General features: G+C 44.8%; 1 protein-coding gene across 7 annotated transcripts; it reads right to left on the bottom strand.

The window, feature by feature from the left end:
• Nucleotides 1–44113: 44113 nt before the first annotated feature.
• On the bottom strand, nt 44114–121287 carry SLC41A3 (solute carrier family 41 member 3). Of its 7 annotated transcripts, none has more exons than XM_044754231.2 (12): nt 121051–121190; nt 92551–92665; nt 91795–92080; nt 74456–74563; nt 63613–63684; nt 59349–59493; nt 56373–56519; nt 53396–53540; nt 51868–51947; nt 49609–49743; nt 45419–45567; nt 44114–44968 (listed from the first exon to the last, which is right to left on the bottom strand). In XM_044754231.2, exons 2-12 carry the CDS (start codon nt 92559–92561, stop codon nt 44756–44758), a joined length of 1491 nt encoding a protein of 496 aa, XP_044610166.1. In that variant the 5' UTR covers nt 92562–92665; nt 121051–121190; the 3' UTR covers nt 44114–44755. The 7 variants fall into 7 exon arrangements, with proteins under 7 accessions (XP_044610166.1, XP_070348544.1, XP_070348543.1 ...); XM_070492443.1 differs by lacking the exon at nt 92551–92665 and adding an exon at nt 111989–112107 and having other exon boundaries at nt 121051–121107; XM_070492442.1 differs by lacking the exon at nt 121051–121190 and adding an exon at nt 120771–120835.
• Nucleotides 121288–131301: the final 10014 nt, after the last annotated feature.

Consider the following 131301-nt stretch of genomic DNA (forward strand, 5'->3'; position numbering starts at 1 on the left):
TACAATAAATGCAATAAAAAGTGCAATAGACAGCATCAACATCAGAATGAGTCAAGAAGAAGAAAGAATCAGCGAAGTAGAAGATAGGACTTTATCCAGTCACAGGAGAACACAGAAAAAAAGAAGGAAAGAGAAAAAAATCCTACATGAACTATGGATAGCACTAAGAGGAACAATCTAAAAATTATTAGATTCTCACTAGGAGAAGCCAGCCCTAGCAGTCTAGTGGTTACCATTTGTTGCTCTCACTGCCGTGGCCTGGGAATGGTTCCCCCCACCCATCTGTTAGTTGCCATATTGTGGTGGCTGTGTGTTTCTATAATGCTGAAAGCTGTGCCACTGGTATTTCAAATAGCCAGCAATCATCCATGGTATACAGGTTTCAACAGAGCTTCCAGACTGAGACGGACTAGGAAGAAGGACCTGACCACCCACTTCTGAAAAAATTGGAATGAAAAGCAGCAGAATTTTCTCTGATATAGTGGCAGAAAGTGAGAGGATGGCACAAAAAGACCAGGCAGGGTTCTACTCGGCTGTACACAGGGTCACTAGGAGTTGTAATCAACTCAATAACAACAACAAAAAAAACAGAAGTAGAAGAGAGGGAGAAGGGGCAGAAGGCTTATTTAAAGACGTAAAGCCTGAAAACTTCCCAAATCTTGGGAGAGATTTGGACATCCAAGTTTATGAAGTCAATAGATCACCCTCAAATTTTAATACAAGATAATTTTATCCCAGGTACATTATAATAAAACTGTCCAAAATCGAAGACAAAGAAAGAATTTTAAAAGCAACCAGAGGAAAAAACTTGTCTCATGCAAGGGAATCCCCATAAGGCTATCAGCGGATTTCTCAGCAGAAATCTTGCAGGCCAGAAGAGAATATGATGACATAGTCAAAATTCTGGGGGGGGGGGGGGAACTGCCAACAGAAAATACTTTACCTGGTAAAGTTTTCCTTCAGAAATGAAGTAGGTAGACTTTCCCAAACAAAGCTGAGGGTGTTCATCACCACTAGACATGTCTTACAGGATATGCTGAAAGGAGATCTTCAAATTGAAATGAGAAAATATCATAGTCACATGAAAATATACAACACACTGGTAAAGGTAAATTATAAGTCAAATTTAGAATATTCAGATACTGAATATGGTGGTGTGTTAACCACTTCACTCTAATATAATATAAATGTTAAAGGACAAAAGTATTAAAAGGAACTATTACTATAAAATCTGTTAGTGTATATGCAATATAAAAAGAGAGGCTATAACATCAAAAACAAAAACCACTGTGGCTGAGTGGTTAAGGTCATGTGCTCTGCTTCAGTGACCCAGGGTTTCTCCAGTTCGGATCCTGGGTGCAAACCTAGCACCACTCATCAAGCCATGCTGAGGTGGTGTCCCACATAGCAGAGCCAGAAGGTCCTACAACTAGAATATACAACTATGTACTTGGGGGCTTTGGAGAGAAGAAGAAAAGAAAAACAGATTGGCAATAGATGTTAGCTCAGGGCCAAACTTAAAAGAAAAAATGTGAAAGGTGAGAGGGGAGTAAAAAGGTAGAGTTTTAGTATGCAATCAAAATCAAGTTGCTGTTAGTGTAAAATAGACTGTTATATCTATAAGATGTTTTATATGAGCCTCATGGTAACTACAAAGCAAAAATCATAGTAAGTGACCAAAAGATAAGAACAAGGAATCAAAGCATAGCACTATGGAAAAGCAAAGGTTTACAAAGGACTATAGCAAAAGGGGAATACAGAAACAATACGACTACAAAACAGCCAGAAAACAACTAATAAAATAACATTAGTAAGTCCTTACCTATTACTTTAAATGTAAACAGATTACATTCTCCAATCAGAAGGCATAGAGTGATTGAAGAGATAAAAAGTAAAAACAACCCAACAATATGCTGCCAATATTCATTCAGCTTTAAAGACACACATAGGCTAAAAGTGAAGAGATGGAAAAAGATATTCCACGCAAATGGAAAGCAAAGGAGAGCATGAGTAACTATAGTTATATAAGACAAAATAGACTCAAGAGCCGTAACAAAAGACAAAGAAGATCATTATATAGTGAGAAAAGAGTCAATCAATCAAAAAGATATAACAACCATACATATATATGCACCCAGCATCAGATACATAAATATATTTAGCAAATACTAACAGATATGTAGGGAAGAATTGACAACAATACAATAATAGTAGGGGACTACAATACCCCACTTTCAACAGTGGAACAATCATTGAGACAAAAATCAATAAAGAAATATTGGAATTGAGCTATACTTTAGGGCAAATGAATCAACAGAAATATATAAAACATTACATCCCATGGCAACATAATATGCATTCTTCTCAAGCACATACAGAATATTCTCGAGGATAGATAATATATTAGGTCACAAAACAAGTCTTAGCAAATTTAAGATTTAAATCATACTAAGTATCTTTTCTGACCACAATGGTATGAAACTAGATATCAATAAGAGGAGCAAAACTGGATAATTCCACAAATAGGTAAAAATTAGGAAACAGATTCCTAAACAACCAATAGGACAAAAAAAAAAAAAAACCGTAAATCATACGGTAAAATAATCCTGAAACAAATAAAAATGGAAACAAAATATACCAAAACTTGTGGGATGGAGCAAAAGCAGTTGTAAGAGGGAAGTTTATACTGATAAATGCCTACATTAAGAAAAAAGAGAGATCTCAAATAAACAACATATCTTTACACCAAAGGAACTAGAAAAAGAAGAACAAATTAAACCTACAGTTAGAAAAAGAAAGGAAATAAAGATCAGAGCAAACACAAATGGAATACAGACCAGAAAAGCTCTAGAAATTATCACTTAATTAAGAGATAATTTTTGAAAAGACAAAAAAATTTGACAAAACTTTAGCAAGACTACCTAAAGAAAAAAGAGAGGACTCAAATAAATAAAAACAGAAATAAAAGAGGAGACATTGCAACTGATCCCACAGAAATATGAAGAATCATTAAAGGCTACTATGAAAAATTACACACCCACAAATTGGATAGTGTAGAAGAAGGAGATGAATTCCTAGAAACATACCATCCACCAAGACTGATCATTAAGAAATTAAAATCTGAACAGATCAATAATTAGTAAGAGATTGAATCAGTAATCAAAACTTCCCAACAAAAAAAGCCCAGGACCAGATTGCTTCACTGGTGAATTTTACCAAATATTTAAAAGAGAATTAATGCCAATCCTTCTTAAACTCTTCCAAAAATTTGATAGGAGAGAGCACTCCCAAAATCATGTTATGAGGCCACAAATACCCTACTACCAAAGCCAGATAAGGATACAACAAGCAAAAAATCTACAAGCCAATATTCCTGATGAATATAGAAACAAAAATTCTCAACAAAATAGTAGCAAGTCAAATTGAACAATGCATGAAAAGGATACACCAGGATCAAGTAAAATTTATCCTTGGGTTGCAAGGATGGTTCAACATACACAAATAAATGAATGAAATGCTATAAAATATTTGTAACCCATCTATCTGATAAGGGTTAATAGCCAAAACATATAAGGAACTCATACAACTCAACAGCAAAAAACACCCCAACAATGTAATTAAAAAATGGGCAGAGGACCTTATAGACATTTTTTTAAATAAGACATATGAATGGCCAACAACAACATGAAAAGATGTTCAACATTACTAATCATCATGAGAATGCAAATCAAAACCACAATATCACCTCACACCCATTAGAATGGCTATTATCAAAAAGACAAGGGATAAACCTTGGAAACGATATGAAGAAAAGGGAGACCTTGTTGGTGGGAATGTAAGTTGATACTTACAGCTGCTATTAAAAATTGCTATTATTAAATGTTCTTCAAAAAATTAAAAATAGAACTATCGTATGATCCAGCAATGTCAGTTCTTGGTATATAGCTGGAGGATGGAAATGAGTATCTTCAAGAAATATGTGCACTCCTGGGGCCGGCCCCATGGCTGAGCGGTTGGGTTTGTGTGTTCTGCTTTTGTGGCCCAGGGTTTTGCTGTTTTGGATCCTGGGCACAGACCTAGCACAACTCATCAGTCCTGCTGTGGTGGTGTCCCTCATAGCAGAACGAGAGGACCTACAAGTAGAATATACAACTATGTACTGGGGGGCTTTGGGGAGAAGAAGGAGAAGGAGAAAAAGAAGAAAAAGATTGGCAGCAGATAGCTCAGGTGCCAATCTTTTTTTTTTTTTAAAAAAAAGAAATATGTGCACTCCAATGTTTGTTACACCGTTATTCACAATAGCTAAGACATGGAAACACCTGTGTCCACTGACAAATGAATGGATAAAGACATTCAGCAAAATGAAAAGGAAATCCTGCCATTTGTGATGTGGATGGAACTTGAGGACATTATGCTAAGTGACATGTCAGACACAAAAGGACAAATATTGTATGATCTCATTTATACGTGGGATCTAAAAAAGCTGAATTCATAGAAATAGAGAGTAGAATGGTTATGGCCAGAGGCTAGGAGGTGGTAGAAAATAGAAAGATGTTGGTCAAATGTATAAACTTCCACTTATTATATGAATAAATTCTGGGGATTTAACACATGGCGTCATGACTGTAATTAAAAATACTATATTATATACTTGAAAGTTGCTAAGAGAGTAAATCTTAAATGTTCTCACCACAAAAAAGTGAGGTGATAGAGGTTTTAACTTACCATATTGCGATAACCATTTAGCAATATACACATGTATCAAATCATCACTTTGTACACCTTAAACTTACACAATATTGTATATCAATAAAGATAGAAAAACGTTACAAGACATACAAAGAAACAGGACAGTATGGCCCATTCAAAGGGAAAAAATAATTCAACACAAATTTCTCTAAAAAGGATCTGAAGGCACGCTCAGAAAAAGACCTGAGAAGACCTGATGTGAAGTTACACATCAGGCTGATACTTGGCTCAGAGACAGCCTACAACATTACAAATAATAATAATAACCAAAAACAGTGATAAAATCCAGCAAACCCTGGGGTCGGAGAAGAATCTGATTTTCAGAGTTACCATATTATCAGATTCAAATGTCCAGTTTTCAGGGAGAAAATCTCAAAGCATACAAAGAAAAGGAAAGTACGGCCCATTCAAAGGAAAAAGTTAACAAAAACTGTCCATGAGAAAGACTTGATGGGAAATAAACTAGACAAAGACTTTAAAACAACTATCTTAAAGATCTTGAAGGTCTAATGGAAGATGTGGAGAAAGTCAAGAAAACAAACGATATATGAATGAAATGGAAATATCAATAAAGAGACATAAAACCTAAAAAGAAACTCTGGAGCTGAAGATAATTGAAATGAAAAATTCACTAGAGGATTTCAAAGGCAGATTTGACCAGTCAGAAGAAAGAATCAATGAACTTGAAGATAGGACAATGGAAATTATTGAGTTTGAGGAACAGAAAGAAAAAAGAGTGAAGAAAAGTGAACAGAGACTAAGGGACTTGTGGGACAACACCCAGCAGACCAACACATACACTGTGCGAGTCCAAGAAGGAGAAGAGAGAGAGAAAGGGACAAAGAGTCTATGGCTGAAAACATACCATATTTGATGAAAGGCCACAACTATAAACATCCAAGAAGTTCAAAGATCTGCAAGTTAATTGAATTCAAAGAGATCCATGCCAAGACATATTACCATTATCAACGAAAATAATCCATAACCAACCTATAAATGAAAATTTGAGAGAGTTTATCCTGAGCTAAAATTGGAGGACCATGGCCCGGGGCCTTTCTTCCTGAAAGAAGAAAGGGCACCGAAGAAGTGCAGTATACAGAGTGGTTATATACCCCGGAAGCAGGACGTTTCACATATGATTGAAATGTCCCTCCCACAATAGTCACAAGATTGCCCTGTCAGCACAGCGCTTGACTGACACAGCAGGTAGTGGGTCTGCTATCTCAGTGGGCATAGCAGGAGGCAAGTCTATTGTCTTGAGCTGGGTGGTCACAGGCGAGCACAGCAATCAATTTCTAGCCTAAGGAAAGATGCTTAATCCTTAAGGAAATGCCAACGTTGGGAGGGGGAGGGAAGTTGCACCTTTATCTCAAGGGCCTTTGTTCTTGTCATAGGAAATGTCTAAGCAGATATACAATGCATGCTCAATGGCCACAGTCAGGCCCTTTTGGAAAAAACAAAGTCAGGCCAAATTAGGTTTATACCAAATGGCTTCCTCATATACTCCAATATATCCTATTGCTTGCCATTTTAATTTGTCATTTCCCCCTTTTGATCTCTAATCTTTCAATAGAAAGCATTGATGATCAAAATATTGTCCCTCGGCGCCAGGGTGGTTGCTGCCTGCCCTGGGTTCATCATGTCCCTTGGTGCTAGGCTTTTATCTCATTTATTTGCCTAGTCGTCCACGTTAGGGGGAAATAGTAGACAAGCATGGAGATATATGTGTTAACAGAGGAAGCATTTCATACGTCATGTAATTTCCAATTAATTTTAGATTGTTTCACAAACATTGTATATGTGCTTCTCTATAACACTTTGCATTTGCATTGTATATGATTACAGAACAAGTACAGTAACAATAATAATTCAACATATTTTGAAGACATTAGTTTAAAATGAGCTCTTAGGTAAAGTCTTTATCAGAAAAGGAAATTTGTCCAAGATTATAAGACAGATCGACCATCTCAAGCCATCAAACAATCATTACTTTAGTTTGCATGCTACTCTTACAACACTGAGTAAAGAAAACAACAATTAGCTTGAATATTATGACCAGTACAAGAATTCCAAGTGGTAGAAATAGGAATTCCAATCCAGATTGAAAAAGGGAACCGATACTAAAAAGGAGCCAAACAAACAAATCAAACTGGGTGTCGGATCGCATAAGGCATCCACTTGCTTCTTCATGTGCTTTAGCAGAGATGACACATTGGAAGATTCATCACGTATAAAAGCACAGCATCCAGTCTGAATGACTGTATATGTACCACCTTGGGATGCAGTAAGAATATCTAAAGCCATTCTGTTTTGAAGGACAGCCTTTTGCATTAAAAGACATTTCAGTATTTAATAAGGTTATTCCTGCTTGGCTATCATTAAGGGCTTCTTGAGTAAATTTAGTCAGAGTTCCATATGTAATAATGACATCTTTCTTTTAGTCCCAAAGAAGAAGCACATATAGCTGAAAATATAGCCATACCAGTGGAACACTGAACAAGCCCATCTGGCCATAAAGAGATAGAGATTGACAACAGGTTTTAACTCAGCCTGACTCCTTCCCTGCTTTTAAAGGAAACTCAAGGTATGGTCTCTTAGCCATCCAGGCAGTAGCCAAGGCCAAAGATTTGTTCCACATAACCACTGAATTCCATTAGGAGTCACTCAATAAATTCCTGGCCTTCAAGACCAGTCTGTTCCAAATTAATCACTTTTTTTTAAGTATGATAGCATCCCAAACAAATTATAAAATAGGTATAGTTTAAGCATAACAAATGTTTAAATGAGGAGATATAACGTCAGGAATACAGGTCTGGTCCGGAGTCTTGGGACAGCTGTCTACAACAGACGCCTCTTCTCCTCCTCCTCATATGGTCCTTTCCAACAGGGCTGCAAACAGTCTTATTTGATGTCTCTTTCAATAAATAAATTCTCCAGGTTATAGTCCAAGATCCTTAAGTTTTAGGAATTCTCTGTGAAAGAATCAGCTACCAATCTTTCATTTCTTTTTAAGGCACCTCAATAAAACCATGACAACAATGTAATATATCCCTTAAGCAAAGTTGGTTCATATATTTCTTCATCTAATTGCATAGGCTGTTTTATTATTATTTCAAAAGGAGACAGCCGATGTTTACAAAAAGTATAGATCTAAGATTAAGGAGCACTAGCACAAGAGCTTTTGGCCATGAAAGAGTAAATGCTTCTGAAAGCTTTGCCAATTAAGTTTTGGTTGTGCCGTTAGTTCTTTTTACCAATCCTGAGGATTGAGAATGGTAAGCACAGTAGAAATGCTGCAATATTTGCCAAATATTACAAATAGATTTGAGTTCCCCAGTCACTGTGTAACTCAGGAGGAATTCCTCAAACAGGAATTTATTCTTTTCAATAATAATTTACCTAAAGCCATTGCTCTTCTGCAAGGAAAAGCCTCAAAACAATGTGAGAACGTACAGATCATTACAAGATATATTTATCCTTGAGATAGTGGTCCAATTGTCATACCTCAAAGGGTCTCTTAGGAAGGGGAAAGTGGCCTCATGACTCATGAAGTGGCTTCTCTTGATTATACTTTGGGCATATAGCAGAACAAGTAGAGGCCATATGAACCATTGGGAGAAAGTTTCCAAAAGTATTATTTTTCCCTTTTGCTGTAACCTATATATATATTTTTCTTCTTCTGTGGTTATTTCTTAAGCCTGTAGAAGGAAATATTTTTACTGGATTAGCAGAGTTAACAGAAAGTAGCAGGGATTCTTGAGGCTGGACAGCATATACAGCTTGATAACCATCCTGTTTATCGTTTAAGTAAGACCTATTTGTAAACCTAACTAAACAATAGAATGCAGTCGTGGTCTTCTCCCCTTGTGATATTGGAAGCAACGTAGCTGATGCAAGGTCGGTGAGCCAACGAGTCAAAAGAAAGATTTTTTTGGACTCTCAACGTCTGGCAGTAGTGCTCTTTTATTTAGAGAATAGCATGAGGACAGGACCCATGGGCAGTGAAAAGCTACAGGCATGGAGACAGGACCCACGGGCAGGAGGAGCTGCTGCTGCAAACATGGGTTGACAGTAGAGCTAAATCTAAGGCATAGGTATGTGAGTTATCTCTTTACAAGACAAAGGAAAGAATATGTAAAAAAGTTAAAATGGTATCAATGCAGGTGGGGTCTGGCTATTGGGTGGTCCTATAACTTTTAGATAAGAATAAAATTGGATTAAGTAAATGCCAGAAGCCACCACCCTAAATACTATCTTCAGCTAAAGACAAAAGAGGATGTTGGTGGTGGGGGGAGTCAGCTACATGAAGTCACCAGAGAAGCACAATAGACAAGACTTAAGTCCTTGCCATCTCCATTAAGAGTTTCTAGATATAAGGTCATCCTCCCTTCCTCCTGGTGCAGAGAGGAGGCACCCCACAGATGGAGACTTCCTTCACAAATGCAAATGTCTCCTATCAAAGGGCAAGCAATTTCCACTCCTCAAAGCCTCCTCCTCATCTGCAGTTTCAACAGTAACCAGCCTAAAATAATCCTCATCAGTAGCAAGGTTAAAATAGTGAATAATATTTACCTACATAATATAACCTAAGGTTTATCATCATTTATTTCACAACGCTTCCCATGCAATTTAGCATTCCAAACAAGCCTAATTAGTATCCCTCCTTTATGGGAAGAGAGAACAAATTTCTTTGAGAAGTCCCAGAGGCCCTCTGAAAATCCTCAGAGAAGTTCTCTTCCTTTATCCAGGTCAAAAGAAAACCTTTATTTAGGACATGACTATTTGTTTGAGGGAGAAGCTTATCAAAAATATCAAAAGATTTTTAAACACTTACTTAAACAAGATCAAGAGGTTGCTGATCTTGCCATTGTAAAACAAGGGTCACTGAAACAAGGCTCATAATATTTAACCAAAGTGACAACAGCAAAAAAAAAAAAAAAAAAAAAAAAAAACCTTAATAGAGAGACCTGTCTTTTTGCACATAGGAAATTACCTTAACAAAACATAGATCTTCTGTAAACTTACTCAGAAGGAAAAACTTTTTATAACCTCTTCATCAAGAGCAGACTAAGAGTTTAAGAAAATTATCCTTTTAAGAGAGAAAGTCAAATTCTAATTTTTGTGCCAGTTTACTTTTTCATATTAAAATCCATATACTTAATTAGATTCATTTCAATCTTAGCCAACTCAACCAGGCATAAAACTCTTTTCAGAATTTCTTTCACACAAACCTTCTATAACTTTCTTTTTACATTCAGAATTTGTCCCATGCTTTCTTTCTTCCCTTCTAGTACATTAGGACAAATTTATCTTTCCTAACCCATCAAACAAAATATTTCCATTCTTTATACGCTCTTTACTGAAAACATACATTTTAACTTTCCTTGAATACAGGGCTGTTTTCCTTATTAAATTTCCAGTAGCTTTAATTATATATGTTAATTAGAACTTTTAACACTTAACATTCCCTAGTAAACACTAAAAAGGTAAGCAATTATGAAGTGTCTTTTTATCAGCATTCTAAACACTTTTCATAATTTCTAGAGACACGCCACTTTACAGTAAAACACCCAAAGACTTTTAGCCCCTCTGCAATAAGAAGGCAAAAGTAGATAACTCAGATACACTTAGCAATAATGTTTCAGTGTTCTATCCAATCCAAAAATGACCCAGATACTCAGATTTTTATCATTTAACTTAGCAAAACTCAAGATTGTTACCAAAATGAATTTGGAAGCTGTTTTTTTCCCAAGTATACAGACCATAAAAGTTATTTTACCCACTTTATTTAAATCATTTGTTTCCAACAATTATGTTCAGATTACCCACAAAAACCTCATGAGACATTACACAAACAGCTATCATTTAAAACTATTATTTTGCTGACAAATTTCTAACAGACAACATGAACTTATTTGACTAGTAAACCCAGGCTGCACATCTGCATCATATTCAAATACCAACTTTTGAGGACATGCCTTTTCAATCAAACCAACAACTTAAACTTTCATTAACCAAAGATTAACCTGTATCATGTTAACTTGAAAGACATTTGGGTTAGTTCTATTTAGAAAAACTTTCTGTAAGCACTTTACTTTAAGTGAATTGAATAGAGCTCTTTAGAAATTGTACCATCCAGAAGTAAAATATAAAAACTTTTGTAACATATATAGACACACATAGACAGACAGACATATAGAACAAAGATTTTCCTTAGATTTCTGAGTTAGGTGTTCTCATAGCAGACCACGGTGAAAAAAACTTGTTTTCCCAGTTTTTTTTTTCCCTCTTTCTATCTTTCTTTCTTTTGGCTTTAGCAATCTGGCTTGGGATCCTCTTTGTTAAGCAACTGCAGTCACAGCATGAAGCCAACCGGAGTCCGGAGGAGAGGCTGCCCATTCAGGAACTGATCGGGCTGTTTTAGAAGCTCAATTTCCTGCTTCTCTTTTAATTTTGTTTTGTTATAAAGTCCGAACAACTTCTAAGGACAGTGTAACGGGTCAGAAATGTGCTGCTTGTGAGTTTACTCCCTATAGAAAGGTTGTAAACACTCTCTTACACGCCTTGGTTTCTCCCTCTGGCTATCCAAAATCCACCCTGGGGCTTGGAGCCTCGGGTGGCCAGCCCTTATGTGCACGTCCCCGGATGAGCCTGTAATTCATTACTGTGAATGAGAGTGGCGTTCCCTATGGGACCGCTGCACGTCGCGAGGATTGATCCTCTGACACTCCCGCTGAGGTCCTTAGTCACCTAAGGACATCTTTTGGTAAAGGCCAGGAGGAGCTAATGTCCCTTTTCTTCAGAGCTGAACATGTTCAGTCTCTCATTTCTCTATCAAGCAGTTTGTTCAGACTTTATAAACACAATTCTTTCCAACTTAAAGCCAAATTAAAAGGACAACCAACCCAGCTCACTCCAAGCTCCTCTAAGCTCCCATGGCTTAGGAATTCCCTCTAGGTTTTTCTCCACCTAGGAAATGTACCGGTACCCCTCAAAACCTCTAGTCTTAAGACCTTACCCAGCTCATATAAACTCTTGGACCATCAACTTAAAGTAAGGAGGTCCGGGTTTCAGGAGAACTCACCAGGGTCACCTGAAGAATGCAGTGATCCGGGGGCTCAATGGGCCCTTATTGGTACCGAATGCCGGTTCAGTGTAGATTCCAGGTGGTCTCCAGTGGGTTTCTCTGAAATCCCACCAGCTACACCAAGAAATGTCAATGAAAATATTCCATAACCAATCTATAAATGAAAATTTGGGAGAGTTTATTCTGAGCTAAAATCTGAGGACCATGGCCTGGGGCCTTTCTTCCTGAAGGAAGAAAGGGCACCAAAGAAGTGGGGTGCACAGAGTGATTATATACCCCAAACAGGATGTTTCACATATGATTGAATTGTTCCTCCCACAATAGTCACAAGATTGCCATGTCGGCAGAGCGCTTGATGGACACAGCAGGTAGTGGGTCTGCTATCTCAGTGGGCGTAGCAGGAGGCAAGTCTATTGTCTCGAGCTGGGTGGTCACAGGTGAGCACAGCAATCAGTTTCTAGCCTAAGGAAAGACGCTTAATCCTTAAGGAAATGCCAACATTGGGAGGGGGAGGGAAGTTGCACCTTTATCTCAAGGGCCTTTGCTCTTGCCATAGGGAATCTCTAAAGCAGATATACAATGCATGCTCAACGGCCTCGGTCAGGCCCTTTTGGAAAGACAAGGTCAGGCCGAATTAGGTTTACACCAAACGGCTTCCTCATATATTCCAATATATCCTATTACTTGCCATTTTTATTTGTCACCACCAAACTTTCAAAAGAGAAAGAGAGAATGTTGAAAGCAACAAGAGAGAAGAAAATCTTCACAAACAAGTGATCCTCAATAAGATTATCAGCAGACTTCTCATTAAAAACTTTGGAGGCCATATGTCAGTGGGCTGCTGTATTCATAGTGCCAAAAGAAAATAACTGTCAATCAAGAATCTTACATCCAGCAAAACAGTTTTGCGAATGGAAGAGAGAGACTGTCCCAGCTGTTCTGGGAAGACATCCCCAGGTAAAAGTTTGGAAAGTCAGTTACCACGAGACCTGCCCCAAATTAAATGCTCAAGAGAGTCCTGCATGTTGAAATACAGTGTTGAGACAACTCATATCTATTTGAATAAAGATCTCAATAAAGGTAAATATATGGTCAATTATAAAGGCCACTAGTATTGTAACAATGATTTTTGACTGTATTTCTGTTTTCTATGTGATTTAAGAAACTAATACATTTTGAAAACAATTATTCATCTAAAAGCTAGTAATATTGTAACCATGGTTGTAACTCCATGTTTTATTTTATATATACATCAAAAGATTAATGCCTTTAAAAACAATTATTAGTTTATCTTTTCGGGCATAAAATGTATAAAGATGTAATTTTTTGATATAAATAACTGAAAGGAGTGGGTACAGAGTTGTAAAGGAGCAGAGTTTTGTATGTTATTGAAGTTAAACTGCTATAAGTTCTAATTAGAGTATTATAACTTTAAGATGTTAAATGTCATCCCCATGTAACCACAAAGAAACAGCTATAGAATGTATACAAAAGGAAATGAGAAAAGAATTTAAATATTTCACTCCAGGAAATCAACTAAACACAAAGGAAGACAGCAATGCAGGAAATGAGGGACAAAAAAAGTGTTAAGGCATATAGAAAATGAATAACAAAATGATAGAAGTGAGTCCCTCCCTTGCAGTAATTACATAAAAGTAAGTGGATCAGGGGACAGCCTGTGGCTGAGTAGTTAAGTTCACACACTCCGCTTTGGTGGCCCAGGATTTTGCTGGTTCAGATCCTGGGCATGGACATGGCACCGCTCATCAGGCCATGCTGAGGTGGCATCCCACATAGCACAACCAGAAGGACCTGCAACTGCAATGTACAACTATGTACTGGGGGGCTTTGGGGAGAAGAAAGGAAGGAAGGAAGGAAGGAAGGAAAGAAGGAAGGAAGGAAGGAAGGAGAGAGAGAGAAAGAAAGAAAGAGGAAGATTGGCAACAGATGTTAGCTCAGGTGCCAATCTTTAAAAAAAAAAAAGTAAGTGGATCAAACTATTCAATTGGCAGACTCAATTAAAAAACATGATTTAACTATTTACTGTGTACAAGGGACTCACTTTTGATAGAAAGATACAAATAGAAAGTGAAAGTTTAGAAAAGATGTTCTACACAAATACCACCCAAAAGGGATCAGGGATGGCTATACTAATATTAGACAAAAGAGATTTTAAATAAAATGCACCCATGTTGATAGCACCATTATTCACAATAGCTAAAATGTGGAAGCAACCCAAGTGTCCATCAATGGATGAATGGATAAGCAAACTGTGGTCTATACATACAATGGAATACTTTTCTGCCTTGAAAAGGCTGGGGATTATGCTATGATAGGAACAAAACTTGAGGACATTATGCTAAGTAAAGTAATTCAGTCATAAAAAGACAAATACTGCATGATTCCACTTCTCTAAGGTACCTAGAATAGTCAAAATCGTAGAGAAGGAAGTAGAACAGTAGTGGCCAGGAGATGGGGACAGGGAGGAATGGGTAGTTATTGATTAATGGATATATTGCTTCAGTTTTACAAGATAAAAAGAGTTCTGGAGATGGCTGATGGTGGTGGTTGCACAACATTATAAGTGTATTTAACGCCACTGAATTGTACGCTTAAAAATGGATAAGATGGTAAACGTTATGTGTATTTTACCACAATAAGAAAAATTTGAGGAAAAACATTTTTTCTCCCCCCATCCAGTCTTGTGACTTGTGTGTGTATTCAGTCAGGCAAGGAGATGAGTAGGAGAAGCCAGTAGAGAGTAACTAGCACAGGCTAAAGATTCCGGACCACATTTCATACTCCTGAGTGAGAGAGACTTCTCTTTCCTGGTTTTAACCACATTGATCTCAATCATTTCAATGCTTTTTTCCAGAAAATCACATTAAACCGTGAAAAATATGCAATTAAGAAGACCTCATTATTGGCACTGGAAAACATGAAAGAGGGTTAGCTATGAAAATAACTCTGAGCAGTTGATTCACCATGAACAGATGATCTCTGTTGGTTTCAAGTTCCATGTCAACTCAGCCTATTCTTCAGCATCTGCAGAGACAGGACCAAAGGAACTTGAAGAGAACATATGCTTCTTTGGAGACTTTAGCTCACAGCCCATCAATCTAACGGATAACATGAGGAAGAAAATCTGTTGAATATCAGACTATCTGGTTAACCTATGCTTGTCTGTTAATATAAAATAAATCAATATCCTTACCAAGTACAGATTAAAGTACATAAAATCATCGACTAAGCACTAAACAATATCTCAACATATAAAAAAGACCGGAAACGCATTGAGACGTCAATCTGAGTCTGACAAAATAAATGTAAAGGGAAAAATAATTTGGAAATTTAAATGGCATCTGTATTCAGTGTTCTCCAGAGAAAGAGAACCAATAGGATATATACGGTATCTAGAATGAGCTTTATTAGGTGGGCTGGCTCACACGATTACAAAAGCTGAGAAGTCCTAGCCTCAGCCATCTGCAAGCTGCAGGCCCAGGAAAGCAGGTGGTATAGCCCCAGTTCAACCTGAAGGCCTGAGAACCTGGGGAGCCCATGGTGTAAGTCACAGTCTGAGTCCAAAGGCCTAAAACCCAGGAGTGCCAACGTCCCAGAGCAGGAGAAGACAGAGGTCCCAGCTCAAGCAGAGCGCAAGTTTGCCCTTCATCTGCTTGTTTGTTCTATTCAGGCCCTGATGGATTGGGTGATGCCCAGCCTCGCTGGTGAGGACGATCTTCTTCACTGAGTCAACTGATTCACTTGCTAATCTCTTCTGGAAACAACCTCATAGACAAACCCAGAAATAAAGTTTTACCAGCTATCTGGGCATCCCTTAGCCCAAGTAAGTTGACACATGAAATTAACCATCACAGCATCTAATAAATTTGGATGTCGCCCATGTTGCTACTGTTGATCAAGACCCTCTTCTCTATTCTGCCCTCCTGCATCTCTCTGCTTGATTCCCCTTTTTGTCTATTTTCATTTCTCCCTCTGCTTCTTTCCTAGGTCATGCTGTTTCATTCTTACTGTGCCTTTCCAAGTCATCTCTACCCAACCCATCCCCTATCCTCTCTTTTACCATCTGTTTCTCCCCAACTCTCCCTTACTCACTCCATTTCTCTGGTTCTTTTTTGTCTCCTTTCTTCTCATCTCCTATCCCATCTAGACATTCACAGGGATGAAATTAATATGTACCTTACCCAGGAAGGCACACTTTCCAGTGGGCCAATGGGAATATAATCACACCCTGGTGGGCCCAGTCAGTTGGATGGAATTTGGAACAGAACACAGGATGTCAAAGGACAGGGGTCAGTCACCTCCCCCAGTCCAAGTTCAGGGGCCTCTAAGAGGGATGACTGTGAAGGAGAACAGTGGGGAGTAGCAGGGCCTGGCTGCGGGAGGAGGAGTTGGGGGAGCATCTCACAAGGGGATTGGGGTCTGTAGAATCCTAGGATGCGGGAGGGCATGGCATCCTGTGGTTGCTGTCCAGGGACTTGAGGGGAGAGGCTGGGGACCAGGGAGAGTATCCACCTCCAGAGTGGGGACTTCACAGGGAGTAGAGCAGAGAGGGGAGATGACGAAGGGCTTTAAGCAGGATAGCCAGGCGGCAGGTGGCATCCACATGGCCAAAGTTAGAAAGGCCAAGTTGAGATTTTAACAGAAAGGGACTCAGTTCTGAAACTTGTAGCCAAGAGAACCCCCTGGAAGCATCTCACGGTGGGGCTGAGCTTTCAGCCAGCAGGATGGGTGGGGGCTTGGATTTTAACATCCACAGCAATCCCCCCCCACACACCCAGGGTGTGCAGGACACGGAATGGGGGTACCCCAAAGGGCAGTTTTGAAGTGGAAAGAAGGAAACTCAATCCCCAGAGAGTAACTCTTACTGCAACTGCTTCCTGGGAGGCAGGAAACCGTGAGAGTAGGGTGGGGGGTCTTGAGAGGGTGGGGCCAGTATGAGTGGAGCCTGGGCTTCCTACCCTGCCCTGGCCTCCTCAGGTTCTGTCCTTCCTTTCCCTCAATGAAATTCCAGTCTCTGGGAGCAGAATCATCTGGAAGGTTGGTATCCAGTGGAGCAGGGCTGCCTCTATCACACTCAAGTTGAATGTTTCAACAAATGCAAGATAAAGTCTTACAGTTGTGAGGCCCACTTACATTAAATGCTGAATTTTCTTCTTATGTTGAAAATAGTTTAAGTTAAAAACGCTTTTTGTGAGGCGTAAAGACTGACAAAGAGTTTCTCCTTGAACAAATCCTATCGGGTTTTTCTGAGCTCTTTTTCAACTAAGCCTGCCATTTGGGTGTCGATTTAAATAAAAGTAAACTGAATCAACCTCAAAAAATAATGTTTATTTGAGAATAGCAGAGGAATTGTAATTCAGAACAGCAGGATACAGCAACCATAGGCAAGTCCAAAGAGACAAAAGGAAGGTCAGCTTTTGTTAGGTTTTAGGAGGGAATTTAGGGAGGTTGTTTTGAGTCAAAGTTTACTGGAGAAGGACAAGAGTTCAAGTTTATGGTTGTTTCTTATTGGGTGCAAGCTATGGCTAGTGCATTGTTGCTGGGCAGGGAGAGATATTCCTTCCTTTTCTTAACAGCAGGAGATGAAATTCGCATGTGAAAAGTGTCCTCCCTTGTACCAGAAGAAAAGTAATACTCTCATCATCATGGATAAGAAGTTGAGACTGAGAGAATTTTATACAAAGAACTCTATACAAATAGACCTTGTTTTCTTCCTTCTTTCTCTGGGTTATTCAGGCAGCAATGAGTGGTACATGCATGGAGCTTCCCTTTCAGGGCTTCCTGAGTCCACTTTAAATGACATTTTCCTTTATTTATTTTTACATTTACCCCTTTCATCAAGATCTTTCCTTGAAAGCATTGCTGATCAAGAATCAGGTTGTCCATATTTAGAGGTTTTTGTTCCTTGGTGCCAGGAAGAAATTTTCCTGGTTGTCATGTCCCACATCAGAGGGAAAGTGCATAGCAATTGGAAACCATTGAGGCCATATCTGGGTAACAAGGAAGGGCAGGAGGGAGAGCTCTCAGGTACATACCATATAAAGTCTATATCTTGTCAAGGTGGTAAGCATTGGAGATTCTCTCAAAGTGCTGAGCTAACATCATGCTATTGGGGGCATAACTTTGCAAAGATTTGCCAGGCAACAAGTACAAAGCTTAAAAATAATTATGCAAAATAAGATGAGGATCAGAATAATGATCGCAGTTTGTATAACAGTCTTAAATTGGAAGCCCAAACCTGAAGATAACCAGCTAAAGAGATTAAAGGACCACATATTGTCAGATGAAATTTGTTGTAGCCAATGTGCTTGTTCTATGATTTTATGCAATTGGGTTTTTACTTCTTCAGAGAAACCTATCCATGTGCAACAAGTGATATTTACTGTCACATAAATGCCTCTTTGCTCAGCAAGTAGCTAACCGAGGGCTATGCAATTCCCAAAAATCCAAAATTCCTTAGCCAACAAGTCAAGTGATTGTTGTTGGGCTGCTCCTGCTTTGGCCAGGAATTGGATAATTCTCCAAATGTTAGGGAGAGATTTCTGATCATGCATTCATTGGCACTTACTCCAGCCTATGGGAGAAAATGTCTCCATACAGAAGCAAACCTGGAGCTTTCCCCTTTAGGGAATAGATTGGGAGATAAAGATAAGAGCATTGTCTTTCCAAGAAAGTGGGGGAGAAAATAAGGTGAAACAGCAACAGTGAGAAAAAGGTATACAGGCCTGGTTCAGTAACCTTGGTAAAGCTGTCTCCTTCGGCTGTCATCTGCTTTAATTCCTGGAAATCATCCCTTTCTGGTTACCAGTCAGTGTGCAGCTCTAGTCAAGATTTGGTGCCTTCTTTAGATGTGACACATGAATTCCAGAGTCGATTCCTTGGAGTTTGGTGATTCAAGGGTTGGTTAATAGTATCTGATACATTCCTTCCAGCAAGGTTGGAGGGGAGATTTCTGAAGTTGTCATTTCCAGCAGAGAAAAGCTCTGGGCAGCAGATTATGATGTCTGGTATTTTTGTCTCCTGAGAGCACACTGTAGAAAGATTGCTTCACCAAAGTATGATTATTCTCTATGAATTTGATGAGACCTTTGCAAAACTGAAGTATATCCCCTCTTGTCAGCGGTGGATCAAAGGAAGCAAGGGCTACTTATGCATTGGGCAAACTGTCATAAGGAGAACAGCTTCTTATTGACAGATTCTTATGCAAAGACATAATTTGTCATGAAAATGAGGATATTTAATAAGAGTTTGAGAATTCTGGAAGGATTAGGTAGGGAGAAAAACATAAACGCTTCAAGCTTTGTTGCAAAGATACACTTTACCAAATTATAGATAGCTTAAAGGAGAGGAGTAAAAAGGGTCCTTTAAATCTGGAAAACAAAATATCAAGGCAACCAGTTTCACATTAGGGTTTTAGAGGTTCCCACCTAGCTTAGTCTTATCATCTTAAGAGTTATCAAAAAGCTATGTTCTAGAGTACTTGTCAAAGTATTTTCTAAGAATCTCTTTGAAGATGATGCACTTTTGCAGGAAATTTTTTGCCAAAGCATCAGAGTAAAACACTAAAACTGTCTGTAAGTTTCAAAACAGTTAAGAAGAGCAATGGTTAAATATTTGATGAGAGTTTATTATAATGCAATTGACAAGGACAAGTTATTTCTGTGATATAAAATACCTTAAGTGTTAGAATTATGACTGATAACATTATATCATAATTTTAAGAATTTCATATAATTTCTAGAATACTTATATTAATAAAATTCATCCATACAATATAACCTAAAAAAGATTTATCATAATTTATTGGACAATGCTTCCTATATAATTTAACATACCAAATAAACCTAATTAGTGTAATGTCTCTCTTTTATAAGGAGAAAGAACAAATCTTTTGAGATGTTTCAGAGGCCCTCTGGAAAATTCCAAAGTTAGTTCAAGGTCAAGAAATTTTATTTATAATTTGATTCTTGGGAAGCTTGTCAAAAATAAGAAAAGGTTTTAAAACATTTGATCAAAAAGGTCACTGTGAAGCAATACTTAGTTATCCATTCAACTAAAGTGACAAAAGATTTTAAAGGCAAATACAGAAAGTTATACAATTGTGAAAAGCTTTAGCTCTTTTAATATTGAGAAGACTTAGTTTTTCTAAGTAATCAAAGCTCTGATAAAGATAACATGGAGCACAGGAAACATTTTCATAAGACACAGAATCTTCGCTTCCTAGGCAGATTACACTAAAGGTAAAGGAAAACTGTTTATTTTTTTTTAACCAAGGGCAGACCAGTAATCTAAGAAAATTTTGTCCTAACAGAGAGAAAACCAAATTCTAATTTTGCATCAGTGTATTTTTGATATTAAAATTCCCTTTTTTTCTTTTTAATTTAAATAAATCTATTCCAATCTTAGCTTGACCACACATAACATTCCTTTCTCAAGTTTCCTTTTCCACAAACCTTCTACAACTTTCTACATCCATTTTGGTTTTATCCTATCTTTTTCTGTCTTATTCTGGAGCAATCACTTTATTTTAGGACAAAATTATTCTCCTTTTTCCTTGAACAAAAATGCATCTTCATTCCTCATACTTCTTTTATTGAAAACACACATCCTACTTTCTTTGCCTACTTTTCATACATAATCATTTTCTCAATTTCAAAAATTTACGAAGTTTATCTAGAAAAGAAGTGATGCAAGGCAGTTGTGACAGAATAATTATAGATTTACTCTTAGAGGATAGCATAACTGCATGTGCATTACTTTAAATATATGTAAACTCTTCCTACATAATATGGTTAAAATAAACCATATGGTTTTTGGAAATTGCCATATGAAATTTACTTGTGTCTACAGGGTTATTCTAACATTGCTTTGCTAGACTGGAAATTATAGAATAGGTAGGGGCAGCAAGATCCCTGCATTATTGTGAAGAGGGTTGCTATAAGTTGAGTAGGCAGCATGAAAATTTGAAAGATGGGACAAGAATTTCTAAATTGATGGCAGAGCTATAGATATCGGGGAAGCCATCCCAACCATCCATGAAGTTACAAGAAATGGAGAAAGTTATTTTAAATAAAGATTGCTGCCAGGCTGTATAAATCTGAGAAGACAAAGCAACAAAGTATGAGCCTATTAAGGAGTGATTATAGCCTGGCCTTGAGGAGTTATCACTGCGCGTGTATGAGACAGAAAGGGTGGTTGTTCTTGTACAGGCTTTTTAAACTGGCCACACAGAGCCTTTTGTTGCTCAACTTACTGTAGTATAAGAGCAGTGGCTTTCAAACATGTTGGATTATTCCACATTAAGAAATATAGTGTAAAGCCAGCCCTGATAGCCTAGTGGTTAAAGTTTGGTGCTCACCAATTTGGCAGCCTGGGTTCACCCCCAGTCACAGAACCACACCACCCGTCTGTCAGTTTCCATTCCATGCTGTAGTGGCAGCTCACATAGTACTAGAACTACCTATAACCAGGATATACCACCATGTCCTGGGGCTTCGGGGAGCAGAAAAGGAAAAGAGGAAGATTGGCAACAGATGCACCTCAGGGTGAATCTTTCCCTGCAAAAACTGAAATATCTACTCAAAAAAAAGAGTATGTATAATGACTCAGCACATACCTTCATATAAAACAATAAAAGTAATTGAAATAAAAGTTTAATAAACTGACGTGTATTTCCTATTTTCAGTATACACCTCTATTTTGTACTTTATATAATTATTCTTTTATTTATATATAGATAAATAATTCTACAATAAATCTATGAATATAGATAAAATTGAATATATATATTACCCACTTATCTATTTAGAGAAATATAATAACATGTATATTTTCTATTTAAATAAATATTAATTATAACTCACCAATGGTCTGTTACCACAGTTGGAAGGATGAGAAGGACTGTAAGTAAATCATTCCACAGTAGGAGAAACTCTCATTGGAGTTCCACTACTTCTACTTTTTCAAAGGTGTGCTTATGGCTTTGTCTGAATTGTGCACACAGTTCGTGCAGACTTAATTCATGCTCATTACTTTAAGTGTTCTGACATTTTCTCTTTGGTCCACTTTGTATTTTCGGCTCTTCTTCCATCTTTTTAGACTATGTGTAATGTTTGCTTTCCAGTGAAAACTAGGAAGCAGGCAATTGTGAACTCTCATATTTTAGCATCCTGTAGTAGATTAGCAATTTATAAATACATTTCAAAATTTTTAGAAGTATATTCTTCCTCATAATATTTTTTAATGTGGCATAAAATGTGTTTATTAGGAGACCAAAATATCTTTTGTCTTTCTGTAAAAATTAAAAAGCCAAAAGTAGATAAACTTATGTTTAGTATTTAACATTTATTGTATTTAGGAATAATTTAGATATTCAATGAATATACTTTATTTAGTTTAACTTAGCATAAACTTTGATCTTATCTACACTTATTTAAATTATTTGCTTTTGACAATTATGCTTGGATTAGACACTAAATAGTTAACCATCATCTTAAGTTCTTTTTCTTGTTGACAAATTTTGTAGCAGAAATAGCATGAGCTTATCTGACTAGTAAACCCAGGTAGAAAAAGTATGTTTGCATCACATTCTGAATTTATATTTATAATTCTGAATACATGCCTGTTTTATTAAACCAACAAACTTAAGCTAGCTTTTATTTATTAAAGATTAGTCAAGATCACACGAACTTGAAAAACATTAGGGCTGGTTTCTATATTTCTAACAGTTTTAGGAATTCTTAATTTATATAAATGTTTAAATTTTTAAGCCAATTAGGTAGAGCTCTTTACAAATTAATTTTAGCAATACCATCTGGAGGAAGAAAAATATATACAGAGATAGATGTACATACATAGACAGACAGACAGACACAGAGATTTAAAAAATTTTAGTCATGTCTCAAGTTCCAAACTCAAAAGAATAGTTGGATCCATACTGTGTTTCTAGCAAATGGACTAAGTTAATGATACCTTCTCAGATGGCCAAGATGTTTACTAAAGACTTTTTTTATTTGCATGCTCTAAGAATTCTTTTAGACCTGTTTTGGAGTCATTTTGTCTTTTCAAATGTTCTGCATACCAATGAAAGAATGAATTCTGTTGCCTCTGAGAGGTTTTGAATTCTCTCTTTTAAGGGTGCCCCTTAAGGAGGATTTATCTAAGTTTCTCCAGAATGGCCGTTACAACTCCAAATTATCCAAAGTTCACTCATTTCAAGAAAGACATAAGATCCTGGCCCACAGACCAGGTGGAACATATTTTGCCTTTGGATTCCCTAAAACACCTTTTCTTTGAGGGGCTCTGTTTTTCAATAGCTGTTATAAAACACAAGGAATAATATCCCTTCCCCCTTTTGGAACAAAATGTGCGGCATTACCAGGGAGCTTCAATAAATAGAAATAGAAAACAAAAGAATACTCACCAGGAAGGGTGATGCATTCACAAAAACAAAAACAGATTCTGAATAAAGTCGGAGAGCTTAACCAAAGGGAAGGAGATTGAATCTGACAGAAGACTTCCTAAACTGAAAGAAAAAAGATGACTCACAGAAACAAAGAGCACAAAGGACTCAAGTGGGCACCTCACACAATCTCAAGAGTTGCTAGTTCCTCATTGTTTTGTCTCGTTTGATCACCATGTAATGTCAAGCTAAATAAAGAGGTAAATTGAGCCAAGCTCTGAAACTAATGAACTTATTTGGAAATAGCAGAGAAATTGAAATTCATAAGAAGCAGGCTATGGCAAACCATAGGCAAATCCAAAGAGACAAAGGGAAGTTCAGCTTTCATTGGGTTTTAGGAGGAAATTAGGGAGGATTGTTTTGAATAAAAGTTCATTGGAGGAGAACAAGAGTTTAAGGTTGTGGTGGTTTCTTAAAGGCTGCAAGCGGTGGTTAGTGCATTGTTGCTGGGGCTGAAGGAATCTTCCTTCCTTTCTTTTTAAAGCAGGAGATGAAATTCCCACGTGAAAAATGTCCTCCTTTGTCCAGAAGAAAATTAACATTCTTATCATCACAGATAAGAAGTGGAGACTGAAAGAATTTTATACAAAGAATTCTATACAAATAGACCTTGTTATCTTCTTTCTTCGTACTGGTTACACACGCTGCAGTGACTAATACATGCATGAAGGGGGCCCCCTTCAGGGTTTCCTGACTCCATTTTAAATGAGACTTTTCTTCATTTATTTCCACATGGGCTTCCGGTTCCTCTCCGCACTCTCCAATTTTGGCAACAGTCCTCCTAAATCACTTTATCTATACTCCTTCACCTTCAATATCTGACCAGGTTCCTCATCCTCGACCATCCCCCAGGTGATGTCTGATCACTCTGACTTGCCTTTTGCAAGAATCCTGTTAGGTTGCTTTAGCCAGAATGCTCCTTTTACTCCTGATGTTTCCTCTTCATAATTTTCCATCCACTGACCCCCACCCTGCTCCTTGGCTATAAATTCCCACTTGCCCTTATTGTGTTCAGAGTTGTGCTCAAACTCTCTCCCCGACTCCAAACTCCATTGCAGTGGTCCCTATACCTATTGCAATAGTCTTTCCCTTGAACAAAGTCATCCTTACCATCATTAATAAGTGTCATTTTTTTAACAAGATGAATGCCCTGCAAGTGTTCCAAGTGTGATTCAGCTGATGTGGGCTATGGTTACATCCAAGGACACAACTCATATCCACCATGAATGTGGCCAAGACCTTTGGATATGGTGGGATATGATTCTCTTAATGAGGTTACATTACACGGCAAAGCTGAAGGGGGTCTTCCAGCTGTAATTAAGGTCCCTAATTAGTTGACCATAAGATCATCAAAAGGGAGAGTTCCCTCAGGGTCAGCACTTTTAAAAGTGTATACAGATCAGACACAGAAGAAATCAGAAAGAAGTCAAGCCAAAAACGGTATTCTGCTGGCTTGGAAAAACAAGCAAAAGAAAGATAACCAGTAACTAATAAAATGGTTGACTACAGGAGTGGGAGGGAATAGAGTGAAAGTGATAGAAGGGTGACATTTGTACAGTTTTCATTTGGAACTTTTAATATATTAAAAAATAAAGTTAAATCAACAAGGATGGGGAAAAAACCTTTGAAATTGAAAACAAAGTAATAAATGAGCCTATTTGTATTTCAAATGAATACCAAAATCACATAAAAGAAATAAACAAATTCAAGCAATTTTTGAACACCGTAGTTTTAATATATACCATCACTCAAGAAAAAGACAGCAGTAACTGCAAAGAATTTTTAAGTCTGCTTGACTAGTTAATTTTTTTGCAGTGGCGTGAGTGTAGCAATTCTGAAATTTTTATACGCATTGTATGACTGAGCATGCGATTAAATGTACTGAGGTTGTGGAGCCTAGGTTTCCCAGTAGTGGAGAAAAGAAATGCAGACACATAATGGGGAAGCAGATGATAAGTCTCAAGTGTTGAATTAGAGAAACGATTGATTGAGGCGGGCAAGTACAAGATTGAGGTTGGGAAGGGAAAGTACAAGATGAGCCTAGGGCATCTTTTGCTGGAAAGGAGTGAAATATTCACAAAAATAAGGGATAAGTGAAAATGAAATAGGAAACAGATTGAATGGGCTCCCACTGGCCAATTTTGGGATAATTTTGGCACCAAAATAAAGAATGATTTTTTGCAATGGCATCTATGGAGGTTGGAAGACATTACTCTTATCTATACAATAGGAAGAAAAGTTAAACCAACTGAAAATCAACAACCCTTCTTTCTTAGATCCATCAGAGAATTGAGGTCAGAGTGCAAATCACTGCCTCCAACATTGAAGAGAGAGACAGCTGGATACAGAGAATTAAAACTTACTGGAGCAGTAATACTGGAGCAGAAACCTCTGTGGGGACCAGGTTACAGGAAATGCAAGGATAGGAAAACCCAAACTGTAATTGACAAGTTGCTGGAGGCAGAATGTGGACAAGTTTGAGATTTAAAAATTCCAGAGGACCCAAACTTTTGTGAGTTTTGCCTCCAGGAGCCTTACCAGATTCTCATAGTGAAGATGTCACCAATCAACTGCCCCAAGTAACTCAAAGGAGGGTTTGGAAGCACTCATCTGTTTCTCCAAATCGTTTTTTAGTTATGCTAAGAGATGCAATCACCAGCTACCCTGAACTAGTCCAAACCCACCATAACAGCAACATCTGCACAGACAGGCCAAGAAGTGCCAAAGAGATTACCTTCATTTAATGCTAAGATCTCCATCCCAAGAGGAGCTTAGCCTTTATTACCATAACATGCAATGTATGTGGAAGTATATTTTCCAAATGCACCTGTGCAAGCTTATACCTACCTCTACATGTGATGATTAAACTTCCCTGAATATTCATTCCCCATCTGAAATAAAAGGCCCCTGCATTCCTTGCTTGGGGTGCCACAGCTTTGGAAGGGATTTCCTGTGGTATCCTTTATTTGCTGCAAGTAAATTTTACTTTGTGTGACAACCACTTCTGGTGAAGGCTTTGATTTCAACTCACCAAGTGGCCCCAATTTGGTTTGATAAAATTTGGCAACCATGAAGGGATCTCTGTCCCTCTGAGGTTTCAGTCCTCTGGCCACCCCATTCTCCAATGGATGGAGCAATGGGCCACAGCAGCATGCTCAGGCTAACCCATTCACAATACCAGGGGGTGAGGATTGGACTTCATGAGGAAGACCCCCTTCTTGGTGCTTGTGATGTCAGCTTGACATCACTGCCCCATTAGGAGACCCAGCGACTGCACTAGGCACTTCGCTCAGAAGATCTCTCAGTGGAAGTAAGTGGCATCAACCCCAAAGCATGGCTATAAGAGTTAGTTTTTAGTTGTCACAGAAAGGTTATTTAAGCCTGGTTTAAGGAATTAAGGGATTGCGTAACCTGGCCATTGGAGAGGCCGAATGCTTCGGGTCCAGTAAAATGGGGGCGATCTGACCCTCAACTAGTCATTCCTGAAGGTTGAAGTCCTGGAGTGATGATGTATGAGCTCAAGCCCCTCGGGAGTCACTAAATCTGTCTTGTGTGTGTTCAGGCCCCTCTGGAGTTTCTGAGTCTGTCTCTTTGGTCAGGGATGCCTGATGTTGATCTTGTTTTCTGAAGTCTAGCTTTTCAGACTCCTATATCCCCCTCTTTTCCTTGCTTTCTTTATTGGCATCCCCTGGGTAAAACCCAGCATCCACCAGTTTTCTCTGTTCCCCTCCTTGAGCATACTTCTTTCTCTTTAGTTACTCAGCTTGGGTCTGGTTTTAGTCTACTAGCATGCTAAACCTCCTCTGGGCAAAGTATAAGTTGCCACTGGGAGGTTGGAAACAGACCATAAGAAAAGACCCTAGAGTATGGGCGAGGGTTCTCCTCAGCACTTTCCACCCATCTCTAGGCTCTCTCCTGCCACAGTGCTCTTGGAAGCAGTGGTGGTGGCACAGAGGGGAAGGCATTCATGATGCAGTGAGGGGTGGGGTGGCAGTACCCCCTGCCCTATCACAGCAGCCACAGTGGCCTTGAGGACTGGGTCACGGCCACAGGCAGTAGCCATAGCCATCGTAGCAGCAGTGGTGGTGGAAGGGGTGGCTTGAGGGTGGGTGGATGCCTGGGTTCAGGGGCCCTGCACTCCAGCCAGCTCAGCCCCAGTGCCATGACCAGAGGGGTGGTGGCAGAGGGGGCTCAGTGCTCACTTGCTTCACTGTGGGCTAAACAGCAAGGCTAGGTTGGAGCCAGAAGACCTGTCAGCATTATGCCAGTACATAGAGGCTTCTAAAGCCAGGGATGGTGCCAGCCCTTTTGAGATAGAGTTAGCATGAGAGACTCCATGTCTAAACCCACCCCCATCTTAGTCTCACAGTGTGCTTTGGAGAAATGCTTAGAATTGCACATGGGCGAGCTAATTAGAAGCCAATCAATAACCAGCAGAGAGTATAACTTGTTAGCAGAAGATTCAAGCCCTCTGCCCAAACTGTTCCTTCTCTCCCTGATAAGAAAATAAATAATGTTTTCTTAGATTCCTCAGGAATGTCACATCAGCAGATCCAAAACTTTCATCTAAGGAGAGGTGGCCAGTGGTCTGTGGTCATCCAACCCTTGGCACTCCTGAGCCCCCTCCCTTCTCCCTCCTTCTTTAGTTACACTCATATGTAAATATCAGTTTCTTTACCCTTTGCATCCCTGAGCTTCACATATGCATGAAGCTAGCGTTGAGATTAGAGCACTGACCTCCTCCTCTCACAACACAAATAGAAGGTTACAAATTCCTAGAGCCCAGGTGGCCTCACGCTGAAGTCTTGGCTAATTACAGGTCTTTGTAAGAAAGTGAAGCTTCCCAGGCCCCAAATCCTCAGCTTCCTGGCACTGGAATCTACCTCCATCACAGAGGCAGACAACCAAGGACACTCACCGACGGATTCCCTTATCTTGCCCTACCCCTCTCTGCAAACAGCCATATTCCTCACAACCTTTAAAACTTCTTGCCTCCCATCTTTTGTGGAGATGAATTTGAATGCTTACTCTTCTGCTGGCTAACGTCATCTGAAATAAAACTCCTTTTTCCTTGCCACAAGCCTGGGGTTTCATGGTTTTCTTTTGGTTCCTCTTGTGTGGTGGGTAAATGAACCTGTGTTTGTGTTCATTAACACTTTCACTTACAATTGGAAGGCACACACTAAAAGATTGAGGGCTGACCCAGAGGAAATCAGAAACCTGACAAAGGACCTGTTAACTACCCTCTTCACAAGGTGAAGAAAAGTCACCTGTTCTGTTAAAAGCTAGGAAACAAGCAGATAATGATTATGTCCCCAGATCAGAAATTCGAAGGCCCAGTGAACAGACTGTGCCAGGGACAGACCCGGTGTGGAATCCCAATGACCCTGATGATCAAGAAAATCTAGGACATTTTTCGAGTCTGCTTTTCAAAGCCATGAAAAGCTAGCCACATGTTAACCGGTTTAAATTAAGAGAAGTCTAACAAGGCCCTGAGGCAAACACCTCTGACTTTTTTTCAGAGGCTGCAGGCCTGCCTCAGGTGATATACAAATTGGGACCCCAAGCTCCAGGGCAGTACAGGGGTTATCAATACCTATTTCACATCTCAAAGTGCTCCAGACATCTGTAGGAAACTCCAAAAGTTGGCTATAGATCCTCATAATAATTCTGCACAACTAGTAGAGGCTTCCTTTAGCATGTTCAAAAACTGGGATGTAACTAAGGATGAAAAAGAGATTAGATGGTAAAAAGTAAGCCCCAACAAAGTGGGGGCTAATCAATGCACATACTGCAGATAGGAAGGGCATTGGCAGTGGGATTGTCTGAACCATCCCCAGAGAGGGAAGGGATTGAACAGGACCAAGCCATGGCAACTTCCCTTGATTACAGATGAGATGTGACAGGGCTGTGGGGCTCCCCAGTTGGCTTTAGGCAACCAAATCCATATCTCCCCTGAGGAGCCCTGGGTGACACTGACAGTGGGAGGAGAGCATGTTGAATTCTTGCTCAATACTGGAGCCACATTTTCAGTGTTGAACATCCAAAAGGTAAAAAGTGTGACATAAAAGAAATATCAGGAAAAGGAGAGACCAAAATTTTCTGGAGCCCTGAACCAGTGAAATAGGGTCAAAAATGTTGAATTATTTTTTTTCTGTATGTACTGGAATATTCTCTTCCCCTTCTAGGTAGGGACATACTAAATGAGGGGCCTCAATAAGCTGGAAACAAGATAAAATAGAGGTCCAAGTCCCTAAAAGTCAGGGAGTTGAGCTCATGGCCCTATTGCAAGATACACCAACACCTGAGAAGGAAGAGATTTCCCTAAATGTTTTAAATTGAGTTAACTCAGGAGTATGAGCACAAGGACAGGTTGGATGAGCAGCCAGTACCATGCCAGTAAGGGTAAAATTGAAGCAGACAGATCACTGGCCCTGGGTAAAGCAATACCTCTTGAAGCCAGAAGTCATAAGAGGAATTCTTCCTGTAATCAATAGGCATTTAGAACACGAACTGATCAGGCCATGTAGATCCCCATGGAACATTTCCATTTTACCAGTTAAAAAGCCAGGACTCACAACACAAGATGGAATAAGATGTAAGAAAAACAACTTAGGAGGGGAGGAGGATAGGGACTGAATCGGTTTCAAGGAAATAAGAGGCCATTGGATTTTGGACTATCTTATACACGAGATTCTGAATACAAACCTCATGGTAACCACTAAGCAAAAAGGCAGAACAGATACACAATAACAAATGAGAAAACAAAGAAATACATCATAAAAAAAAAACTATATAATTCAATGGGTAGGCCAAAACACACAGGACGAGAAACATAGGAAATGCAGAAGTGGAAAACGAGTGATAAAATGACAGCATGAAGCCCTCATATATCAATAATCACCCTAAATGCAAATGAATTGAATTCTACAATAAAAAGACAGAGTGGTGAGATGGATTAAAGAACAAGACCCAACAATATGCTGCCTCCAGGAAACACATCTCAGCACCAATGACAAACACTGTCCTTGTGAAGGGATGGAAGACAATACTCCAAGCAAATGGCAAACAAGAGAAAGCAGGTGTTGCAATACTTCTATCAGACAAAGTAGACTTCAAGAAAAGTCAGGTAAGGAGAAACAAAGAGGGGCAGTATATAATGATCAAACAGACACTCCATCAAGAAGAAATAACACCTATAAACCTCTATGCACCCAACACAGGAGCACCAAAGTTCATAAAGCAACTATTAACAAACCTAAAAGAAGATGTTAAAAATAGCATAATAATAGTAGGGGACCTCAACATTCCACTCACATCACTGGCTAGATCATCCAGACAGAAAATCAATGAGGAAACAGTGGAATTAAATGAAAAGCTAAACCAGTTGGACTTAATAGACATATATGGAACACTCCATCCAAAAACAGCAGAACACACATTCTTCTCAAGTGAACATGGAATATTCTCAAGGATAGACCATATGTTGGAAAACAAGGCAAGTTTCAATAAATTTAAGAAAATTGAAATAATAACAAGCATCTTTTCCAATCACAATGCTATAAAGCTAGAAATTAATTACAAGAAAAAAAGCTGAGAAAGGGACAAAGATGTGGAGACTAAACAATATGCTATTGAACAAGCAATGGATCATTGAAGAAATTAAAGGAGAAATCAAAACATATCTGGAGACAAATGAAAATAACATACCATACCAACTCATATGGGATGCAGCAAAATCTGTATTAAGAAGGAAATTCATCACATACACACATGCCTTAACAAACAAGAAAAAGCCCAAATAAGCAATCTGAAATTACACTTAACTGAATTAGAAAAAGAAGAATAAACAAAACCCAAAGTCAGCAGAAGGAGAGAAATAATAAAAATCAGAACAGAAATAAACACTATTGAAACAAAAAAAGCAGTAGAAAGGATGAATGAAACAAAGAGCTGGTTCTTTGAGAAAATAAATAAAATTGAGAAACCCCTAGCCAGACTTACAAAGAAAAAAAGGGAGAAAGCTCAAATAAACAAAATCAGAAATGAAAGAGGGGAAGTAACAACGGATACCAAAGAAATACAATGGATTACAAGAGAATACTACGAAAAACTGTATGCCAACAAAATGGACAATCTAGAGGAAATTGATAAATTCTTAGACTCTTAGAACCTCCCAAAGCTGAATCAATAAGAAACAAACAATCTGAATAGACCAATCACAAGGAAAGAGATTGAAACAGCAATCAAAAGCATCCCAAGGAATAAAATCCCAGGACCAGGGGCTTCCCTGGGGAATTCTACCAAACTTTCAGAAAGGATTTAATACCTATTCTTCTCAAGCTATTCCACAAAATTAGGGAAGAGGGAACACTTCCTAACACATTCTATGAGGCCAATATCACTCTGATACCAAAGCCTGACAAGGACAACACAAAATGTAAACTACAGGCCAATATCGCTGATGAACATAGATGTAAAAATCCTCAACAAAATTTTGGCAACCCGAACTCAAGAATACATCAAAAGGATCATACATCATATCAAGCGGGATTTATACCAGGGACACAAGGATGGTTCAACATCCACAAATCAATCAACATGATACACCACATCAACAAATTGAGGAATAAAAACCACATGATCATCTAAATAGATACAGAGAAAGCATTTGACAAGATCCAACTGCCATTTATGATAAAAACTCTGAACAAAATGGGGATAGAAGGAAATTATCTCAACATGATAAAGGCCATATATGACAAACCCACAGCCAACATCATACTCCATGGGCAAAAACTGAGCGCCATCCCCCTGAAAACAGGAACAAGACAAGGATGCCCACTACCGCCACTCTTATTCAACATAGTACTAGAGGTTTTGGCCAGAGCAATTAGGCAAGAGAAAGGAATAAAAGGAATCCAAATAGGGAGGGAGGAAGTGAAACTCTCGCTGTTTGCAGATGGCATGATCTTATATATAGATACACCAAAGAATCCATCAGAAAACTAATAGAAATAATTAACAACTACAGTTAAGTTGCAAGGTACAAAATCAACTTACAAAAATCTGTTGCATTTCTATACTCTAATAACAAATACAGAAAGAGAACTCAAGAATACAATTCCATTTACAATCGCAACTAAAAGAATAAAGTACCTAGGAATAAATTTAACCACGGAGGTGAAGGACTTATACTATAAACTATAAGACATTACTGAAAGAAATTGATAATGACATACAGAGATAGAAAGAGATTCCATGCACATGGATTGGAAGAGTAAACATATTTAAAATGTCCATACTGTCCAAAGCAATCTACAGATTCAATGCAATCTCAATCAGAATCCCAATGACATTCTTCATGGAAATAGAACAAAGAATCCTAAAATTCATATGGGGCAACCAAAGACCCAGAATTGCTAAGGAAATCCTGAGAAAAAAGAACAAAGCTGGAGGCATCACAATCCCTGACCTCAAAGTGTACTACAAAGCCATAGTGATCGAAACAGCATGGTACTGGTACAAAAACAGGCACACAGATCAACGGAACAGAATTGAAAGCCCAGAAATAAAACCACACATCTACACATAGCTAATCTTCGAGAAAGGTGTCAAGAACATACAATGGAGAAAAGAAATTCTCTTCAATAAATGGTGTTGGGAAAACTGGACAGCCACATGAAAAAGAACGAAAGCAGAAGATTATCTCACACCATACACAAAAATAAACTCAAAATGGATCAAAGACTTGAAGATACGTCCTGAAAGCATAAAACTCCTGGAAGATAATATAGGTAGTACATTCTTTGACATCTAACTTCAAAGGATCTTTTTGAACACCATGTCTTCTCAGACAAAGGAAACAAAAGAAAAAATAAACAAGTGGGAGTACATCAGACTAAAGAGCTTCTGCAAGGCAAAAGAAACTATGATCAAAACAAAGAGACAACCCAGCAACTGGGAAAAAATATTTGCAAATCCTATATCTGACAAGGGGTTAATCTCCATCATATATAAGGAACTCACACAACTGAACAATAAAAAAACAAACAGCCCAATCAAAACATGGGCAGAGGATATGAACATAGGCATTTTTCCAAAGAAGATATAGAGATGGCCAATAAACACATGAAAAGATGTTCAACATCACTAACCATCAGGGAAATACAAATGAAAACTACACTAAGATACCACCTTATACCAGTTAAAATGGCTATAATCACTAAGACTAAAAATAACAAATGTTGAAGAGTGTGCAGAGAAAAGGGAACCCTCACACACTGCTGGTGGGAATGCAAACTGGTGCAGCCACTACGGAAAACAGTAGGGAGATTCCTCAAAAAACTAAAAAGGGCAATACCATATGACCCAGCTCTCCAACTACTGAGTATCTACCCAAACAACTTGAAATCAACAATCCAAACTAACATAAGTACCCCATGTTCATTGCAGCACTATTCACAATAGCTAAGACATGGAAACAATCCAAGTGCCTATAGATCAATGATTGGATTAAGAAGATGTGGTATATATATACAATGGAATACTACTCAGCCATAAAGAAAGACAAAAATCATCCCATTTGCAACAAGATGGAAGGACCTGGAGGGAATTATGCTAAGTGAAATAAGCCAGACTGAGAAAGACAAACCCCAGATGATTTCACTCATATGTGGAATATGAAGAAGCACATGGACAGAGAGAACAGTTCAGTGGTCACCAGGGGAAGGGGGTGGGCAGTGGGTGCAGCAGGTGAAGGGGAGCACTTGTGTGGTGACAGGCAAGAAATAATGTACAACTGAAATCTCACATTGATGTAAACTATTATGAACTCAATTAAAAATTTTTTAAAAATGATAGGGGAGGGTGATATCCATTTTATACGATTATTGTGTGGAATAAATGAATTTATGGGCCTGAAAAAAAAAAAAAGCCAGGAACAGGGGAATATAGATTTGTTTAAGACCTTAGGGCTGTCAATGAAGCAATCCAAGACATACATCCTGTAGTACCTAATCCTTACACCCTGCTAGTTAACTTCCCTGAGGACAGCAGATTCTATACAGTGCTGGATTTAAAAGATGCTTTTTTCTGCATCCCATTGGATCCTGAGTCCCAAGAGATATTTGCCTTTGAATGGGAGGACCCAGACTCCCACCAGAAGCAATAGTACTGCTGGACTGTCTTACCCTAAGGGTTTAAAAACTCCCCTACTATCTTTGGAGAAATCCTGGGCTGAGATTTAAGAGAATTAAAATTAAAACAGAATACTGTTACAGTATGTGGATGACATCCTAATAGCCAGCCCTACTAAGGAAATCTCTGATAAAAAAACACTGTAATTATGTTGAACTTCTTAGCCAGTAAGGACATAAAGTGTCTAAAGGGAAGGCACAAATATCTAAAGAGACCATAAGGTATTTGGGGTTTATCATTTCAAGGGGGAAACACAGCCTTCTTCAAGAGAGAAAAATGGTAATATGTTAACTTGCTCCACCAAAAACTCGTAGGCAGCTACAAGGGTTCTTGGGGATGGCTGGCTTTTACTGCATTTGGATCCCTAACTTTGGGTTGATTGCTAAGCCTCTCTATGATAAACAACATGGGCCAGAAATGGACCCCTTTGAATGGGATAAGCTATGTGACCAAGCTTTCAATAAGCTTAAAACTTGCTAATGGATGTGCCTTACCAGACCTGAGAAAAACATTTGATCTATAGGTGCACGAAACACAAGGAATAGCTATAGGAGTGCTAACCCGAATGTTAGGACCCTTCAAAAAAAGTGGTAGCCTATTCCTCTAAGCACCCAGGTACCATGGCAAAAGGATGGCCCCAAGCTTGAAAACTGTAGCTGCCACCTGCCTCAATCAAGGAAGCAGCAAAACTATGAGCCAATCCATGATGGTGTGGACCCCTCATCAAGTCTCTAGCCTACTTCAGACTAAAGGACATCTATGGTTATCTTAGAATAGAATACTTCCCTGATGAATTAAGGGAAGCCACTGCAAAGGGTTACCAGTAGACTGTAATAGTTAGCGACAAACCAACAAGGGAAGATTTGGGTCCCCAAACAAACAGCTTGGGGGGTCCCTTAAGAGTGTTTATGATTCTACCCATTATGGAAAAGAGACCTTATACCTATGGCTGATGAAGTTCATAAGCACCCAGGTATAAAAGAACTTACTGAAAAAATAACTGAACAATGTGTTTATGGCCAGAGGAACAAAGTACAAACCAGAAATCCGGTAGCCCCCCTGATAAGAGCAACTCAAATTAAGGGAGCTTTACTGGGGGTAGACTGGCAAGTTAATTTTACTGTACGTCCATGGCCCTTGGGGGATACAAATACCTCTTGATGTTTATGGATACATTTACTGGATGGATTGAAGCCCTTCCTTGTAGGTCAGAAAGGGTGAATGAAGTAACAAAGGTGTTGATAATTCCCCATTTTGGGTTGCCTATATCAATTCAAAGTGACAACAAGCCAGTCTTTATATCAAAGATTACCTCTGAAGCAGCCAGAGTTTTGAAAATTAAATGGAGGCTGCATGCTGCCTGGAGACCATAATCATGTGGAAAAAATGGGTGGGCCAATCAAACTTTAAAGAAAACTTTGGGAGATCTCATCAAGATGGCAGCCTAAGCAGACTCTGAACTCATCTCCTCCCATGAACACAACCAGGTTACTACTATTTTTGGAAAAATTACTGTGGGGGCCTGGAATTGGCCACCCCAAGATATGTCTCTTTGGCATGATTATTTGAGGCCGGTTACTTTGCAGACAGGAAAGCAACTGAAAAGTAGAATTTACTTACCCTTTGTAAGAGACATTTACATTGTAAAGGAAATCTCCATCTGTAAAGATATTTCCCTCTCTACCAGGAAGAAGGGGGGGGGGTGACCTTATCTCTAGAAACTCTTAATCAATGCCAAAGGCAAGGACATAAATCTGCATTTTGTTTACTGTACTTGTGTGGTAATCTCCCATGATCGACTTTCCCTCCACCCCCAACATCCTCCTTTGTCGTTAGCTGCGATGATACTTAAGGTGGTGGCTTCAGCCATTTTGGCAAGTTGCTCAGCTTGCCTGAGCCTCCCATGTATACATGTTATAAAGCTTTGTTCAATTTTCTCCTGCTATTCTGTCTTATGTGAATTTAATTCGTTCTCCAGCCAGACGAACCCAGAGAGGGTAGAGGAAATGTCTTCCTCTCCTACATTACCCTGGAGAGAAACCTGAAAACTGGGTAAAAAGAACCCCCACAACAAGGGGCGGTCCTGACTAAGGCAGAAGAGGCAGAAATTCCTGCTGGAGAGGAAAAAAGCCACCTTTGGGAGCAGCAGAGTTTCTCAGCTGGCCAGGCAGGAGCCACCCTAATGTACGCAGCCCTCCCTGGAGGAGTGAGGTCTGGAGCAGGGGCAATACTGCTATAAGCATCCTTCAGACTCAGCACAACTGAGACGGGGGTCTTACTGTCTGGCTTTGCTGGCTATTAACTGCAGCGAGGATACCCCTAGAAAAGCTATTGGCCAAAAGCCGAAAAGACCCAGGTCTTAAAGGGCCCACGCACAAACTCACTCATTGCAGCAACCTAAAATCACCAAAAAGAAGGGTGACAGTCCTTTGGTGAAACAAGACTCATCTGGTGGGCTCTGGGGGCATCTTGGTGAGAGGAGGGACCTCTCCAGAGACTGGGACATTGGTGGAGGCCATTGTTCTGAACTGGTCCAGGCATGCTGACACAGACCCCGGAGGGCATCATTGAGGTGCATCCCTTGGCCTGTTAGCCCAGGGGTCTGCCATGCCCACTAGAGCACAGATGTAATCCAGTCCAGCCCGGGTAGGCAACCTGCCCTAGGGACTGGCCCCACTTAACAGCAAGCCCTCAGGCTACTTTTCAGCCTGCATTGACTGAGTGCCTTGATCCTCTACAGGCAGGCAAGGGTGTCTGCCTCTGTGGAGCAGGGCCTATGTGAGGACTAGGTGAACTGTGGGGGGCATTGGTGGAGAGGTGGGGGCCTCTGCAGTGCAGCATCGGGGTATGCTCCAGGGAGTTGAGAAGTTTGCTCAGACCAGGACTGTGTTGGCAGTGTCTGTGGTCCTGTGGGAGGTAAGGCTTATGAGCAGCAGAAGACCTGTGCTTCACAAATAGCCATAAAAAGCCATAAAAATCAGCCCCACCTTCCAAAGCCTGAAACAATTGAGTGCTCCTGTGCCTAGGGCACATTCAGCTGCACTCCTAAGAGAACTGACAACAGCCTTGTAGGCCTGAGGCCTATAGCAACTGTAAGCCCCTGAGCCTAGCAACCAGCTACACTGGGTACCAACACAATTAAGAGGAAAAACTACAATAGGAGTGTGCTGATAGACTTTGTAGCAAACAGTGCTGAGGCTCCCCATGCTGGATTTACAAACAGCTGGCCAGGGAAGGAAAGACTAGACTCCCTGGGTACCTGCAGTAGGAGCAACCTTGCCACAGCAGAAGGACACAAGTAGCCCACAAAGGGGTCGCTCCTGGATCTTCTGGACTGGTGATGAGAGGGAAGCACACTGCTGGGCCTCAAAGGGCATCTCATACATAAGGCCACTTCTCCATGATTGGGAGACATAGCCAACTCACCTAATACATAGAAATAAGCATAGAGAAAGAGGCATAATGAGGAGACAAAGGAATACTTTCCAAGCAAGGGAACAGGACAAAACCCCCAGAAAAAGGACTAAATGAAACAGAAACAAGTGACCTACTCGTCAAAGAGTTCAAACAAAATATCATGAGGATGCTCACAGATACTGGGAGAAGACTGGATGAACACAGTTAGTTCATCAGCAAAGAATTGGAAGATATAAAAAAAAATCAGAAATGAAGAATACAATACTGGAAATGAAAAGTTCACTAGAGGGACTCAATAGCAGAGTAATGGATCAGTGAGCTAGACGAAAGACTAGAGGAAATCACCCAAGCAGAACAGAAAAAAAGAAAAAAGAATTAGACAGAATGAGAACAGTCTAAGGGAACTCTGGGACAATATCAAGCACGCTAACATTTGGATTATAGGGGTCCCAGAAGGAGAAGAGAGAGACAAAGGGGCAGAAAATTTATTTGAAGAAATAATAGATGAAAATTTTCCTAACCTGAGCATAGAAACAGACATCCAAGTTGAGGAAGCACAGAGAGCTCCAAACAAGATAAGCCCAAAGAGGTCCACACCAAGACATATTATAATTAAGATGTCCAAAATTAAAGAGAGAATCCTAAAAGCAGCAATAAAAAGGCCACAAGTGACATATAAAGGGAAGCCCATCAGGCTATCAGTGGACTTCTCAGCCGAGACCCCACAGGTGAGAAGAGAATGGCACGATGTATTTAAAGTTCTAAAATAGAAAAACCTACAGCCAAGAATACTCTATCCATCAAGGTTGTCATTCAGAATGGACGGAGAGATAAAGAGCTTCCCAGACAAGCAAAAATTAAAGGAGTTTATCACCAAGAAACCAGCTCTACAAGAAATGCTGAAGGGACTTATTTAAGTGGAAAAGCAATGACCACAGAGATAAAAAAATTTATCAAAACAACAACAACTACAACAACAACAAAAACCAGGAAATAAAATCACTTGTAAAGGTAAAAATATAGTAAAGGCAGCAGATCAACTACCTGTGAAGATAATATGAAGGTGAAAAGACAAATGTACTAAAATCACCTATTTCAATGATAAGAGGGTAATGGATAGACACACACTAAACAAGAGACTATATATGATTTGAAAAACATAAAATGTGGGAGGAGGGGAGTGAAAAAGTAGAGCTGTTAGAAAGAGGTCAACCTAAAGAGTCTATCAACTCGATATAGACTGTTGTATACATAGAATATTAAATAGGATCCTCCTGGTAATCACAAATCAGAAACCTATAATAAGCAAGATGAAAAAGTTACACAAAAGAAGTCAAACATATTACTAAAGATAGCCATCAAACCACAAGGGAAGAGAGCAAGAGAAAAAGACAGGAACAGAGAAGAACTAGTAAAACACCCAGAAAAAAAAAAAGTAACAAAATGGCAATAAATACATATTTATCAATAGTTACTTTAAACATCAATGGACTAATGCTCCAATCAAATGCCATAGGGTGACCAACTGGATAAAAAACAAGACCCATGTATATGCTGCATACAAAAGTCACACTTCAGACCTAAAGACACTGACAAACTGAAAGTGAAAGGATGGAAAAGATATTCCATGCAAATGGAAAAGAAAAGAAAGCAGGGGTAGCAATACTTATATCAGACAAAATAGACTTTAAAACAAAAACTGTAACAAGAGACAAAGACGGGCACTACATAATGCTAAAGGGAACAATCCAACAAGAGGATACAACACTTGTAAATATCTATGCACCCAACATAGGAGCACCCAAATATATAAAGCAATTATTAACAGACATAAAAGGTGAAATAGTAACACAATAATAGTAGGGGACTTTAACACTCCACTTACACCAATGGATAGATCATCCAAACAGAAGATGAATAAGGAAACACTCGCCTTGAAGGACACATTAGACCAGGTGGACTTAGTAGATATATACAGAACATTCCATCCAAAAACCACAGAGTACACATTCTTTTCAAATGCCCATGGAACATTCTCCAGGATTGATCACATATTAGGCCACAAAACAAGTGTCAATAAATTTAAGAAGATCGAAATAATACCATGCATCTTTTCTGACCACAAAGGTATGAAACTAAAATCAACTATAGGAATAAAACTAGAAAAGCCCCCAAAATGTGGAGATTAAACAAAATGCTACTGAACAATGATTGGGTCAATGAAGAAATCAAAGGAGAAATAAAAAAATTCCTGGAGACAAATAAAAATGAAAATAGGACATGCCAAAATCTGTGGGATACAGCAAAAGTAGTTCTAAGAGGGAAGTTTATAGCAATTCAGGCCTATCTCAACAAACAAGAAAAATCCCCAATGAACAATCTAAAAGCGGATCTAAAGGTACTGGAAAAAGAACAACAAACAAAGCCCAAAATCAGCAGAATGAAGGAAATAATAAAAATCAGAGCAGAAATAAACGATATAGAGACTAAAAAGCAATAGAAAAAATTAATGAAACCAAGAGCTGGTTCTTTGAAAAGATAAACAAAAGCATTTTACAAGACCCGACCTCCATTTATGATAAAAACTCTCAATTTTTAAAATGGGTATGGAAGGAAAGTACTTCAACATAATAAAAGCTATATATGACAAAGCCACAGCCAACTTCATACTCAACAGGGAAAAAGTGAAAGCCATCCCTCTGAGAACAGGAAGAAGACAAGGGTGACCACTCTCGCCACTCTTATTCAACACAGTGCTGGAGGTTTTGGCCAGAGCAGTTAGGCAAGGAAAAAAATAAAAGGAATCCAAATAAGCAATGAAGAAGTGAAACTCTTGCTGTTTGCAGATGACACGATTTCATATACAGAAAACCCTAAAGAATTCATCAGAAAACTATTAGAGATAATCAACAACTACAGCAAAGTTGTAGGGTACAAAAAAAACTTACAAAAACCAGTATGGAGATTTCTCAAAAAATTAAAAATAGAAATATCATATGACCCAGCTATCCCTCTACTGGGTGTCTATCCAAAGAGCTTGAAATCAACAATTCAAAGAGACTTAGGCACCCCTACGTTCGTTGCAGCATTATTCACAAAAGCCAAGATGCAGAAGCAACCCAAGTGCCCATCAACTGACGACTAGATAAAGAAGATGTGGTATATATACACACAATGGAATACTACTCAGCCATGAAAAAAGACAAAATCCTCCCATTTGCAACAACATGGGTGAATCTTGAGGGTATTATGTTAAGAAAAATAAGCTAGACAGAGAAAGACAAACACCATATGATTTCACTCATATGTGGAAGATAAACTAACACACAAAGAGAACAGATTAGTGGTCACCAGAGGGGAACAGGGTGGGGGGTGGGCATAAGGGGTAAAGGGGAGCACTTATATGGTGACTGACAAATAATAACGTGCAAGTGAAATTTCACAATGTTATAAACTATTAATGACCTCAATAAAATTAAACCAAAAACAAAATTGAACCAGGTAAATTTGAAGATCCGATTGACTTCTTAAGTGATTCATGAATTGAGTCCCGTCTCATCTAGGCACTCTGAGGGCTTGCACAAAATGCAAGGTTTTTATGGAAAGGAGGGTAGGGCAAGAAAGTCATTAGCCAAAGAACATAAAGGCTTCTTTGGGGCCAGGACATCTTTTTGGGGTGGGGGTTAGAACTGGTCCAGGTTTGATCATGCAAATTACCTCAACAGTGTAACTCAGGAAACTTCATATTAGTTGTTTGAAGGTCACATTCGTAGGAGGGACTGGAACTGTAATTAAGTCTTGGTTTGCAGTCATGGGGCCCATTTGGGGCCTTTTTTTTTGACACTGGTCATTAAATGTTGCAGGAAGTCAGGTTTCGGTCCTGGACACTCTGCTCTGCCTCCCCTTTACCCAGGACAAGGTCATCTCCCCAAACGCTCTGCCTCCCACCCAAAACCTCACCCCTAGACCTCTTTGCTCATTGTGTGATTAACTCCTACTCATCTTTGGATCTCAGCCTAAATGGCACTTCCTGATCAAAAAATCTTTCCTGAACTTTTGTCTTGGTCAAACCTCTTTACTACTTGCATAGCTTGAGTCTCAGTCAGAATGTCTAGGTTCAAATCCTCGCTCCACTGCTCACTAGCCATAGTGATGAGGATCAAGGCTGCCCCAGGGAGAAAAGCCCGAGGCGTCCTGCCCTAGATATGGATCTGTATCATCCTCTGGGAAGTATAGGACATCCTGACCTGATTCGACCTGATTCGTATCCAGAGTTATAGGATCACCCAATAACCAGACCCCACCTGCACTGATACCATTTTAACAACTTTTTTACATAATCTTTCCTTTGTCTTGTAAATAACTCACTTACCTATGCCTTATAAGTTTAGCCCTACCCTCAACCCACCTCAGCTCTTTGCTGCCCATGGGTCCTGTCCCCATGCTGCAGCTCTTACTGCCCATGGGTTCTGTCCTCATGCTGTTCTCTGAATAAACACTACTACCAGAACTTGAGAGTCCGAAAAATCTTTCTTTCGACTCCTCGGCTCGTTGAGCCCACATCAACAGGACCTTGGGAAAGTTAAGAAACCTTGAGATAACTCATTTTCCTCTATAATCTATAAATGAGGATGATAATAGTATCTACCATATCAGGTTGCCATGAGATTATTAATGAGTTTACGCATGTAAGATACTAAGAACATGGCACAGTAAGGGCTCAGTAAGTTTTAGCTCTCATTATTACATGCTTCTACAGCACCATGTGCTTCTCTTTTGTAGGACTTAAGAGCTAAAATTTTAATACTTCTTTGGGAGTTGTTGGTTATTGACATCTCACATAGTAGACCCTTGAGACAGGGAGGATGAGTGCTTTGCCCATCCTTTTTGTTAAAAAAGAGACACTAGGCCAAAATGGAGTCACTTGTGGTAAGCCCTCATCACCAAAATGAGGCAATCACTAACCTAATTACCTTCACCTCTCCCAGGAGTGGAATCTTAAACCAGTCAATCGGGAACTACCTGGTCAACACTAGTGAGGTCATCTGCCTGACAGAACCCTGCCGACCCCCAGAGGGTGACCTTGCCCCAAACAATCCACTCTGCTGACTTCCTGCCCCTCCTCCTGCCTATAAGTCTTCAATTTTGTCCAGGTCCTCAGAGCTTCTTTCTATCTGCTAGAGGGGATGCTGCCCAACTCATGAATCATTCAATAAAGGTCTTTAAAATTGACTCCCTTGTATTTTGCTTTTTAGCAATCCCCAGTACCTAGCCAGCGGCTTAGCAGAGGTGCCCTGAAGATTCTCCCCTTGCCCCTCAGATCCACTCTCCACCCTCACCTGGCTCTGTGCCCCAGGAGGCTGAGACGTGTATGGACATCAACAGGACCTCCAGTCATTTAACTTCGGTTTGAGTTTGGCTGGTGGGAGACACAAGCAGGAGATGGAAGGGTGGGCAGAGAATAAGGTTGGGGTATTCATTCCCATGGCTCTCTCGTTGCCAGCCCACAAACTGGTAGTAGTTATATTTCTTTACTAGCGACTCCTTCTCATGTAATCCCACTCCTAACTACTCTACAGTTCAAATGAACACCCGGTGGTGACAGGGCCCCTACTGTGTCTGGCCCCAGGGTGCTTCACCACTCATTGTTCCCCACGTATCTGTAAATCATCTCTTCTTTAGACCCTGCTCAGTTACCCCAGTTAGCTGCTCTCTTTCCTTCTTGGACATTGACTAATACAAGCGGTTCTTTGTCAGTGTTTGTTGAATGAATGAATGAACGCCTGTTTTACTGTATAAAGATAATAATCCTCAGCCCAAACCACGGCTGACGTTGTTATGATGAGTCAATAAGAAACAGGAAGTGAACACATGTTTTTTTAGGAAAAGATGGAGTTTGGAAGCATGGTTCTCAAATGTGAGACTGCAGCAGAACCACCTGGAGGTCTTGTTAAGCCCACATTGCTCAGCTACACCTCCAGACATTCTGATTTGGCAGGCCTAGGGGGAGGGAGGATTAATAATTTGCATTTATGACAAGTTTTCAGGTGACGTTGATGCTTCCAGGCTGGAGCCCAGTTCGAGAAACACCGCCCTAGAGAAATGCCCGAGGTTCTTGTTGCTGACAGACCCCAATCTCACGGTTGCACTAACCAACTTTAAAAACACAACAGACCAAGTACAATGCAATCTATGTTTTATTTTATACTTCTCTGATCATTAAAATCTAAACAGAGGTTTTTGCGAAAAGAGAAAGTAAAAAAAAAAAAGCAGTGACAAAATTAAATGCTGGGAGCAGACAACGGCTGCGGAGGCCCGTTCCGGGCAGAGCTGCACACACCTGCAGGGCGCACCAGCAGAGCAGCCCGCGGCGCTGGGCCCAGTGAAGACAGCAGGAAAGCCACGGCTCAGAGCCCTGAAGCTCGGACACACAATGCTCTCCTTCCCGCTCCAATCCAGTTCCGCTGCACGGGCACGAACGGTGCGAACACATCCCCCAAAGCGCGCGGGACATCCTCCTTCCTTCAGCATCTTCAGGCTGGAGTGCCCCACTCTCCACACACGTGCACACCAATTCACACGCCCAGCATGTGGGCACACACTCACACCCAGGCACATGCAGTCACACACACAATCACAGACAATGCTCGTGATTTCAGGCCTCCATCACGGGTTCAGGTTCCAACTGCAGCGTGAAGGTGTGTGTGAGCCTCCTCAGCAGACTGACAAAGGGCCACTGCAGAGCAGGGCGGCCAGGGAGAACCTGCCTTCTGTGCCCCATTGGTGTGAGGGAAATCCTACTGAACTGGGGTTGCCTGGGCTCAGTGAGGAGGTCCTGACACCGGTTCGGAGATGCCAACTAGCTCTGCCTCGCTCCTCAATACCCAGCTGACAAGAAAGCAGAGTGCCAGGAGGCCAGTCCCTAGGAGGTCCCCCAGCCCTGTGAGGTATGGAATACAGTGATTGTCTGGATCCAGGGCATGGTGCCACATCAGCCGAACCATCACTTCTGCCAGGTACAGCAGGATTGTCACCTGTCATAAGAGCAAACAGACACAAAAGATTATGACCAAGTCAGAAGGCCAAGTGTTGCCAAGAAATACTAGCGGATTTCAAGGGAAGACACCAAGGTGGACACGACAACCCCAGGCAGTCCCCTTCTTCCAGCTTCTCTTGGGGTCTGACACCCGGCTCTGAGCTCATGAAGAAGCCCGAGAGCCCATCCTCACGTGCTTGCCTAGACTCCCTCCCTATGGTCAGGCCCTGCTCCGGGCATCCCGAGGTGCTAGACAGATCCACTGCCACTGTCAGGGTCACACCTTTGGGCTGGAACAAGTTGACTTGGCCCCTGGAAGATGGGAACTGTGTCCGCAGGTACAGGAACCCCCACCCCGCTCCTTCGGCATCTCATCCAGGCAGGGGACAGAGCCTGCTGGCTGACAGACCAAAGAATGTTGCTTTGCTGCTGCTGCGGTCATCTTTACCTGGATCAGCCCTGCTAGTAGATAGAACACCACAAAGGTCTTGCTGTTTGGGACTGAATGGCCTTCCACCAGGTAGATGACACAGAAGAAAATCAGATGGCCTGGAACCACCAGAAAGAGCAGGACTCGGGCTGACATGGAATTGATTTCTGGAAGAAACAGAACCAAGGAGGTTGCATGACCTGCTTGGCAGCAGAGGCCACTTTAGCAGGTGACAGTCTCCAGTGAGGCATCCACATTCATCACTACACGAGTGTTTACTGAGCACCTACCATGTGTCAGGCGTGTTCGAGCATATGGGGGTACGGTCCTATCCCTTAACTCACGGAGCTGACATTTTTAAGGAAGAGAGAAAAACCAGGATCAAGTAGCAGAAACAGAGAAGAAAGGTCATTTCAAACTGTGACGAGTACTAGGAAGAAAATAAACCAGGGTAATGTGATAATGAAGTCTACAGGAGTGGGAATGAGCTATTGGGGACTGGAGCCTTCTCAAGGGGATGACATTTAGGCTGAGATCTGAATCTCAGGGAGAGGATTCCAGGCAGAGAAAAAAGAGTGTGCAAGTGGCTTAAAGTGGCAGAGAGCTCGGGCTATTGAGGAGCGCAGGCTCAGGCGTGGGGTCAGCGAGCCTGGGAGGGTGGCACACGCCAGGGCCTTGGGCAGCCTCTTCCCCACGCGAAGCCGCTGGGACCCTGTCCGCACATTCTCTTCAGGCTTCAGCACTCTGTGAGTTGGAGATTCTGCGAGAAACGTGATTTAGCCCGCTGCAGCCACACTCTTTTTAAAACTGCAACATGTGAATGTGATGGCCTTCTCCCACAGAAATATTTCCCATGAAAAGCAAGTTTCCTTTTGCCTCTCAGTTAAAATAACGTGCTGCATCAACTTAATGAGGAAAAGGAACAAAAACCGTATGTAGCCGAGAAGCTAAAAAGTCTCCTGTAAAGTAACATGTAGAGAGAGGGTGAGAACACACAGGGCACCCAACTTCATTCATGATAAAAAGTCAGACACGGTACAAAAGGATTCTTTCCAAACAATTTAAAGTGGAAGCAAGATAATTACTATCGGCTGCTGGCATTAAAATTCAAGAAAATCTACAGAAAAACTATATGAACAATAAGGATTCAGTAAAATACTTAGGTGCTGCTATAGACTGAACTTCTGTTTCTCCCCCAAATCCACATGTTATCTGGTGTTAGGAGGCGGGGCCTTTGGGAGGTGATTAGGTCCTGAGGGTGGAGCCTCATGAATGGAATCAGCGTCCTGATAAAAGAGACCCAGGGAGCCCCCACAGCCCTTCCACCATGTGAGGACACAGTGACAAGACAGCTGTCTGTGAACAAGGAAGCAGGCCCTCACCAGACACCGACTCTGCAGGTGACTCATCTTGAACTTCCAGCCACCAGAACTACAAGAAACAAATTTCTTTTGTTTATAAGCAATTCAGTCTATGATTCTGTTATAGCAGCCTGAAGTAAGACAGGGGCATAAATAATGCAGAAAGTAAACAGCTTTCCCGTATACAAACGACAAGTCAGAAAATATAACGGGGACTTCCACTTCTAGACAAGATGGGGTAGAACACACTTCTTCCTATTCTTCTCACTAAATACAACTAAAAACCCTGGACGTTATCTATAACACAAACATAAGAAGTTTCCGAAAGGTAGAGAGAAAAGGCAGGCTGGCCAAGGACCTCGAGCCCCAGGGAACAACTTGGCGGTGAGCTCCCTGAGTTGTCGTTGTCGTTTCTTTTGCCTCCTGTAGCCCAGACTGGGTGCTGGAGGAGCCAGCAACCCAGAGATGTCAATGGGCACAGGTCAAAAATGGGCAGTGAACAAAAGTCTGCTCTCTCTAGCCAAAGGTCTAGAAAAGGGGCAGCATAGAAAAACAGAGAACTTTTAGACGATAACTGCTCTACTCCAGCGAAACATGACAGGAAAAGCTGCAGCCCCATCTCTATCAGCAAAAGCCAAGTGGGGCGCCTGGACTTCCGCCCTCATCCAGGTGGAACATGGCACACACGCCTCTGGATGAGGTGGTGTAAGAGAAAGCTGAGTGGGGAATAAGGGGCACTCTGCCCGGTGGTCATGAGCCCCCACAACCACAGCAGTGAAGACCATGTGGGGAGCAACAACAAGGCGCTCTCTCCCTCCCAGCCGGGTACATCAGCGGAGCACGGGTTCCCGCCCTGCCCCCCAGGAGTGACGCACTCCTCTCCCCTAGGTGTCAGTGGAGACAGAGGGGACCCCGGACACCCCCTGCCCCCAACCCCCGGCAGGAAGAAAGCAGTGCATACCCTGTCCACCGAGGGTGCGGTGTCAGAGGAGGCCAGCTAAAAGAGAAGACGTAAGTGACATCCAGAGGCTCATCACAGAATAACTCAAATGTCCAGGATCCAACCTAAAATCACTTAGAGCAAGAAAAACCTCAACTTGATGAGCAAAGACAAACACTGAGATGACGCAGATGGTAGAATTATCTGAAAATGACTTTAATGAATCCATTATAAAATGTTTCAACCAGCAATTACAAACACACTTGAAAAAAACAATAAAAATAGAAAATCTCAGTAAAGAAGAAATAGAAGATACAAAGAACTATATAGAAATCTTAGAACAGAAAAAATACAATAGCCAAAACGCCCCAAACAAGTCAATGAATGGGATCTCAATAGTAGGACGGAGAGGACAGAGGAAAGAATCTGTGAACTTGAAGAAAGAACTATAGAAATTAGTCAATCTAAACAAGAGAGAGTAAAAAACGTCTAACATTCACATCATCAGAGTATCAGAAGAAAAGGAGGAAGAGAGTTGGGCTGAAAACGTATTCAAAGAAACAATGGCTTAAAACTTCCCCAATTTGGCAAAAGATAAATTTATGTATTCAAGGAGCTGAATGAACTCCAAGAAATCCACACCAATGCACATCACAATCCAAAGTCTAAAAAGTAAAGAAAAAGTAGAGAAATGACACCTTACGTATACGGCAAAAATAATTCACACAACAGCAACTTCTCATCAGAAACCACGGAGGACAGAAGGAAGTGGCACATTTTTCAAGTGTTGAAAAGAACTATCAACCCCGAATTTTACATCCAGTGAAAACATCCTTCAGAAATGTGCCAGCAGACCTACCCTAAAAGAATAGCTAAAGGTATTGAAACAGAAAGGAAACGCTAAAAAAAATTATAGCGAGATAAAAGATCCAGAGGCTGGCCCAGTGGTGCAGCGGTTAAGTTCACACGTTCCCCTTCAGCGGCCAGGGGTTCACCGGTTCGGACCCCGGGTGCGGACGTGGCACTGCTTGGCAAGCCATGCTGTGGGAGGCGTCCCACATATAAAGTAGAGGAAGATGGGCATGGATGTTAGCTCTGGGCCAGTCTTCCTCAGCAAAAAGAGGAGGATTGGCAGCAGTTAGCTCAGGGCTAGTCTTCCTCAAAATAATTAATTTTTAAAAAAACATTAAAAAAAAAATCCAGTTTTTCAAAGTAACAAAATGATAAAAACACCTCCAATGGTTCTCTGAAAAGAATCCAGACTGCCTCCTCAAGCTTCAAGACACCTTGGAGACTCCTTCCCACCTCTCCGGCCTCAGCTTCCCTCATCCTCTCCCTTGTTCATTACGCCCAGGTTTCACTGACCTTTCAGTTCTTCAGACTTACCGAGCTCCTTCCTGCCTCGGGGCCTTTGCTCAGGCTGTGCCCTCTGCCTCGAACGCTCTCTGCTCCAGCACGCCTCCTTCCCAACCAAGCCCTGCTCATCCCCAGAGAGGAATTTCCCAGCCCCAGTCTGAGTAGCTCCTACAATTCTTTTTCATTGTACCCTGTGCTTTAGCCTTTTAGAACATACAATTTGTAGTTATGTGCTCTTTTTTGTGTGCTTACCTGCTCTTCTAGAGCACGTATATCCACGAGGACAAGAACAAAGCTTTCCCTGTCTCACCACTGTAACGGACACCTAGTGCCTGGTAGACATTCAGTAAATATTTGAGTGAATGAATGAATCAATTAAAAGTAGGCTGGGGTGTCGGGTCTCTGGGAGGAGGAGCTCTGTCCTTGAGGATCTGTGCTGAGGTCAGCACTGGTCTTAGATATTCATGGCTACAAACACCAGATTCCAAGGACGTCAATTTGTACTTATTTAAAGAAATGGCTACATGGCCTCCGGAAGATACCAGACCCACCTGAGGTGCAGAAAGTGGAGCACGGGTTAGGCCAGAACTTTTTCATCCCGAGGGGCAGGACCCCAGGCGTGCTCCATGTGTGCAGGTAGGTGGAGATCCGACTGGTCTGAATGGCCACCAGATTGCCACCAACACCTGTAAGGAGACAAAGAACCTGGTTTCCCCTTCTTTATGCCAGTCTCTGTGTTCTATCCCTTATTTCAAGTCCACCTCCTCCACGGAGGCTTCCTTGACTGACTCAGCACTTGATCTCCTTTCCTTCCCTCCCACTTGACCAGAGACCTTGTTTGGCACCAAGCAAGAATGGCCTGGACCTCGTGAGTGAGGTATCAAGGCAGTAACTACATCACCTTGACAGCGGGCACCTCTTAAGACAAAGGAAGTGTGACTGTCCAATGAGGTTCTCGACACACATTTGTTGGGGGAGGGAGAGTGGGAGGAAGAGAGGGAGGAAGGAGGTGAGGTGAGGGAGGGGAGAAAGTGGATGGAGAGTCTATGGGAGGATATCTTCCTAAGCCACTCAAAGACATAGGAAGTGACAGGAACCGGACTACAGACTGGAATATCTGAGAAAATAAAAGGGATTTTTTCACCTCAAGGTGGGAAGAGGAAAGAGAAGAGTGGGAAGAGCGGCGAGGGGAGAGAGGGATGATCCTATGGCGACAGAGCTGGTGCTTATTGCTGAGGCTCCCGGCTCCCCCAGGGAGCTGATCGTGCCAGGGCCAGAGGGCTGACAAGGTCACACTGAGCTCCTTCTGCAAGAGGCAGCCTTTGGGCTGGCAGAGAAAAGGGGCTGCCCATGGTGACCGTCTCCTTCAGAGGGGGAGTGGCTTGCCCCCATTCTACTTCCCCAGTCCCACAGAGAACAATCCCTCACTGGACCAGATGTGCCCCAGTGGCGGAGACCCACTGCCCTGGCTTCTCCAGAGGATGCAGATGATAGTCTGTGGATCTACTTTGCTTGGCCCACACACGAATTTAAAAGAAGGAAAAAATAACTCAAATTAATTGGCAGCCTTTACAAATTAGGCCCTTCACACTGATTCCTGGCTTCTAACAAATAAGCTCAGGCAGCTCTGGACCTCCGTCCCACCAGGGAGAACTGGCTGAAGCTGAGCAGGCACCACTCGCCTCACAGCAGCAACGTGTCCCGCAGTGTTCCCTAGGCCTCGCCACTCCTTACTGCCTGGCTCCTGTCTTACCTGCTTAACTTGTTCAGATTGCTTGACTGGCCTCTACAGGCATCTGAGTTGGTGACATCCAAGGAAATGTTTCCAAGCTTATGGCCATCTGGACTGGACTTAGCTATTGCTCTCTTCCTTCCTAATGGCCAGGCCTTGTGCTAGGAACAGGCCCTGTGCAACTCTGTTGGGGTGTAGACCTGCTGGGTGGCCCAACATACAAGGAACACAGGCCTCGGTTCCTACAGAGGTTGGGGGGATGGTGCCCAAGGGCATCTGAAACCTGTTTCTGCAGTCCCAGAAGGCCAGGGCCTGGCCATCAAGCAAACCGTGCAATAAGTTCTGTTTGGTTCCTCTCCTGACCAGTCAGTCCCATTTACAGAGCCTTATCAGAAACTGGACATAAACCAAGCTTTGGTTAAAAGAAGGGTCCTCGCCACAAATGTCCACAGGGTCTAAGCCTAGAAGGTGAATCAGTGAAGGGTTGGGTGGCACACAATAGGGAATGGAGAGGACTGAGGCAAATTGGACAGCATAGGTCCTGCCTCGATAGCAGCTGATTCCAGCCCTACCCACAATGTAAACCCAGTATTGTCATAGCCTTACTTTTTAAGAAGACAGAAATCCAGATTTTTATGTGTAAATGTCTGAGTTTTAAATGTCATCAATAAATCTAAGTTAAAACAAAAGAAAAACTATGAGAAGCCAACACTCCCGTTCTGAAGACCACATTCCGTCAGCAGGTGCCGCGAACCCTGGGTTAAACTGTGTGTGCCTTCAAGGCACGGGATTTAGCTCTGCGGGAAGTTCAAGTCTCAGGCGCACCTATGAGGAACGGGGCGTGTGCCGGTGGAGCAGGGGGCAGGGCTTTCTCCCCTGGGGTCTCCTTTTAGCTGAGGAAAACCAGCCCCAGCAGCCCCCGCCCAGCAGCAGCATGGGCACAGCTCAGCTTCCCGACTCTGCCTCCAAGGGCCTGGGGCTGGATCTCTGAAGTCATTGCTATTCAGGTCCCACCACCCAGGCCCTGGGGGCCAACCCAACCCAAGGACCCCATGTAACAGGGATCCCCAATACCTACCACATATGATAGGAGTAAACACAGCCATGCCTTTGAACTGTGGTTTAGAAATGGTTTTGTTCAAGATGAGCCCTCCAAAACTGGAGAGAGAGCAGATGGCAGTCAAACGATTAGAGGTTACGCTTGAAGATGGCCTTGCAAACCTCTATACAAACTGCCTTATCAGCCTTAGTAAACACCCAGCTTAGCAGACACTTTTCTTACCCCTACATAAAACATCTGTCGAAGCCGAGCAGGTCTCCTGGGTGCCCTGTGCACCCCGCACATGCGTCTCCAGCACTATTCTGAGTCTCAGGTGTTCCAGAAGGCCCATCAGATAACATCAGCCCATTAAAAACAAACAACACACTTCTTTCCGAGGTGACTTACTTGGCTCTGTGACATGATAGCCCCTGAACTGCAACTGAGCTAGTCTTTAGCAAAAAACGGAACCTGCGTGAGTATCATCTCATGGCCCTTGCTCTTGGAAGATGCCGCAGTACGATTTCACTCCCACCAGCCCCTGGAGTTGAGCAATGGCCGCCCCATCCCTAGAGGCCTGGAGAAGTGACATCAACTTCTGTAAGGAGCCCAAGAGCCTTCTGGAAGCAAAGACACCTAGATTGGAATCTCTTTTCCCTGAGAGTCAAAGTGTAGAAAAGCACCTCAGAAAAAGGTGGGGTGGCCCCTGTCAGGATCTACTAGTGGAAAGGACCCTTGAGGATGGGCTGGAGAACGGAAGACCTGGGTTCAGCAGAGGGCCTGTGGGTCCAGGAGGACTAATCTCAGCCTTTCTGGGTCCCAGCAGCAGCCACGCTGTGGAAACGGTATTCACAGAGCCATCGCCTGAAGGCCAGGTGAAGGGCTCCTTGCAGCCTAAGCAGGGGTCCAGGCCAGCAAGAGCTGTGGCAGCAGGGCAGCGGGAGACCCTGTGTCCTACAGTGGGAGACCCAGAATCCTACAGTGGGAGACCCTGTATCCTACAGTGGGAGACCCAGAATCCTACAGTGGGAGACCCTGTATCCTACAGCGGGACAGTGGGAGACCCAGTATCCTACAGTGGGAGACCCTGTATCCTACAGTGGAAGAGCCAGTATCCTACAGTGAGACAGTGGGAGACCCAGTATCCTACAGTGGGAGACCCTGTATCCTACAGTGGGACAGTGGGAGACCCAGTATCCCACAGTGGGAGACCCAGTATCCTACAGTGCCGCAACAGGGCAGGGGCTGTGGCACCAGTGCACTCATCTGACACTTTCAGGTCTGGCTCTTCCCAGCTCCGTGGAGCTCTGGCAGTTCTAAACAGGACTGCCTCTCAGAATAAATAAGGTCTAGAGGTGATGGTGAGAGAGAGGGAGAGAAGAGTAAAGAGGTGTGACTCAGCCGGCAGCAGGAGTTAGTGAAGGAGCCTACACCACAGTGCACTCCCACCGTGACCACTGAGGCAGGAAGTGTCGCCCTCGCTCCAGGGGCTGCCGGGCTTTCACAGAGGGCAGGGGGTGGCATGAAGAGGAAGACAGAGAGGGCAGTGGCTCTCGCCCATGCTCACCTGCTGATGACCATCGCTAGGATGATTGGGAACCACCCAAACTTCAGAATCTTCACGATGGGTGGGTTTTGCTTGGCAATGAGGACCCACACAGGGGTCAAGGCCGTGAAGCCGATGCAGACCAGCAGCGTCAGATGCCGACTGTCTGGGAAGAGAAAGAGAAAGGAGATGCACGCCAGAGCACACGGGCACAGCCTGGCAGGCGGGGGCCTGGCTTGCAGAGACGAGAGGTGGGCTGGGAACTAAAGGCAGCAGAGGTCTGAGGAGACGCCTCTGTCCTCAGTAGGTTATGGTGGCCCATCCCAACGTCCCTTCCAAAGGATTTTCACCATCCTGTTAAGCAGCTGGAGAAGCTCCTCTGTCCTCAATTCCTGCCACATTCACCTTCACTTCTCTGACTTTTTTGCTATTTTCCTGACGTAAGGACCCTCCTCCATCTTCTCCCACCCCAAACTTATTATTACTGTAATGCTTCCATTTATGAGGTCATGACCACAGGCCAGCACTGTGCTCGGCACCTCCTGGGTACAAAGTCATTTCATATTCTCAACAACCCCACTCAGAGAGCCATGCAAGGAGACTGCAGTGTAAAGAGGTGGCCCGCCCAGGACACGAGCTACCAAGCAGTGAAGTCAAGGCTACAGCCTGGGTCTGTGGGAAGCCAGAGTTGGTTAGTGATGGCTGTCCTGCTCCCGGCTGAGGAGTGACATCCTCGGCAGCCGTGTTTCTCATTGGGCCCAGACCACGGCCAGCTTTGTGGCTACTCGTGTCCCTGTGTCATCTTCTCCAACTAGTGAGAGCCATGAAGCAGACCTGGGTCTGGATCAGCCTGCTGTACCTGAGGCCAGGCCAGGCCGGGGCCTTGTGCACTTGGGCACGCACACGGGTAACACTCTTGCTCACTCCCTTCTTGTCTTATACTGTGAGTGTGTGAGTTCACCTTCCACATGCACACAAGACAAGACATCAGCTTTCTCTACAACTGTCCTCTCATCCCCGGACACACCCCCCAAGGGCAGGCTCAAGGTGGTACATGCCCCTCTGCCAAGGCAGCCCTAGTACTGAGAAGGATCCAGGCATGAGTGTGTGTCACATGTCCCCTTTCTCTGGGGAGCATCATGAAGAGCATGCCCCTCTTGCCCTTCTCTGCACTAAACAATCATGGTCCATTCTTCTGCCACAGGGAGGCCCATCTCCTTGGGCAGCTGGAAGGAAAGACAGGCCACAGGTACCCAAGGCTGGCTACAAAGTGATTCATGATGGAAGCGGTTGGCTTCTTTGCCATCCCAGGAGAGAGGAGGTGGACCCAGCAAGCTCTCAGCAAGTCTAAAATCTAAAAGGCTCCGAGAAACAGCAGCCTCCAGAAGCAGCTACTCGCAGGAAAATTTGCGTCTAGTCTAATTTTCCTAGAACTACTCAGAAGCCCTGGGAGAGGTTCCACCTCCTATTCTCCCGGCACAGTGACGAATCCTTCCTCTGCGCATGGTCTCTTCCCAACTACACTGGGAGGTGTGATGGTCAAGGGCTCACTCCTCAGCCAGTGATGACTTACCTGACACATGCCAGGCCTGGTGACTCCGCAGGGTGCACCCAAGATAAATTCAGTCTAATTGGAGAGACAGATGGTCTAATAACAGTTCAACACCTACTGAGCCATGTGTGCAGATACGCACTATTTCAGCGGGAGCTCAGTGTGGGCGGAGGGGCAGGGTCTGGGGAGGCCTGTGACTCACATTTATTTTGCAAATCACACTTGATTAACTAACCCATACACAAATCTTCTTTTAAATTCAGTTTGGTTTAAAAATAAAATTAGGTCGTCCTCTTATTAGATCTTCACTGCCACTTACATGAACTTTGAGACTCCCTCAAACCACTCCATATTGTTAGCGGTAAGCAATTCCCAGGATGGCGAAGAGACAGTCCCAGAGGTGGGACAGAAGCGATCCCAGCGCTGTCCTACTCTCAGTCACACTTGTTTCGTTGGTCTGCTTCAGTTGACAACACGTAAAAACTGGGTCATCTTAAATCCCTGGGCAACGATAACTTGGAGCTTTGCTGCAGCTGCGCCTTTGTCAAGGGCATTTCCTCTAAGTGACCGCCACCACATGCCCCACCGTTACCCACTGTCTTCAGCCCCATCCACTCCACTCATTTAAGCTACAGGCATTTGGATGTGACCACGCTCAGAATCAACATTCACTAGATCCCAACAACATGTGCAGCCATCGCAGTGAGACACACCAGGTGGACAGGAAAACTAACACCCGGGGGGGAGTGGTCAGCTGCAGAAGTCCCGCAGGGGAGACCATTCAGGCAAGGGGGACACTGTCTGCCCACACCGCCCCGGACACTGGCAAGGCTCTGTGCCCCAGGGCAAACCTGAGGAGGGCGACGGCCTCTCGTGGAGTGAGGGCCTCTGGCCTTGAGGCCCTGTTGCCACAAGCTGTGTGAACACCTCCCTTGGCGGCTGACCATGTCACGGGGCCACCTTCTGAGGAGCCTTGGGCTTCTCCTGCCTGGCGCCTGCAGGGACAGTTACGTGCTGCTGCTGCCCATGGCAGTGACGCTCCCTCTTGGAGTCGTTGCTTGCGTGGTTTATGTGTCCAGTGTGAACTGCCTTCCCAAGGAGGCACTGTCACCTGCCAGGATGCTTTGAAAGTAGCCAGGCCAGTCTCAGGCCCCCCAGGCATCCTGGTGCACCCTGTCCTAAGGAGGACACTCACAGCCTCTGCCTCTGCTGCCCTGAGCAGCTCGGCCCCTTCTAACACAGCTGGGAGGGTCTGAGGCTCTTGCTGCAGAACACCTTGAAATTGCGATGACGCCGAGTTTGTCTCTGTAAAAGGATTTCTGACTCCATGACAGACATCGTAGGTTCCTTTCTGAGGGAACTCTGCCCAATTTGGCTGCTGCCAGCTGGCTGCAAATGTCCCCACCCCACCATGCTGGTGAGCCCCTCCTCCTCGGTCCCCCATACCTCTGTGTTTATAGAAGAAGCTGCTAACGAAAGCCAGGATGGACAATGTGACGAGGTCTCCCAGGCTGGCTGCAAGGGGTGTAGCGATGTTGTCTGGGTTGATCCCAAGCTTTCGAGCGCCAATCACTATGCAGACCATGAGCATCCCTGCAGAGAGGAGAGAGGAGGCGCACAGCGCCCGGGAGGAGGTGCAGGATGAGACGGTGGGAAGGAGGCTGCTCAGTCACTCGCCTCTACCCACACCAGCCCAGACTGGAGCCCCGTGCAGTGCAGGAGACCTGAGAGGCACACTTTCATGGCCGCCACACCACCCGAGCCCCACTTTCCGCTCTGAGGCAGCTGTCACACGTGATCCAGCTCCTCATCCGCTGCCCAGGACTTAATCCAACAGCATGTCATGTGGATCTTTAAGAAGATACTTTGTATCTTGGCTACTGGCATTTTAACACTTCAGCCCATATTCTGTGACTCTGAACATATTAGAATTGTCACCTCAATGCCTTCTTAAAGAAGCCACCACTGGCCACAGTTCTTGCCCTCTTTTGTGACCAGGTCACAGCTACTTTCTCTCTTCTGAAATGTCAGTTCTAAGTGAATCTGAGTTTACACGGCCAAGCTCGTGGTCTGGTGACAATCCCACGGGGACTTCACATGGGGACACCACCACTTGGAGAGCACTCAGTAAAAACCACCTCCGCCACTACCTGGCTTTATGTCACAGTCAAATTGAGGTCATACTGTGAGTCACCAGCGACATTTCTGAACTTTCACATATCTTTGGACGATTCCAGTTATGTCCATGCTGCTGAGCTGACCTCATCTCTGGGCTTCCGTTTGCTTAGCTGTAAAATGGGGAGCTAGGACTGGCATTCTCTACAAGGCCAGGCCTTCTGAATCATTTGGTTTTATGGTTTTCAGAGACTTCGTGCCAAGCGTCTCCTGGCTCTGTTGTCTTGGGAGATGTGGCACACTTGTTCTGCCCTTCCTCTGACCAGACAGAGCACTGGGGCCCCGCCTCCACCCACCCACGTGCACACCAGGCATGACCAGCAGAAGACAGACACCTGGCCCAGGGAAGCAAAGTTTGTGAATTTGCTCCTGGGCTGCTCCCCTCCCTCCTCTTCCCGACTCTTACCCTCCCTCCCACTCAGAGGCACCAGCACACAATGCCACTGACTGGCTGCCTGGTAGGAACAGAAACCACCAATTCACCTGCTGTGTTAACTGACACGGAGGTGACTGTAACGGTGTTTGGTGAGCAGCCAGAGTGGGGACAGAAGTGTACATACAAGTCCAATTTATAAAGTTATCACTTGTTTCTTCTTGCACTTGCATACCATTCGCAAGATACACACAGACATACAATCCAGAAGAGAACCAGAGTAAAGCCCATTCGCTCAGAAAACGTCTGGGAGCTGCTTATATGCCTGGGCCTGTTTTAAGCACTAAAAATAACTATCAGGCTCTCTACCCACAGAGAAGGTGCTGGTGGGGTGGAGGAATGGACAGTTCACAAGCAAGCAAACAAGTGTTTGAAGTAAATAAACAGGATACTAACATTAAGCAAGACTGTGAACTGGGCTCCTCTAGAGAGCTATCAGAGGAGGAGGCCGTGGAGAGGAAGACACATTTGGCACTTGACTGAAATTCTCAACATGCTCACATATCGATGTCTCACTCCAAACTAGAATGTAAACATCACCAGACAGGATCCTTGTGCTTCTGCTCAACAGTGTGTCCCCAGCACTGTACAGCGCCTGGCACAGAGCAGACACTCAGTCAATGGAGTAATGAGTGAATGGACGACATTCTATCATGCCTGCACAGCGACCACGGTTCCCCACTAATGCGCGGGAGCTCCCTAAAGACAGGGTGACATCTGCCAGTGCTTCTGCCTTCCTGCCTCCTGCAGACACACAGGAAGCGTCTGCTGTGTGGCAGGCAGTGTGACAGGAGCAGCAGACAGCAGAATGGGAGATGTGGGGCCCTGCTCTGAGGGGCTGACATTTCAGCAGGGAGGTGAGACAGGAAATGAACAAAGACACGAGATCATTTCAGATTTCACAAGTGCTCCAAAAGGAAAACAGTGCACGGTGCAGTAGAGTCTGGGGGTGTGGGGGAGAAAGGAGAAGAGCAGGACTTGTGAAAGGGTAGTCAGAAAAGGCCTCTCTCAAGAGATGAAATTTAAGGTAAAACCTGAGCCTTGCTCCTCAGCATGTCTGCAGACTCCAGAGCCCACCACAGGCTCGTACACAGGCTGTGCTCTAGAAACATTGCAGAGTGACTGCTGACTGAATGAACGAATAAATGAAGAGACGAATGTGCCCACAGAGCCAAAGCCAGTTCTCTGAACAAGCTGAGGGAGGAGAAAAGGAGTCTGCAGCTCACTCTGGCGCACATACCCTGCCTAGGAGGGGCTCAGGGCCTGTGTTGCCCGCCCACGGGTAGGTCCTGAGGACCCAGCAGGCTCACTCCACCCCACAGAAGGACACCTGAAGCTCCATTATTAGCACTCCCACCCTTCACAGGTAGTAGGAGCACTCCCACCCTTCACACCCACTATGGTAACTCCTACCCTTCACACGCACCAGGAGCACTCCCACCCTTCACACATACTAGGAGCACTCCCACCCTTCACACCCACTATGATAACTCCCACCCTTCACACGCACCAGGAGCACTCGTACCCTTCACACGCACTAGGAGCACTGCCACCCTTCACAGGCACTGGGAGCACTCCCACCCTTCACACCCACTATGATAACTCCCACCCTTCACACGCACCAGGAGCACTCCCACCCTTTACACGTACTAGGAGCACTCCCACCCTTCACACACACTAGGAGCACTCCCACCCTTCACAGGCACTGGGAGCACTCCCACCTTTCGCATCTCAAGGAATCTGTAGCACACACCTGATAGCAGAGCTCTGAGGAACTGGGCATTCGAGTGAGCCAGGAGGCGGGCACAACTCACCTAGGGCAAAGGCTGCAAGGAAGGCGGTGATGACACTGCTGGCACACAGCAACTCCACCTTCGCAAAGTCTAACTCCTCCCTAGACACAGCACCCAGCAGCAGGGCAGCCACAGCAGCCAGGAGCCCCACAATGGTGGCCTGCACCTGTCCAGGCGGAAGTCAGAAGCATGAGGAAGGGTCCCTCTGACCGCTGCTGCTCCTTCACCACATATCCTCTCTGACCTCAAGAGGTCAGTACACCACTCGCCACTGCCTCTTTTCCCTCACTCTAAACTCTGCCACCAGCCCCTCCAACCTGGAAAAAACAAAGGCTAACTCCTTCCTTCAACCCAAATCCCTTGAAAATTACTGCTTTCTCCTCGATTCCCTTGTTTGATGCCATCTTCCATCACGGAATCTAGTTTCTCATCTTCTACTCAGTCCTTGTCAAGGGCCATCAGTCTCTTGCTCATGGCTCTTCTCTCACTGGTCTGGGAAAAAGGGCACTGTCACTTCCAGCAGCACAGACAACCAACCTCCCCTCTCATGGAAACGCTCCATGACCCACGGCTACCCCTTGGAGGTCTTGGCGCACGTTTTCCTTCTCTCTCCCCAACCTTCCTTTCTTGGCACTGGCCCTGCATACTGCTGCCCTCTTTCTCCACAGCCTCCCTCCCTGGCTGCAGTGCCCATCTCTGGCTGGTGGGTGGAGAACATCTCTGCTCCCACTCAGGACAGCACTGTGAGGTGGCCGAGTGTCAGTACCGGCCTCTGCTATCAGTAATCCAGAACATCTCAGTGGAGACTTGCCGGTTATCAAAGAAGGCCGAGTAAACAAAGGGCTCTACGACGTACATGGATGCGAAACAGAAGAAAATACAGAAAAGAGTGTTCCAGATTTTGGATTAGAGAAGGCCTTCTTCTAAAGACAGAACATGTAAATCTATAAAGAAAATATAAATAAAATTTATATAAGTCCAACTATGACTTCTATATGAGAAAAGATACCACAAAACTCAAAGACAGGGATAGACTTGGAGAAGATGTTTCCAACATACATAACGAATAAAGAAGTAGCACCCAGAATAATGAAGTTCATTTTACAAGTCAATGATAATAATAAAAAAGAAATAACCTGATAGAAAAACACACAAGGAATACGGATAGGCAATTCACAGAAAAGGAAACACAAATGGCTAAGAAACATGCAAAAAGATGATCAACTTCCCTAGTAATCAGTCAAATTTTAAATAAAATCCCAGTTTGAAGGTATCTTATTTATTTCCTCTATTAAATGAGAAGTGCTGTCTTATTCTCTGGGGGGCCCCAGCTCTGAGAAGAGCCTCGCCCTCAGCAGGTGCTCAGTCATCATCAGAGCTCGCCGAGTGAATGAATCAATGAGCCAACGAACGGACGGGATACACTATTTTTACCCATCAGACTAGGTAAAATTAAAATTTAAAAGGTTGGTAACATAAAGTACATATTGACAACTACGTGAGAAAATAGTTCTTACAGATTGACAGTGGTAACACTGGTACAGGAATTTGGGGGAAATTTGGCTGTAAATTATTCATATACCTTACAATCCAGCATTTCCCAGGGAAAGATGTGCACATGTGTACACGAACTCTGTAATATGATCGTGGAAATGATGACTACCTGATGTTTACTGAGTGCTTACTCCCTGCCATTCTAAGTGATTTTCATTCATTAAATCATTACTAAAAGTACAGGTTACAGAATGATATGTACAGTATAATTTAAAAAACACAGGAAATCATATCATGTACTGTCTATAGGCACATACATATATATGGTAAATGTAAAAAGTGGCTTAGAAAGATACTTTCATTGCTGGTGAGGTTATGGAGAAACTAATAATCCAAAGATTAATACTAGTGCTATTATTCAATACTAAGAATTCAAATATTTTGTAATCCTTTTGGGAAAAATCTAGAGCTTTAAACTGGTCATAACTTGCAAACTTGTGGGATGTTCTTTTAAGGAATTCATGCAAAAAGAGAACATTTTCATTGCAATATAATTTATGGAGTATAAGCCTAGAAACAAGTGCAAGGGAGCCCATGGGCAACAGCTGGAGGAGTGGATAGGGCGGAGGCAGGCAGGTCCGCAGTGACCCTGCTGGACCAGCCCTTGGTGGCTGCCATTCAGTCTTACAGGCAAATTCCCAGGCCCTACTAGTTGTTAAAAATTTTAACTATCACTCTTGGGTATATTTACATGGTAGAATATGCTAAAGTTATTAAAAAGTTCAATTATGAAATTTATCACACCATTTATGATGCAATGTTAAACTTAAAAAACGGAGGAGACAAAATTATATCCATATTATGATGAGGACCGTGTGCCAAGCCAGTGCCTGGTCCAGAGCAGGAATCAACACTTGCTGAGAATCCAGTCGTGTGGAAATCTGCATGCCTCTGGACAAGGATTTGATGGAGAACAGAAAAGTAAAACCAGTGACTAGTAACTGAGGCATTCATTACCTGCCCCTTTGCTAGACTCTCTGTGTGGGGCAGCACAAGCATCTCATTTAGTCTCCACATCTCCTCAGCCACAGGCTGTGGTCCTGGCCTGAGCGACTCATCTTAACAAGAGGAAGCAGACATCTAAACACAGAAATGCAACAAGGGCAGCCCAGGAAAGGCAGCAAACAGTTGTACCTGCTGTCAGGTTGCAACTGAGACCTCACTGGAGTCTTTAAAGAGCTGCACTGCCAGAGACCAAGAGGAGACAGGACACTCCAAGGACAGACAACTACACACGCAAGGGCGAGAGGAGTGGAGGACATTAGGCTGTGGGGGATGTGAGATCAAATTATGAACGCCTTGGGGCCATGGGGACCAACAGAGGGGCAGAAGGAAGAAGAGGCCTGACTGGCCTCAGGTTTTAGAAAACGTCACTCAGGTGGCCATGCAGAGGTGAGGAGGAGGTCAAGCAGCGTGGAGCAGTTAGAACATTGAAGAGGTTTGCAGTCAGCTAGTCAAGGGGGCCAAGAGGCCAAGGCAAGAAGGAAGAGAAGTAGAGCCGGATTCCAGGACAGCTGAGGTGGAATAGTCAGAGTGGCTTGACATAAGGATGGGGGGCAGAGCAGCTGGTGCAGCTTGGTTTCTAGCTTGGTTAAATGGAAGACTATTGCTAGGCACAGCTAAGATGACTGAGTGATCACTATATGCCGGCCAGTGCCATGCCCCTTCACATCTCACAACAGCCCATCTTACAGGTAAGGGGAGGTCACTTGCCAGAGGGCCTTCAGCAAGTTGACCCCCAGAGTGGCTTTTAAGCATCAGACTAGACTGAGTTGGTTACTTCTGAAGAGGTGTGTGTGAGGAGGGAGGGTGACGAGGCCAGATCTGGCTACGCTGATATAGCGATGCTTCTGGGACAGATAGACAGAGAAGCCCAGTAGAGAGCTAGCAACAGAGGCTCTGAAAGCAAGGTGAAAGGTAAAGTGGGTATCTCCTGATGGGAGACACAGGGAGACATGGTGCTGCAAGTCTGTGTGCCCTGCCCAAGGCCAACAGTTGATAAATGAGCCTTAACTCCAGGCTTGTCTCATCTCAGAGTCTAGGTTCTTTGTGCAGTCACAGGCTACCCCCAGCCAGAGAAGCTCAGAAGGTTCTGGATAGAGCCACTTCCTGTCTAGATCCATGTCCAGCCTTCCCTCTTATGCCTAGGCCAATCTCTTCCCAATTTCCTCCTGCCTCCGGCTTCCTAACTCCGATACTCTGACACCACCAGGATGAGCACTTAGCCCAATGACGGTCTGCTAGAAGGAGGTATGAGTTTGAATGATGACAAAGTACTTGAGGGAAAAAAGGGAGGGTCTCACAAAGGCTGAGCAGGAACAGGCAGAGAGGCAGGAGTCGGGCAAAGGGGAGTTTCCAGACAGGAAGGACACAGATGCCCCAGGAAGAACGAGCAGATCACATGCACGAGGCAATCCCAGGATGCACCAATCCGCAGACCGTCAGCAAGGTGGGCAAGCTCAGACTGAGTCAGGAGAGGAGGAGAGAAGGCAGGTAGCACCATGCAGCCTATGAGGAAGGAGCAAGCGAGTACAGGCGAGCCTTTCAAAAAGGTTCTCCTAAGTGTGATCTGGTGGGCATGGGGAGGACAGATGGCCCCTGTCCCCAAGCTCAGTCCAGAGCGCAAGGAGAAGTGTTGGCTTAGCCTTCCCTCCTCCCACCTGCAGCAGGCGTAGGGGCAGACGCAAAGGGGCGGGGGGAGATTCACCAGTCAGACCAAGGGCACAGTCACCTGAACGAGGGCAAGGTTACCGCAGATGACTCTGTACTGCTCCCGCGGCTCGTCAATTTGTCCAGTGTTGGCCTGGGATGAAGAGAAAAGGGCAAAGGGTAAGTCTGGCTGGGCCCAAAGCCAGGCCAATCCTTCCTGGAAAAGGCAGCCTCACAGGAGAGAAACCAGCAACCACCATTTCACTGGCGTCAGAGCAAACTACTCTCCCAGCTTTCAAAACTGGCTCAGGGTTGGCAGACGGAAGGACACAGGTCCCTTTGAGAACTGAATGGTGTCATGAAGCATCTCTCCCATATGTAAGTGTGCAAGCACGCACACACAGGCATGTGTGTCACTGACAATTTCAGGGCCATCTGGCTCTGGAGCTCAACTACAGGTGGCAGGGACAGCTGCCCGTCCCGAGGCTGGCCCGTGCTCTCAGCCACGTCTCCGGCCACAATCTTCCCACAGCTGCAACTCCCTTCTCCTCCTCCACAAGTCACATCTCAAATGACTCCTAACGACCCCAGCCTCGCCTGTGCAAGACCTCCCCTTCGAGAAAGTTTTTTATCTTCTTTTCTGAGGATAAAAAACAAGATCAGAAATATGATTTTCTCTTTTAAAAACAGTAGTCAGTGGGAGCCAGACTGGCGGTGTAGTGGTTAAGCTCACAAGCTCTGCTTCAGCGGCCCAGGGTTCGCGGGTCAGGATCCCTGGACCTAGACAATGCTCATTAAGTCACGCTGTGGCAGCGTCTCACATAAAATAGAGGAAGATGGGAAACAGACGTTAGCCCAGGGCCAATCTTCCTCACCGAAAGAAAAAAAGGTAGTCAGCTCCTAACATCATAGCATTTGCCAGCAAAACTCAAGACATAGACAAGAAAAGGTTTCAGAGAAAATATATTTCGCTAGCTTCTTTGTACTGAGTTCATCAAAGGCCTGAACTCCAAAGAAAAAACAGAATTACTTTTCTTTGTACAAATAAGGGGAGGCTTTTTGTCTTCAGCAAGGCTGATGTCTGTCGCCCAGCCTCAGCTGACTCTTACTTCACACAGTAGACTAGCAGCCACCTCTGCGGTGCTCACAGGAACAAGGGAATAAGGTGGAGCAGAAGACAGCACAGAGCCTGTGATGCGCCAAACACGTGAGGCCAACAGGCTCATTCCTCCTCTCTGCTCCACACTGCACTGTGCCCAGCAGGACTCACTGTTTCCTATGAATCAACCAACGCCATCTCCGATCCTGATCTTATCAGATAAGGGGGGTGCTCCTGGCCCATAACGACCCCTGAGTGTGAATCATATAGGCATTCCTTCCTCAAGACATTTTACCTCCATCAGCCATAAAACAGTGAAAATAGATCCACAAATATGCAACCTGCACGATCCGTGCAGCAGCCGTTTTTCTCTCTATGGGGGTGCCTACTGGTACCCAAAAGTACAGTGCCAAGTTAAGGCTGCACGGGAAAAGGAGTGACAACGAGAGGCGCAGCAGGAGGGCCAGAGGGCTGGCAGAGCTTGGAGATCTCAGAGATGAGGGAGGAGGAGTGTGAGAGGGAAGCAGCTATGGGAGGTGGTGGGATGTTAAGGAATTAGGATTTCAGAGCATCCGGAAGTATTTCTAGGCCAGGGATCGGAATGGGCAGCAGAGATGGAATCAAGGTGAAGGTCACTGGAGAACAAAGCCATCCAAAAACTGGGAGCCTTGGGGTTTTGGATGAGTTATCCACGTGGATGTTGAAATCGTCCAAGATGGTGGTGTGATTTGGTGTGGAGACAAAGACTGTTCGAGGGTCCGTTTTGCAGGACTGCGGGGGCCGACCGGCGAAGGAGAGAAGGAAGCGGGCAGTGCGGGAAGGATGCAGCACAGCAGCCAGGCCAACAGGATAAACCCCAGGGAGGCAAGTCTCCATCAAGGGAGGATGTTTCTTTACCCTGGAATGGCAGGCCTAGAGACGCCAGGGTAGGAGCTGGAGGAGCAAGGCCAGTGCAGGCACAGGCATGGTGGCCTTTTGCTAAGACTTCAAAGAAAATTCATGGCAAGTTGGAGTATCTACAGAGCCCAATCCAGATTCATCTCAGCAGAAGAGGTTTAGGGAGGCCCTTTCTAAATGTTCATTTGGATCACGTACACTTAAATACTTTAAAATCTCTTTTTCATCTTACAAATTTCCATGAGAATTCCTACAGGATCCTGTCTCAGTTCTAGATTTTCTAAATCTTTCCTTATTGTCTGCATCAAACAGGCTGCTTCCACTAATCCTGGTCATGGTGGTGACAGATACTCTCCATGCACCTCTCTGGAACTGAACTGCGCCTGGAAGGCTGCCCCGTGCAGACGTCCACAAGCTCCCCTGCCCTATCACCTCTGCTTGGTTCTGGCCAAGGGGGAGCCACAGGAAGACACTGGAGGGCCAGTGGGGAGTAACGTCAGGGTGTGCGTATCTCTTTGCCCTTATCACGGGGCAGTGGCTGTGCTCGTCCACCCAGATCTGCAGGTCCCGCCAGATGGCCCTCTCAGCACTAGATTCAGCTCTCCAGGTTCTAAGAACCACCCTCTTCTCCCTGCCCCTTTAAGCCTAGGCTTCCTGCTGTTCCCAGTGCTGGGGCGCCGTGCTGCCCTGCGTGGGTTCCTACAAGCCTGCCCACAACTTTGCGAATGAACTCTTCGCTAAACTTTGTCAAACCCCATCTGTGTGCGCCACCTCTTTCCTGCCAGGATCTGAACTTATCCAGTGAGTTATATCTTCAGAAGGACATCTAGCCCATTCACAATTAAATATAACTTATTATTTTGTATATTTTTTTTCAAATAACAAAAAAAATTTTACTAGATTAAGATAGAGGCCCGAACACATGATTTTCTATCCTTCTCCTTCCTCAAATTGAAGGGTAGGGAAAGACAATCTTTTAACTTTTATTTTGAAATAATTCTAGACCTTTGAAGAGTTCCAAAGTCAATACAGAGAGTTTCTGTATACCGTTCACCCAGCTTGTCCTGATGTTAACCTTTTCCATAATCATGGGATAATCATCAGAGCTAAGACATTAACACACTGCGCAACACTATTAACTAAACAGCACAATGCATTTGGACATCCCCAGTTTTCCCACTGATGTCCTTTGCCTGTTCCAGGAGATAAATCAGGACGGCCCAGCGCATGTCTCCATGGTCTCCTTCACTCTGACAGTTCCTCACCTCCTGTGGTCTTTCATGACCTTGACACCTTTGAAGAGCACTGGTCAGGTATTTTGTAGAATGTCCCTCTACTTGGGTTTGTCTGGTGTTTCCTCATGATTACACTGAGGTTAGGGGTTTTGAGGAGGAAGCCCACAGTGGCGAAGTGCCCTTCTCCTTGTGTGGTACCAGGGTGCGCAATACCATATGGCTGGGCATGGGTGAGGCTACCTTCCATCACTGTCTGCCAGGTGCTGTCTGCCGGGATTCTCACTGTAAACTAAGCAGTCTTCCCTTCCCATACTCTAGTAGTTAGAAGTGAGTCATTAGGTGCAGTCTACACTCAAGGAGATGGGAATTAAGTGCCAGCTCCTATAAGGCAGTATATCAAAGGTCTGAGGACATATGCGAAAACGACCACAGCAACTCACAAACATTTGGGGAGTTGCTCTGAGGCTATGCAAAGATCCTATTCTCCTTAAAGTTCCACCATCTAATTCATCAGCAGATTCTGCCTGCAACAATGATCACTCTAGTGTTCTAAAGGTGATTTTATACTTCTTTTTTCTTTCCACATTTAATAATTTAAAATTTTCTCTCAGAGTTGTCTCTTCTCCCTCATTTATCTATTGACTTAATCATTTATTTATGGGATGTATGGACTCATGGATAGTTATTTTATTCTTGAGGGCATAAGACAATACTATTTTATTTATTTTCTTGCTAAAATTGTTCCAGCTTGGGGCATTGGGAACTCTTTCGGGTGGTTCCTGTTCCTTTCTGACACCTCCCCACCTCCTCCTTTATAGCATTTCCTTCTTCCTTTCTGGTACTATCAGAAGCTCCAGGTTCATCTTGAGTTTTCCCTTGCCCCAGCCCTAGAACAAGCCAATTTCCCAAAGATGTCAGTTGCTTTTACTGGAGAAATCCATATCTGGGTACTAGGTGTGCTGGGTGGCCCTAGGGTAGTACTGCTTCTAGGTCCTCTTAGTGGATGAAGCTAGGATATGCATGTATGCACACACACATTTTTGTATCTATCTGCATACATATAAAAATAAACATGAGTTCAGACTGATATCTCTTTTGACTCCAATCCAGTATCACAGGGTTCATTCTAGCATTGAGGAGACACTTTTTTAAATGTTCAAGAGTGTTCAAAAACAAGAAGGGGTATCTATAGTGTAACACAGATTAAGAGGAAATCCCTGAGCAATGGAAAACAGATGAGGTAGGTTAATAGAAGAACCCATAATCAAAAATTAAAGCAGGAGAAATCTACTACACAAAGCAGAGGTGACCCTGGGGACAATGGGAGCAGAAGGGAGCCTGGGACAACCAAAAGGGTTCAGAAAGCACAGCAGGAGCTTCAAGGAGGGTTGGCCTCTTCCCTTGCTCGCCTGGTTTGTGCCGACAATGGGGACACCTGGGCACCTAGCTCCAAGCAGAAGCAGAAGCAGTGAGATTGTGTGTTGGGGTGAAAAAGGCAGGACAGTGCCCAGAGTGCCCCTTGTAAGAGGGACACAGAACCCCCAGACCATAAGACCAGTTATTGGGACATACCTCCAGGCAACACATTCTCACTCTCCCCCAAATCACAAGACGTACTCTGCTTTAATGACAACATTCACAGATCCACAGAGTAAGAGAAAATTTAAAACAGAATGATGCGCAACCAACCAAGAATCACTGTTCACTAGAGACAAGCCACAATCATGAACGAGACTCAACAAAGGGAAGCACAAAAACCTAGGGAAACAAAGTCAAAACAGGAAACTGAATAAGACTCTAGAGCAAGTAAATTAAGAGATGTGAGAGAATGGCACTTTCATAAATGAAAAAACAATTTGAAATTCTAGAAAGCACAAACTTGATGTCTGAATTTAAAAAGAGAGAGAATCTGAAATAAAACGCAAAAAACAAATGGAACCATTTCATCAGATGACCTCAATAGCATAGTGGACAAAGAGAGAGAAATGAAGAGTGAACTAGTGAAAAGAAAAATCAAGCAAAAGTATTGTCTCAGAATGAAGCACAACTGGACAGAGATATGGGAAGGATGACAACAAAATTAAGAGCCTCAGAAGGTAGACCCAGAAGCCACACTATGCACCAAATCGTAGTTACGGGGGAGGAGGGCAGGAGGGAGATAAAAATGCATGAATATCAAAATATGACAAATAACAACAATGACAGCAAAAGGATTTCCATAGAGTTGAAGACTGACATTTGTCTTTATATTGAAAAAATCTAAGATATACATGCAAGATGATGAGAAAAGGTCCATGCCAGAGACATCACGGTGAACATGGATAAGAAAGAAAAAAACTCCCTAAAAGTCCAGATAGAAAAATAAAACAGATTATCTAAAAGACATGAGAATCAAAAAGTCACGGGGCTTCCATAAGCAACACTCAGTACAAGAAGAACTGAAAATATACCTCAGTACTGAAGGAAAATAATTGTGAACCATGCATTCTCAAGACAGCCAGGCTGGCATTCAGTTGTGAGAATGAAGTAATGCACTCTCGTGTTGCACATGTCCAAAAAGTGTACTTCCAACAAATCTTATCCAAAACAATTACTGGAAGCTGCACTAAAGCAAAACAAAAACTAAATTTAAAAGGAAGCTGATGGAGGGTGATACAGATGGCAGACTAGGAAGCTCCAGGCCCTCGTTCCCTCAAGGAAACACCAAGTAAACAATAGACTAGCCAGAATAGCTTTGTGAGAGCTCTAGAAACCAAGGATCTGTGAAACCAAGTGACACCCGACCAAGAAAAAGCCATACTCAAAGCAGTTGAAAATTCCATGGTGTGTTTACTTACCTTTGCCCCACTCCCTTCCTAGGGCAGAGTGGTGCAACTGGCAGGAAGTCACCCTATGCTTGATTCCTACCTCAGGACAGAAGGAAGAGAGTGGAACTAGTTTGCAACACTCTGGCTTGTCTGGGGGCTGTCTGAGGAACTGGTTTCTGTTTTGCCTGACTCAGAGATCAGAAAGAAAGGACGGCATAGTTTGGATATCAGGTTGGAGACCACTGAAGTCAGTGGTGGGTGCTGGGTGCGTTCCAGCTGCAGGGAATTACACGCCCATGCATGTCTGGGAGCAAGAGAATACGAAAAGAGGAATACAATAAAACATCTAAGGCCCTGAGGAGAAGCAGGGCTGAGCTTTTTAGGGTAATTAAGGTATTTAACAGCAACCATGTATACTGGGGAGTTAGGGTGAAAAAAGCATATACACGGGCGCATGGAAGCCGCAAGCCCAGAAAAGGCCTGAAAACACCTTAAGTCTTCACGCCAGACCACTAGGGAAGGCCTTCTGCTTCATGGAGCCAGATGCAAAGACTGGGCAAGGTGGCTATTTTTTTCAAATGCCAATATTTTGACACAAGAAGACAAGGCAGGCAAAAAAACAGGGAAACATGACCCATTCAAAGCAACATGATAAATCAACAGAAAGTAACCCTAAAGAAACAAAGGATGCAGATTTACTTGACAAAGATTTTAAGACAACTATCTTAAATATGCTCAACGAACTAAAGAAAACACAGATAGAGAAATAAGGAAATCAGGAAAACGATATATGAATAAAAAGAGAAGATCTACAAAGAGAAATTATTACAAAGGAACCAGACAGAAATGCTGCAGCTGACAAATACAATCACTGAGTTGAAAATTCACTAGAGGGGTCCAACAGCAGAACAGAACAGGAAGAATAAAGATTAAGTGAATTTGAAGATAGGTCATTTGAAATTATAAAGTCTGAGGAACAACAAAGAAGAATGAAGAAAGGTGCACGAGGCCTACAGGACTTATGGGAGACCACCAACCAGACCAATCAGAAGGAGTCCCCTTTCATCTGCTGTTTCATTATCCATGGTCAACTGTGGTCCAAAAATACTAAATGCAAAATTCTAGAAATAAACAATTCATAAGTTTTAACTTGTGCACTGTTCTGAATGAAAGCTCTCTCTGTCCCATTTTGTCCTGCCTGGGACGTGAATCATCCCTTGTCCAGTGGATCCACACTGCCTAGGCTGCCCACCTGTTAGTCACTTAGCAGCCATCTTGGTTATCAGATCAACTGTCATGGTATCAGCTTTGGTATAGGGTTTGGTACTATTCGCGGTTTCAGGCTTCTACTGGGGGGTCTTTGAGCATATACCCCATGGATAAGGGGAGATTACTGTATATATTACTGTATATACACTATAATCAAATGGTTGAAAGTCAAAGACAAAGAGAGAATCTTGAAAACCACAAGAGAAAAGATTAATTACAAATAAGATTATCAGATTTCTTAGCAGAAACTTTGCAGGCCAGAAGGTACTGGTAATACATTTAAAGCGCTGGAAGAAAAAAGAAAGTTAATCAAGAATTATATATCCAATAGAACCATCCTGCAAAAAAGGGAGAAATTAAGACATTCCAAGATAAACAAAAGTTAAAGGAGCTCAATACCCGTAGACCCACCCTAAAAGGAGACCTTGAAGTTGAAATGAAAGGATGCTAGACAAGAACTCACAGCCATATGAAATATATAAAGTTATCCGGTAAAGATAAATATTTGGACAAATACAAACACTCACACTATTTTAATTTTGGTTTGTAACTCCACTTTTTATTCTTTTATAGAATTTAAAAGACAAAAGCATAAAAACTTGTAAATCTATGTTAATGGGTATTCAAATAAAAAGATGTATTTTGTGACATCAGTAACATAAAAACCAGGAAGGCAGAGCTGTAAAGGACTATTTTTCGTATGCAACTGAAGTTAAGCTGGTATCAGTTTAAAATACATAACTTTAGTATGCTATATGTAATCCCCATGGTAACCACAAAGAAAGCATCTACAGAATACAAACAAAAAGAAATGAGAGGGGCCTGCGCAGTGGCACACCGGTTAAGTGAGCACGTTCCACTTCTTGGCGGCCCGGGGTTTGCCGGTTCGGATCCCGGGTGCGGACATGGTACCGCTTGGCAAAAGCCATGCTGTGGCAGGCGTCCCACGTATAAAGCAGAGGAAGATGGGCATGGATGTTAGCTCAGGGCCAGTCTTCCTCAGCAAAAAGAGGAGGATTGGCAGTAGTTAGCTCAGGGCTAATCTTCCTCAAAAAAAAAAAAAAAGAAACGAGAGATAACCAAAACACATTGCTACAAAAAATCAACTAATCACAAAGGAAGCCATTAAGAAGAAATAAGGGTCAAAAAAGCTATATGACATACAGAGAACAAATAACAAAATGGCAATAGTAAGTCCGTGCCTATCAGCAATTACTTAAATGTAAAAAGTTAAACTCCCCAATCAAAAGACACAGATTGGCAGAATGGATTAAAAAAACCAAAAACATAGAATCTGACCACATGCTTTCTACGAGACTCACTTTAGATTTAAGGACACACATAGGTTGAAAATGAAAGGATGGAAAAAGATGCTCCACGCAAAGCGAAGCCAAAGAGAGCAGGGGTGGCTATATTAATATCAGACAAAATAGACTTTACATTTAAAACTATTACAAGAGACAAGGAAGGACATTATATAATGATAAAAGCGTCAAATCACCAAGAAGATATAATAATTATAACATATACACACCAAACATCAGAGGTCCTAAATATATGAGGCAAACACTCACAGAATTGAAGGGAGAAACAGACAGCTCCACTGTAATAGTTGGAGACTTCAATATCCTACTGTCAATAATTGATGGAACAGCTAGACAGAAGATCAGTAAGGAAACAGAGGATATGAATAACAATATAGATTAATTGGACCCAACAGACATATAGAGAGCACTCCACCCAAGAACAGAGAATACACACTTCTCTTAAGTGACCGTGGAACTCTCTAGGACACACAAAACAAGTCTTAATAAGTTTTACAAGATTGAAATCATACAAAGTATCTTTTCCAATCACAATGAAATGAAACTACAAATAAATAGCAGGACAACTGGAAAATCCACAAATATGTGGAAATTAAATAAAGCACTCTTAAACAACCAATGGATCAAAAAAGAAATCACAAGGGAAATTAGAAAATATCTTCAGATAAATTAAAGGGGAAACACAGCATACCAAAAACTGAAGAGATACAGTGAAAGCAGCAGTAAGAGTGAAATTTATAGCCATAAACATTAAAAAAGAATCTTAAATCAACCACCAAAAATTACAAATTGAGAAACCTGAAAGACAAGAACAAACTAAACCCAAAGCTAGCTTAAGGCTCTTATTTCCGTCCCTTGGCTTATTACATGAGCCAAAACAGCCAGAACAATATAAATAAAATATTCTTCTATTTCAAGTCACACTAAGAGTATTTTTTAAAATCATGAATGGGTGTTTGAAGGCAAAACTTACCTACAGAGATTGGAACTGGGTCAGAGGTGCCAGGATGGAGTGGTGGGAGACACTGCACTGAGCGCACAAGCAAATGAGAACTTTCCAGGGAGATGGGATGTTCTGTATCTCCACTGAGGTGGTAGTTACACGGGTATACATATTTGTCAAAAGTTACTGACCTGTACACTTAAAACCTGCGAGGTTTTATTGTACTAATTTATACCTTAATACAATGATCTAAAAAAATAAAAAATGGCTGTTGAATGCCTTAAAGGTTCTACTGTAATGATAATGGGGCTGCTCTCCTTGGACAGACCACTGCAATAAATTATGCTATTTGTTCTTTTTTCCCCCTCCATGTTTTATGTGTTTTCAAAGACTTACAACACTAAGATTTGATCATTGTAGAGAATTGTTTAAAACGCAGTTGAGCATTATGAAATAAAAATGTAACACCTGAAATGTCACCATGGGCAGAGATTACCATCAACTTTTTTCCCCTCCCAGACGCTGACCAATATAATCACATGAGTGCGTGTGCGTGCACATCTGCATCATGTTACCTGCTGCTTCAGGTATTTCAATGCCTTACAGGGCTCTAAATGATCTGGCCCCATATGTTAGCTCCCTATTACTACTGTAACAAATTATTGCAAATTTAGTGGCTTAAAACAACAGAAATGTATTCTCTTACAGTTCTGGAGGCCAGGAGTCTGAAGTGAGTCTTACGGGCAGACATCACGGTGTGAGCAGGAAGCTCCAGGGGAGCATCTGCTCTTCCCCGTTTCCAGCAGGTAAAGCTACGCTTCTGGCTCACGGCTCTTCCTCCATCTTCAAAGCCAGAGGCATAGCATCGTCTCCCTCAGACTCTGCTTCCCCCACAGGCCGCCTTCTCTTCTGAAACGCCCCTCTGCCCCTCCTTTATAAGAGTCCTTCGTAAGGACACTGGGCCCACCCGGATGATCCAGGGGGCTCTCCCAGGTCAAGGTCTTAACTGAGTCACATCTGCACAGACTTTTCCATAGAAGGTGACACTCACAGGCTCCATGGATTGGGACGTGGACATCTGTGGGGGCCGCTGGTCAGACAACCATCCCTCATCTCTCTCTCCAGGCAGCCCCCCATCTCCCGCTCTCAGTTTCCTAAACACACCCATCTCCTCCTGCCACAGGCTGGACGTAAATGTAAATGGACCAGGTGGAGCATCCTGAAAGAACAAAACCTAACAACACCAGTCTTTTTGGAGAGTCCAACCCACCCGCCTACAACCTGAGAGGAGACACAAGTGGTGGGGACACATCTGTCCCCAGGGGCTGGGTGGCCCAGAGGTCCACTTACAGCTGTGGAGAGTCGTGATGCCAATGTCATTTCCAGGTTCCCCTTCAGGCCCACCAGGGGCGGCACCAAGGTCAACAGGTCTTTCACCTCGACGAACACGGGCCAGTGCTGGTGGGAAAGAAGAAGACCAACGCAAACGCACATGTAGGCAAATCTCAGAAATCTCTTGAGAGAAGCTTCAGCAAGTTACTTCTCACTCCCTATAAAATGAATAAGACTAAGTAGTTTCTCAAATGGCTTTAAACTAAATACAAAATAATGAAGAAGCCATGAAATTCTCTTAATACTATTCAGTGAACAGCACTGGTGGCCTTACGAGTCCCTTTATTCCTCTTGCTCTCAGCAGCTGGGAAAATCGGGGGCCCGATCCAGCCTGCAAACATGCTGTGTCAGGTGTGTACAATGTGTTTGCGAGAATAGGAGCGAATCACCAATTTCAAAGTTGGAAGATTTCTCATGAACTGAGAGAGCTGGGGCCGAGGAGTGGCTCTGCTTTCTCAGGGACAGTGAATCCCAGGGGCCCCAGGCCTGTTCCGCTGCTCTCACGCACCACGGCCGAGTGCAAGTGGCCCTGGAGGACCACGCAGGGTTCTGGATTCATCAAAATAGAGAATGTGTCTCTATCCAGGTCTCTATCAAACATAAAGAAATAAAAATGAAAAATAAAAAGAATGAAAGGGATGCATGTTTCAAAAAAATTCTTTGTGGAAGTAAAAACTATTCCTACCTATTTACTATGCAATTAGATCGCTCCCACCAATTTCTAACACCCTATCTGATCCTACTGACTTCTTTGACCTCCCTGGCCTCTGTGGCTGTCTGCGACCCCCACACTAGAAGCTCTTCCTGGTTTGGGAATGCTTGAGCTAAAAACACTGCTTGTCGGCTAGGACACAGGAGGCTGGAGTTCCCCAGCCCGTGAGACAAGAGCTCTGCGAAGGTATGGAATCAGCTTCCCTCTCAGGCCCTGGAGAGCCATCTACAAAGCAGCTCCACAACCATCCTACCAGGCCTGGAGGGAAAGGGACGGCCAGGGCCTTTAGAACTCCTTCCTGTCCTCCGATCCAGGAAGATGACCCATTGTCTGTGTCCCCTTTCTCCTTCGTTTCTCCCGTTAACTTACCTACGAAACTGTGAAATTCAGAGTCAATTCTCAGCTCTGAGGGAGTTATGAATCTACCCTCTCCTAGAAGTTCAGAAGAAAACCACTTCACCAGGCACATAAGTGCTTCCATTATCAGTGACTCCCTGTCTTCCGGAAGCATCTGTGCAGCTATCCTTTCAGCTGGCCACACCCCGTCCAGCAGAGGGCGGTCTCCCCTTGAGTTCACAGTTGAAGCCCTCCCCCCTACCAGGGCCAGATGGGCGTTCCCTACCTGAAGCCCCCTCCCACCTCCTGGGCAAGCTGGCCTGCTCCCGTGCACTCTCTTTCCCGGCCCACAAGCAAGACCAAGCACGCACCAACCCAGGGCTGAAACCAAACCCTTCCTCTCAGCCTCCTCGGCCACAGAAGCCACCTCCTCTTCCTCAGTGCCACTCAACTTTGAATGGGTTCCCGTCCTCACCTGTCATAACTCCATGCTGCGCTAGCCACTGGACCCCAGCGCCCCCAGCAATGGCCCTCTCTCTAAAGGAGGCAGTGACCTCCAGATGGGTGAGCCCCTGGCTCTTCTCTCCGCTCTGCTGCTGTCTCTGTGCCAGGGCACCTGCCCTCCCGCAGGGATGGAGCTCCTGCTGTGGGACAGGCACACCCCTGAGCCCTCTCCAGGCTGGCCCCCAGGACCACATTCCCCCGGTCCCATGCTGACCTCTCTAATTATTCCATCTTGGCATCCTCTGAGGGCTCCTCTTCCTTCTCCTGACCTTTCTTTTTTTTTTTTTTTTTAATTTAATTTAAAGCATTTTACTCCTTTCTTCAGATAGGAAGGCTACAAAGTTAGAAATTTTACCAAGGTCTAATATTAATCCTTGATTCTTCAAAATGGGCACAGGCTTTTCAACTCTGGACAGTCCTCAGGTCACACAATAGCCTGTGGGACTGATTGAAGCAGAACTCTTATGCTTTCTCAGGAACACACAGGGTCAATCCTTTTCAAGAGGCCTTGTATTCCAACTCCACAGTTGAGAAGCTCTGTTAAAGGGAAGACTGAACCAAGTCGAGGGGAAGACCAGGCTGCCATCAAACCACTTCCTGCCCGATGGCACCCACGGCTCCTGACCTCCCCTTTCCCACACCGGGATTGATCCCTGTCCTTTCAAAGTCAGCTTTCTGCCTACAGTAAAGCCCAGAGGTCAGGAGACCAAAGGCTGTAGACCTCCCGGCCTTTTAATCTTGACTGACTTTCCTTCGTGCTTCATCTTCTGTTCTCCTGTCTTTCCATATTCTCTCCCTTCCAAGGCCTGAGCTACCTTCCGCTGCATGCCCTGCATTACTGTCCCCACAGCCCCCCGCCCCCACCATCCCTGCCCGCTATCAGCAAGCGGCCTGAAGGGGATGAAGGCTGGAAGGTGAAACTTCACAAGGTGGTCCCATCCTCCTTGAGAGTGGGTGCTTGGGCGTGGGACTGTCCTGTGATCATGGCCAGAGACTCGAGAAGTCATACCTAGACACATGAGGTAGACAACCATGACGGGTCTATTCTGGGACAAGTCAACAAACATGGAAAGGTAAAGCAGAAAATGGTAGGACCCTGGATCCCGGGTGACACCACTACCTGATGAACTATCTAATGCCGGAGCTGTCTGACTTCCAGACTTCTTTATAGGGATCATAAATGTATTTCAGTCACCTTGACTGAGGTTTTCTGATCCCACAGCCAGAGCACCCGGACTGATACACTGGGCTCTGTGCTGGAGATGCTCCACGTCTTTGGCTCAGATCTGTCTGTCCGACTACTGTTGAACCATGGATACCCCACAAGCCCCTCAAACTCAGGATGCCAAACTCGACCCTCTTTGACAGGCCCCCCTGCCTTGACCCACCCACTGCAGTTCCAGGCATCCTTCCCGCTCTGCCAGCCAAGACTTAATTAATTCCTCATGTTCCCCGACACGCTGACACCCAACTGATTGTAACAGTCTTAAATTCCGCTGCTGCCCTCTCCAGCAACGATTTAAAGACACCTATGCCAGGCATCGGGGAGGATGAAATCAGGCAGAAGTAATGGTTCTTGCACCTGGTGGGCTCTGAATCACAGCCACAGCCTCCCAGCTCTCCCCCGCAGCCTTGAGCCACACCCTCTGGGTCATCTCTGACCCTGCTGCCAAGGTTGAGTCTGGTTACACAGATATGACCGTGTCACTCAGCCCTTGATAACCGTCCATTGCCAATTCCACTCCTGGGCATATACCCAATAGATATGTGCCCCAAAACATACACAAGAATGCTCCTAGTAGTATTACACCTCGAGAACAGCCAGAACAAATTCGTAGTGCCAGAAGTCAGAAGAGCGGTTTCGGCTGGGCGGGGCCCAGAGGAGCCCGCTGCGGCTGAGGACACTCTCGCCCTGGGTCGTCACCAAACAGGTGCGTGTACCCTGAGGTGGCTCATCAAACTGTATACACGTGAGTTGTACAATCTTCTACACGTCTGTGCTATACTTCAGTAAAACAAACACCGGACAGGACATTTACTTTAGGACAAAGAATGATGACAAAATCAACAACTCCTTTGCACTCAGCATGAAACTCAAGCTCCTGAGCAGAGCCAACAGGGCCCCCAGCGCCTGCCCAGCACCCCGTGCCCATGACACAGCCAGTCACTGTTCCTTACTCTTCGTCCATCTCTCAGCACACACCGGTCCCTGTGCCGGGAATGGGTGCCTTTTCTCACATCCTCCTGGAAACTCCTATATTATCCTGTAAGGTCCAACTCCAACTATCCTAACTCTGCAGATTCTCCGACCCCTCCAGGAAGAATGAATGTTCCCTCTCCCTCCAGAGGCAAATGTTTGTTTACGGCCTCCACACCCTTCCACTTGTTTGTGGGATGACCGAAGGGATGAGCACCTGACCTGCCCGCTACACGGCAGATGCTGGGAAGGCGGGCAGGTCTGCTCCTGCTCACCACAGCAGCCCAGGACCCAAGGGCTGCTGGCACAGAGTCCAATGAAACACGCTGAATGAAAGCACGAGGAATCGGATGAATGAATGAATTCATCTAGCCTACTCTGTGCTTAGCTATCAGCTGCTCAAAGGCAGGCACCCTGTCTGATCATCTCAGATTCAGTGAAGAGCGACCACATACACTATAACAATTAAACCCACTCTCATTGTCTCTGGGTGCACATGTGTCTACCTAAACTCCAAAAGAGGTCTGGAAGGACACGCGTGACCTGATGATACAGGGGTAAACTGAGACTGAGGGCTGTGGTCAGAGAGGACTTAACCTCAGCTGCAGTATTTGTTTTGTAAGGAAGAGAAATAATTCTACCTTACTTGTGTAACTGAAAAATAATTTTTTGCAAAAATTGAACTGATACTCTGGTCACTTACTGGGCCTCAATCCTTAGGCCAAACCATAGACTGAACCCAGACCCCAGGAAAACAGACTCCTGGCCCCAACAGAGAGTGGGTGAAGCCAGCACGCAAACAGTGATCTTGGTCACAGGACCACACCGGGGACAAGCTACAAGGCATGCCTGCCGAGCCAGGCGGTCATCCTTGCCATAGGCTCATAAGCCCCGAGGCTCCCGTGTATGGCAGCCTGCTGCCCCAAGCAGGCACCGGCCTGGGTACGGTGGGAGACAGGAGCCCCTCCCGTTTTGTAGGGCTTCCCTTTGGATAGTGTTGGCAATGCTGCTTCCTGCACTGCTGAGCAGCAGTGAGCAGGGAGCTGGTGGCACACGCCAGGAGCCAGGCACATGCCAGAGCCCTGGAACCCCTTCGCGCCCTCAGTTGCAGCGCCACATCTGTCAAGGGGGGAGAAAGAACAGGCGCAACTTTCAGAGCTGTTTTTATTTCTCCCAGCTGCTGGGCCTCCTAAAGGCCTGCATTTGCAGACAGCCTTCCCCATGTATACCCTGTGCCTGCCTCCCAAGACACACCTCTTCATGCTGGCCTCCCAGATGGCACCTTAACGCAGAGGTCAGGAGAGGTGCTTTGCCCTCCAGCTGCACATTCTCATGGACTGGCATCCCGTGCCACCTCTGCAGAAAGTCAGGCACAAGCCACACCCCCCCCATTCCTCTACCCCAATGCCCCCACGAAATCTTTTGGACTCTGCCGATTGACTGAGAAATACCCTCCCAGGCTGCAGCAAGCGAGGGACACTCAATGCAGTGGAGGGCTCAAAGTCGTGCTCCGCATGAGGCAGCCATGGAAGGTCAGCAGGGGAGACTCAGCAGAGGCTGTCTCCCCAGTTTCTGAGGAGGGCCCCAGGGAGGCAGGCACGGCTCTTGCAGCAGCTGCAGGGGGAAGCTGTGGCAGGAGACGAGTGTCTGGGTCACAAGCCCCCAGTGAACAGGCATTTTCTAATGACGAGCTGGCCAGCATGCAGGTGCTGTGCCAGCCCCAGGAGGGAGCATCCCGTGGACCGAGGTGTGTAAGCAGTGCCCACCTGAGAGGGATCATGAGCCTCACTCAGAGACCAGGGGCCTAGGGCGGGTGTGGATCACCCCTCTCCAACTCAGAGACAGGCGCACGGGGACATGCTGTGAGGCAGCTGTGAGGGAGGAGACGCTATACGTACCGAGAAAGGGGGAATGCTATCTGGGATGGCTCCATGGGTTGAAAAACTAAATTTAACTTTAATTTTACAGACTAAAAATCATATTACATAGTATGAGTCCGCATATTTATATGTTTATATGCTTCTGATAGATACACACCACAATGTTGATAGAGATTATGGATGCCTTCTCTCCTTCACTTATGAATATTTTCTAGTTTTTCCAAAATCGTACACTAACTTCACAAGAAATGTTAAGTAGAAAGAGCAAACCCTCAGTGATTCCAACATGACCTGAGCCAGCCCCAGGGCACTGACAGATGGGAGACATGAGCGCAGTGTGCCCACGTGAGGGTGTCCATCAACGCCTTACCCGATAGAGACCCCCACATCCCCATGTCCGCCTGGACCCCGGCCTGGGCTCTGGACCTTGTCCTCCCATGGAGGAGCCCCACAGAGGTTCTGGGGGCTGGAGGGAGTGGTACCCAATACCCATGGGGCCACAACACAAGGTGCACGAGGTCATCCATCCTGACAACCCTGAGAGGTGGGTATGTTCATTAGCCCCATCTGCAGATGGGGAAACTGAGGCAGGGGGAGACTAATGAGTTCCCTTAGCTAGCGAGCAAATGGCAGAGCCAGGATTTGAACTCTTCCAGGCCCTGCCTAGTGAGTCTGCATTTCCTGGAAGGAAAACTGTTTGTGCTAACATGGCTCATATGGGCTGCCCTTGCGAAAGGGTCATCAGAAGCTCCTGTGAATCTCAGATGCTGAGGTCCTTGGAGGACCCTTCTGCTGGCACCACTCGGCCCGGGACTCCCAGGCACTGAAGCTGGGCCCAGCCTGCAGCCCCACTCAGAGGCCTCTTACATCCCCTGACCTGTCCTGTGATGCCTGGGGGCCCTGGTCCACCCCCCACCCTAGTGTCCCATGCTGCACCTCAGATGCCCAGTACGCACTTGGATGGTGTTCATCACCAGGCCGGCAGTCATCATGCCCAAGCCGGAGAGCAGGATGGGTATCACAATCTGGCACGTGCTAGTGAAGATGGTCTCTGGTAAGACCCCATGGGGGGATCGGGTGAGCTCACAGCTGAAGCCTCGCAGCTTCTTGCCTTGAAAGCGAAACTCCAAATTCAGCTGGGTGACCACCATGGTGAGGCCACCAGCCAGGCTCCCAGGAGTGAGACGTCCAAGCCTGGGGAGCCCTCCGTCCTCGCCCAAACAGGATATGTCTCCCGAGAAGTCCACACGGGGAGAGCTGCCAGGCGCCCTGTGCCTGTGGAGGGTCCCCACCTGCCCCTCAGCCGAGGGCCAGAGCAAACAAGTGAGGAACAAGGCAGCGTGGCTCGGAGCCTCCCGGGGGCCTTGGCCAGCTCCTGCTCCCCGCCCACTCCCTGCAGAGCAGGCTCTCCTCAGAGAGTGGCTGCTGCATCAGCCGGGACCTCCCTCGGCTGACCTGCCACAAGGAGGCTCACTGTCTTTCGGCATGACCTTGACAGTGTCCAGCCGTCCAGCTCACACTGGCTTGGGGTGGACTCAGAGGGACGGAGCCACGTGAGGGCTGCCCGCCTCTGCACACGTGCCGTGGCCGCTTCTACTCTTGGCAGAGAGGGCCTGGAGAAATCCCAGCCATAAAGGACCCACTCCTCGGCCGGGTCCACAGCCACCTCAGGAGTTTCATTCCTCAAGGTCAAGGGGGCTGCAGTTCTCCCAAGAAAAAAAAAAAAAGCCACACCTGTTGTCAAGCCAACTTTGGTGTCCCAAGGGCTCACAGCCACACAAAGAAGCTGTGTCCACAGAGGACATGCAGGCCTCTTCTCTCCCAAGGGCCCAGAGGACTGGGTAACACACTTCCAAAGGGAGGGACCCCACGCTTGTCCACTTCAAAGGTCAGACCAGCCCTGACGCCCTGCCCACCACCCCAATCCAGAGGAGAAGAGGCTGGGACACCAACTTTGACTCCCAGAGATTCTATTGTTGGGTGTGTTAGGGAAAGGATGTCCAGGCCTGAGGGCATGCTGGAGCGGGGTCAAGGCCACAGCCAGCAGAAGCCCAAAGCCAAGGGCTGGATGCACACTCACCTACTGACCCCAGGGTTCCCCACCCAGACCAATCCCTGGCCTGGGCCTCCCTCCTGCTCCTGGCCTAAAGCATGGCCCTTTGGGTCACCTCTGCTAGTTCCTCTTTGTAGGATAGTCTATCTCATGCTCCAGCCCATCCCTGTAGCCTGGAATTCCCAGTTCTTTCCAGGCTAGATGCTATTGCCCTCCGCAAGCCTACCCCTTGTCACCAACTCCAGCCGAACTCCTCCAACAGCCATTTCCCTCAAGCCCCAGATATTCCGCCCGGCATCTTTCCTCACACTACTCACTCACTCATTCAGTCACCAGATATTTTAAAGTCCTGTGAGCCAGGTACAATGAGCTGCAAACTTCTCTGGCCTCCCTCCCACTGAGAGCTGGAGTTTCTGTCTCTGCCCTTCAATCTGTGACTGCTGAACCAGAACTCAGTAGAACTCAGGGGAAGACACTGTGCTGGTCCAGTTCTGGGCTAGATCTCGAGAAACTGACAACTGTCTACTTCCCATCTCTTAAGATGCTCAGGCTTGAAACCCAGCCACCATGCTCTGGGGAAGCCCAAGCAGCCATGGAGGGGCTTTATTTTCTTTCTTTTTTTTCCTGAGGAAGACTGGCCCAAGCTAACATCTGTTGCCAATCTTTCTCTATTTTTTTTGGATGTGGATCACCACCACAGCATGGTTGCCAACGAGTGGTGTAGGTCCAAACCCGGGCCCGCTGAAGCAGAGCGTGCCAAACTTAACCACTAGGCCACGGGATGGGCCCCTCCCGGCTTTATTTTCTTCATGGCCCTTACCGCTATCTAATGCACCTTGTGTCTCTCCCCACTCCACTTTGATGGCCGTGGGAGAAGGGCCTGGCTCTCACGCCCACCCATGTCCAGCCCCAGGCACACACATGCACATATGTTGCATGAATGAGTGAACGAATGAATGAATGATGAAACCAATAAACAGAATCACAGAAACAAAAAGAAAAACAAACCCAGTCAGCCTTCCACAGGTTGAGTAGGATAAGGCCTAAAATTACTGTGCTTTGCTGCCTCAACATCTGGTGAGACCAGGAGGCCTCGAATGGCTCCCCACCCTCCCTGCTCTAGCAGACAAGTCCCATAACCTACAATCCTGCACCCAAGGGAACCGGGTACAGGTCCCACTCATCCCTGAGTAGTGGGTTTTAATTCCTGCCAGCCCGTGGAATTATTATACAAGCCAATCACACCCTCTCATGGGAACCAGCAGGCACCTCACCATATTCTTGCTACAAAGGCTGCCTCCCACAGCCCCTGGCAGCCACTCTGTTCCCGAGCACAACCCCATGTGCCTCTGTGTGGTAGGCAATGTCTTTCTCTCCTGGGCTATGAGTACATGTGACTAAAACTCTGTAAACTCACCTGTCCACTGCTGGGGTCATATGCTCAGCCACCCCCATAACTCTAGGGTGGGACTCACCAGTGGGGTGAAGGAGAGGCGTCGTGAACAGGCTGACCCAACCTGACCAAGGATGCCTGGGCAGCTTTCACTAACTGCTCTTTGCTGACTGACTAGCTCCTCACCCAGCGAAGGCCACCAGGGGTCGGCCACTAACTGCTGGCCGGCTTATATGTTAGCCTGCTCCATGTTCTGTTGTCTCCCTTGGGCAGTGCCATCGCCTCCCAGCCTGAAGTGTCGCCCTGGCCCCCAAGGAGAGAACTATTGCTAACTGACCATACCCCAGTGTGAGGTGCCTGTGGGTGTGGTCTGTATCTGGCCGGTGCTCTCTGGCACTCGTGCCACCTAATCTAACTTACAAACTGGCTTGACAAAATGGGACTCCCCCCACGTTAAAATAGTTTAAACAGCCCCATATAAGCTAACGCAGGGCCTTCAGGGATTGCACTCTATCACACAAGACCTACTCGATGAGGGGTAATCACACCACTGCTGCTCCTTTTAAAAGTCCACTTTGGCCTATTCTTAAACCTTGAAAGAATATGAGGGGCCTCATCCTGGATGACTACAACATGAACGCTGTGGTTGCATCCACTGAAGCCCCCATACCCAATATCTAACGTTACTGAGGTTACTGGCTCCATCCGATCACTAACCAGTGAATCTCTTGCTACTATACGTGAGGCTAATACGTTCTGTTCAGTGCCTATTTCAACAGCCACTCAGCTGCAGTTGACCTTCAACTCCAAAGGAACACCATACCTTTTCCAGGCTACTCATGGGGTACCTCACTAGCTCTGCCATCACACAGTCTTTGCAGGCAAGATCCTAACTGCACACACCTTTCTCCAGGAGCACAGGTCTGACATGATACGGATGACTTCCTCCTCCAAGGAGACTCATTTGACACACGCATTAAGGACATCCACATACTCGCAAAGGAGCTCACAAAAAGAAAATGGGCCATTACCCCGCATGTGGGGCAAGGTCTGCAACCTTGGTCAAATTCCTAAAAATTATTTGGTAAACTGAAGGCAATTCCATCTTCGTCACTGTCGAGAAACAGGTATGGGCCTTTGAGCACCCACAATGTTGATACAAGCCCAACATCTTTTAGTCCTGTTTGGATTCTGGAGGCAACACAGTCCTCATCTACAAATTTTACTTCTGCCCGCTGGTGCTGTCACTTTCAAAGCGGCCCGCCTTGAATAGGCCCCTCCAACAAAAGGCTCTAGAATCTGTCCAAATCAAGGTCAACAGGCACTCCCAGCAGTGGCCACCGAGGCACCTTCACGGAAGAAGCTTTAACAACCTCCTCTCATGCCTCACGAGGCTCTGGACCATGTATAACGACTACAAGTTGTCCAAGGGCTTCTGACACAAGAAACTGCCCTCCTCATCTGCACTGTACCCCAACAGGGCAGCAACTGCTGCCTACATCCTGTGCTCTCCTAGAAAGAGGCTCCCACAGACCCCGGCCTGTAACCTTCCGTACCCAGCCGCCCAGGGAGCCATGGGAGGCACAGCTACCGAGGCCTCCTCAAGACAGGATGAAGCCTAACCCGAGCCCTCTGGCAGATCCCACCTGCAGGAGCGGGTAACCTCCCCTGTCATTAGTCCCTTGCCAGACACCACAGTGCCAGAGAAGGTCATCCCTCCACCAGACCCCTTGGTTAGGTAGGGAGCCCCCCTGAGATCAACTGAGTGAACAGCAAAGGAGTTTGATTACTTTATAGGTGTTATTACGATCACATCACATGAGGGAGCTCAGCAGAATGTTGCTGTCCCTGATAAAGGATGCAACGCCCCCAACAGTCAGCACAAGTGGCCAAATTTTAGGCAGCCACCTTAGCACCAGATGCCCCAGCCAGCAAATGGCTCCATCTGCACCTTCTACAAACTCCTGGGCTCCTGCCTAAAAGCTTCCCCTTTTAGGGTAAGGAACTCTGAGACCTCTTGCATCACAGACACCCAAGACATAAACTAAGGTCAAACAAGTCTCCACAGACACCAAGGCCACAATACAAGGCCTCACCAGGACACACCTTGTCCTCTTCGGAGTTCTGACATTACTGATAGTGGCCCAAGCTCTGATTTCACTTCTAAGGATACATGAGGCTGGCTCTAGGGGAAGGTACTCCACAAACCTCCACCCCGCTACAGATGAGCTCAACTGAGAGGCATAATGGTCTCCTCAACAACCGCTATTTAAGTTACAAGGCAGCAGACTGACCCCCGCTGGGAGAATTGAGCAATCTGGCATTAATTAATCTGGATTCATGCTTCCTGAGGATTTGCAGTCCCTGCACCACCACCACCACCCACCCCCCCCCCCCCACCACAGGTCACTCAACTGCATTTATTGGCCACAAAGGGGAACCCCTGTAAGTTCAACATGGGACCCTCTCCCTCCTGGTCGAGAGCCTGCTTCACTTGCTAAGGAGGCGCCTCACCTATTCCTTACAAGTTCCAGTCACCACCAGGGTTTAAGTTGGTGTCGAGACATCGAGGGGTCATTGTGCTGTACAACCAGCAGCATTACGTGCAGCTGTGACGTGGGGTGACAGCAGGAGGGCCCTGAAGACCCGAACCACTAGTTCCCCTCCCACTCTGCCTGCAGATGAGCCTGCTCTGGAGCCAGCAGCCCTGCTGACCCCTGAGGAGCAGGCTCCAGTTCCCTGCCAGCCTGTGAACAAGCCAGTCACACCCTCCTGCGGAAGCCAGGGGTTCCTCCACCCTTCTGATACGACACAGTGCCTCCTGCAGCCCCTCTGGGTTCACTCTGCTCCCACGCGCTCCCTCCCGAGGGCCTGCAAGACGTCTTCTGTCCTCTCCAGGCCATGAGAACATGAGGTCAACCACTTGCTGTGATCTCAGCTGTCCAGGGTTGGCTGCCACGTGTCCAGCCATCCCCGTAACCCCAGGCGGGAATCCCTCCCTCGCCAACGGGGTGAAGAGGAGGTCATCACAACAGGCTGGCCTCATCCCTCTGCCACCCTGACCAGTCCCCTCACTTAACTCTCCCCACCCCACCTCCCCTCTTCCCTCCAGACAGCCCACCAGTCTCTCCGCCTTTCTAGGCTGCTCCATGTCCTTGCTCAGGCATGACCCCTGTAGACCCTCCCTCCTCTTTACCCCACTGCACCTGCATTGGGCCCGGGGTTCCTCAGTACTCTGCGGACCAGCACGAGCACGAACTTTTACTATACACAACACAAAGCAATGAGACTCATAGCAGAGTGGAGTTCCTTCTTCTTCATGTGAACACATTCTCGAAGCCCACAGTACATACTGCCCTGTGTGCACATGGGTGTGGCCAGAAAGCCAAGGAGGAGGCAGCTTCTGCTTCTAAGGAGAACACAGGCTCAGAGCCTTAAAAGAAAGAATAATCTGACTACATAAAAAAATAGATGCACAGCAAAAAAACACCAAAAGCAAAGTCAAAAGATAAACAGCAAGATGTGAAAAATGTTTACAACCCACATCACAGTTAAAGGAAACTTCTCCAATACATGAGGAGCCCTCAGGGATCAATAAGAAAAAGGGTGACGCTCCATAGAAACGTGGACGAAGAGCACACAGAAATACCCAGGATAGTCAACTTCGCTCATTCACGATAGGAGATGCACATGACACCACAACGGACATGGCGGCAGCCCTCGACAGTGGCCCCAGTGCTCCCTGCTGCCTGCACTGACACTTCTGTGTAATCCACTTCCTCTCAAGTGCAGGCTGAACTCCGTGACTTGCTTCTTGCCAAGTGCATGTCTCTTCTGCGATTAGGTTACAAAAAAGAGGGATTTCTGTCTTCAAGGAGACTCCTTCTCAGAGCTCACACCCTTTGATGAAGCAAACCGCCATTTGGAGACATCCACAGGGGAAAGGGCTGAGGATGGACTGGGCAACAGCCAGTGAGGACCTGAGGCCCTCAGTCCAACAAACCGCCAGGAGCTGAATCCTGCCAACAATGGTGTGAGCAAGCCGGGAGGATAACAGCCGGCTGACACCTCCACTGCAGCCTCATGAGGGACCCTGAAGCAGAAACCCAGCTGCGCAGGGCCCGCGACAACCAAGGAGTAGTAAGCGTCTGCTGTTTTAAGCTGCTAAATTTTGGGATAATTTGTTACACAGCAATACAAACTAAGACACTATATAAAGAAATGTAATTTTCCACCTATCAGATTGGTAAAGATCAAGGAGGTTGAAAATGAACTATGTTAATGAGTGCTGGGGGAACGGCATTTCACCGCAGCGTTAGAGGCGCCACCCCTATGGTAGGCAACTTGCCGATGTCTATCAAAGTCACAAATCACACATCCCTGACCCAACAATACTACTTGCAACAACTTATCCTACTCATTTATTCAGACACGTATAAAATGTCAAGATTATTCATTGCAGCATTTGTTACTAACATTATTTTAAGCTGTTTTATGGGCTGAATTGTATTCCCCCCAAAATTGAAGTCTTATCTCCCAGTACCTCAGAAGATGAACTGTATTTGGAGAAGGGCCTTGAAAGAGGTAATTCAATTAAAACGAGGTCATTAAGGTGGGCCCCATTCGAGTCTCACTGCTGTTCCTACAAGAGGAGATCAGGACACAGACACACAGGGAGGACCAGGAGAGGACACAGGGAGAAGACGGCCATCTGCAGGCCGAGGAGAGAGGCCCCAGAGGCAACTAACCCTGCCGATGCCTTGATCCCAGGCTTCTCGCCTCCGGAACTGTGAGGGATAAGCTTCTGCTGTTTAAGCTGCCCGTCTGCGGTATTTGTTACGGCAGCCTCAGCAAATTCATACATGGTTAAATTTAAAAGCACATCAGCAAGGAAAGGGTTCAGTCGATTCTAGTGTATCTGTATGATGGGACACTGAACAACAATTTACAAAAAGCTCTTAATATACCTATAAAGAATAATCTCCAAAATATATTTTAAGGTGAACTAATTGAAGCACCCAACAGTTTGCCTTTGCCACCACTTGGGTAAAAAGGGGGAGAAAAATGTACAGGGACAGACGGACAAGTAGAGATACTTGCTTGTACATGCATAAAATATCTTTAGGAGCAAACACACCCAACTGAGGCTCATTGGTTGCCTCTGGTAGACTGAGGAGCCTTGGCCCTGTGCACATTTGTGAACCTTTTGAACATTAAACAACATGAATGTTTTACCTTTTCCAGAAAAAACAATTAATTAAAAAATAAAGTGCAGGCCCTGCCCTCAGGGAGTTTATGTTCAGACCAAGGCTCCAGGACGAGCGCGCGTGGCTGCAGCTCACTCAGCAGGGGGAGAGACAGGGCAGCCCGCGGAGCTGGGCTGACGGGCCCAGGAGCCCACCTGCTGGCGCCGTCCTCCCCCAGAGGCCAGCTGTCCACTGGCGCCCCGAGGGGGCAGGCGACACTCTCCTCGCCTCAGCGAGGCCAAGCCAGTCCCAGCCATTCCACCCCCTTTGCCAGTGTTTGAAGGGGCTGCACCTCGAATCCAGCAGCAAGAAGGCGGGGAGTCCTGCTGGCGCCAGGGAAGCTCCCTCGTGCTCAAGGACCAACCAGGACAGGCGGTCCATCCCCCTCCCTCAGGACGAGACGTGGCCGTGAGGACAGAGCCGACCCACGGAGGCTGACTTGGCAGGAATCCGCAAAGATCCTGGCTCCTTGCAGGCATCGTTGGCTGATAGTGACATGACTTTCCAACCCAGGAATCACCGTATCCTGGAAATCTCATTCTGGGAGATGACATATTTTGTTCTTACTTAACACACCATAGGTCGCATTTTCTGGTACTTGTGGCTGAAACCATCCTGATCTATCAGCTGAGGTGAGCACAGGTGAGCCAGCTCAGGTGGCCATTTTAGGAGTTTGCATTTTATCCCATAGGCAGTAGAGGTATCAACAGAGATTTTAAAATGCAGAGTGATCTGCATCGCAGAGGGCCCCTGACCTGGCGCTCAGGCAGTGACCCCGTGTGGGGTGCACAGACAATCCAACAGCAGGTGAAAGATACACTAGAAACTGACTAATTTTTATAATTTGAGTTGCAACTTTTATGGAAGTTCTTAAAAATTTGCACAGCACTCCATCTGCTAGAATACCAACGGCAAGAAGCATAACAGCAGTTCCCCCCAACTGTGTGCCTGCCAATGCCAGGCACTGTTACAAGCACTTTACAGTCCTCTTAACAACTTTACAGGGTCAGTTTAGTTCTAATTTACAGAAGAAAAACTGGGAACAGAGAACACCTTGTTTAAGTGACAAAGGTCAGCTCAAACCCAGAGGGTGTAGCTTTAGAGTCTGGGCTCTTAAGCAATCGTGTAGACAATTACACTGCCTTTCCACATGTAATTGATAAAGCTACGTGTATATACTTTATAAAGCAATGTACGCAGGTGCAGGGAATTTATACACATGAATGTGTGTATAAATATACATATGTAAATCAGTGTGTATGTGCGTGTGTGTGTGTGGGGACACACACTCAGTAATGTTACACCGACAGGAACACTCAATAAAACCGTTTTTCTGAAACCGCTGGTCTCGGGACAGGACTGCAGGGCATCGCCCTGGGAGCGAGGAGGGCGCTGAGGAGGCCGTGGGAGGTAGCAGTGCGGGGAGAAGGGCTCAGAGGCACAAGTCTCTGGGATGTGCCCCTCCTGGGACGCAGAGGCCAGGCAGGAGGTGCCCTTGACATTACAGCAGTGCTGAGTGACTGGGGTTACAGACGCATGTGAGGCTGGGGGGTACCCGTTCACTGGGAGGAGGGAGAGGGCTGATGGGTCTGGAGGTCACAGAGAGACGAAACATGGGGAATGGGGCTGAGTCAGACTGGGACAGGGACAGCCATTCTGGGGCCTGATAAGGTCCAGGTGGAACCTGGGAGTGGAGCTGGAGGTCACTGGTGCCACGATGTGATGAGGAGCTGGACAGCTGGGTATTGGAAGGGTCACTGAGAACTCCAGTTGGGGCGGGGCCAAGCAGGTGACAGAGGAAGTGGGATGGCATAGCAAGAGGAAGTGGTCGCGACTATGGCGAGTCAGAGAACATGGCCACCCAGAGGGGCAGCAACCACTGACTGTGGTCCTGAGGGAAGGTGGGTCCAATGTTCCAAGAGTTGCTAGGTTTTCAAGAGAAAATAGGAGTTCAGATTTTCGCTTGAAATCTCCTGAGTCTTAACTGTTGGCTTAAAAAATTTAAACCACCAGACTTACAGCTAAGTGGCAGACTGGAACTCAAACCTTGACTGGTTCCAAATCAGTGAAGGGCAGGGCCTATGGTCCTGGGCACAGGGATCGACCTGGCGCTGAGCCCCATGGCAGTGAGTGAGGCAGAGGCCGGATCTGTCGGGTGTGTCCACTCTGCTTCTCCAGCTCGCCCCACTCCAGATCATCTTTCTTTTCAGTGGGTTGTCAACTAATAGGAAAGATCTGGCTGGCAATGACTTAAAATATTCTTGGGTGTTATGCCTTTCCAGGGAGGACTTCTGATGATCACGCTGATGAAAGGAATGTGGCTTTGATAGTAGAGGAACGCAAAGTACGTTTGTAACTTTTTCGTCTGATGGGTAACTCTCAGTGCTCATTCTAAGGGATTACGGTAGGTTATAAATCAAGGGGACTTGCCTCCCCTCAAAGAGTGATGACAACTTGAGTCAGGCTGGCCAAGGAGAGAATGCCATCCCTCCGGGAAGGGTGATTGGAACAGGAATGGACACTTGACATCACGGTCAATGTTTGGAGATTGATATGGATATTGACAAAGAGGTCTCTTTCTTTTTTTTAAGAGCACATGTACCAAGGATTAGCTGCCATGGACCACCCTCCTCTCTAGGTACTGAATCTTGCCTGAAAATCAAACAGATCTGAGCAATGAAGAGCCAGCATCCTCATATCATTTAAGCACCTGGATCACGCCACGTCTGAAATCCAACCTTATATATTTCAATAATATGAGTTAATAAGTTGTCTTTTAAAGTTTAGTCTGGGTTAAGTTTAGCCGCTGTCACCAGTAACTAAAAGAATTTTGCCCATTTATCGAAAAGCAGTATTTGAAAAGAGGAGGCCCTGCCTCATGTCCCTCACGCTGGACACAATGTGCAGCTGCCTCTGCTTCAGGCTGACATTAGACAGTGCCCCCACCACCACCATCCCCATTTAGTTCCCTCTTACCTGGAAACAGCTCAAAAGTACGCCAGCCCCAGACAGTCCCAGGCCTGCAAACATGAAGGGCACTGTCACCTGCAGGCCAATGGACAAGGTGGTCTCCCTGCTGAGCTCAGTCCCCAGTGGTCTCGGGGCCACCCTCTGGCTCTCATGGACACTCAGCGGTCCACCTTCTGAGGCTGCAGGGAGTCTTCCTGTGCTGAGGGTGAGTGGCAGGCCCAGCTCCTCTGGCCTCCGCTGTCGAGTCTCTGTCCCAGCCATCTGAGCACAGCTGAGCCCTGGCAGCCTTGACCTGGGAGACACAAAGCAACAGGGGTTGTAGGGCAGAGTTCCTGACCCCCACGGGGCCGACACCCCATAAGTCCTCAGGCCCTCGGGCTCTCTGTCCAGCAGAGGCTGGCATCACTCTGCCCAGTCCACAGCCCTTCACCAGGAGCCTGCTTCACGTGGCTTCCTGCAACACCATTTTACAGCAGTTTTTATTAAATATGCACGTTTGAGAAAAAAATACATACAGAAGAGAGTACTAACTATACATCAATTGGAGTCAGCAAAACTGGTGGTGTAGGAACCTCTGAAAATTCTCTCTTCTATAAAAGCAACAAGAAAACTGGCAAAAACTCTCAGAATTGACTTTTTTCAGATCTCTGGAACTTAATCAAAGGCTTGCAGAAGGGAGTTATTTACTCAAGAAAAAATCCTGACTCTGAGCAAGAATGGCAACATTGTAATGTCTGTGATATCTGTGATGCTATAACTTGCCTTAGTCCCATCTAACGCTCCAGTTCTGCGGCAGCCCGGAGAGAACAGAGTGGCTGGAGTTCCTGCAAAGCCTCACTCCCAGAGAGCTGCCATCGTCTGGCCCATCGGCAGCGCCCTGGAAGATGCCACATGCAGACGGTGTGTCACCTGACTTGTGGTTCACTTAGCGTAAAAAGCCTTTTCCCTGGAGACATTTGTTGAAAACAATTATAGGTACTTCATGGCTGCCTGAGGCATTAACAATAGTTGTGGTAAATAATACACTAATCAAAAAGCCTAAAAGTAACAGCTGGGCAATGAGCTGCCTATATGGGTTTTGAAAAACTTCTACACACGCCTGGGAACCTAGACGACCACCCATACGGGGCTGGGCACACGCTGAGGAAATACCTGAGACCGCCGGGCTCTCCCCTCGGGCTGCCCGGAGGCTCTGCACAGGCAGGGGCGGAGGCTAAAGCAGAGTTGTCAGCTCCCCAGTGAACACGGGGCTACGCCCCAACACGCACACAGTGCCCACAGCAAAGACGGGGAGACTCAACAGCTCCAGGCACGGTGCTCAAGGAAATCTAACCAACCACGACCTGCCCACTAACCAGGACTTTGGTGGCAAGGCACAACGAAGAACACAGATGGAAGAATTAGTTCAGAAAAGTCACAAACAGCTATGACAACAAGCAGCAACACCAAGAAACCCTGAGAAGAGGGGAGAATCTGATTTCTAGAGTTGTCACAACATATTAGTTTAAGGTCCAGTTTTCAAAAAAACACTATGGCCCATACACAGAGAAAAAGCCAATTAATAAAAATTATCTCTGAGGAAGCCCAGACACTGCACTAACTAGATAAAAACTTTGAGTCAGCTATTTTAAACATGTTCAACAAAAGAAAATAATATGTTCTAAAGAACTAAAGTATGAAAATGAAGTCTAACCAAACAGAGAATATAATAAAGAGATAAAAATTATTTTAAAAATAATCAAATAGATATTCTGGAGTTGTAAAATATCATAGCTAAAATGTCAAATCCCCTTGAGGAGCTCAACAGCTGATGTGAGCAGGCAGAATAAAGAACCACTGAACTGAAAGACAGGTCAACAGAGATCCTCTAATCTGAAGAACAGAAAGAAAAAAGATGAAGAAAAATGAACAAGTCTTCAGACACCTGTGGGACACCACAGCACATACCCACTTATGTATAATGGGAGTCTCAGAAAGAGAAGAGACGGAAAAGGAGGGCTGAAAGAATATTTGATTACATGATGGGCAAAAACATTCCAAATTTGATTTAAAAAGTTAATCTCCAGGATTGGCCCCTTGTCCTAGTGGTTAAGTTCAGCACACTCTGCTTCAGCAGCCCAGGTTCAGTTCCCAAGTACAGACCTACACCATTCATTGTCAGCCATGTTGAGGCAGTGACCCACATACAAAATAGAGGAAGACTGGCACAGATGTTAGCTCAGGGCCAATCTTCCTCAGCAAAAAAAAAAAAAAAAAAAAAATTTAATTTCCACATTCAAGAAGCTCAACAAATTCCAAGTAGGATAAACTTAGAGAGATCCACACCAAGATATACCATTATCGAACTGTCAAAAAAAGGTCAAAGACAGAGAGAATCTTGAAAGCAAGGAGAAGAGACTCATCATGCACAGGCATTCTCAACAAGGTTAACAGCTCACTTCTCATCGGAAATGATAGAGGCCAGAAGACATGGGGATGACATAGTCAAAGAGCTGAAAGTACAAAACTGCCAACCAAGAGTTCTACAAGCAGCAAAAGTACCCTTCAAAAATGAAAGAGAAATTAAGTGATTCCCAGGTAAACAAAGACAAAGAATCTGTCACTAGCATACCTGCCCTACAGGAAATACCAAAAGTAGCCTTCAGGCTGAAATGAAAGGATCTAGACAGCAGTTTGAATCCAGATGAAGAAATAAAGAGCTACATAGGCAAATATAAAAAACAGTATAAATGTATTTTTTGTTAATAACTCTTTTTTCTCTTATCTGATTTAAAGACAACTGCATAATGCAATAATTATAAACCAGTGTTGATGGGCACACATGTGTAAGGATACAATGTATGTGACAATAAAAGCACAAAGGGGAAGAAGACAAAACTACATAGAAATAAATTCTTTATATACCAGTAAAATTAGCTTTCTATTATTTTGAATTAGAATGTTATAAGTTAAAGTGCTAACTGTAATCCTCAAGACAACCACTAATAACATATACATATATATATATATATATATATATATATATATTTACACACAGACACACATATATATATATATAGACAAGGGAGTAAAAATGACACACTAGAAAATATCCATATAATACAAAAGAAGGCAGTAATGGAGGACAGAGGAACAGAAAGAACCATAAAACATAGAAAACAAAAATGCCACCCAAGGACAGGAGAATACACAGTATCATCAGGTGCACATGGAACATTCTCCAGGAGGAACCACACATCAGGCAGAAAATAAGTCTCAAATTTAAAAGGTTTGAAATCATACAAAGTATGTCCTTCAACCACAATGGAATGAAGTTAGAAACCAATAATGAAAGAAAATTGGGGAAATTACAAATAGGTAGAAATTAAACAACACACTCTTAAATAACTAACGGGTCAAAGAAAAAATCATAAGAGAAATCAGAAAATTATTTGAGATAAAGGAAAATGAAGATACAACATACCAAAACTTATACAATCCTGTGAGCACAATACTTAGAGGAAACTTATAGCTGTAAATGCTGATGTTAAAAAAGAAGTTCCCAAATTAATAATCTTTCACCTTAAGAAAAATGAGAAAGAAGAGCAAAATAACTCCCCCTCCCAAATGTAGAAAGTAGGATGTAATAAAGACTAGAGTGGTAATAAATGGAATAGAAGAATACAAAAAAGAGAAAATCAACAAAATCAAAATTGAGTCTTTGGAAAGATTGACAAAATTGACAATCTTTTAGCTAGACTGACCAAGAAAAAAAGAGAGAATACTCAAATACTTGAGAGAACATTACTTCCAAATTTATAAATATAAAAATAATTATGAAGGACTGGCCCAGTGGCATAGTGGTTGGTTTGCATGCTCCACTTCAGTGGCCCCGGGGTTCATGGGTTTGGATCCCAGTTGTGGACCTGCACACTGCTCATCAAGCCATGCTGTGGCAGCATCCCACATGCAAGGTAGAGGAAGACTGGCACAGATGTTAGCTCAGGGCCTGTCTTCCTCACCCAAAAAATAAATAAACAAACAAATAAATAAAATAATTATGAGGGGATACTATGAACAATTGTATGCCAAGAAATTAGAAAACCTAGATGAAATGGAAAAATTCCTAGAAACACAAACTAACTCAAGAAGAAATTTAAAAATTTCAATAGACCTGTAACAATTAAAAGATTGAATTAGTAATAAAAATATTCTCATAGAAAATGTCCTAAATCAGATGGCTACACTGCTGAATACCAAAGTTTAAAGAAGCATTAACACTAGTCCTTCACAAACTCTCCCAAAAAACAGACGAGTAGAAAACACTCCCCAACTTGTTCTATGAAGCCAATATTATCCTGATATCAAAGTCAGACAAAGAAAATCCAAGAGAAAGAAACTACAGACCAATATGCCTTATAAATATAGACACAAAAATCCTCAACAAAATACTAACAAACGTCTCCAGTGGCATATAAAAAAGGCTTATACAACATGATGAAATGGGATTTATCCCAGGAATTCAAGGTTGGTTCAATACATGAAAATCAATCAGTGTAACACACTATATTAATAGAATGGAGGGGAAACATGATCAGCTCAATAGACTTAGAAAAAGCATTCCAACACTCTTTCATAATAGAAACACATAAAAAAACTAGGAATAGAAGAGAATTATCTCAACTCGATAAAGGGCATCTATAAGAAACCCACACTTAACATACTGAATGGTGAAAGATTGAAAGCACTCCCCCTAAGATCAGGAACAAGACAAGGATGCCTGCTTTTGGCATGTCTATTAAAAACTGTACTTGAGGCTCTTGCCAGTACAGTAGGCAAGAAAATGAAATAAAAGGCATCCAGTTTGGGAAGGAAGAAGTAAAACTATCTCCAGTTACGAATGACATGATCTTGTACATGGAAAATACTAAGGAATACACACACACACACAATTATTACCGCTAATAAACAAGTTCAGCAAGGTTGTAGAATACAAGATCAATACCAAAAAAAATTTATTTCTATATACTAGCAATGAACAATCCAAAAGTTAAACTAAGAAAACAATTGCTTCTGCAATAGCATCAAAAAGAACAAAATACTTAAGAATACACTCCATAAAAGAAGTGCAAAACTTTTACCCTGAAAACTGTAAAACATTGTTGAAAGAAAATTTTAAAAACCAAATAAATGGAAAGATATTCTGTGTTCATGGATTGGAAGACAACAGATGGCAATACTCTTCAAATTAGTCTACAGAGTCAACGCAATCTCTGTCAAAATTCCAGTGGCCTATTTTGGAGAAAATGAGAAGTTGATCCTAAAATTCACATGGAAATGCAAGGGACTCAGAATCCTAAGCAATCTTGGAAAAAAGAACAAAGTTGGTGGACACACACTTGGGGATTTCAAAACTTAACTATGAATCTACAGTAATCAAGACAGTGTGATACTGGCATAAGAATAGATAGAGATCAATGAAATAGAATTTAGAATCCATAAATAAACCCATGTATCTATGGTCAATTGATTTTCAACAAGGATGCCCAGACTATTCAACAGGGAAAGAAGAGTCTCAACAAATGGTGCTGAGACAGCAGGACAGCCACATGCAAAAGAAATTTGGATCCTTACGTCAAACCATATGCAAAAACTAACCCATAATGAATCAAAGACCTAAAGTCAAAGACCTATGAGCTAAAACTATAAAACATTTAGAAGAAAATATAGGTAAAAATTTTGGTGACTTTCCATTAGGCAACAATTTCCTAGATATGATATCTAAAGTACAAGAATCAAAACAAATTAGAAAAATTGGACTTCAAAATTTCAAAGTTTTGTATTCAAGAAAGACAACCCACAGTAGGAGAAAGAATATTTGCCAATCACATATCTCATTGGGGTCTAGTATCCAGAATATGAAAATAACACTTAAAACTCAAAAGTAAACTCAATTTAAAAGTTGGCAAATGAGTTGAATATTTATTTCTCCCAAGAAGATATACAATGGCAATAAGCACATGAAAAGATGCTCAACATTAGTTGTTGGGAAAATGCAAATAAAAACCACATTAAGATACCACTTAGCATAATGTGCTCAAGGTTCACCCATGTTGTTGCATGCATCAGTACTCCATTCCTTTTTATGGCTGAATAATATTCCATTGTATGGAAAGACCACATATTACCTATTCATTAGGAAATGAACATTTGGGCTCTGTCCACTTTTTGGCTTTTATATATAATACTGCTATGAACATTCATGTGCAAGTCTTTGCGTGAACATGTGTCTCCTATTCTACTAAGTTGTACATTTTAAAGGGGTACATTTTTGGTATGTGATATATCTCAAAAAATTTTTATGAATCATTTGTGGAATACGGTCAAGGAGCAGAACACTATCAGCCCTCCCGAACTCTCTGAGCCCCTCTCCGAAAACAACTCGTCTTCCCCATCAGAGAGGACCACAGTCCTAACTCTGGACATGACCATTCCTCAGTCTGATCTATTTTTTCTTTAGTTTTACCAACGAGGAATGCAGCCCTAAAAAACACAGTAGTAAAAAATTCTTACTTTGTAATTTAGATCAATAAAATCACACTCCATTTATTCTTTTCATGTCTGGTTTCTTTCCTTTGACAATAAGTTTCTGACAGCCATGTTGCTGAATCCATTTCATTTAATTGCTGTAATCGTATGAATATACCATAATCCACTCATCTGTTCTACTCTTGAAGAACCATCCCACGTTACTTTCCTTCCAAAGTAAAAATAACTTGATTGTTTTTATTACAAAAGTAATGTGTTCATGAGAAATATGATTTAGACCATATAAAAAAGTATAAATAAGAAAAGTTAAATCACCAATTTACTGCTCCAAAATAACTAATGCTAAGTCTAGTGTATATTCTCTCAATGTACACACACTCACACACACAATATATTTTTTTAAATCAATGTTTTAGATCCTGGGGTTTAATTTGATAAAATGTATATGTCCTTGCACCCCTATTTTCAGTAGAGGTGTCATTTGTTTACCTTCAGAAATAAAATGGCCAGTTACTTTACCAGCAAAATGAGTTTATTCAGGAATAGCAGAGGAATTGCGACTTGGGACATGAAAGCTATGGCAAACTAACTATGTGCAGCGAACAGAGGGGAGCGTCTTTCATAGAGAAAAGGGGCGGAGTCGGAAGGGGCTGCTTTGAATGAAAGTCCGCTGGACGAGGCCAGAGTTTGAACTTCTTATTGGCTGAGCGTGGTGACAGCTGCTCAGCGGGTGAACTGTTGCCGGGCAGAGGGGTCTCCCCTCTTCCTGCTGGGGTGGTGACTGAGCTGCCCCCTCCCCGAGCTGTGCAAGAAGCTGCGACGGCTGGCACATGCGTGCGAGCTGCCCCTGCAGGGCTTCTTCAGTCCAATTTAAATGAGGTTTTCCTTTACTGCTTTCAAACATGTTTATGCCTTCTCTTGGCATCCTTGATAGTTGATCTCAGCCCGTTTCCAGCAAGGAATGAGGCTTCCTCCACCCAGTGGCTGGGAAAGCTTTTTTGCCACAGGACTTTTAAATTCAGAAAGAGCAGAGGGAAGAGCCCACCAGGGATATGTCCGTACATGTTTTAACTTGTAGTCGAAAGTAGCCAAAGGTCACCAGCACCCTGTCCCCATCACAGGGACGGTGCACTGTGAGCAGCGGGTTTGTCTGTCAGGAGAGGAGATTCTGGGCCTGTGAGGAGAGCGTGAGTGAGCAATGAGGAAGGGGGCAGGGGGTGGGGGACGCCTCATGTCTTCAGAGGGCACCCTTGAAGGCAAAAACAGTCACCCACCAGGCCACAGAACCTGGGCCACGGCAGGCTTCGCTTGTCTCAAAGGGGCAATAAACCAATGAAACAAGTGGGGGAATTACTTACTCTGACAGGACTTGCACCTTCCTAAAGGCCTTGCAGCAGCCCAACCCCAGGGGCAGGAAACTCTGCACCTCTTGCCACACCAGGCCCAATGATGCTGGCCACACCCCACCCTCTGCCCCGCCCACGGGAGCTGGCCTCACCTGGCTGGCCAAGGCCCATGTCATTCATTAGGACTGGAACCCATGCTCCACCTTTCCAGGAGCCTCATTGGTCTCGACCTTCTAAGCCTGACCCCTCGAGCAGACCAGCCACTTTTTTAAAATGCTTGTCACATTCTCTGTAGCAATGCCAATAAACTGAGCCAGGCCCACACATGCGAGGCCTGGCCACAGTGGGGAGGCAGGTACCAAAGAGGGAAGGAAGGAGGGCAGGGCTCCAGTCCTGCGACCGCTGCAAGCACCCTACAGAGCTGTCAACAGGGTCTCCAGTCCCCATTCTGCTTCTCCATGTGTCTCCCCTGGAACCATGGGGAGAAAGGAGCATAGCAGAACAGGGTTGGGGGGTCCTGGGTCCCTGCACCCCTTCAAAAGACAATAGACACAGCTGCCAATAATGCACATGGTGGTTCTTTAACCCTGACAAGACTCTAGGCAGATCTCATTATTCTTGTCCCCATTACATAGCAGAGGAAACCAATGATGAAGAGGGTCAAGAGAGCCAGCCTCTCCCTGTGCCCCTGCAGCCCATCTTAGCCTTCTTGAGGACTCACACCTGCAAGGGTCTCCTCTCTCCTGCCTCCTCGATTTCTCCCCTCCACCTCTGTGGGATCATCTGAGGGGGCTCAGAACTTGCCCTAGGATTTGCTCAAGAACAAGCTGCTCTCTAGCATTCACCCCATTTCTCTCCTCCCCTTCAGGACGCAAGTACACAGAGACACATTCCCACTGTCTCTATGTCCCCACCTCCCTCTCTGTGCTCATGCTCATCCTGCACAAACTGTCCTTGCCAAGGCCAGCAGGCACCTGCACAATGCCAGTCCCCCCGGGACCTCAGTGTGCCTGACATCTTGGCCAAATTCACTGCGGCATGAGACACTCAAGGACTTGAGATGTGCCCACTGTGGCTGTCCCACATCCTTGTCCCTCCGCTGTGCCCCCACCCTTTAGCCCCTGTTCCTTTTCATTCCTCTTTATAAAGGCCAGGCGATGCTGCTGGCCTTCGAGAACAATGCCCTGTTCTCCAGCCTGACGCCAGCTGTACTGCCCCGCTACTCCTGCTAAGACTAGAGGAATTTTGACCAATGCCTTCCTGCTGAAGTCCATGACACGTCCCATCCTCCTTCCCCAAGTTACAGCACCCCTTCGGAGGCTTCCTGTGCCCAGCATTCTAGGATCAAGTCTGTTATCGCTGCCCTGGCTGATTTTCTTTCTTGTGGGTCTCTTCAAGATCCCTTCTTCTGGCTTAGGGTTGCCAGATTTAGCAAATAAAATGGGACATACATATGCTGAAAAGCGATTCACGGTTTCTCTGAAATTCAAATTTACCTGGCCATCCTGTGTCTTGTCTGGCGGCCCTTCTGGGCTTCCACACACTGCCTCACCTTCCTCCTACTTCACTGGCACTCCTGTCTCTTTTCTTGGCACTGCTTATCCCCCTGATCTCTAATGCTGACACTCTAGACTCTGTCCTCATCTCTCCTGTCCACAGCCTGTGTCTTGACCTCATCCAGTCCCACAGCCTTAAATGACAATGATGTGCTGTTACCTCTCAAATTTATGTCTCTAGCTCAGACCTCATCCTGGAATCACAACTTGGAAAGCCAACTTTCTACTCAGCTGTCTAAGAGGCATCTTGAATATTGCAAGTCTAATGCAGAACTCTCCACTTCCCAATTCTGTCTCTCACAGTCTCTTCCTTCTGGTAAAAGGCACCATCATCCACTCAGCTGGTGAACATAGGAGAAAGAGCCTGGGATACAGGAGACATGAAGATATAATCCTTCGGATTTTATGCATGTCCATATTGTTTGGACTTTTCCCCAGCGAATGCGTGCTATTTAAAAAAAAAAAAACAACTATTTTTTTATAGCAGTTTTAGGTTCATGGCAAAACTGAGAGAAAGGTACAGAGATTTCCCATATAACATATGCATAAACTCCCCATCATCAACATCCCCAGCAGCGGGGGACATTTGTTACAACTGATGAACTTACATTGATACATCGATATCACCCAAAGTCCACAGTTTACATTAGGGCTCACTCTTGCTGTTGCAAATCCTACAGTTTTGGAAAAGTGTATAATGACATGGACCCATTATAATATCATACAGAGTGGTTTCACTGCCCTAAAAAATCCTCTATGCTGCACCTATTCATCCCTTCCTCTTCCTGCATGTACTACTTTTTTGTATTTTTTTAAGCAAGTAACATTTACAAGCAAAAGTATCAGAGGCCTACTATCCTCTATGCATCCTGAGAATCAGCACTTCATCATTCATCCAACAAAGAATGTTTCGTGCCCTCCTTTTATGTTAAATATTTTCTTGGCATCAGGAATACAGTGAAAAGCAAGATAGATAAAGGTCCTGCTCCTGGAAAGTTTATATTCTAGAGGCACAAATAGGAATAAACAAGAGAACAAGTAAATGCACAAGATAAATCCAAGTATGAAGAAAATTAAATGCTACAGTGAATTGATAGGGACAATCTGGGGAAGGTGGAGGGGACAGCTCAAAGGAATAATCAGGGAAGGCTCCAGAAGACAGGGTGACATTTTTACTGAACCTTGATTGACACAAAAGGTGCTAACCACACTAAGGTTTGGGGGAAGAACCCTGCAAGCAGAGAGAGCCGCAAGAACAAAGGCACTGGGGTGAGGGAAACTTGGCACTTCTGAGGAAGGAGAGGCACAGAGCTAGACACGTCTGGGTACAGACAGTGAAAGAGGACGGCAGGTAGTGAGGGCAGGGCAGAAAGCAGGGCCACCACGGGGGCGTCACAGGCCAGGCAAGTGTTCATCTTTCTTCCTCACAGTGAGGTGAAGGCACTGGAGGGCTCAGAGCAGGAGATGACATCATAATGTATTATGTTTTCAAAAGACTATTCTGTGCGCTTCCCACTAAAGGGAATCAGGGCCCATGACTGACCCCAGGTGACCCTCATGGAGCCAAAAATTCACCCAAGCAACCCATAGAACATTGAGAAATGATAAAGAATTGTTATTTTAAGCCCCTACATTTTGTAGTGCTTTGTCATGCATCAAGAGATACCTGAGACGTTCCCACTGCGATTCCAAAATAGCTGACCTGCTCTTCTCTGGAGGGGAGAGTGGGGAGCCAGGGCCTTCCAAAGCGTGTGAAAAATCTTAGCTGTCCACAACATCATGTATCTGAAGGACATTGGGAATGTAACATCAAGTTGCTAAAAGTCAATGTGAACTCTAACCTTTAAAAAGGATGTATTTTTCAGCTGACACTTCCAAAAGTAGTCCAAAACAAGAGAACTTTCACCCCCTGGGGGGCACCCCCATGTGCCTCTGGCACTCAGATTTTGGTCTCTAATACTCAGAACAAGGACTCTTGGAGGACAGTGAATCCCATAAATTGGGGCAGGAGAAAAATCAAGATGGCTCTGCAATATTCTGTTGTTGCCAGAAAACCAGATACTTTCAAAGGCATCAGAGGAGGGGCTAAAATGAATAACAAAATTTAAACAGGCAACCACTGTCAAACAATTACAACTTCAGCATCCAATAAGAATAAATACAGTATAATTCCACCACTTTATGTGTTCAACCCACAAAGAGCCATGAGTTCATTGTGATATCAAAAGTGAAAAATTAGGGCCAGCCCCAGCGGCTAAGTTCAGCACACTCTGCTTCAGAGGCCCAGATTCAGTTCCCAGGTGCAGACCCACACCATTCGTCTATCAGTGGCCACACTGTAGCAGCAGCTCATGCACAAAAAGAGGAAGATCAGCAACAGAGGTTAGCTCACTGCAAATCTTCCTCAGCAAAAGAAAAATAAAAAGTGAAAAGTTATAATTAATACAAAACATAAAAAATCAATAAAGAGTGAATAAAACAGTAGACAAAATCAGTCATTAACTAAAGTCAATCAAGGATGAAATAGCCCATTACAGAGCCTTTCCCTTATTGATGCTAGGAAGACAGTTATCACTGCACAGCCAGGCCTTTTGTAAATCTGATCGCATCCGTGTCACTTCCCAAAGAACAGACGCATCTGTGATGTGTGTGTGTGTACGCGAGGAGTTGTGGAGATTAACAAAAGAAACCTTAACAAAATCAGGTTCAGGAAGGCCTGTAGGGGAGCTCTGATCCCCATGACACATCATCAATTACTCCAAACGGGAAAAGAGGACACTTGTACTTCTGACAGGAAGTAAAACTACTTTACTGCTGAAGGAAGACTTCTCTCCCCACCTGGCAGTAACTCAGCCAATGAGAAAACGCCGCAGCTCAGCCAATGAGAAGCTGTTGCTGCTCTGAACTGTTACTTTCCCCCAATGGACTTTTGTTAGAACAGCCCCTCCCACTCCCCCTTTTCCTCTATAAGAGCAGCTCCCTCCCGTGTTCTCTGGATTTGCCTATGCCTCACCACAGCATGCACATCCCAAATTGAAATTCTTTTTATTATTGCAAAATAAACTCACTTTGAGGGTAAAATAAAATGCAAATATGCTTTTCAAGCTAACATATTTGGTGTCAAAAAAGTGAGATCCAAAGGAGACAACCACCAAGAGGTAGCAACCCCCAGAATCAACCAAGCCCCTGTGCTCATCGCTGCTGTGAGCTGCCTCCTGCTTTCGCTCTGGTGAGTCTCTTCCCAGATTCCCAGCTCCGCTCCCTCTGCATCCTGAGCTCTCTGACTTTATTTGGGATCAGGAGGCGTTGTCCTCTTGGGGGAGGGACTTTGTCTCTCCAGGTTCAAGGCTCTGTCCTTGGGTTCAAGGCTCCATCCTGGCTGAGGACTCAGTTGTTTTCTGAAGGTGGCACAGTTCCTTCAGGGCTCAGGCTGAGAATCCAGTTTTCTTTGGATTTCAGGTTCCTTTTGGGATCAGGGCTGGAATCTGGCAACTTTCTTTTGTTTATAGATTCCTTTGGGGGTCGGGGTAGGACTCTAGCAACTTTCTTGGGTTTTCAGAGGAAATTTCAGAATGGGATCCCAGCCATCTAAATGTTCTGAGGGAAACCCTCCTTCAGGGACCCTGGCTGGGTTTATGCTTAAGAACTGTGGGCCCCTGACATGGGCATTTTTAACCAAGAGGGCAGAACTGGCTGAGAGTAGTCTGCAATTACAATGGCCATTATGGGGAACTTGCCATCTCCCCAACTCACTTTTCCTAAACCAAACTGGAAGACCGTGGCTCTAAAATTAAGCAAAATGAATGGTATGTCTATCTTCATTGGTACCTGGAGGCCTCTGGACACACACAGAGCTCTAAATCACCTCGCTACAGGACACCTTGTCTAAATTAGCCAAAATAACTAAAAAACGGAGAATAAACTGGCTTCTGAAGCCTCATGTTCCCTTCCCCACTCTTTCCCTCAGGCACCTTCTTGTCTTCCCAGACCCCTCTGTCTCAGGCTCCACCTCCAGCAGCCATCCTGTGCCTGGCTCCACCCCAATACCATTTTCTTCTCTTCCCCTCTGGGAAAACCTGCGCCTTTAAAATCAGACAAGCTGAGGATTCAAATGATACACCCCAATTACTAATTCTAAGTTAACTGGAACAAATCAACAACTAGAAAAAAAAATTTAAATAGCAATTACCCTAGACTCTTTGTCTTTGTGGTGAGGAAGATTATCCCTGAGCTAACATCTGTGCCTATCTTCCTCTGCTTTGTACGTGAGATGCTGCCATAGCGTGGCTTGATGAGCAGTGTGTAGGTCTGTGCCCGGGATCTGAACATGCAAACCCCGGGCTGCCAAAGTAGAGCACACAAACTTAACCACATCACCAGGCTGGCCCCCTAGACTTTTGATAATCTACAAAATGACTCCAAAAACAGCTCTACAAGGATCCTCATAGCATGCAAATAAAAACCTTTAGTAAAAGACTTTGACCAACTAAACAAGTTACCTTAGTCCTTCTGCCAGAAATACAATTTGGATCCAACTATTCCTTTGAGTTTTATATTCTTGCACCTGAGACACAGCTAAAGTTTTAAAGTAAAAGCTTTGAGATCTATGTTGATGTTTATTTTTGTGTCTGTAGATGTAACAGCGATGTGATATTTTTCTACCTCCAGATGGTATTGCTAAAGTTGGTTTGTAAAGAGCTCTACTTAATTGGCTTGAAATTAACTGCTTATAAATTATGTATTCCTAAACCTCAGAAATATAATGGAAACTAACCCAAGTGTTTTCAATTTTACATAATCTAGGATTAATCTTTAATAAGTGAAAGGCAGCTTAAGGTTTTCAGTGTGAAAAACAGGCGTGTCTTCCGAGTTGTTAGTATTGGGTGTAAGGGAAATGTGCAACTTTTTTCTCTGCCTGAGTTTACTAGTTAAGAAGGCTCATGCTGTTTCTGTTACAAAATTTGTCAGCAAGAAAGTAGCTTAAGATGATGGTTGGCTATTTAATGTCTAATCCAAGCATGATTGCTAAAAGCAAGTCATGAAAATAAATGTGAATAAGATCAAAGTTTATACTAAGTTAAACTAAATAATGGATAGTCACTGAATGTCTAAGTCATCTTCCAAACAAGATACGATGGTAAAACATCAGTTAATGAAGATGGGTTTATCTTCTTCTGGCTTCCTATTGCAAAGAAGTGAAGGATAAATTTGGGTCTGTTGGCAACCACGTCTTGTGTCACATTGAAGAACTGCACTATTCAAAAGGACAGATACTCCTAGAAATTATGAAATGTATTTATAAATCTTCCAGTCCACAATTGCTTATTTCTTAGTGTTCACTAGGAACTGGGGATTCTAAGGGCTAAGAATTCTAATATGTGGAACTAAAGCAACTAGAAACAGAATGAGAAACACTCTATATACAAAGAAAGAAAGGTGTGTGTTTCGTCAAAAGAAGGTATGAGGTATGGAAATGCATTGTTGTGAGAAAAACAGAATGATTTTGTCCTAAAGAGAGGCTGGCTATTTCAAATGGAAAAAGGAAAGACATAAGACAAAATCTGAATGTAAAAGAAAGCACAGGACATTTGTGGAAAGGAATCTTGGGAAAAGAATTTTATGAGCAGTCAGGACTAAGATTAGAATGAATAAATTTTAGTATCAAAATAAGCTGATACAAATTTAAAATTTGGCTTTCTTTTCTGTTGAAAGGACAAAGTTTTCTTGGGCTATTGGTCTGCCTTTGATAAACTGTGAAATCTTCTTTACCTTGAAGTAATATGCCTAGAAAATAGATATTTTATGTTTTATCAAAGTAACTTCCTGTTTTATTCCTATTAGATCTCTAATTACTTATGAAAACTGAGTGTTCTTAATATTGAAAAAGTAAAATTTTGCTTACAACTATGTAACTTTTCCTATTTGCCTTTGAAACCTGTTATTGTTACTTTGATCAAATAGATACTTAAGTATTATACTGTGATGATCTGTGATCCTATTTGGTCAAGTGTCCAAACATTTTTGATATTCTTGACAAGCTTCCCAAAATATTCAAATTCTAAATGATAACTTTTTGACCTGGATATAACTTTGGGATTTTCCATAAGGCACCTAGGACATCTCAAAAGACATATTCCCCCTCTTTATAAAAAGAGAGATATTACACTAATGAGGCTTATTTGCTATGTCAAATTACACGAGAAGCACTGTCACATAAGCAATAATAGACCCTTTTAGATTATACTGTATCTGTGAGTCTTACTAAAAGTGTTCAAGAAATTGTATGAAATTCCTAAAAATCTGATATATCCTCATATAAGGTTACTACCTATAATTCTAGTTACTATCTAAAAATATACGGCACAAAAATAACCAAATTTCCTGGTCAACTGCATTTACCCATTGCCTTTCTAAAAAGTCTTTTGTACAGTGACGTGAGCATCATGACAGAGTGACAGTTCCCTGTGTCTCTCCTCTAAGTTATATCTAAATGAACATCCAGTAGCCAGCAGAGGATTCTCTACGCAGCATAACAAGATGCCTGCGAGATCCACACACCTGTACACATGAAGGTGGGTGTACTGGCCTCCCAGGAAGAAGCATAATTAACAGAGTGGGATCCTCCCCCATCCTGGCAGCAGCAATCCAGGACGAGGATCCTCAGACAGAGGCTGGGATGACTGTGAATGGAGGTAGGGACAGTCCAGCCCATGCACAAGCACTTTCAGAGTGGCAGCCTGGCCAGCAGGTGTGCCCACTCTGCCACGGCAGCCCCACCTGTGCATGTGCTCCCCACCAAGTCACAGCAGCTTGGCCCCTGCAAAGGTGCCCCACCCACCGAGTGCAGCAGCCCACGGGACCTGCCCACTGAGCACAGCACCAGGCCAGTGTGGAGGCACCCCACCCATGCAAAAGCAACCCACTGAGCAGAGGGGTCCCACTCACAAGAGTGCACCAGCCCACCCAGCAAACATAGCAGCCAGCACTCAGGAAGGCACCCCACCTGCACAAATGCAACCCACCCACCACATGCAGCAACCCCCCTGCACAAGCACAACCTGGCAAGCAGCTGTGGCCAGCCCTCATGAACTCGGAGCAGCCCAGCCAGCACAACTAGGAACAGACAAGGCAGAGACAGAAAACATCCCCTGCCTCCCCTACAAGCAGTGGCAAGTGGAATCTGCGATCAGACTACCACCAATGCACCGGCAGAGGATCAACTCATCATACACCATGAACTACACCAACACTGCAGGATAGAAGGGAAATGATGCTTCCAGGCACCAAACCTAAGCCACAGAAGACCACAGTCTAAATGACAGAGAATTCAAATAGCTGTCATTAAGAAACTCACTGAGTTACAAGCAAACATAGAAATGAAGTTCAATGAGCTCAGGAATAAAGTTAATGAACATAAGGAATACTTCACCAAAGAGACTGAAGCCTTCAAGAAAACTATACAGAAATTCTGGATATGAAGAACACAATTAATGAAATTTAAAAAAAAAAAAAAAACTAGAAACCATAAAAAATAGAGCAGAACTTTGTGAGCAGAGAATAAGTGACCGAGAAGACAGAAATCTAGAAATGCTTGACCTGGAGGAGGAAAGAGAACTAAGATTTTTAAAAAATGAAGAAATTCTTCAAGAAATATTTACTCAATCAGGAAAAGTAACATAAAGATGAAAGGTATCCCAGAGAGATAAGAGGGGAGAAAGGAGCAGAGCTTATTGCAAGAAATAATTGCTGAGAGCTTCCCAAACCTGGGGAAGGAGCTGGACATGCAAGTACATGAAGCCAAGAAAACTCTAATTACATCAACAAAAAGGCCTTCTCCAAAACATACAATATTAAAACTGTCAAAAGTCAATGACAAAGGAAAAATACTAAGGGCAGCAAGGCAGAAGAAAATAACCTACAAAGGGCCCTTCATCAGGCTTTCAGTGGATTTCTCAACACAAACCTTACAGGCTAGGAGAAAAGAGAATGACATATTCAAAATACTAAAAGATGAGAACTTTCAGACAAGACTAGTCTATCCAGCGAAAACATCCTTAACATACAATGGAGAAATAAAAGCTTTCCCAGACAAACAAAATCTGAGGGAGTTCATCACCACCAGACTTGCCTTACCAGACATGATAAAGGGAGCCCTTATACCTAATACAAAAAGGCAAAGATTTACAAAGCTTTGAGCAAGGAGATAAATAACAGACAAAATCAGAAAACTGCACCTTTCCACCAGAATACTTTAGCAAACAATTATAACATACGAGATAAAGGAAAAGAAATCACCAGAAATAACCATAAGCAATTCAATTTAGCCACAAACTCACAACACAAAAAATAATTTGCAATGACAATAATTCAGAAGGGGAGAGGAAAGGGATGCAATATGCTTACGCTAAAGTAGATAAAAGGCAAACAGAAAATGGACTATCTCATCTATGAGATCTTGTACACAAACTTCACAGTACCCACTAAACGAAAAATCAGAGCAGAGTCACAAATCCTAAATAATGAGAAAACCATCAAGGAAAACCACCAAACTGAAATGTCAGTCAGAAATACAAAGAAAAAAAACCAACGGAAATATAGAACTGGGAAATGAGATAAAATGGCAGTATTGAGCCCTCATATCAATAATCACTCTAAATGTGAATGGATTGAATTGACCAATCAAGAGAGAGAGAGTAACTGGATGGATTAGAAAACAAGACCAAACAATATGCTGCCTCCAGGAAACACATCTCAGCTCTAAACACAAACGTAGGCTCAGAGTGAAGGGATAGAAGATGATACTCCAAGTAAATGGCAAGCAAAAGAAAGCAGTTGTAGCCATAGTTACATCAGACAAAGCAGACTTCAAGGTAAAGAAGACAATGAGAGACAAAGGGAGGCAGTATATAATGATAAAAGGGACATTCCACCAAGAGAACATAATGCTGAGTTATGAGATCCTCCTAACACAGGAGCATCAAAGTACATAAAGCAACTATTAACAGACCTAAAGAGAGAAATTGACAGGAACACAATAATAGCAGGGGACCTAAATACCCCACTTACATCAATGGACAGATCATCCAGACACAAAGTCAACAAGGAAACTGGACTTAAATGAAACACTAGACCAAATGGACTTGATATATATATAGAACATTCCATCCAAAACCAGCAGAATACAAATTCTTCTCAAGTACACATGGAACATTCTCAAAGACAGACCACACACTGGGGAAAAAAGGGCAAGCCTCAACAAATTTAAGATTTAAATCATATCAAGCATCTTTTCGGACCATAATGATATGAAATGGGAAATCAACTACAAGAAAAAAGCTGGGAAAGTCACAAATATGTGGAGACTAAACAACACGCTACTGAACAACCACTGAATCAATGAAGAAATCAAAGGAGAAATTTAAAAAGTACAAGGAGAGAAACAGAAATGAAAACATAACATACCAACTCTTTTGCAATGCAGCAAAAGCGGTACTAAGAGGAAAATTGATAGCAACACAGGCCCACTTCAACAAACAAGAAAAATCTCAAATAAGTAACCTTAAACTACACCTAAAAGAATGAACAAAGCCCAAAGTCACCAGCAGGGAAATCAAAATTGGAGCAGAAATAAATGAAATAGTGACTAAAAAAACAACAGAAAGGATCAATGAAACTAAGTTCTCTGAGAAGATAAACAAAATTGCCAAACCCCTAGCCAGACTCACTAAGGAAAAAAGAGAGATCAAATAAATAAAATTAAAAGAGGAGAAATTACAACAGATACCACAAAAACACAACAGATTATAAGAGAATACTATGAAAAACTAAAGGCCAAAAAATTAGACAATCTAGAAGAAATGGATAAATTTTTAGACTCATACAACCTCCCAAAACTGAATCAAGAAGAGACAGAAAATCTGAATAGATCAATCACAAGAGATTGAAAGAGTAATCAAAAACCTCCCAAAACACAAAAGTCCAGGACCAGATGGCTTGTCTGGAGAATTCTACCAAACATTCAAAGAGGATTTAATACCTATCCTTCTCAAACTAGTCCAAAAAATTGAGGAAGATGTCACACTTCCTAACTCATTCTATGAGGCCAACACGACCATGATACCAAAACCAGAGAAGGACAACACAAAAAAGGGAAAGTTACAGGCTAATATTGTTGATGAACATAGATGCCAAAATCCTCAACAAAATACTAGCAAAACAAATACAGCAGTACATTTAAAGAATCATACATCATGATCAAGTGGGATTTATACCAGGAACACAGGGATGGTGCAACATCTGCAAATCAATCAACGTGATACACCACATCAACAAAATGAGAAATAAAAACCACATCATCATCTCAATAGATGCCAGAAAGCACTGGACAAGATCCAACACCCATTTATGATAAAAACTCTCAATAAAATGGGTATAGAAGGAAAGCACCTCAACATAATAAAGGGCATATATGACAAACCCACAGCCAACATCATTCTCAATGGGCAAAAACTGAAAGCCATCCCTCTGAAAACAGGAACAAGACAAGGGTACCCACTCACGCCACTCTTATTCAACAAAATACTGGAGGTTTTGGCCAGAGCAATTAGGCGAGAGAAAGGAATAGAAGGAATCAAAACTGGAAAAGAAGAATTGAAATTCTTGCTGTTTGCAGATGACATGATTCTATATACAGAAAATCCTAAAGAATCCACAAGAAAACTATGAGAAATAACAACTATAGCAAAGTTGCAGGGTACAAAATCAACATACAAAAATCAGTTGTGGACTTGCCCTGTGGCGAGTGGTTAAAGTTCCATGCGTTCCACTTTGGCAGCCTGGGTTTGTGGGTTCGGATCCCAGGCGCAGACTTGCTCCACTCATAGGCCAGGCTGTGGAGGCATCCCACCAACAAAATAGAAGAAGATTGGCACAAATGTTAGCTCAGGGCTAATCTTCCTTAAGCAAAAAAATAAAAATAAAAAGAGGAAGATTGGCAATGGATATTAGTTCAGGGCAAATCTTATTCACCCCTCCCCCCCCCAAAAAAGTTGCACTTCTAAACAGTAATGGTGAACTAACAGAAAGAGAAGCCAAGCACAGAACTGCATTTACAATTGCAACAAAAAGAACAAAATATCTAGGAATACATTTAACCAAGAAGGTGAAAGACCTATACACTGAAAACTATAAGACATTATTGAAAGAAATCAAAGACATAAAGAAATGGAAAGATATCCCGTGCACATGGATTGGAAGAATAAATACAGTTAAAATGTCCATATTACCTAAAGCAATCTACAGATTCAATGCAATCCTAATCAGAATCCCAATGACATTCTTCACGGAAATAGAACAAAGAATCCTAAAGACCCCAAAGAGCCAAAGCAATCCTGAGAAAAAAGAACAAAGCTAGGGGCATCACAATCCCTGACTTCAAAATATACCACAAAAATACAGTAATTAAAACATCATGGTACTGGCACATAAACACACAGATCAATGGAACAGAATTGAAAACCTAAAAATGAAACGACACATCTAAGGACAGCTAATCTTCATCAAAGGAGCCAAGAACATACAATCAAGAAAGGAAAGTTTCTTCAATAAATGGCGTTGGGAAAACTGGACAGCCATGTGCAAAAGAATGAAAGTAGACTATTATCTCATGCCATACGGAAAAATTAGCTCAAAATGGATTAAAGACTTGAATGTAAGACCTGAAACCATAAAACTCTTAGAAGAAATATAGGCAGTACAGTCTTTGTCCTTGTCTTGGAAGCATCTTTTCAAATACCATGTCTACTCAGGCAAGGGAAACAAAAGAGAACATAAACACACAGGCCGACATCAGACTAAAAAGCTTCTGCAAGGCAAAAGACACCATGAACAAAACAAAAAGATAACCCACCAATTAGGAGAAAATATTTGCAAATCATATATCCAATAAGGGGTTAATTTCCAAATTATATAAAGAGCTCACACAAATCAACAACAAGAAAACCACCCAACCAAAAAACAGGCAGAGGATATGATGAAGAGACATTTTTTTAAAGAAGATACGCAGATTGCCAATAGGCACATGAAAAGATGCTCAATACCACTAATCATCAGGTAAATGCAAATCAAAACTATACTAAGATACTACCTTACACCTGTCAGAATGGCTATTATCACCAAGATTATAAACAAAAAATAACAAGCGTTGGAGAGGATGGGGAGAAAGGGAACCCTCGTACACTGCTGGTGGGACTGCAAACTGGTACAGCCACTATGGAAAACATTGTGGAGATATCTCAAAAATGAAAAATAGAAATACCATATGACCCAGCTATCCCACTACTGAACTTGAAATCAACAATACAAAGAGACTTAGGGACCCCTATGTTCATTACAGTATTAGTCACAACAGCCAAGAAGCTAGTGGAAGCAACCCAGGTGTCTATCGACTGATGAATGAATAAAGAAGATGTGATGTATATATATACATAATGGAATACTACTCAGCTATAAAAAAGACAAAATCATGCCATTTGCAACAACATGGATGGACCTTGAAGATATTATGCTAAATGAAATAAGCCAGACAAAGACAAACACTGTATGATTTCACTCACATGTGAATAAACACATGTATAAGGAGAACAGATCAGTGGTTACCAGAGAGGAGGGTGGAGGAAGGGCAAAAAGGGCAAAGGGGCGCATACGTATGGCGCTGGATGAAAATCAGACGATTGGTAGTGAGCACGATGCTACGTAGCGAGTCTACAAAGAAACTGAGACAGAATAATGCAGACCTGAAATTATACAACATTATAAGCCAATATGACCTCAACAAAATAATTTTTTAAAAGTCTTTTGTCAGTTACAGTTATTGTTTTACTCTGATGCTTTTATAAAAATGTTTCATTTTCATAGAGATTCATGGAAAAGACTGACAAGTACTCTGGAACACAGGGTTTGGTAACTTTAAGATCCTAACACTGAGCTGGGTGGGAATTTCTGGGGAGGGCTGACTGCTCTGATGTTTGGTTCCCAGATGTCAAGGCTCCTTTTTCTCCTCTCCTGTAAGCTCTCTATAACTTACAGCAATTTGGTAAAGTGTACTTTGCAACAAGGGTTGAAGCATTTATTTTTTTCTCTCTACCTAATCCCTCCAGAATTTGGAAACTCGTAAGTATCCTTTTCGTGACAATATGTGTATTTGCACGGGTTCAGTGAAGGTCTGTTCTCCTTGGAAACAGGACACAGTTGGAATTATTGGCTCCATCACCAAGGCTTTGATTAGAATGTCATATTCAGGAAAGATGTACAGACACTCAGACATGGCTCACAGCTTTAAGGAACTGCTTGAATAATTGACCTAGTACCTTGCTTACAAGAGCCAGCAAAGCAATCTTAAAAAAGAGCTTGCACGGTCGATCACTAGGCTTGCTGCACTTATATAAATAATCAGGCCAAGCTTAATACAAATGAGTTTTACTATGATTATCTTTTATAAAAATGGGGGTAATTGTGGAGAGAGAAATTATGCTTGCATGTTTGTAGATATTAGATTCTAGCCCTGTTTACTGTCTTTAAGGTGTTGTTATACCTGTAAGGTGGGCTGGACCCTAAATTCTTCTAGTCTCCTTAAATGTCTGGCTGTGATACTCCAAACTGACATTTCCACTTTTACTGCCCTTGAAATCTCCTTGGGAGGGACTACATCAGGCCCTCCTCTCTACCCAGATGGCAGCCAAACTTCAGGGACTCGAGCCTTGGGTGCACATCTCACAGCTGAAGAAGGCTCCACCTGACATCTGGTCCTGAACAAATACTTGGGACCTCACATCAAACTGACCAGGAAGAGAAGCAGCTGACGTCTGAGGCAGACAGCTTTCCCAGGACGAATGGACCAGGCCTGTGCACCCTCTTCCACTGTTGTTTCTTTATTTTCTCCCTCTCTTTCCCGGAAGGGCAATGCCCTTGCCGACATTTCTTAATCCCTCCCAAAAGGGGGAACCTCTCTGATTGTGAGACTTGCCATTGGAAACCTTGGTGTGTCCAAGACAGTAACGACCCTCAGCTCACCCTAGAAGCAATTTCACTGGGATTCCACATGCTGCTGTTTGTGTAAAATGCTCTGCTGGCCCATTTTACCGACTCGGGGTGGTAAGGCCACCTAAACTCATTTATTGCTTTAAGTTAACCCAACCTTGCAAGGAGAAAACAAGATCTTTTGAATATTTGTATGAAAAATTTTGTGGGACAATCAGTGTAAGCAGAATTGTGTATTTCTCAACATATCCGTGTATTCAGGCAACCTCTCGGCACGTAACAACACAGCGTCTGAGCCTTGGTTACACGAGGCGAACGCTCTATGCTGATGAACGAGTCTACAGAGGATGCCACTGACGTGGGAGCCTCATGTGCACCCGCTGGTTACCTCTTCATCTGTGGAGGTTTCAGTAATGGCCTTTCTGCCTGGGCAACTCATTGCCCTGACAGCTGGGGAACAGAAGGACAGCGTGCCCTTGCTGTATCCACTGTCCTGTTCTCTCTGCATGACCAAACAGAGACCTCTCATTGTCTCTGCCGTTGAATCTGCATGGTCGCTCTAAATGAGAACTCCCAGGAGGCATACGTGACTCTGGGTTTGCCTCCATGGGAAGAGCTTTCTCCCCATGGATTGGAGTGAGTGCCAATAACGCTCTCCCTGACACCAGAGGAGTTGGCCTGCGCCAGAGCCAAAGCCATTTCAGCTCAGCAATGGTCCCTTCACTCACTAGCCAAGGTAGTTTTGGATAATCATATGGCGCTGAATTATCTACTTGCTGAATAAAGAGGTGTCTGTGCGGTGGCGAACACCTCCTGTTGCACATGGACAAAAACCTGTGGGAAGTAGAAACCCAACTACCTAAGATTATAGAGCAAGCACATTGGCTACAACAAATTTCACCTGACAACCCACTGTCTCTTGATTTGTTCAGCTGGTTACCTTCAGGTCTGGGCTCCCGGTTTAGAACCATCCTGCAGGCCAGGCCTATAGTATTGCTCTTAATCTTACTCTGTATCCTTGTTGTGAAGTTCTGTACCTATTGCCTGTTGAATCTCTGTGAAAATGACGTGCCCAATAAGGTGATGCTGGCTCAGCCCTTTGAGACAATCTTCAACACCTATAACCTTGGGGGAAACAGACACTTTAGAAGGGAAATGCCTGAGAGTTCTCCCTTCTAATCTTCCTTGCTACTCAAATGTGGCCTAAACAGTTTCCCATTGCTATGCACTTTCCCTCCAACGTCAGACATGACAACCAGCAAGGGTCCTTCCTGGCAGTGAGAGACAAGAGCACTATGTGCAGGGAGCCTGAAGGTTGATCAGCGATGCTTTCAGAGAAAGATCTTCATCAAAAGGGGAAATGTAGAAACTAACTAAATTGGAGTTGGGAAGGCCTGTAGGGGAGCTCTGATGACCTATCACATACTGTTAATTACACCAAATAGGAAGAGACAGATGCTTGCATCTCTGGCAGGAAGTACAACTACTTTACTGATGAAGGAAGATTTCTCTCCCCACCTGGCAACAGCCCAGCCAATGAGAAATGCCACAGCTCAGCCAATGAGAAATGCCACAGCCCAGCCAATGAGGAATGCCACAGCCAAGCCAATGAGGAATGCCACAGTTCAGCCAATGAGGAATGCCACAGCCCAGCCAATCAGAAATGCCACAGCCAAGCCAATGACAAATGCCACAGCCCAGCCAATCAGAAACACTGCAGCTCAGCCAATCAGAAGCCGTTGCCACCCTGGACTGTTACTTTCCCCCAATGGACTTTTGTTAGAACAGCCCCTCACAGACCCCCTTTTTCTCTATAAGACCAGCTCCCCTCATTCCTTGGATTTGCCTATGATTCCCTATAGTATGAGCATCCTGAATAGTAATTCTTTTGGCTATTCCTGAATAAACTTATTTTGAGGGTGAAATAGCAGATAAATTTGCACTTTAAGTTGACAGACTGGACAGTCAAACAGTGCTAGAAAAAGCAAAACCATACCAAGAACAGGAAAACTCACCCAGCACTCATGGTCACAGGATAACTAGGCAGAATGAAGGCTCACAGCTGAAGCTCCCAGATGGTCAGACAAGATAACCAACTAAAAAGAGGGCCCAAAGTGTTCCACAAGAACAAGCCAATTAGAGAAACATAAACCATACAGATTTGTTCCCTCCTGCCCAAGGGAGTAAAACCTCTGGGTGACCCACTCATTGTGGTAGGACTCAGGCAGAACACGAATGAGTTTTTAAATATGCCAAGAAACCAGGCTGGCTCCAGGAGGAGCTCCCTCATTGCTGAGAAAGAAGCCGCATCTAAAGAAAATCACATCTAAAAGACATGAATGTGAGTCTGCTGGAATACCAACTACAACTCTGTGACAAGATGGGGCTCAGCCTGAGGACACACAGATGACTCTCCTTGGGCTGTATGACCGGGACCCAGTCCCCTGGCAAGAACCAATCCATGGCAATCCATTACAGCCAACGTCCTGCTCTGAGATGGCTATTTCATTTTCTCTTCTTTGGCAAGATTCCTGAAACCGTAGGAACATGCAAAAATATTAGTGAAATTACTTACACCATAGGAAAACAACACAGGGAAAGAATAAGAGTAATAACAATAAAGATAATGAAGACATACATTTATAGCCATGGTATTGGATTTTTTTCTGAGTAACTGAACTGATTAATTTTGTAATCATTATAATATTGTGTGCATATTGAAAACATTATAGGAATCCAATATATTAGTTGTATAGTTTTAAGTAAGTGTTCAGAAAAGTCTGAATAAATACACATGTGATCAATGTTGTAATGTTTGGAGAATTTGTTAAACGCATAAATTTTGATTTATTAGCTGTGTAAATAAATGAGATGTAATCATTTTGAAGAAAGCAGATGTCTTTAAAAGTGCTGACCGCTCAACAGGTGTACTGAAGTCATAAATCAGGTGTTACACCAAGTCAGGAATGGGGAGGCCTCTCTGTGCAGGTACCCAGACATCCAGGCCTCGTGGACAGCACTGAAGAGCAGGTGTCCAGGTGTCCAGCTTTTTCTGCGCTCTCTCCACCAGCCAGGAGGGGCTTAGATAGCCTGAGCAGCCAGGGAAGCAGTCCATCAGAAGGACTTTTTACCCTAAATTAGGGATTTGAACCTACTAAGGCTAAAACAGGGAAGATCTCCACTCCCTCCAAAAAATAAGCTGAAAGCAAAAACCAGAGAGAGAGAAAAAAAAATTGGCTATATTAAAGTTTAAATACTCTGTGGGACAAAACTTCTAAACAAAATTAAGAGACAAGCAAAAGTCTAGAGAAAATATTTGGAACTAACAGACGAGAGAAAGGGACAGTATGCAAAAACAATGAAGAACCACCCAGCACCAAGGGACAAAAAGACCAGCGTAGAGAGCAAGCCCAGTGGCCTAGTGTTTAAGTTCAGCATGCTCCGCCTCAGGGGCCCAGGTTCAGTTCTCAGGTGTGGACCTGCACTGCTCTATTAGCAGCCATGCTGTGCTGGCAGCCCACACCCTAAGATTGGCTACAACAGATTTCACCTGACAATCCACTCTCTTGGAAACAGAGGAAGATTGGTACGATGTTAGCGCAGAGCAAATCATCCTCAGCAAAAAAAAAAAAAAAAAAAAAACCCAAAAAACAAAACAACAACAACAAAAACCAACAGAGACAGAGGCAAAGGACAGAAACGGTGCTCAACAGAAGGAGGAAGACAAATCACCACAGACAAGACTCACCAGGCAGTCAGGCGGCCCAGAGGCCGCAGGAGAGGGAAGCGCCCTGGCCGCCGGTTGGGGGAGGGCAGGGGTCCCCCTCTGCCAAAGGCAGCTCGGCAGTGACTGTTTGGGCACAAATGTCCTCACCCAACAAGGCACAACTGTGGTGACTCACTGACACGGGGGCACAAGGAGACACACCCAACAGCAAAACCCAGCACAGCCAGTGCTGGACTGTAGGCGTCCCTACGAGGACGGCATGCGGCCACATGAAGGAGCGGGCAGCACTGCGGGCACCACCCAGAAACAGCTCCAGTGGAAACTGCCGCGGCCTGGGGAAGGCACCCCGACGGCTGTCGTCTGAAAGCGCCCCACGCTGCCCTGTCCTGTGGTCCACCTTCACTAGGCACACACGTAGGGGTGCAGGGAAAGGCCTGGCCAGGGGTGACCTCGGGAAGGAGGGGAGCTGCCTGGCTCAGAAGCCCAGCCGTGTCCAGCACCCAGCAGTCATTGCCACCCACTCTGTGCCGCTCACAGGGTGGGGACACTGTGATCCACCAACAGGGACCTCACGTCTCTGTGGATGGTGGTCAAAGGCCCTGAGCTTCATCGGGAACGTGGGGGTGCTTCATAAGGAGAATGTGTTCAAATGTCACTTAGATCAATACCAATGAGTACAGAGGGACAAATCAGGTCTCGAAGGGCAGGCCTGCTGGGCAGGGAGGCTCCTGTCGGGAGAGTGGGCTGTGGCTGCAGGAAAACCCAATCCTTTGCCACAGGGAGGGGTGAGGCTGGGGGGAGGTGGCACTGACTCCAAGGCAGGGGTCCCCACCCAGGCTTCCCCCTAGGGGACACAAGAGGGACAGGCTACTGCAGGACAGCCCCCCACAACAAAGGTATCGGTAGTGTGGACTGACAGCCCTGCATGAGCCATAGTACTAGGAGCCCCTCCTTCGGGAGCAGGCCCTGAGACGGGCTGGCATGGGGATTGAGTCCATTTGGGCTGCCAGTCACATGAGTCTAAAAGGTCACTGATCTTCTCGATGCCTCAGAGTTCATCCCCACCAGACTGATGACACTGGCACTGCATTTACGCGGTGAATGGGGGAGGGGACAGCTGGTCCTGAATCCTAGGGTCTGGGCACCTCATAGAAACTAGTGCTCTCCCCAAGGCAGGGGGACAGGGCCATTCCTGACCACCCGTGGGGCAGATGCTGGAACCACCTAGCTCTGCTCAGCTGCCACAGCCTGGCCCTCACCTTAGAGCCTCCGGGCTTCCCAGGCGGCCTGGTTCGGCGATGCTCTGGAGCCCACTCCCAAGGTTGGAATCCCAGTTCTCCCCAGATTTGTGTCCTTAGAAAAGTTAAATTTCTGTGCCTCCAAGGCCTGTCTGTTAAATGGAGATAATGGCACCCAACTCATAGGGTCCTGAAGATTAAAAGGAATGATGCATTTGCATCACAGGACACCTGATGGGTCCCCACAGCCAGTTCAAACCCCTCAAAGCTGATGTTTTAGATCAGTGGTCCTTAAAGGATCACAGCATCAGGACCGGTTAAAGACAAGCATGCTGGACCCACCTGAGTAGTTTCTAATTAGTGGGGGGAGGGGGTGGAGAATTTGCACGCGGAGCAGGTCAGTTTTAAGCCCAGACACCGGATGTGTGGAGCCTCAGAACCACCTGAGGAAAGGGGCTCGTCCCCCACGCTCTGGGTCCCGTCTCTGGCACACACCCCTCCCCTGGTGGCACGGAGGCGGACCCCCCCCCCCCCCGCCCCGGGCCCCTACCTGGCTCTCTCTCCCACCACGGTAACTCCGTCAGAAACCCCGAGTTGACTCCATCTTCCGCGCCACCCCCGCCCCAGGCCCCAGCTCCGGCGCTTCCCCGGGCCGGCCTCCGCGGTGTGCCACCCCCGCCCTAGGCGCTCCCTCGGAAAGCCCGGCCCCGCCTGGCACCCACGCTCAGCTCAGCTCACCCCGGCCTCAGGCACCCTGGGACCCACCGCTTACCCCCCCCGCACCCCCCCCTGTCCCCCCCCACCCCCGTCGGCCGCAGGGCCGCGCTCACCAGATCCGCTCCGGGCGGCGGGCAGGAGGCGGGCACGGCGGGCGGACGACGCGCTCCGCACCGGGACGGCTCGCGGAGGAAACGGGCGAGGCCCCGGGCCCGGCTCCGCCCCCGGCCCGGCCGCGGCGGGGCCCCGGGAGCACCGGCAGGGGGCTCAGGGGCCGGGGAACGCCGGGGGCCGCAGCGGGGACCCGGGAGCGCCGGGCGGGGCGGGGCGAAGGCCGGAAGGCCGGGCCACCAGACCCGCCTCTGGGCGGCGGCGCCGGGTGTGGGCGGCGGGCCGTGTGCGTCGCGGAGTCACCTGCAGGCTGGGCTCCCCGCGGCTGTGACTCTGTAAACCGAGCTGCGCGGGGCGCGCCGAGCTCGTGCGATCCGTGGCCGCAGCGGGTGCTCGCCGCAGCCCTTCCGGGCACGGTCTCTTCTGAGGCTGGTTGACAAGGGAGGAAACCGAATCACGGCGGGGAAGGAAAGGGGACATGAGGGTCCCTTCTTTAAGGGATGTGGAAGCCCGTCATTCCTACGGCACAGATGCCCGGCCTGCAGCCGGTGCTCCGTCACGTTTGCAGGATTCGTGTTTTGTTGTGTGGTTAACTTTTTAATAATGGAAATGTTCAGACGTACAAAAGCAGAGCGGTGAACCGGCCCGCACGCCTGGCGACCAGCTTCAGTCAAGGTCTGCATCTTGCCTTTTGTTTTCCCTCTATATCCCTCCCACAGACACACCTTATTTGTTTCCTGAAGTAATTTTAAAGCGTCCCAGTGACATAGTTCACCTTTAAATACTTGAGTGTGTTTAATCGATAGGGCCTGTTTTTCAAACATTCCCATAATACCAGTATCACACCTAATAAAATTAACAATACTCAGTCCAGTTCAATTTTCCCGGATTGACTAAAAAATCTCTTTTGACTGTTGGCTTGTTGTAACCAGGGTCGGCAGAGGGATGAGGGATTTGAGAGGAAGGGGGCCTCAGGCAAAGCTCACCTGCAGGGTTTTGCCAGAAGCCTGCTTGTCCTGCCCTCCCCATGGAACAAAGCATTCTGTCCACTGGGAGCCAGTGGTCCTACCCTACACTTCCCAGACCACGCTCCAGCTACCCGGGACCTGGGATTCCCAGGGGCTCTCAGCCCATCTCTAGGATGTATGCCAGATCAGCGCTCCCAGGAATGAACTCGCTGGCAGACGCGGGCTGTCTCTTCCTACAGGGCCACACGGAGCTCCAAGGAGCCCAGGAAGTCTACGTTTGAACCTGGCCTCCCAAGTTGCTATGGAGGTACATGTGTCAAGGCCAGAAAATAGAATGAACTCTATTTTGCAGCTTGTTGGTTTTATTTGCAATTTTACCTATTTAAACATATGTTTGTGGGCCCTCATTTATACTCTTGCCCTGGGTTCTGTAAATTTTGAGGTAGGCCTGTCTTGTTTCAGTACAGTTATGGGTACAGGAAACATTTCATTTTATTCCTAACTCTAACGCAAGAAAAATAAACCAGCAGAAGTTTAATGATAAATGGCAACTAACAGTTGACCTCAGTAGTAGAGAATTCATCGGGAGAACATAGCACTCTTGAAAAGGGGCAGCCATAGCTAAGCTCCAAGGAACTATTGCCATGCCAGGACACAGGATCCATTCCTCGGGGTCTTGTGAGTGGCAGACAGTGTGCACCACCCATTCCTGCAAGCTGGCTTGCGTGCCATTCACTCCCCTCATTACAGGTATTCGTAAGTGCCCAGAGTGCAGGCTCAAGAGCCCAGAGTCCTGGCTGGACTCTAAGCAGTGAATAGCTTTTGCAAAGAGCTACTATGACAAAACTAGCTTGGGGATGGAAATTTAAGGTATGTAGACACAAAAGACATTTGTAAATGATGAAGTTCCAAACAATGTTAAGAGATATTATGGACAGACTTGTGTCCCCCCAAAATTCATATGTTGAGCCCTGACCCCCAATATGACTGTATTTGGAGACAGGGCTTATAAGGAGGTAATAAAGGTTAAACGAGGTCTAAGGATGGGGCCTGACCGGTCAGGACCTGTGTGCCGACTGAAAGAGGAAGAGATGTTAGCCCTCTCTCTGCACGCAGAGCAGAGCCTTGTGAGGATACAGAGAATGCGGCCATCTCCAAGCCGGGAAGAGAGGCCTCACAGGAAACTGTCCTTGCTGGCACCTTGGTCTTGGACTTCCAGCCGCAGAACTGTGAGAAAACTAATTTCTTTTGTTTAAGCTGACAGTCTGCAGTCTGCAGTCCGTAGTCCTTTGTTATGCCTGCCCGAGCCAACCAACACAGGGGCTCACGTTTCCACAGCAAGCTGATCTTGGGGAAGCTGTGCACCTCAGTTCTCTCGTCGAGGAAGTGGGGTAGTGTTGGTGTTGACCTCATAGCACTGAGCATGACAGCAGCGGGCCGGTAGAGCCCAGCACGGGGTCTCGCAGAGTGAGCGCCCGCACGTGTTTGCTGCTGCTACGTTTGTTGCTCCTGTTCAAGTTCTGACAGGATGCACTTCGAATGGAGGGGCGATCTGGGCGCCGGGATGGAGCAGTGGGGGAGACTGGGGACACAAGGAGGGCCTGTCTGTTAGATGCACACAGGCACCCAGAGAGGCCTGAGCCTGCCCACACCTTGCCTCACGTCTGTCCCAGTTTCTTGCTGTTATTCTGCCGCCGTAGCATCTACCCTGCATTCCCAGCCAGTCCTCGCCTTCCCCAAATGGCCTTCAGATTGGTGGCAGTAGCCGCAGCCCAGGGCCAGCCCAGCCCCACCTCCCTCCTTCCGACCCCTCTACTGCCCACCAGTGTCAGAGCCAGCGGGCAGCCCTGCTGGGCAGAGGCCTTTGTGATGGGCTGGCCTCGCCCAGCTCTCACCTCTGCACAGAGTGATGGATGTGGCCCAGCTCCACAGACTGACCCCACAAAATGACCTTGGAGGTTAGGGCCCTCTGCCTCTCCCCACAGCAAGCCTGCCCGCCCCTGTGCTGCCATCCAGCGCTTCAGAGCCCGTGCCTCTGGGCAGCCTGTCCCTGCAGAGGGCACCCTCTGTGATGCCTCCTTCACGCTCTGCCCAGATTTGTCCTCCCTGGGCATGTCGGGCACACAGCCCTCGGCCTCCTTCCTCGCAGTCCCCTGCACCTCTTCACTATGTCCTTGTGCTACGTTAGGTTGGATATTTTTGCCTCTCCAACTGTGAATTCCCCAAGGGAGGGGGCTCTGTCCTTTCATCTCTGGGTTCCAGCTCATTGCTGCGACATCGTAGACACCTGCCTTAGGTGGCCCGTGCACCCCGGCCCCCAGAAGCAACCTTGAAATGAGGAGTCAAGTGCAAGTAGGGGGGATGATCCCAGAAAACACTGGTAGAAGAGTGAGGCGGCGAGACAGGGAAAGGAAGGCAGCCAGGGAAGTCTCATTGTCAAGCAGTCACCACCATGGGCACCTAGAGCGCAGCCCTACCGGGACCTCTGGGAGCCTCAGAGAGATCCCACCTGGAGGGAATGCCAATCCCGACTCCCGTCAATCCTCCCGCCAATCCACAGGGTGCCTGGCCCCCAGGCCCGACGCACAGTCCAGCGAGATGGGCCGGGCCGCTCTGATGGGCAGAGAAAGCCCTCTTCGGAATCACCGTCCCCCAACATTAAGAAGTCAGGCAGGTGTACCCGGGGCTGGGGGGCTGTGGTCGGGGCGGCGGCGGTCGCCTCTGCAGCACCAGGAAGACATGTGCTGGTCACAGGAACAAGTGAATGGCTGCCACATGGAGAGCAAGCGTGATGTCCCAGCACCGACTGGGGCACACGGTGCTTTCTGTGCATCGTCACTAACCCTCAGGGCAAGCCTGCGAGGGGAACTTCCGCACACCTGCTTCGTGGATGAGAAAACTGAAGTCCCAAAGAGTTCCTCCACTTGCCCGGGGTCACAGCCTTGAGTGGGATTCAGACTGTTCTGACAGAGTCTAAAGACAACACCTTCCGTTGCATCAGGCTGCCTCTCTCAAACAAATGAATCGGTGAATGAATGAATAAATGCGTGCTTAACAAGGAAGATTGGCAACAGATGTTAGCTCAGGGCCAATTTTCCTCACCAAAAAAAGGGGAGATGCTCTGATTAATCCAGTGTTTCAGTTAAAAGATGACTGCTCTAGGGCTTATCTGCTTTTTGATTTTAAATTTATCATATCTAATTTATATATGAAACAGTAAAATTCCAAGGAATGAAATTTGATCTCTGATGATGATGAAGATGGTTCACGATCACTGGGGGCTGCCCCTCACCGTCCCCCCTTGGCATGCTGGGTAATCTGGGGCTGGCTCAGCTCCCACCGCCCCAGCCTGTCTTACCCGTGTGCTTCACTCACACACCTGGAGAAGTGGGCCGTTGGTGTTGTTTATCCTGCCAAATCAACGACCACATGCCGGATCTCTGCAGGGAACTGACAGAGACTCAGTGACAGCGGAGGCGGAACTGGGCGGGGCCCTGAGGTGGGACAGGCTGCAGCAGGCCACCTCTGCCCAGCCCGACCACGGCCTTGTGCGTCCTGGCTGTGCACTGCCAGGAGGGAAAGCAGCGCTGCTCTGGGAACTCTCCTGCCATTTGCAAAACGGTGAGCGTGAACAAAAATGTTCCTGTGGTAATGGACACAGCACAGACATTTCACTAGGGTGTCCAGCACACACTTACCTCCATCACGTCACGGAACTGGCAAGGCAGCCTGGAGGCAGGCAGAGAGGGCACTGCCACTCCCCTTTTCCAGTGAGGAAACGGGCTTGCCCGCTAGGGAGTGGCTGGCTGCGCTGGACTCACAAGGCAAAGGACACTCGTTTCTGTTAGAGTCTTCCCTACTGCAGACCCAGGAGCCTTCTGCACCCCAAAGTGCTTAACAACCAGCGACGGGTCCTGTTTTTAATTAATCAAACCCAAGAGGGGGGCTGTGGGAACCTCAGGTGCTCTTGTCTTTGTTGACGCTCATGAGGAGGACTTATAGCACCCGCGGAGAGCCGTGGACTCGGGATTCGCCTCTGTAAAGCTGCTGGCTCTCCCTCGAGGTAGGGATGTCAGGAGCAACTGGACCAGCTTCCAGGACACAGCCGACCGGAGACACAGGAGGGAGCAGCCCTGCGGAGGAGGACAGCACGTGTGCACCAGCTGCTGCCCCAGCGCTGGCCAGACTGTCAGGGGTAGGACAGCACCCGGGCTCTGGGAGATGAGCGCAGTGATCCAGAGCCTGAAGGGCCTGAGAGGACTGAGCCTGCTGCTAAAAATAGTCACGCAGGTTTTGCTGACTTCACTTTGAGGAGCAACTGGCAAAGGGGAAGAGATTTGTAGCCAGTCACTCCCCAGGCCCTGCAGGGAGCCTGTGTCCTTGATGCAAACCATTCCCTCCCCAGGCCTCCCAAAGGCCTGAGAGGCCCAGGCCATGTCAGTGCTTGGAGACCAGCAGTGTATCAAAAAGATGAAGCAGCGCCAGCCCGGTGGCACAGTGGTTAAGTTTGTGCACTCCGCTTCAGTGGCCCAGGGTTCACAGGTTTGGATCCCGGACACAGACCTACACACCACTGATTAAGCCACGCTATGGCGGCATCCTACATAAAACAGAGGAAGATTAGCAACAGATGCTAGCTCAGAGCCAATCTTCCTCACAAAAAAAAAAAAAAGAAAAAAAGGATGAAGGAATGCCAAACAGGGTTACAAAACTTGTGGTACATTTTAAAGGTTAACATTTCTGATATTGTGATTTCTAATAAGAAATATATATTTGATCTTCATCCCTGTCTCTGGCACAGAGCTCCTAAAACCCTTGGAATTTCCTAAGTGATGAGAGAGATAAAGGTGTCTCTTTGTTACATCAATGAGGTGACTTTTGGAAAGCACCTGGGGATACAGGCTGGTTGTCAGGGGAACCAACCACATGATTGGAGGGTTGAACTTTCAGTCCCACCCCCTGACCTCCAGGGAGGGGAGAGGGGCTGGAGGTTGGATCAGTCACTACTGGCCAATGATTTAGTCAGTCGTGCTGTGTAATGAAGCCTCCATAAAAATCCATAAAGATGGGGTTCCAAGAGCTTGCAGGTTGGTGAGCACGTGGCGATTTGGGGAGAGTGGTGCCCAAAGAGCATGGAAGCCCTCTGAAAGACCTTTCCCCAGACCTTGCCTTAAGCATCTCTTCCATCTGGCTGTTTCTGAGTTATGTCCTTTTGTAATAAACCAGTAATCTAGTGATTAAACAGATTTCCTGAGTTCTGAGTTCTGTAGGTTGCTCTGGAAAATTAATCAAACCCAAGAAGGGAGTTGTGGGAACCTCTGATGTACAGCTGACGGATCAGAAGCACAGGGGACATCCTGGGCTGGGGACTGGTGTCTGAAGTGGGGGCAGTCTTGCAGGATTGAGCCCTTAACCTGTGAGATCCGATGCTATTTCTGGGCAGAGAGTGTCAGAATTGAGTTGAATTGTAGCACATCAGCTGGTGTGTAAGAATTGCTTGTTGGTTTAGGAACCCCCTCCCCACACACACACTCACTGTAATTGGGTACAGAACCTTTTAACATTAAACACATTAATGCTTAAAATATAATGTAGCAATTTTGCCAGGATTAAATCATTGCAAGATTTATTAAAAATTCTAAGTCATTGTGTACTATGTGGTGGAAGTGTTACTGCACAAAGGGCACAATCTACTCGCTTCAAGAGAAAAACCAATCTGTCAAAAGGCAAGATGGTGGCAGAGAAAGGACTTTTATTAAGCAATGAGCTAGCTAATCAGAAGATGATGTACTAACATCCCAAAGAATCATCTTAAGGGGAATACAGAAGCTTGAAGCAGTTATATAGGGCTAGTGGGCTACAGAGGAGGGATTCAGGAATGTTGACCATCTGCTGCCATAGACTGGGGGATGCCGCGCCAGACCTTTCCGCTGTCATTGATGATGGATGCCAGGATAGGATTGCCATCTGTGGGTCATCACATTCCTAAGGAACTCAAAAGAAGAGAGTTATTGTCTCATCACAGCGAAGCAGGGGTCATAAATCACGATGCATGCAGTTTCCTTTATGTTTCAGTTATTTATTGTCCAGCCTATGTGCAAGCCAGAGTATGTCTAGCTGGGTTAGTTACTCAGAGGGCACCAATAGTTACAACGAGGCTCCCTTCCCACAGTACGGCTTCCCTTATGCCAAACTTATGTTCAGCTAGCATCAAAAAGGTACAGATTCAAATTGTATAAGTGCGTCTTTTTCCTTCTGGCTCTAAGTGACATCTCAGCCCTCTGAATTACCTCATTTGCCGCTGACATTAAAAGTCTTTGCTTGGGAGAGCTTCAGCTGGGAAGATGAAAAAGGTCTGGAGATGAACGGTGGTGATGGTCACACAACGATGTGAATGTACTTAATACCACTAAACTGTGTACTTGAAAGTCGTTGAGATGGTAACTTTTAGGTTATGTGTACTTTACCACAATTTTTTTAAAAGTCTATGCTTGGAGCCTTTCATCAATGGGCAGGGCCAAAGGCACAGCAGCTTCCCTAGGACAGGCCTTGAACAGCCTCACCTCCTTTGCAACTGGGTCCCCTGCTTCTGCATTTCGTGTAAGAAAAATCTGAATTGGGGTTAGTGCTCCGGAGCCTGGGCAGCACCCCAGCTTTCCCACTGCCTCCCCTCCATATCGAAGCACATTTTATTTTATTTAAAAACTCTTTTCCTTTATTTCTTATTTATATTAAAATGTTGGCAATATATTAATTTTATTTAGATTGTGTGTATCAGTTGGTATTATGTTCTATGAAGCTTGTTAGAGGATATTAAAAGGGTGATATAAAATATTTGTTATATAAAATGAAGGTATTGGAATGGGTAGGGTTGAGAATCATTGATTTATCTCTTCCTATAGTGTTTGATATTTTGGATGCCACAAAAATTTATGGTTTTCTTATAAACTATGGCTGAAGGAATACCCATCTATTACTGTAGCAGTCAGGATGAGCTGTGTCAACAAACAATCCTGAACTCTCAGCAGCTCATAGCAGCAAAGGTTTCTTTTTCGCTCCTGCCACCCATCCACTGCAGGCCGGCAGAGAGTGTCCATCCATTGTAACCACTCAGGCTTCCAAGCTGGCAGAGCAGCAGCCTCTCAAATATTGCTGGTCACTTTGTCAGATAGGGAAAAGGATCTCAGTTGGCCGTTAAATGCTGTGGTCCAGAAGTGAAGCCCTTCACTTCTCCTCACACATCATTTGCCAAAATCAGTCATGTGACTCCATCTGCCTACAAGAGGACCAGGAAGTCGAGTTTTTCCACATGTCTAGAAGGCAAGGAGAACTGGGTATTGGTTCTATATGCCTCCCACTGGTCACTCTTAATTAGTTCCTTAGGATACGTTTTTATAAGTGGGATCACCAAATCAAATTCTCTTCATTCCTATTGAGAAAAAGCTTTTCAGAAAGGTTTGATATATAATTATTCTGTAGCCTTATCACCAGAGTATTCATGTATACCTTGACATATTGTCTGCAAATAGTGATAATTTGGTCCCTGCCTTTGCAATATTTGTACTTATTCCCTGCTGTAGTGCATTGGCCAAAACTTCTTATACAATTAAAAAACAGTGGTGACATCAAGCAATGATGTTCCTCATCTGAATGCAAATATATTTACTCATTCAGCCTTGACAATGAGCAGTGCATGGGATCCTCTTATGCACGGCGTTTCATCTTCTCTAACTCACTCGAGGCATCGCTATAATGATTGTTCCCTCTCTTCCCTGCATCATAACATTTTTCTCTTTCTATTGAAACATTTCCCCCAGCATACAGCATGTTGTACCCCACTCTGCAAACTCTGGAAGAGCTGTCATACTTGCTTTTCCAGTGTCTCCTCCCATTCTCTTTGGAACTCACTCTAGTCAGGCTTTTGCCCTGACTACTCCTCCAAAACAGCTCACATCAAGGCCACCAGTGATCTCCATGTTGACAAATCCAGGGGTCAGTCTTCAGTTCTATCTTACACAGCATTTAGCACAGTTCATCAATGTCTCCCTCCTCCTTAAAGACCCTTTCTGCACATGGCTTCCAGGACATCACTTGCTTGGTCCTCCTCCTAACTCTTGGCGACTCCTTCTCATTCACCTTGCTGGCTTCTCCCCATCTCCCCAGTCTCAAAGTATTGGCAATGCCCCAGGGCATGCCCATAGTCTGCACCTCTCCTCTATCTGTACCTACTCCCTAGCCAACCTCATCCAGGGTCATGGCCTTAAATACCATCAATGGTGATGATGCCCAAATCTACATCTTCAGCATGGACCTCTCTCCTTAATTCCATCTGTATAATCTGTCTTCTTGACATCTCTACATGAATGCTTAGTAGGCATTTCAAATTTCACACATCCAAAACCAGCCCACTCAATTTTCCTGCTCAACTTCGTTCTATCGTCTTCTCCATCTCATTAAATGGCACTTATAGTCTTCCAGTTGCTCAAGCCAAATATCTTGATATTATTCTCAACTCTTTTCTTTCTCTCATACCACACACCCAATCCATCAGCAAATATTATTAGTTCTAGTTTCAAAAAATGTCCAGAAAAATTAATCCCCATCACTTCCACCACTACCAGCTTGTTCTCTCACCTGAATTAGAGAAACAGCCTCCTAACGGTGTCCTTGATTCTGTACACGCCCCCTATGGTCTAATTTCCGCACTTAAACATTGATTCAGATACTTCTTTTCTTAAAACCATCTGTATCAGTTAGCTTTTGCTAGATAAAAATCCACCTCAAAACTGTGTGGTGGGAAACAACAATCATTTATTTACCTCATGATTCTCTGGGTAGATAATTTGGGCAGAGCCCAGTCGAGTGGCTCTTCTGCTGGTCTAAATGGGGACTTCCTCATGCACCTGCAGTCAGCTGCCTGCCACGTAGGTGGGTGTGCCTCTGGGGGCTGGCAATGTTGAACCACACGTCTCTTATCCTCCACCAGGCTTGCTTGGGCTTGTTCACAGGGTGGGAGGTGGTTCCAGCACCGCGAGAGCGAAAGCTGTGCATCTGCTTAAGGCCAAGGCTTGGACCCAGCATGGACATCTGCCACGTGCTATTGGTCAAAGCAAGTCACAAAGCCTGTGCAAATTCAAAAGACTGAGAAATAAACTCCATTTCTTGATGAAAACAGCTACAAAGGATTGTGACCATTTTTATAATCCACCGCACATTGAGTGGCATCGCACCTCATTCCTGTCTCCCTTCAGATCTCTGCTCAAATCCCAACTTATCAGAAAGACC

Source organism: Equus asinus, chromosome 21 (assembly GCF_041296235.1).
Source record: "Equus asinus isolate D_3611 breed Donkey chromosome 21, EquAss-T2T_v2, whole genome shotgun sequence".
NCBI lineage: Eukaryota > Metazoa > Chordata > Mammalia > Perissodactyla > Equidae > Equus > Equus asinus.

Bases quoted from the DNA above. Each gene is read 5' to 3' on its own strand.
- SLC41A3 (XM_044754231.2), bottom strand. The intron at 49,744-51,867 runs GTAGGTATTGGG...GTCTCCTTACAG, and splicing joins GTTTACTCCTATCATATGTG to GTGTTGGTGGCAATCTGGTG. The intron at 44,969-45,418 runs GTAAAGATGACC...CTCTTATGACAG, and splicing joins TACTAGCAGGGCTGATCCAG to GTGACAATCCTGCTGTACCT.